General features: G+C 43.5%; 1 protein-coding gene across 1 annotated transcript; it reads left to right on the top strand.

The window, feature by feature from the left end:
* The first annotated feature begins 58,822 nt into the window (after positions 1-58,822).
* wdr44 (WD repeat domain 44) lies at positions 58,823-131,520 on the top strand. The gene is made up of 20 exons (XM_067996799.1): positions 58,823-59,102; positions 76,524-76,554; positions 85,183-85,260; positions 94,898-95,591; positions 98,617-98,747; positions 100,613-100,717; positions 102,888-103,024; positions 105,444-105,527; positions 107,116-107,222; positions 107,731-107,882; positions 111,651-111,789; positions 112,856-112,917; positions 113,721-113,837; positions 117,321-117,443; positions 118,588-118,779; positions 119,057-119,158; positions 119,250-119,365; positions 123,427-123,554; positions 129,497-129,619; positions 130,295-131,520. The coding sequence occupies exons 1-20, from the start codon at positions 59,026-59,028 to the stop codon at positions 130,378-130,380; spliced, it is 2,784 nt and encodes a 927-aa protein (XP_067852900.1). The 5' UTR covers positions 58,823-59,025; the 3' UTR covers positions 130,381-131,520.
* Positions 131,521-144,179: the final 12,659 nt, after the last annotated feature.

Genomic DNA, 144,179 nt, shown 5'->3' with positions numbered 1-144,179 from the left:
ATTACCCCCATGGACACAGATTAAAGGACTCGCTCTCTCTGGTGAGTTCCCTGCACTTACACTCATGAAAAAGTTTGCTGGTACTCATTCAGGTCTCTTGTCCTTATTAGGGATTTTTCAAACAAGTGAAAAAACAACCATTATTCATTATCATTGATGCAATAGGGGAAATTCTCCTGTCCATTCAGATCTATCCCGACCCCAACCCATTTTTCTGGGTCAGAGTTCATTCCATCTGCAGGGTGAGCTCCTGGTGGGATTCACAGTGTCTGGAGGGAGTCTGGCAGTGCGAGGGTGGGAAATCCCAGCAGGGAGCAGACCAAGAGGTGGCGAGGGACCTAAAAGGGGCATAGGCGACCCGAAAATGGCAGCAAGGCTCTCACTGAAGGCCCTTGGAATTGGCAGTAAGTGGGGTTGGTGGAAGGGAAATGTGTTAGGGGCCCAGCCCCCCATTGTCCCAGCACCATTTGCACATGGCAGGCGGGGAAGGAGTGGTCAGCGGGGGTGCTGGCAGGGAGGGAAAGAAAAAGAAATAACTTGTATATAGCACCTTTCACAACCTCAGGACGTCCAAAAGCACTTTACAGCCAATGAAATACTTTCGCAGTGTAGTCACTGTTGTAATGTTGAGAACACGGCAGCCAATTGTACACAAGGTCCCACAAACAGCAATGTGATACTGATCAGATAATCTGTTTTTAGTGATGTTGGTTGAAGGATAAATATTGGCCAGGATACTGGGGAAAACTCCCCTGCTCTTCTTCGAATAGTGCCATGGGATCGTTTAAGTCCACCTAAAAAGTTGATTGAAAAGTAAATGATAAAAAGTTGGGTATTTCTGCAGCTTAAGTTAGAACAAGTCAATGCCCCACTACACTTTCAGTGTAACTACATGTCTTGGGCTAATATTCAGGGCTGTTCTGATGCCATGTCAACTTTCCCCTATTGCATCAATGATAATGAATAATGGTTGTTTTTTCACTTGTTTGAAAGATCCCTAATAAGGACAAGAGACCTGAATGAGTACCAGCAAACTTTTTCATGAGTGTAAGTGCAGGGAACTCACCAGAGAGAGCGAGTCCTTTAATCTGTGTCCATGGGGGTAATTTTAACCCCCAGGAACAGGTGGGCTGGGGGCGGTTGAGTAGTAAAAATTGTTGATTTTATCAGTGGGTCTGCAACCCGGCTCCAACGCGTCAACTTCAGGATTTAACCCAGTCACATCTGGATGTGTGTGCGCAGCGCAAACCTGGAAGTCGTGTCCCCTATTAATGCCTTGGTTTAACGTCCCATCCGACAGTGCAGTACTTCCTCAGCCTGGATTATGTGCTCAAGTCTCTGAAGTAGGACTTAGTGCCCACAACCTTCTGACTCAGAGGCAAGAGTGCTACCACTGAGCCACTGCTGACACCAGGAAATCCTGGTCAGGGTTGTAATCCGAGGCAGACCTCACTGCCTGCATTTTCTAGAGGAGAATTCCCCCTGCTCCATATCTCATATCCAATACACAACATAATGTTTATTAAAGATGAAAGCATTGTAACTACATAAATAAATGTATTCCGTGTCATATCGCAGCACAGTGCATTGAAGAATGTTCTAACTCTAGAAGAGAGCAATTTGTCAATAAAATTCTCTCCCTGTCATCTGCCTCAGTTCTAATCACAGTTGGATGCGGTACTTGTCTGGAGCTATCGCTGCTTCCTGTCATGTGACATGGTCATAAATAAAAAACAACAGCTATACGGGGGGCAGTTAGTATTGGTGACGGAAAGGTTTGGTGGTAAAATTACAACAGGTAGTACTGCAGAAAGGTATATTGAACTGTGGTGTAAAAATAAATCATGATAAGGAGTGTTTTCAATGCAGTTTATTTGAATAAAACCCATGTGTCTGTAACAAAGACTGGGCTCTGAAATCACCAAAGCTGTAGCATTAGAAATACTTACATGGTAACCTGGAAAACTGGAAAAAACTGACCAATAACTTTGAAAAAGTTGACATGGCATCAGAACAGCCCTGAATATTGGCCCAAGGCATGTAGTTACACTGAAAGTGTAGTGGGGCATCGACTTGTTCTAACTTAAGCTGCAGAAATGCCCAACTTTTTATCATTTACTTTTCAATCAACTTTTTATCTTTTACTATCAACTAGTAAAAGTATCCAATGTTTGAAAATAGGTTGAAAGTTGTTTGCACACTCCCTAGGCCGAGTCGACCCACTAACTTGTTGTTGAAGGCCTCACTGGCCTTGCTTAACAGCAGTGTCAGGAACTTTCAAATATGTTGCCCACAAATTGCTGGGATTTGGGCCTACACACAGGGATCCCCACACAGTGACCTCCAGATTTCAATCATGCCACCTTGGGCTGTTACTGAATGGAGACCAGACACTTCGCCGTATGACCAAAAAAAAAAGACTGAGGGACAGATATTAGGTCCAGTGGTTTTAATCTGCTCTTTCTTTTGTTTTAAAGATGCTGGGACAGACCTCTGAACTCATGACGCTGCCTTAGTTTCTCTCACTAGAGGCCAAGAGGAGAGGAAACCATGATGAATCCAAGGTCTGTCAACATCTCACATCTAAGCACAATGAACTATAATGGTAACGCCTTCAGTAGTTTGAAGCCACAATACCAAAATAAGGTTACTAACGATGAATACTAAAATAAATAATTAACAGCAAAGACATTACATTTACCAAACAGTTGCCTTTGTGTTTGAAATTTCACTAAGAAAGCTTCTCCCTGGAGACTTGCCTTTCTTTCAGATGTCTGGGACTTGGCTTTTGCTTCTTCCTACAGATATTACTGTACTCCCATGGCTGAAGACTCAACCAGGCAGCACACTACAATTCCCAGAATGCACTAGGGCCACACTGTGCAAACATTCTAGGAACAAGACTCCCAGAATGCACCAGGGTCATACTGTTTGGATCTTAAGAGTCCATATGGGGTCGAGGAGAAATGGGATCTCGGTGAACAGGTACAAAAATCACAAAGTAGTGATGCAGGTCAAAGGCCATAAAAAAGGCAAATCAAGCACTAGGGTTCATTTCTAGAGGGACAGAATTGAAAAGCAGAGAAGTTATGTTAAACTTGCATAGAACCTTGGATAGACTACACTTGAGGTACCGTGCACAGTTCTAGTTTCCATATTATAAAAAGGATATAGAGGCATTGGAGAAGGTGCAAAAAAGATTCACCATGATGATACCAGAAGTGTGAGGATATCCTTCTCAGGAAAGACTAAACAGGCTGGGAGTCTTTTCTCTAGAAAAGAGAAGGCTGAGGGGTGACCTAATAGAGGTCTTTAAGATAATAATAGGGTTTGACAGGGTAGACGTAGAGAAAATGTTTCCACTTGTGGGGGAGTCCAAAACTAGAGGTCACAAATATAAGATAGTCAATAATACATCCAACAGGGAATTCAGGAGAAACTTTTTTTACCTAAAGAGTAGTAATAATCTGGAACTCACTACCACAAGGAGTAGTTATAAAATCATGGAATCATAGAAAGTTAAAGCATGGAAAGAGGCCATTCAGCCCATCGAATCCACGCCGGCTCTGTGCATGAGCAATCCTGCTAGTCCCACTGTCCTGCCCTATCCCTATAGCCCTGCACATTTTTTTGTTTCAAGTACTTATCCAGTTCCCTTTTGAAGGCCATGATTGAATCTGCCTCCACCACTCCCTCGGGCAGTGCATTCCAGATCCTAACCACTTGCTGTGTAAAAAAGTTTTTCCCCTTATCACTTTTGGTTCTTTTGCCAATCACCTTAAATCTATGCCCTCTGGTTCTTGACCCTTCTGCCAATGGGGACATTTTCTCTCTATCCACTCTGTCTAGACAATTAATGATTTTGAACACCTCTATCAAATCTCCTCTCAACTTTCTCTGTTCCAAGGAGAACAATCTCAGCTTCTCCAGTCTATCCATGTAATTTAAGTCCCTCATCCCTGGAATAATTCTAGTAAATCTCCTCTGCACTCTCTCTAAGTCCTTCACATCCTTCCTAAAGTGTGGTGCCCAGAACTGGACACAATACTCCAGTTGTGGCCGAACCAGTGTTTCATAAAGGTTCATCATGACTTCCTTGCTTTTGTACTCCATGCCTCTATTTATAAAGCCCAGGACCCCGTATGCTTTTTTAACCGCTTTCTCAACCTGCCCTGCCAGCTTCAACGATTTATGCACATATACCCCCAGATCCCTCTGTTCCTCCACCCCTTTTAGAATTGTGCCCTCTAGTTTATATTGTGTCTCCTCATTTTTCCTACCGAAATGCATCACCTTGCATTTTTCCGCATTCAATTTCATCTGCCACGTGTCCGCCCATGCCACCAGCCTGTCTATATCCTCTTGAAGTCTATCGCTATCCTCCTCACTGTTTACTACCTTCCAAGTTTTGTGTCATCCGCAAATTTTGAAATTGTGCCCTGTACTCCCAAGTCCAAGTCATTAATATATATCAAGAAAAGCAGTGGTCCCAGCACTGACCCCTGGGGAACACCACTGCACATCTCCCTCCAGTCCGAAAAATAACCGCTCACCACTACTCTCTGTTTCCTGTCATTTAGCCAATTCTGTATCCATGTTGCTACTGCCCCCTTTATTCCATGGGCCGCAATCTTAATAGCAAGCCTATCATGTGGCATTTTATAAAATGCTTTTTGAAAATCCATATACACCACATCAACTGCATTGCCCGCATCTACCCTCTCTGTTACCTCATCAAAAAACTCTATCAAGTTGGTTAAACACAATTTGCCTTTACCAAATCCATGCTGGCTTTCCCTAATCAATCCACACTCATCCAAGTGACTGTTAATTCTGTCCAGGATTATCATTTCCAAAAGTTTCCCCACCACCGAGGTTAAACTTACTGGCCTATAGTTGCTGGGTTTATCCTTACACCTTTTTTTGAACAAGGGTGTAACATTTTCAATTCTCCAGTCCTCTGGCACCACCCCCATATCTAAGGATGTCTGGAAGATTATGGCTCGTACCTTCATAATTTCCATCCTTACTTCCCTCAGCATCCTAGGATGCATCCTATCCAGACCGGGTGAATTAACTACTTTAAGTACAGCTAGCCTTTCTAATACCTCTTTTACTTTCTCAATTTTTAGCTCATCCAGTATCCTAACTATATCTTCCTTTACCGAGATTCTGGCAGCATCTTCTTCCTTGGTAAAGAACAATGCAAAGTACTCATTTAATACCTCAGCCATGCCCACTGCCTCCGTGAGCAGATCTCCTTTATGGTCCCTAATCGGCCCCACCCCTCCTCCTACTACCCATTTACTGTTAACATGTCTGTAGAAGACTTCTGGATTCCCTTTTATGTTGGTCACTAGTCTATTCTCATACTCTCTCTTTGCCCCTCTTATTTCCTTTTTCACTTCACCTCTGAACTGTATTCACTTGTATTATCAACCAGACACCTGTCATACGCCCCTTTTTTCCACTTCATCTTATTCTCTATCTCCTTTGTCATCCAGGGAGTTCTGGCTTTAGTTGCCCTACCTTTCTCCCTCATGGGAATGTATCTTGTCTGTACCCGAATCATCTCCTCTTTAAAGGCCGCCCACTGTTTAATTACAGTTTTACCTGCCAATCTATGATTCCAATTTACCCGGGCCAGATCTGTTCTCATCCCACTGAAATTGGCCCTCCTCCAATTGAGTATTTTAACTTTAGAGTGGTCCATGTCCTTTTCCATAGCTATTCTAAACCTTATGATACTGTGATCGCTGCTCCCTAAATGTCCTCCCACTGACACTTGCTCCACTTGGCCTGTCTCATTCCCAAGAACCAAGTCCAGCAGTGCCTCCTATCTCGTTGGGTCGTAAATGTACCGGTCGAGAAAGTTATCCTGAACACACTTCAAAAATTCCTCTCCTTCTTTGCCCCTTATATTATTGTTATCTCAGTCTATATTAGGATAGTTGAAATCCCCCATTGTCACTACTGAATGGCTTTTGCACCTCTCTGTAATTTCCCTTCAAATTTGCTCCTCGATATCCTTCCCACTAGTTGGTGGCCTATAGAATACACCCAGTAGAGTAATGGCACCTTTATTGTTTCTTAACTCTAACCAAATAGATTCTGTCCTTGGCTCCTCCAGGACATCCTCTCTCTCCAGCACTGCAATATTCTCCTTAATCAATACTGACACCAACCCCCCCTCCTTTTTTTTCGTTCCCTATCTTTCCTGAACACCTTGTATCCAGGAATATTTAGTACCCAATCCTGCCCTTTTGTGAGCCAGGTCTCCGTTATTGCCACGACATCATATTCCCATGTGACTATTTGTGCCTGCAGCTCACCAACCTTATTTACCACACTATGTGCGTTTACACACATGCACCGCAAACACGACTTAGACTTTCTTGTACTCTCTCTTATTCTGACCCCATCTAATACCTTACTATTTTTTATTCTAGGGCTATCCATCTCTCCTGATCCTTTGTGCTCCTTGTTTCCCCATTTCAATGCCCATCCTGTGCCCATCCCCCTGCCAGATTAGTTTAAACCCCCCCCCCCCCCTGCCACCCACAGCACTAGCAAATCTCCCTGCAAGGACATTGGTCCCAGCTCTGTTGAGGTGCAACCCTGTACAGGTCCCACCTCCCCCAGAACTGGTCCCAATGCCCCAGGAATCTGAAGCCCTCCTCCTGCACCATCTATCCAGCCATGCATTCATCTGCTCTATCCTCCTATTTCTATACTCGCTAGTGCATGGCACTGGGAGTAATCCAGAGATTACTACCTTCGAGGTCTTGCTTATTGATGTCTTTCCTAACTCCTTAAACTCTGCCTGCAGGACCTCATCCCTCTTTCAAACCTATGTCGTTGGTCCCAATATGGACCACAACCTCTGGCTGTTCACCCTCCCCCTCCAGAATGTTCTGCAGCTGCTCAGTGATATCCTTGACCCTGGGACCAGGGAGGCAACATACCATCCTGGAATCACGTCTGCGGCCACTGAAACACCTGTCTGCTCCATTAACTATAGAATCCCCTATCACTATTGCTCTCCTGATCTTTCTCCTCCCTCCCCGTACAGCTGAGCCACCCATGGTGCTCTGGTCTTGGCTCTGGCTGCACCCCGCAAAGGATCCCTCTCCCCCACCAGTACCCAGAACTGAATACTGGTGAGAGAGAGAGATGCCCCCAGCGGACTCCTGCACTACTGCCTGGTCCTCCTTGTCTGTCTGGCGGTCACCCAGGCCCTCTCTGCCTGCACTCTCTTAAGCTGCGGGTGATCACCTCCTGAAACGTGCTATCCATGTAGCTCCCAACCTCGCGGATACACTGCAGTGACACCAGCTGTTGCTCAAGCTCCAAAACCCGGAGCTCGAGCTCCTCCAGCTGACAACACTTCCTGCACCTGTGGTTTTCCAGGACACAGGAAGCGTCCTGGAGTTTCCACATGGCACAGGATGCGCATTCCACGGGTGTGAGCTGCCCTGCCATGCCTCAATTTATTAGATTAACTAAACTTAACAAAAATAAACTGAAGACTTAAAAAAAAGACACTCACCAGAAAAAGAAAACCCCACCAGCTAGCAGCAAATCAGCTCCTTCCCTTGTGCTGACGTCACTCTTGATTTTCTTACCTTGCTCCTTGAAGCCGCGAACTCTTTATTTAGTCCGAAGCTCCACCCCCTGAGCTTCGAACAGGTCCGCTCCTTACCTCAGGGGCTCCGATTGAGGCCTACACCCCGGGCCTCGCTCTTTATTTAGTCCGAAGCTCCACCCCCTGAGCTTCGAACAGGTCCGCTCCTTACCTCAGGGGCTCCGATTGAGGCCTACACCCCGGGCCTCGCTCTTTATTTAGTCCGAAGCTCCACCCCCGAGCTTCGAACAGGTCCGCTCCTTACCTCAGGGGCTCCGATTGAGGCCTACACCCCGGGCCTCGCTCTTTATTTAGTCCGAAGCTCCACCCCCTGAGCTTTGAACAGGTCCGCTCCTTACCTCAGGGGCTCCGATTGAGGCCTACACCCCGGGCCTCGCTCTTTATTTAGTCCGAAGCTCCACCCCCTGAGCTTTGAACAGGTCCGCTCCTTACCTCAGGGGCTCCGATTGAGGCCTACACCCCGGGCCTCGCTCTTTATTTAGTCCGAAGCTCCACCCCCGAGCTTCGAACAGGTCCGCTCCTTACCTCAGGGGCTCCGATTGAGGAAAATAGCAGAGATGCATTTAAGGGGAAGCTAGATAAGCGCATCAGGGAGAAAGGACTAGAAGGGTATGCTGATCGGGTTAGATGAAGAGAGGTGGGAGGAGACGCCTATGGAACATAAATGCTACGTAGTCCAATTGGGCTGAATGCTTTGTATCTGTGCTGTAGACTCGATGTAACTCAATGATGTTCAAACAATCCGTGGACAAGCCTCCCAGAATGCACTAGGATCATTCTGTGCAAACATGGGATGGACAAGCCTCTCAGAATGCACTACAGCCACATAGTATCACAGTAGGTACAGCACAGGAGGAGGCCATTCGGCTCATCCTGCCTGTGCTGGCTCTTTGAAAGAGGAATCTAATTAATCCCATTCCCCTGCTCTTTCCCCACAGCCCTGTAAATATTTTCCCTTCAAGTATGTATCCAATTCCCTTTTGCAAGTTACTATTGAATCTGCTTCCACCACACGTTCAGGCAGTGCATTCCAGATCATTACAACTCGTTGTGTTAAAAAACGACGTTTCCTCATGTTGCCTCTGGCTCTTTTGCCGATCACCTTAAATCTGTGTCCTCTGGTTACCGACCCTTCTGCCACTGGAAACAGTTTCGCCTTATTTACTCATGATTTTGAACACCTCTATTAAATCTCCCCTTAACCTTCTCAGTTCCAAAGAGAACAATCCCAGCTTCCCCAGTCTGTCCACATAACTGAAGTCCCTTATCCCTGGTACCATTCTAGTAAATTTCTTCTGCACCCTCTCTAAGGCCTTGACATCCTTCCTAAAGTGTGGTGTCCAGAATTGAACACAATACTCCAGCTGAGGCCTAACCAGAGTTTTCCAAAGGTTTAACGTAACTTCCTTGCTTTTGTACTTTATGCCTCTATTAATAAAGCCAAGGGCTTTAAACTAAATGGCGGGGGAGGGTCCCGGTGGAGAGAAATCTAGAATGCTAAAGAGAAAAGACAAAGAAGCAGTGCAGGAAAGTGATTGCGGTAAGGATAACTAGATTGTGTCAGGAAGGGACAGAGCGTATGAACAAATAGGGTCCGGGTAAGAAAAAATGGTGATAAGACAAACAGGACCATAGTACAAAAAAATGTTAAAAAGACAAATCTAAAGGCACTGTATCTGAATGCACGAAGCATTCATAAGGTAGATGAATTAACAGGGCAAATATATGTAAATGGATACAATATAATTGCAATTACAGAGAAATGGCTGCAGGGTGACCAAGGCTGGGAGCTGAATATCCAAGGGTATTCGATATTTAGGAAGGTCAGGCAAAAAGGAAACGGAGGTGGGGTGGTGTTGTTAGTAAAGGATGAAATCAGAGCAATAGTGGGAAAGGATATTGGCTCAGAAGATCAAGATGTAGAATCAGTCTGGGTGGAGTTAAGTAGCACCAAGGGCAGAAAACGCTGGTGGGAGCTGTCTATAGGCCTCCAAACAGTAGTGGTAATAGAGGGGATGGGATCAAACAGGAAATTAGAGATGCATGTAACAAGGGTACAACAGTAATCATGGGTGACTTTAATCTACATATAGACAGGCCAAACCAAATTAGCAATAATACTGTGCAGGATGAATTCCTGTAGTGTGTACGAGATGGTTTTTTAGACCAGTACATTGAGGAGCCAACCAGGGAACAGGCTATCCTAGATTGGGTATTGTGCAATGAGAAGGAGTTAATTAATAATCTTGTTGAGCAGGGTCCTCTAGGGAAGAGTGACCATAACATGATAGAATTCTTTATTAAGATGGAAAGTGAAGTAATCCAATCCGAAACTAGGGTCCTAAATATAAATAAAGGAAACTACGAAGGTATGAGGAGTGAGTTGGCTATGATAGATTGGGAAGCTTCATTAAAAGGCATGACGGTGGATAGGCAATGGCTAACATTTAAGGAACGAATGCATGAATTACAACAGTTATACATTCCTTTCTGGCGCAAAAACACAAAAGGAAAAGCGGCCCAACCATGGCTAACAAAAGAAATTAAGGATAGTATTAGATCCAAAGAGGAGTCATATAAAGTAGCCAGAAAAAGTAGCAAGCCTGAGGATTGAGAGCAGTTTAGAATTCAGCAAAAAAGGACCAAGAGATTAATTAAGAGGGGAAAAATAAAGTATGAGAGTAAACATGCAAGGAACATAAAAATACACTGTAAAAGCTTCTACAAATATGTAAAAAGAAAAAGATTAGTAAAGACAAATGTAGGTCCCTTACAGTCAGAAAAGGAAGAATTTATAATGGGGAACAAGGAAATGGCAGAGCAATTAAACAAATACTTTGGTGCTGTCTTCACGGAAGGGGACACAAATAACTTCCCAGAAATGCGAGGGAACCAAGGGACTAGTGAGAAGGAGGAATTAAAGGAAATCAGTATTAGTAAAAAAATAATGCTAGAGAAATTAATGGGACTGAAAGCGGATAAATCCCCAGGGTCTGATAATCTTCATCCCAGAATACTAAAAGAGGTAGCCATGGAAACAGTGGATGCATTAGTTGTCATCTTCCAAAATTCTAAAGATTATGGAACAGTTCCTGCAGATTGGAGGGTGGCAAATGTAATCCCGCTATTTAAAAAAGGAGAGCGAAAACTGGGAACTACAGATCGGTTAGCCTAACATCAGTAGTAGGCAAAATGCTAGCGTCTATTATAAAGGATGTGGATTTATGAAAGGGAAATCATGTTTGACAAACCTACTGGAGTTTTTTGAGGATGTAACTGGTAGAATAGATAAGGGAAAACCAGTCGTTTATTTGGTTTATGTGGTTTATTTGGAGTTTCAGAAGGCCTTTGATAAAGTCCCACATAAGAGGTTAGTGTGCAAAATTAAAGCACATGGGATTGGTTGTAATATACTGGCATGGATTGAAAATTGGTTAACAGACAGGAAACAGAGAGTAGGAATAAATGGGTCTTTTTCGGGGTGGCAGGCGGTGACTAGTGGGGTACCGCAGGGATCAGTGATTGGGCCCCAGCTGTTCACAATATATATCAATGATTTGGATGAGGGAACCAAATGTAATATTTCCAAGTTTGCTGACGACACAAAACTAGGTGGGATCGTGAGTTGTGAGGAGGATGCAAAGAGGCTTCAAGGCGATTTAGACAAGTTGAGTGAGTGGGCAAATACATGGCAGATGCAGTGTAATGTGGATAAATGTGAAGTTATCCACTTCGGAAGGAAAAACAGAAAGGCAGAGTATTATTTAAATCGTGATAGATTGGGAAATGTTGATGTACAAAGGGACCTGGGTGTCCTTGAACACCAGTCATTGAAAGCAAACATGCAGGTGCAGCAAGCAGTTAGGAAGGCAAATGGTATGTTGGCCTTCATTGCAAGAGGATTTGAGTACAGGAGCAAGGATGTCTTACTGCAGTTATACAGGGCCTTAGTGAGACCACACCTGGAGTATTGTGTGCAGTTTTGGTCTCCTTACCTAAGAAAGGATATACTTGCCATAGAGGGAGTGCAGAGAAGGTTCACCAGACTGATTCCTGGGATGGCAGGACTGTCGTATGAGGAGAGATTGAGTCAACTCGGCCTGTATTCACTAGAATTTATGAGAGGCGATTTCATTGAAACATATAAAATTCTGACAGGGCTAGACAGACTGGATGCAGGGAGGATGTTTCCCCTGGCTGGAGGGGTCCAGAACGAGGGATTACAGTCTCAGGATACGGGGTAGGACATTTAGGACTGAGATGAGGAGAAATTTCTTCACTCAGAGGGTGGTGAACCTGTGTAATTCTCCACCACAGAAGGCTGTGGAGGTCAAGTCACTGAATATATTTAAGAAGGAGCTAGATAGATTTCTAGACACAAAAGGCATCAAGGGGTATGGGGAGAGCGCGGGAATATGGTATTGAGATAGAGGATCAGCCATGATCATATTGAATGGTGGAGCAGGCTCCTATTTTCTATGTCTATATTTCTATATGCTTTTTTAACAGCCTTCTCAACTTGTCCTGCTACCCTCAAAGGTTTGTGTATGTGCACCCTCAGGTCTCTCTGTTCCTACACCCCCTTTAGAATTGCACAAACATTCTATGGACAAGACTCCCAGAATGCTGTTTTCCTTCTCAGTCTAACGAAGACGAATCACATCTCGAGGTGAGGTAATGCATGACAGGTAGGATTTTTAAAATTAATTAACTGCAAGCCCTCCTTCCTATCTGGCAATGAAAAGGGACTGACATCATGAGCACAATTTTAAAAGGGCGGCGGGATGGCAGCGGGGGGCAGGTGAATGGGTGCGCGGGTAACCCGAGTATTAAAAGCTTACCATTCCCCACACGATCACAACTTAATTGGTGGCCATTAACCTTGTTTCCGGGTTTGGGGTCCGAAAGCTGTGCAGTGGGCAGACTGCGCACCCACATGACCTGCTGTCAGCTGGAGCGCCTGGATTTAAAGGGCCATTGCTCCAATGGATTTTGCTGATGCAAGGAGCAAGGAGACCCAATGGAGCAGCACAGGGGCAAGGCAGCTCCAAGATTCAGCGACGCCTCACTTGAGGTACTGCTGGCTGGGGTGAGGAGGAGGAGGAGGGAACTATTTTACCCGGCCGACAGGAAGAAACGCCCTGCCTCTGCCACCAAGGAGGCCCGGCTTGAGGTGGCAGGAGCAACATATCCCGCATTTGTGTCCAGTACAGAAAGCGTTTCAATGTCCTAACTAGGTCAGAAAAAGTGAGTACACTTACTGATTCTCCTGCATTCCAAGTCGCACATCACCTCCCCGCCATCCCCCACCCCCCCACCCACATCATTCTGCACTGCCAAGACTACTCCATCACATCACTCCTCACACCCACTTCAGGCTCATCCTCAACTTATCTGCCCTTCCTGAGCACATCCTCACCTCTCTTTCTGTGAACCCACCACTACCACTCACCCCAATCCTGATCCAATGTGATGTCTCTGTCTGATACTCACCCTCTGATGCCTCTCTTTCATGGTCAGCCTCACCCAAAGCAATGGATTCATCGGCTGACCACTTCACCCTCACTCACTCACTCACATGTCTGTACTTTCTCCCCTTCTAGAAGAGAGTGCAAATTGCACGTGAGAGGGCGAGGACTGGAGGGGGTCCACCACAAATAGTGGTCCTCACAGACGCAGAGGAGGAGGCCCTCAAGATCAGGTGCACCCTCGAGTGCCTGTCTATCGGGGAAAGCTGAGACTGGCACCCCACAAAGGTCACACACAATATGAATTGATGTTAACAATGATTGGTATGTTGAATACTTCAGTATGCTCATGACCTATCTGTGATAATGCTTAATATTGCCTTCTGTTCTCTTACAGGACGTTCAATGACCGCAGCGATGGGCGAAGGCGATTCCTTAGAGGAGCTCCTGGCCTCTGAGGGCACACCGTCACATCTTCGCGAGCCGTCCACCAGCCCAGATACTCACACCTCAGTGGGTCCTAGTAGTCAGTTAGTTGGGTTGGCACCTGGTGAGTCACCACACACAAGTGAGCATGAGCAGACACTGGTGGCAGGTGCAGCTGTGGAGTGTCCGCGTCGGTGGACGCATCCTCTCCAGACCCTGCTCAGCTGGACGCAGATGCTGAACCCTGGGGGCCATTCTTTAAAAGGAGAACGATCGAGGGACAGCAGCACATTTGCGAGGTACTGGAACAGGTGCCAGGCACACTCCCCACAATAGCGCAGAGGATGGAGGAGTCCAACTCCTGCATTAGTGGAATGGTGGCACAGGTGAATCTCTGAGATAGTGTCGCAGGTAAGTGCGGGAATGTCTGCGATGGAGAGGTGGCTAACCTCCATTGAGCTTCAAACACAGCTCACAACTGAGACCATTCAGGCCCTGACAATGGCCATACGGACTCATGGTGAACAACGATCTGCTGCCTTAAACAGGCTGACAGAAACTTTACAATTGGGCTTCCAAGGCATCACACATCCTCCAAACTGTCATCCAGCAGGGTGGTAGGAGTGATGTGGGCCTGGCCCAGGAGAGGGATGATGGCGAACGGGAACATGGAAGTGGCGACGCCACTCAAAGTGCTCCCACGACTCACCCGTTGCCTCCCTCTTAACCAGTACCTGCAATGCTGCCTCCTCTCCAGGTGGCCGAGTCTGCCCCTGCACAGGTGCAGGTGGAGCAGTCATTGGCGGGGCCCTCACGGGCTCCAAAACCCAAAGGGCGTAGGCCGAAAGCATGTAAGCAGTCAGGGTATGAACAAGAGCAACCTGCCACTACCTCTACTCAGCCACAGGGGATGCATCATGTAGAAGTAGTCGTAAGAGAAAGGCTAAGGTTTTGTGATCACGAAGGGTATTCACAAGGGTGTTTGACAGAATGTCATGTTTTTCATTTATATTTCGTTTTTGTTAAAGTCACATTAAATGTTATCATTCTCATCACTACTGCCACGTCCTGCCCATTCTTGACTGCCTTTTGTGATAGTGCCCTTTTATGTGCTTCATCATGAATGACGACACCTCATGCCATCCAGTGGGTGACTTTAGTGGGCGTATGTTTGGTTGCAGGATTGTTTTGTGCAGGGGGGGATGATGATGTTGGTGCTGCTCTTTCTAGGTGGTCTGAGGACTGGACTATTCTCACTTTGAGAACCGTTCACAAATTAGTGACTCCCTGGCCTCATGAGCAGCCAGGTGAGCCGCTGCTCTGCGGATGGGTTCCTCCTCCTCCTGCTACTCCTCAATGTGGATGGCAGATGTGGATGAGGGGATGGCATCTCATCAACCAGGAACCCTTTCTGTTGCGCCATGTTGTGCAGGACATAACACACTACTATAATACGACCCACTCTCGCTGGTGCATATTGAAGCGCTCCCCCAGAACGATCAAGACACCAAAATCGCATCTACAGCAGTCCTATTGCATGTTCAATTACAGACCTGGTGGCGATCTGGCTGTCATTGTTTCAACGCTGTTCCTCGCTGATAGTGTTCCTCAGAGGTGTCATGAGCCACGTGTACAGGGGGGTATCCCTTGTCCCCGAGGAGCCAGCCCTTAAGGCTGTTTGGCATGTGGAAGAGGGGCGGGATGTTGTATTCTCTCCGAATGAACGAATCATGGCAGCTTCCAGGGAATCTCGCACACACGTGAAGAAATCTTTTGCAGTGGTCACAATCGAGCTGAGCATTGATGGAGTGATATCCCTTCCTGTTGATGAACAGTCCTGGCTCGTCTGGAGGTGCTCGGATTGCTATATGCATGCAATCGATTGCACCCTGTGCCCTTGGGAAATCAGCCACAGAGTGGAAACCCACTGCCCTCTTCGTCTGGCTAAGGTCGTCCCTGGGGAAGTTGATGTATTGTGACGCCCTGCGAAACAAATCGTCGGTGACCTATCTTATGCACTTGCGGGCAGAGGACAGAGAGACCCAGGCGATGTCACCGGTGGCACCCTGGAATGATCTGGAGGTGAAGAACTTGAGGGCAGTGGTCACTTTAACAGCGACGGGTAATGAGATGCCGCGAGGCCCAGCCGGGAGCAGCTGTATATGAAGGAGGCTGCAGATGTCTGCGACCACTTGGCAACTCACTCTCAGCCTCCGTAGGCACTGCTCCTCGGAGAGGTCCAGGAAGCTCAGCCTTGGTCTGTAGACCTTCTCACGAGGGTAGTGCCTCCTGCGACGTCGGTCCCTCTGTTGTTGCCCTCTCTGTTCTTGTGCAGGTGCCTGTGGAGCAGCACTGTGTTGTGGAGCTTCAAGTGGCAGAAGTGCACGCTGTGCCTGGCGAGGATGGCGATGTTCCTCCTCCTTGGATGTACTGGTGAATGCAGCCATCAGTCCCCCCATCCTGATGGTGTCGGTTTCAGGGAGTCCAAAAAGTAGGTAAATATGTCTAAACAGAACAATTCTGAGTGTGAACCAAGAATTTTCAGTCTTAACACAAAGATTTCTCAGCCAAAGGTTTGTCTGAGAGAATTGAGGACGCTGTTGCAATATCTCACCTTTTATCCCTATCTGTCAAACAGGCATTTCAATGTCCAAATGGATGCCGGCTGAAACCCAACTACTTTCCCATGACGTGTTTCACACAGCACGGGAAACACATTGAGGCAGTGTTGAAATCGCTTGCCTTCATTCTTAATTGGATTTATGGACATTTCAAGTACTTTAAGTACTTGATTTACTGCTTTAAATATCAAAAAAATCCCAATTCTCTTCGCCCCCCCCCCCCCCGCACCTGCACTTTCCTTTTAAAATTGTGTCCTGTAAAACTCATGGAAATCTTTATACTTTGAAGGCAGCTGAGATTTAATTTGCACACAATCAATACAACAGAATGAAGCATGCATTTTGAATTATATATGAGGTGAATGGCAAGAGAAATAATTGAACTATTAATATACAAGGGTTTATAATGGATAATAATAAAATAATAATGCAAGCGTGCCATGTTATACAGAACCAACCCTGCTGTTAACAGGCTCTGGCCTCTGCTCCTGATTTCATTCCCAGGAATATCTCAGCTCCAGGCCTCAGCTCTAAGAATGCCTCTATTCTCATCTTGAAATCCATCAACACCTCTACTCCCATCCTCATCCTAGGACCACTTCCACTGCTCAACCCCTAGAACGCCTCAACTCCTGGCCTCAGCCCCAGGAACACCTCTGGCCCCATTCTCAGGCCCAGGAACAACCTCAAGCCCTGATGCTTGCTGCTTCCAGTTGCCAGGTAGCAGCAAACCAAACCCACTCCATCCTTGTCTTGATTTGTGCCGTGTGTCCTGCACAAGCTCTCATTTGATTGGCTGCTTTGCTTCATTGCCCCATGTTGCAGTCCGTGCCCAACTGTTCCGCTCTTCTCCCCATTTTTATTCCCCGACCAACTGCTCCACTTCCCGGCCTATGTTCCATTTACCTGTGAGCACCACTGTAGGAGATCAATCGGTATACAAAGAACACTTAATGATTTAGTTTTTAATGTCACAAATGAGAACATATAACTCAGTAATAAAAAAAATCATAGAAAGTTAAGCTCACAATTGGAAAGAAAAATCATAATGCAGAGATATATTTATTTCTCATATAAATTATTTAATTTTTGAGTTGAATGAGAAGTAATTGTAAATCACGTGGTGGTGGTTCATTGACTATCATAAGTGTCGAAGGGTTACCTTTATCTCCCATTGCCCCAGGGCTGTATGAGTGTTGTAACAATCAGTTCAACAAGTCAGAGTTAATCCAGGTGAGTGCTGACCCTGTCAGCCAATACTGGACCACTGATAAATTCAAAATAAGCCCATAGGAGCACTGGCAGCTCAAAAAACAGCATCACCTCAAGCATCGCAAACTCTCAATTGAACAATTGCATTGATGCACCAGGGCCCCTGGGTTGCATTGTGTCATCCAGTGCATCAAAATACTGAGTCTTTTCTCTTATTCACCCATGCAGAACACCTATCAGAATCACACAATTAAATGACTACTAAACAGATAATTTAAGTATGTTCCCTTGAGTATGGAAGATTGAGCAGTGATATGATCGAGGTGTTTAAAATGATAAAAGGATTCGATAGAGTAGATACAGAGAAATTATTTCCTCTGGCGAGGGAAATACAGTACAAGGGGGCATAATCTTAAAATTAGAGCTAGGCCATTCAGGAGTGAAATCAAGAAGCACCTTTTCACACAAAGGTTACTGGAAATCTGGAACTGTCTCCCCCAAAAGGCTGTGGATGCTGGGGGACAACTGGAGCTATCAAGACTGAGATCAATAAGTTTTTGTTGGGTAAGGGATATGGAGCTAAGGTATTAACTAAATGGAGTTAAGGTACAGATCAGCCATGGTGGAACAGGCTGGAGGGACTGAACGGCCTACAACTGTTCTTAAAGTGTGCTTCTGACACTTTTCACTCCTGCACATTATGGCATCAGGTTCAAAATGGACCCCAAAAGAGAATAGAAATACAAAGGCTCTTTCCACTCCGAGATGGACAAGCAACAAATTAAATTGTAATGGCAAAAAAAGGCACTAAAGTTGTGGGTAACAGTGAACCCATCTGATTCCAGATGCCCACATGGCAGTCACTAGGCCATTGTATCCAACCAGGACTGTGAAACATACAGACAGATCTGTTACGTTAGATGTTTGTCCAATCCCAGATGTTGTTTCTGACTGACCAATTTGCTGTCAGTCATTGTTTACTTCTGCTCACCAGCGGGGGTTTCCCTGCGTGTTAGTTTTGGGAACTCAACAACCAAAATTCATGGGTATTTCTTTAACATTTTGAAGCCAACATTTATACATTTACTCAAATTTATTAACTTTTTTTGTCAATTTTTAAGATATAAACTGGGAAACTGCCAAAGAAACCAAGCAGAAGTGGCTGAAAAAGGTCAGCAAATAATGACTGAGGTTTATCATTTCCCGAAGAACAAGCCTTTTTGAAAGTATTCCCAGTTCTCCGGAGTTCTCAGCTAAAGAGTTCCCTGAGAGGCTGCAATCAATTTGGAGTCATTACTGTTTATTGCCACATCAATAATTGTAAGGAACTGCACACAGGGTGTGAGAACACTTCTCAATTTTCTTTCTTTTAATTGAAAAAATGTTGTAATCTGCTATGCCTTTTAAATAGAATGAATTTCCTCATCCGATTCAGAAGATCATGTCATTTTCTGTTCATCCAAAACCAGAGCAGTAACCTTCCAAATCCAGTCACGTTGCAGCCATAGTTAGGGGGAGCTTACTGTCGCGTCATGACTGCTGTCTGGTTTGCAAAGGGGCTTTTATGAAACAGACTATTTCCAGAGCTAATACACTAAATTTAGCAATGAGAATTCCTGAACAGAAAGCAAAGTCCAGTAAATTTAAATTTTTACCTTTTAAGTTGAAGAGGTTCCTGCTGATTCAAGGCTGCGGTTAGCGCAGTAGTATTATTATAGTCATGTCTAGGTCATTGCACTGTGTGTGCATATCATGCACACTACTCTGCATCACCACAAGTGCAGTTTAGTTGCTGCTCCGGATTCGAGCTGCCCTTCCTCTCTGTTGGCTGTGTCCTCGTCTACTCTGTTCCCATCTCCATTTCCTGCCCCTCCCTGTTCTGGTTCCGGTTCTGGTTCTGGTCTCGGTCCCGGTCACTACCCTTTTTCCTGTCACCTTCCCAGGCTTCAGGCCCTTCTGAACAGGCCCAGAGTTTCCCCCTGCCCCTGTGACACATTCTATAGGCTGTCCCAAGACAGCAAGAGCAATTGTTTCACTTCTCACCCACCTCGCTCTCCAGGAGTAAACCTCTCCAGCCTCCTCTTCTCCCTCTGTCCACTTCTCCAACCCTCTCTGTTCCCGTCCACTTTGTGAGTCTCCTAATTTCTGTCCACTCCAACATGGTTGAGATGGATTTTCTTTTCATAAAACAAAGTAAAATATATACAAGCACATTCCAAAAGACATTCTGTACATTGTAAGGTCATAATCACAGTCCAAAGGCACTTTTAGGTACATAATTCCAGGTAGTGTTGTCATTATTTCATTCATTTATATTCAAACATGGCACTTCAAAGGATGCTACATTTACACTGAGATAAACCATTAGTGTTGGCACCAACACATTAATTTGTATCCACAATATTGTACTTGAAAGAGTGCTTCATTTATGTTGATGCGCTGTTTCAATTAGCATTGCCACTAATACAACAGATGCCTTGCTTCCACTTTTGATGCACTTGACCCTAAAATTTTATCCTAGAGGGTCCATTGACCAAAACCAAGCTCACTGATGATGAGTCTTTCCCCCACTGAGACTTCCTCATCTGAGCATGAAAAAGAGAAATATTAAAGGAAATGATGAGTGAGCAGGAGAGTGGGATTAGATCACGTGGAGAAAAGCACTGGTGCAGACTTGATAGGCCTATTGGCCTGTTTCTGCGGTGGAATATTCTATGATTATATGAGTCCATGTTTCACCATGTCTTTTGTCCAAACCATCATGGCGGCAGCTTGGCTCTCAACTCTAAATTTCATCTCTGTCTGTCCCCTTACTCCAATGTTATTTCCTCTTCATTTGAGCATCTCATTTTCCACCTCCCACCCTGACTCCCCATCAAAGTCTTCATTGTCCCGAGACCTCGGAGACTTCCTCAATGAATTCTTCGCCCTATTCTTTTCAATTAACCTTTGCGCGGACTAACAACTTAACCTCAGCGACTTCTAACTTACACTTGGATTACCCCGGTTCTCTCCCCACATTCCTCTCTTAACATCACCCTATACATCTATATACACAGAATGGCCACCTCTTTGCCATTACACTAGGTCTTGCCACATCTGAAGGCTCGATCACTGACCAGGCCACCAAATCCCTTATAGTGTCCCACCCTATGGTTCTCACCCTTTGTGACTTCAAATCTGAAGGTCACAGGAGTGCACCTGGGGTGCAACCAGCCTGGTTGTCCACTATCAGATCTAGGGTGACCATCTAAATCAATACACATCACTCTCTTATAGGCCAAGTCCCCTTACTAAAGGATCATCCCTGAGGGTAGAGTCTACCCTAAACATTTCCACCATGACCTCCTTGCCCAGTCTTGCTTCTTCCAACCCCACCTTTGATGCCAGGTGTGAGGAACTAATCAATTTTGTCATTTCCATAATTGAAACTATTCCTTTACCTGCCATCAGCTCCTCCTGCCCAGCTGCCTCCCCATCTCAAGCCCCCTCCCCCCCACCACCACCACCAACCTGGAAATAGTCTCTGGTTTCTCTCCACAGCCCTCAGACTCAGCTCCTGCATCGGATTCCACAACCTACTCATTTCACCCATTCCCAGTGCACCCCCAACCACTCAGCGCTCTCTCCTCAGCCCAGTGCTCACCAACATCAACTACTCCCTTCCCTCATTGTCCCCCCCTTCAAGACTGCTGTGACCACCTTGCTCCTTAAAAATGACCACCTCATTGCAAAAACTTCACTTCCTTTCTAAGGTCCCATAAACAGAAATGTCTATCCTTTTTCATGTCTTTAGTATAGTTAGGTTCAAAATGGAGGACATCACTCTTTACTAAGTTTCCAAATGGACGACTGGAGACAGTCAGTCTGCTCATAACGGTGCAAAGCCTTGTGTTTGGAAATCAATTAAGAGAAAATTACTGATGGATGAAACAGTTTGTTTCAAATGTCACTATATGCAGCTTGACAGATTGGGTTGATTGGAAGCATCTGTTAGATTTGGGCAGCTTTGCTAAGCTATTAGAAAATACATTGTACAGTGTGATTTTGGATTAGTGCCATTGACACACAGTAAGGCACCTTTGCTGATGCCTAATTAAATCTTCATCAACAGTTGTGTGCCTAGATCAAAAAATGAACACTGTTATAATTTAAGAACCCTCTTTGGGTCTCTGCTGCTTTATTCATCTGCTACAAGTACATGCCAGGGGCCAATGGGGTCGCTGTGAAAAAAGATCGTCTTACATAATTTACCCCGCAGAGTCAAAGTTTCCCAGAATTTGCTGAGAAGAGATTATAAGAAGAGATTTTATTAAAAGGATATAGTAACCCTTAGTTATCTGATTCCAGGTTCTATTGTGTAAGTAATGTACTGTTCGGTATCTTGCTTTGTCTTTTTGCTTCGGTATATTGTGTTATCTGTAAATAAATTTAGGCAGTGGTCCAGTATCCAATGATGTCCCAACTTCTGAGGCGATGGGAGTCCGTTTCCCACATATTCTCCACTAAAAAAATAGTTTGGGGTTAATTCTTAAACCTGAGATAGAGAGAAGATGCAATGGAGGAGTCGGGAGTGATTCGCCGTATAGAGGAGGGGGGAGTGATTAGCACTATAAGGGAGGGGGAGTGATCAGCTATATAGAGGAGGGGGGAGTAATTCGCCATATAGAGGAGGGGGGGAGTGATTAGCACTATAGAGGAGGGGTGAAGTGATTAGCCCTATGGAGGAGGGGGGAGTGATTAGCCCTATAGAGGAGGGGGGAGTGATTCGTCCTATAGAGGAGGGGGGAGTGATTAGCACTATAGAGGAGGGGGGAGTGATTAGCACTATAGAGGAGGGGTGAAGTGATTAGCACCATAGAGGAGGGGGGAGTGATTAGCACTATAGAGGAGGGGGGAGTGATTAGCACTATAGAGGAGGGGTGAAGTGATTAGCACTATAGAGGAGGGGTGAAGTGATTAGCACCATAGAGGAGGGGGGAGTGATTAGCCCTATAGAGGAGGGGGGAGTGATTAGTCCTATAGAGGAGGGGGGAGTGATTAGTCCTATAGAGGAGGGGGGAGTGATTAGTCCTATAGAGGAGGGGGGAGTGATTAGCACTATAGAGGAGGGGTGAAGTGATTAGCACTATAGAGGAGGGGTGAAGTGATTAGCACTATAGAGGAGGGGTGAAGTGATTAGCACCATAGAGGAGGGGGGAGTGATAAGCCCTATAGAGGAGGGGGGAGTGATTAGTCCTATAGAGGAGGGGGGAGTGATTAGCACTATGGAGGAGGGGGGAGTGATTAGCCCTATAGAGGAGGGGGGAGTGATTCGTCCTATAGAGGAGGGGGGAGTGATTAGTCCTATAGAGGAGGGGGGAGTGATTAGCACTATGGAGGAGGGGGGAGTGATTAGCCCTATAGTGGAGGGGGGAGTGAGTCGTCCTATAGAGGAGGGGGGAGTGATTAGTCCTATAGTGGAGGGGGGAGTGATTAGTCCTATAGAGGACGGGGGAGTGATTAGCCGTATAGAGGAGGGGTGAAGTGATTAGCCCTATGGAGGAGGGGGGAGTGATTAGCCGTATAGAGGAGGGGTGAAGTGATTAGTCCTATAGAGGAGGGGGGAGTGATTAGCCGTATAGAGGGGTGGGAGTGATTAGCACTATAGAGGAGGGGTGAAGTGATTAGCCCTATGGAGGAGGGGGGAGTGATTAGCCCTATAGAGGAAGGGGGAGTGATTCACCGTATAGAGGAGGGGGGCGTGATTTGCCCCATAGAGGAGGGGGGAGTGATTAGCCATATAGAGGAGTGGGAGTGATTAGCCCCATAGAGGAGGGGGGAGTGATGAGTCGTATAGAGGAGGGGGGAGTGATTCGCCGTATAGAGGAGGGAGGAGTGATTAGCACTATAGAGGAGGGGGGAGTGATTAGCACTATAGAGGAGGGGTGAAGTGATTAGCCCCATAGAGGAGGGGGGAGTGATTAGCCGTATAGAGGAGGGGGGAGTGATTAGCACTATAGAGGAGGGGGGCGTGATTCGCCCTACAGAGGAGGGAGGAGTGATTAGCCCCATAGAGGAGGGGGGAGTGATTAGTCGTATAGAGGAGGCGGGAGTGATTAGTCGTATAGAGGAGGTGGGAGTGATTCGCCGTATAGAGGAGGGGGGAGTGATTAGCCGTATAGAGGAGGTGGGAGTGATTAGCCGTATAGAGGAGGTGGGAGTGATTAGCCGTATAGAGGAGGGGGGAGTGATTAGCCGTATAGAGGAGGTGGGAGTGATTAGCCGTATAGAGGAGGTGGGAGTGATTAGCCGTATAGAGGACGGGGGAGTGATTAGCCGTATAGAGGAGGGGGGAGTGATTAGCCGTATAGAGGAGGTGGGAGTGATTAGCCGTATAGAGGAGGTGGGAGTGATTAGCCGTATAGAGGAGGGGGGAGTGATGAGTCGTATAGAGGACGGGGGAGTGATTAGCCGTATAGAGGAGGGGGGAGTGATTAGCCGTATAGAGGAGGTGGGAGTGATTAGCCGTATAGAGGAGGCGGGAGTGATTAGCCGTATAGAGGACGGGGGAGTGATTAGCCGTATAGAGGAGGGGGGAGTGATGAGTCGTATAGAGGACGGGGGAGTGATTAGCCGTATAGAGGACGGGGGAGTGATTAGCCGTATAGAGGAGGTGGGAGTGATTAGCCGTATAGAGGACGGGGGAGTGATTAGCCGTATAGAGGAGGTGGGAGTGATTAGCCGTATAGAGGACGGGGGAGTGATTAGCCGTATAGAGGAGGGGGGAGTGATTAGCCGTATAGAGGAGGTGGGAGTGATTAGCCCCATAGAGGAGGGGGGAGTGATGAGTCGTATAGAGGAGGGGGGAGTGATGAGTCGTATAAAGGAGGGGGGAGTGATGAGTCATATAGAGGAGGGGGGAGTGATTAGCCGTATAGAGGAGGTGGGAGTGATTAGCAGCTCATTGCATCCTATCCCATTCAAATTCCTGCTCACCTTTCAGCCCTAACCTCCCTGACCACCACTGGCTCCCCATCCAGTGCACTGATTGAAGAATCCTCATCCTGGCCCTGTCCTGCACCCTACGTCCCCGGTCACAACCTCTGCTCTTTAAACTCTTGCCTACTTGCCCCCCTCTCACCATCGGTGGACGGGCCTTTAACCATCATGCCCTTTGCATGCTGGACTTTTGTCCCCAGACCCTACTATCTTGCTGCACCTCTCCCCATGTTCCAGGGTTTTCCTCAAAATCTACCTCTCCGACCAGGCTTTCAGTCACCTTCCCTCACCTGCTCACTACTCCTGTTTCCCATCCAATTCCCCCTCCCCCCTTCCGAAGCATCTTGGGATATTTCGCTACATCAAAGGTGTAAGTGTAAGTTGTTGTTATACAAAATAATGAACCTGAAATTCCAGGGCGGGGGGGTTCTCCCGGTCTCCTGCTGTAACTTCAACGTGAAGCCAACAGGACCATTCACGTCTTCTCCGAGGGATCTGCGAGCTTCCTGCCAGATTTACAAAGATTTACAGATATCAGCGAAGCATACACCGGCAGTGGGAAAAGTATCATCTTGTTATAACAGAAACCTACTCCAGATATCATTCACCACTGTAGATGTTTTGTACCCAGTTATGTGGGATACAGTCACTGACTGTTAGGAATGTGTTTTGTTTCAGTAAATAGGCAAAGGCTGAAGTTCTATGCCTGTATTAATAATGAGAAAGAAAGAACGAATGAACTTGCATCTATGTAGGGCCTTTCACGACATCCCAAGTGCTTTACAGCCAGTTAAGTACTTTTGAAGTGTAGTCACTGTTGTAATGTAGGAAACGCAGCAGCCAATTTGCACATAGCAAGGTCCCACATACAGCATTGTGATAATGACCAGATAATCTGTATTTTAGTAATGTTGGTCGAAGGATAAATATTTACCAGGAAAACTCCCCTGCTCTTCTTTGAAATAGCACCACGTTTATGTCTATCCGCGAGAGCCGATGGGGCCTTGGTTTAACATCTCATCCGAAAGACGGCACCCCTTCAGTACTGCACTGGAGTGTCAACCTAGATTTTGCGCTCAAATCTCTAGTGTAGGACTTGAACCCACAACCTTCTGACTCAGAGACGAGAGTGCTACCAACTGAGCCACGGCTAACACAGTTGATGAAGTCAAAAACGGCTGCAGATTTATTAAAGATTAGATGTTGCACATACTCATGACCAACACTGAGGTTACATAGGATGCTGCGCAGAAGAATAGGCTGTTACAGCCAGCTGAGCTCAAATTATTCCTTCCAGATGTCTCCCTTCTTCATCCCCCACCCTACGGCTACGAATTTACCCCATTTATACTGCATAGTATTCTGCATTCCATGATCCTCTACCCACTCTCGTTGCCCGTTCCTATCAAGATGTCTCTAGGTCTGCTATGTATATTATGGTCCCAAAGTTGCACATAAAGGATCGGTGTTTCGGTTAGCAAGGTATAAAAAGAGAACCGAGTCTCCAGTTGGGGTGATAAAGCGAATCTGTATGTAAACAATGGCCCAGAAGCAGACTGCACACAGTCTCTGTGCAGACACATTTTCAGCCTTTCTGCAGCCTTTCAATTTTAGTTTTTTTAGCTACAGAAATAATCTAAAATGGAATACAATATAAGAATATAAATGATTATTTCATGTAAAATAGTTTCCAATACTATTTCTCAATCTTAATCTCTAAAATGACCTAAATGTGAAGTAGTACACACGTAAAAATAAATTACATATACATAAAAATGTCTGCTCCAAAATGCAGGAAAAAAAGTATCAAAATGGTAAGGGGGTAAATTTCCTCAGAGATTCTGCCGCTTGTCTGCCATAACTTCAGCAGGAGCTCATCACGCATATATGGGGTTACTACCGAAGTTACAGGGAATCATAGAATCTGACAGCACAGCAGGACATTCAGCCCGTTGTGTCTGTGCCAGCTCTTTCAAAGAACTACCAATTAGCCCCACTTCCCTGCTCTATTCCCCTGCAAATGTTTCCTTTTCAAGTATATATTTTGAGAATCCTCAAGGAAATTCGGCCCTGAAATTTTTGGTGGGGGGGGAGGGGTGGCATGGCCCCAAATCCCACTGCAGGATAAATGTTGTGAGCAGTTTGATTGACAATAGGTTAAGTTGGCATTATCTGGTTCTTGAACTGGTGCAAAAACAGCAAACTATTTTCCAGCTTTGCACTGTTTGTATTCCACTTGGAAATGGTGGGAGCTGCAAGTTTGCGATCTGACATTGAATAGAATGCCAATGGTGATGCCTCAGGCGCTTCATTAGTACATCTTTCTCCCCTCTTTATCACGACAGCACAAATTAAACATGCCACGGCAGATATGGGTGACGTAGAGTTCACTGTGAAATGAGCAGCAAGCCCATTCACGCCATGGCACAAACTGAATGAAATTTAGCCTAATAAGAGGAAACTGTTGGAGCTCTCATATTTAAAAACTAGAGTCACGTGAGCAGTGAAATAGTGACAGTGGTGTGACTTAATACCTTGATCAACTGGGAATGATCGTAATACACTCCAAGCTCAGTAACATAGACTGGTTGGGGGGGGGGGGGGGCGTTGGGCGTGGAGAACGGGAAACTACTCAAAGATAAATCTGTCAAGATCAAATAAACTTCCTTCATAACTGCTATGCGGGCCATGCAGGGCACATACATACCTAGGTGCAATAGCGACAAGTTAAACAAAGACGTCTCAAAAACCTTAACACTGAGAAGGAACAACAGTGAATGCCAAGCAGAAACAAAATTGGAGATGGTCGAAGGCAAGGGTTTTAAGGAAGTGGGTTGAGCTAGGGAGGGATTCGGAGAACAGGACCATGATGGCTGAAAATGCAACGGTGGAGAGAAGTAACAAAGACAAGCCCAGTGTCAGAAGAATGGAAGGTCTTTACAGGTACGTATGATTGAGGTGGGGGGAAGGAGAATGAGACCATCGAGAGATTTTAAAGTGAGAAAGGGGAATCTTGAAATGAATTTGCTGGACTCAGGAACTTGGAGGGTACAGATTGATGGAAGCACAGAGTTGTAGTTTTGTCAAGAGTTGAGACAGGGAAGTCAGCTTTAGAGATTGTTGAGGAGGTTGAGCCTAGAGGTGATAAAGACATTGACTAGTGTTCATTGGGGGGAGTTAGGGGCAGTGGCAAGCAATGTTGTGAAGGTGGGAACAGCCAACATTAAGCTGGAGAAAATAAGAACACAGGAACAGGAGGAGGCCATTTAGCCCCTCGAGCCTGCTCCGCCATTCAATAAGATCATGGCTGATCTGTACCTCAACTCCATTCACCTGTCTAGGTTCTATATCCCTTAATATTCTTACCCAACAAACATCTATCAATATCAGTTTTGAAATTTTCAACTGTCCCCCTGCCTGAACAGCTTTTTGGGGAGAGAATTCCAGATTTCCACTATCCTTTGTGTGAAGAAGTGCTTCCTGACATCACCCCTCAACGGCCTAGCTCTAATTTTGTTTTGCCCCCTTATTCTGGACTCCCCACAAGAGGAAACAGTTTCTCTCTATCCACCTTATCAACTCCTTTGATGTTTGCTCATCCATGTTGGACATTCAACTGTAGCAACAGCCTTTGCATTGATGGAGTGTAGGAGAGGTAGAGCTGGTATTGTCTGCGTACGTTTGTGCAAGCTGGGCTCATGCTTCTCGATGAGGAGAGGTAACGTGTAAATTTTTTGATGAGGTAACAGAAATGGGACAAGGGTAGAGCCCTGGAATGCACTGGAGTGACCATGCCAGCAGAGGAGGAGATGTTATCAGAGGTTATGTAATGTTTCCATTGCCAGAGGTAGGAGCAGAACTAGGAGAGCGCAGTACTATGGAGGTGAACTGCAGAGGAAGATTTTGAAGGAAGATGGAGCGATTGAGAGCGCCAACAGTGGTGGAAAGGTTAAGGAGGATGAGGAGAGATAATGAGCCACAAACAAAACAGATTTTAAAAATTAGAGTCATGCTGGTTTTCCTCCAGTGAAGGAACGTGCTTAGAATCATAGAAAGGTTACAGCACGGAAGGAGGCCATTTGACCCAACAAATCTGCGCTGGCTCTATGCACGAGCAATCCAGCTAGTCCCACTCCCCCACCCTATCCCTGTAGCCCTGCAATTTTTTTCCTTTCAAGTACTTATCTAGTTCCATTTTGAAGGACACGATTGAATCTGCTTCCACCACCCCTTTGGGCAGTGCATTCCAGATCCTAACCACTCACTGTGTAACAAAGATTTTCCTCATGTCGTCTTTGGTTCTTTGGTCAATCACCTTAAATCTATGCCGTCTGGTTTTTGACCCTTCCGCCAATGGGAAAAGTTTCTCTCCATCTACTCTGTCTAGACCCTTCATGATTTTGAATACCTATATCAAATCTCCTCTCAACCTTCTCTGTTCCAAGGAGAACAACCCCAGCTTCTCCAGTCTATCCACATAACTAAAGTCCCTCATCCCTGGAATCGTTCTTGTAAATCTCTTCTGCACCTTCTCTAAGGCCTTCACATCTTTCCTGAAGTGCGGTGCCCAGAACTGGACACAATACTCCAGTTGTGGCCGAACCAGTGTTTTATAAAGGTTCATCATGACTTCCTTACTTCTGTACTCTATGCCTCTATTTATAAAGCCCAGAATCCTGCATGCTTTTTTAACCTCTTTCTCAACCTACCCTGCCACCTTCATCAATTTGTGCACATATACCCCCAGATCTCTCTGTTCCTTCACCCCTTTTAGAGTTGTGCCCTTTAGTTTATATTGCCTCTTCTCATTTTTCCGACCGAAATGCATCACCTCGCATTTTTCTACGTTAAATTTCATCTGCCACATGTCCACCATGCCACCAGCCTGTCTATATCCTCTTGAAGTCTATCACTATCCTCCTCACTGTTCACTACACTTCCAAGTTTTAAGTCATCTGCAAATTTTGAAATTGTGCCCTGTACACCCAAGTCCAAGTCATTAATATATATCAAGAAAAGCAGTGGTCCCAGCACTGACGCCTGGGGAACACCACTGTACACCTGCCTTCAGTCTGAAAAACAAATGTTCACCGCTACTCTCTGTTTCCTGTCACTTAGCCAATTCTGTATCCATGAGCCACAATCTTGATGACAAGCCTACCATGCGGCACTTTATCAAACGCCTTTTGAAAGTCCATATACACCACATCAACTGCATTGCCCTCATCTACCCGCTTTGTTACCTCATCAAAAAACTCAATCAAGTTAGTTAAACACGATTTTCCTTTAACAAATCCATACTGGCTTTCCCTAATCAATCCACACTCGTCCAAATGACTGTTACTTCTGGCCCGGATTATCGTTTCTAAAAGTTTCCCCACCACCGAGGTTAAACTGACTGGCCTGCAGTTGCTGGATTTATCCTTACAACCTTTTTTGAACAAGGGTGTAACATTTACAATTCTGCAGTCCTCTGGCACCACCCCCGTATCTAAGGATGTTTGGAAGATTATGGCCAGTACCTCCACAATTTCCAACCTTACTTCCCTCAGCAACCTAGGATGCATCCCATCCAGACTGGGTGACTTATCTAGTTTAAGATCAGCTAGCCTTTCTAGTGCCTCTTTTCTTCATCAATTTTTAGCCCATCCAATATCTCAACTATATCTTCCTTTACTGAGACTCTGGCAGCATCTTGTTCCTTGGTAAAGACAGATGCAAAGTATTCATTTAGTACCTCGGCCATCCCCTCTGCCTCCATGAGTAGATCTCCTTTATGGTCCCTGATCAGCCCCACCCCTCCTCTTACTACGGATAAGGAAAGCAAGAGGGAGTATAAGGAGAAAATCTCAAAAATATTGGAACAGTAAAATATTACAGTAAAATATTCTACAAATATATCAGTAAAAAGAGAATTGTTAAATGATAAGTAGTACCCCTGAGAAGAGAGAATAGTGAGTTCCTAGAGGATAAATGGAAATTTGTGGGGATACTTAAATATTTAGTATTTAGAAGCTCCCGGCTGCTCCAGGGCGGGTAAGTAGCTCGGTGATTTTGAATGACTATGCGACCGGTTTCTACCAGTTTCCACCAGGCTCAGTAGGATTAAAATCGCCCCCTATGTTTCATTCGCTGATATCAGACATTATCTCTGTGCCGGCACCGATTGAGTTCTGGATTCTCCAGCTGACGATAGTTGTGACAGAAGCAGAGCTTGCCTTGTTTCAAACTACAACATTATTATATATTTCTCATGGAACTTTTTAGCTGGGTATTGTGAATTTAAAACGATACTGTTAGCTGCTCCTGAAATAGAATCTTTTGACTTCACTGTGGGAGCCTGAATTTAGCAGTCCAAAATACTGCCTGTAGACTAGCTGCTAACTCGAGGGGGGGGAACTCTTTGCATCACATTTCTGTGGCCCACTATTTTAAAGAAAAGAAAAAGACTTGCCATTTATATAGCACCTTTCATGACCTCAGGACGTCCCAAAGTGCTTTATAGCCTATGAAGTACTTTTGAAGTGTAGTCACTGTTATAATATAGGAAGTGTGGGAACTATAGGATGGGGTGCCAATCAAGCAGCCCGCTTGATTGGCACCCCATCCACCACCCTAAACATTCACTCCCTTCACCACCGGCGCACTGTGGCTGCAGTGTGCACCATCCACAGGATGCACTGCAGCAACTCGCCAAGGCTTCTTCCACAGCACCTCCCAAACCTGCGACCTCTACCACCTAGAAGGACAAGAGCAGCAGGTACATGGGAACAACATCACCTGCACGTTCCCCTCCAAGTCACACACCATCCCGACTTGGAAATATATCGCCGTTCCTTCATTGTCGCGGGGTCAAAATCCTGGAACTCCCTTCCTAACAGCACTGTGGGAGAACCGTCACCACACGGACTGCAGCGGTTCAAGAAGGCGGCTCACCACCACCTTCTCGAGGGCAATTAGGGATGGGCAATAAATGCCGGCCTTGCCAGCGACGCCCACATCCCGTGAACGAATAAAAAAATTTTTTAAAAATTTGCGCACAGCAAAGTCCTGCAAGCAGCAATCAGATAACACTGTTTTTAGTGATGTTGGTTGAAGGATAAATATTGGTCAGGACACCGGGGAGAACTCCCCTGATCTTCTTTGGAATAGTACCGTGGAATCTTTTACGTTCACCCAAGAGGGCAGATGGGGTCTCAGTTTAACGTCTCATCTGAAAGACAGCACCTCCCAACTGTACAGCACTCCCTCAATATTGTATTGGAGTGCCAGCCTGGATACTGTGGCCAGGTCTCTGGAGTGGGATTTGAACCCACAACCTTCTGATTCAGAAGCAAGAGTGCTACCAACTGAGCCACAACTCCTACACCAACAGCCCACCCTGCGTGCTAAATGACCACCAGCCCAGGAAAATGGATTAGGAGTTAACAGCAGGGTCTGAGGGGCAGGTCGAGGCCCTATACCTGCCGCTATTCTCCCTCCAAGAGGAAAATCCCGCCCAATGTCTAATCTATTTGCAGCTTTTCTCAAAGTTATTTTAAGGTCGCCTGAACTTTAGCAGCATTGCTGGAGATATTTTATGATTTGCATTATTTGTATTTCAATCAGATGTAAATACAGATAAATAGCTTACGTCTTGTACTAATAAAAATGCTGTAGCCTAGATATCACTGCTGATGGCGATATTAGTGGAGGAATGCTTATCGCGTTGTGTGACACTCCTCGGTCCATTGGTTTAATACAGTCTGTTTATTTTAAATGGTTTAACTTCTCCACGTAAATCCTGGATAGTGGAATATCAAATGAACGAATTGAGTATTCATCAGGTCATGTCGCATACAGTGATTTCTCAGCTTGTATGTTTCAAGTGGAGGAAATATGATTGGTCATTTTGTAAAGGCTGCCACTAAATTGAGTGAGGCATCAAACAAAACAAGAGGTGATATTCTCTATCATTACCCTCTTCGTCTGTGGTATCAATAAGTTGGAATTTTTTCCTCTGATTTGAGAATCTCCACATTGAAAACTTCCCCAGCCTTCGTGCCCACTCTAATACTTCTCACACAAAACATGTTTTTGTGTCTCATTAAGTTACTTCATCCCAACCAGATCTCACATGCTAAATGAACAACAGAGCCAATCCAAATTGCAACATCTGCTTTATTTTGCATACACAGAGTTCACCTTCAATATAATCTGATCACCGTGTTTCCTCTGGTTGCCCATCTGTGCTTTCTTTTGACCTTTCCTGGTGCTTCTTCATGGTACAGCGTGAGATCCAGCGTACCAAGAGGTGGTTGGCCACACCCTCGAGAAGACTCTTATTTCACGATAGTGGAGCCCTTGGAAGGACCCACCGTGTGACTGCCAGAACAGCCTAGCCCTGCACACTACATGCTGTTTGAGCTGCTGCCACCTGACAGATTGCTGCATCATGTTGCTTGACTCCAACTGTGCCACAGCTACTGTGCCCAGGTTCAGCTGGAGGAGGGCAGATCTAATGACTCCCAACAGATCCTGAAAGCTCCAACAGAATGTCACCTGTAACCCAGCATCTGAAGGTTGGACTGCAGAGCTCTCTCACGTCTATCCCTAGGGCTTCTGAGGAGATTGCCCCTTGTCCTGGGACACTTCTGTGGTGGAGGGAGGTGGTAAGTTGCAGACTGCAGTGAAGCTGCCACATGGGGTTCAATGATGTTCGCAGTGAAGAAAATGCTTCCCCAACGTTGCTGCACATGAAGGCAGTGGATCCCACCATGACCCCTGCCATCCTGGGAAATAAACCTCATCCCCTGCATAAAGGTCCGATGCTCATTAAACATGCTTCTCTTCAGAGCAGGATCCGAGCGCGCTGGCTCTTCAGCCAAGGGTATCCTTCTCTGTGGTACGGCCGAGTCCCTTTCCATTCCCCACTATTCTGGGTCTCTTCTGTCCTGTAATTCTCCTTGTGCTAATCCCTCATCCCTCATCAAAACAACCAGGAAAAGAGATGAAGAGAATTTTTTTTTACACAGCACATTGTTATGAGCTGGAATGTCCTGCCGGAAGCAGATTCAATAATAACTTTCAAAAGGGGATATATATTTGAAAAGGAAAAATTTGCAGGGCTATGGGGAAAGAGCAGGGGAATGGGACTGATTAGATAGCTCTTTCAAAGAGCCGGCACAGGCACGATGAGGCAGATGGCCTCCTTTTATAAAGTACGATTCTATGATTCTATTATCTTGATCCCCGGGTGAAAATCCCGGAGTGGGTGAGTGATGCAGGGAGTGGCAGACCTTGGCCATGGGCAGAGACAGAAGGTCCAACCTTTTCATCATCATCGTTAACATCCTCAAAATCCTCCTCCTCCTCATCTGTCCCCCTTAACTGTGACTGATCTGGGGTAAAAAAGGGAAATCAGCTCAAAATGGATCTGCCTCTCCCAGCTACTGTGTGCCAGTTTTTCCCGGTAGGAGATTCACAGCATTAGGTGAAGGCAAATATCTGAAGGATAGCTCGCAGGGGCCAGCAGACAGCTGATGTAACAGGGAGGACAAGTGCGAGGAGGACTTTGTAACGTGCAAGGTTGGTGTTGTTAGGGGATGCATGCAAGAATAGCTGGTGAAGGGAGTTCCAAACTAAGGTTGCCAACCCTCCAGGATTGTCCTGGAATCTCCAGGAATTAAAGATTAATCTCCTGGACACTGCTGCAAGCAACCTGGGAGAAAAATCATAGGAGCATTAAATGAAATTGTATGTTTTTTTACATTTCCTTTGAACACTTTCATTTATTAGTTATAAAAGTACTTGAGATGGGTAAAAAGTGCTGTTTGACTGAGCGGGGTGGTTGGAGGTGGGAGGTCGTGTGATGAAACCTCCAGGAACATGTCCAACCAGAGTTGGAAACCCTAGTCCAAACACAGGTTGCAGGTGGAAGAGTCAGAGAGCCGTTTATTCCACTTAAGAGGTTAGAGTGAGCAGTCAAGGGGTTCCATGTGCCAACGTGAAAATGGCAGTTTTCCTACCTTGCATCCCTTGTCAACTCATTGGATTTTCTTGTAGCGCTGGTCTGCTGTCCTGGGGACTGAGAGAGTTGGCATTCAGTGCCAAGGCCACCTCCCTCCACGTGGCTCTGGGTTCCCCCTTCATTGGCTTTCTACCATGGGATCCCAACAACCCTTTCCCACTGTATCCTCGCTTGCTCTGTGAGGACTCTCCAGACATGCATCGGAAAAACTGGGCGCTCTGCACTCAGGCCTCCTCAGTGCCAGCGGGTGGGGCGGGGCTGCTGGTCCACGAGGATGTCATGAAGTGTCTCAGCTCTTGAAAACTCTGCTGCCTGTTCTGAAAAGAGTCTTGGCAAAGCACAAGAGTACTCTGGTAAGATCTTAGAGCAGTTCAAATCACTGAGAAAAGCTGGAGGAATAAGTCCTTACCTACTGGCCTTCCAGGGAAGCTGCTGCTAACTAAAGCTGCTGCAGGCTTTTAACTCCTGCAGCAACAAGTTGCCTTCCCCTTCCCCCGTCGCCAAAGCTTTACTCCCAATTTGCACTTTAATTGTGCCTCTAGCCCCCATGTAATGGAGCTGACCCCGTGAATTCCAGTGGCCTCAACTGCCCACCTCACCAGCATTCCTACCTCCCACGAGGCCATGAGGACACCCGGGGCCCACATATTTTTAAGCTCGAGGTTGTTACCGACTGAACCGAATAATAAACTCAATAGGAGTATTTGATCATCCGTATACGTTCTTATAACCTTTAATCCTCCTCCTAAACTAATATTTATCCAGCTATTTCTAAAATGAGGTCATCAACACACCACTAATTGATCTCGCTGTAGTCCTGACCATTGCTCACCAGAGGAAAACAACATTTTTGTCTAATCTCTAGACACCTTGTACTTGTGTCCCCACTTCTGGCAATCACAGCCCAAGTAAATGACCTTTCTACGTGCACAATACTTACCTGCAAAACAACAAGTAAAAAAAACACAGGTAAATTACTGAGTGAGAATTCATGGGTAAATAAACCTCTGTACTTCCTTCTCCTCTTCTCCCACACCATTTAGCCACTGCTAGGGAAATTCAGCACTACCAGTGGGGAAGCCGTGCTTGAAGGAAGTGCGGGTTGGAGATTTGGGGCTACAATTCTCTTGCCCTATTTCCCTGCTTGAAGCACGGGATGGCCGAATTTACCCTCATATGTATGCTTTCATGATACTAATTCGAGTGCTAACTCGCACCAAGTCCCCTTCACCCTATGCTCGCTGACCTACATTGTCTATCGGTCCACCAACACCTCAATTTTAAAATTCTCATCCTTGTTTTCAAATTCGTCGTGGCCTCGTCCCCTCCCTGTCTCTGTAACCTCCTCCAGCCCTACAATCTTCCGAGATCTCTGCATTCCTATAACTCTGACCTCTTGTGCATCCCCCACTTCCTTCGCCCCAACACTCCAGCCATGCCTTCAGCCATTTAGGCCCTAAACTCTGGAATTCCCTCCCCAAAGCACTCTGCCTCTTCACCTCCTTTAAGACGCTGCTCAAAAGAATTAGGTTTTAACCAAGCTTTTATCATCCTAATATCTCCTTTTGCTCAATGTCAATTTTCGTCTGATTTCGCTCTTGTGAAGCACCTTAGGAAGTTTTACTACATTAAAGATGCTATATAAATGCTGGGTGCAAGGAACTTAATGTGGTGTCTCACGCATCTAAATACAATACATGACCAATACCTCATCCTACTCAATAGCCGCAGTCTATAAGGCGACAAGCTCTGCATGCGGCAAGTCGTACCTGGTATAAATGTTTATTTTTCTTGTCCTGTGGGATTATGCTAAGTTTCCATTTCCCACTGCAGGAGGCAGCAGTCAGAGGCCACCCTCCTTTCCCCACAGGGAGGGAGAACGGGAGAGTGACTCACGCAGGTTTCCTCTTGGGAGACTCCCTAGAGTTCGTTCGAACAGGAAGGGCACTGCTGGCCTCATTGGGGAAGAAAGTAAGTTAAATTTTAAAAACTAAAATTTGGTTGGGATCAGTATTTCCCTGGAGTAACTGTAGTTTCTCAACAACGTACCCTGGAAAGATCCACTAATGAATGGGATCAGCACAAGCTCACATCAGTTTTTGGGGGCATTTTTGAAGCCACCAATGTAATCTCAACTCTTCTGAAATTTGAGCATGTCTGCACTGGCCATGTAGCCAGTTTCAATACAATTGAATTTGAAAGTGAAACATAAGGGGGTAAAAGTTTAACCTAACCTGCCTGCTGGATCGAGATGGGTGCAAGTCAAACACCCGTTATACATCTCGCACGATTTTGCTTTCCATTGACTTTAATGGAGCGTTAAAATGGCGGTGTGTAAAATGGGCTTCTGACCCATACCCGCCGTATAACAACCGGGCGGATTGGGTTTAAATTACTCCCCAATATGTTCCTCATGATTGCATTTTTGAGGGTAACAACCCTCCCATGAGAGCAACCTTCCTCTTTCCCATGTTCCCTCCTCTTTCTGCTGGTCTTAGGTCACAGATCCTTCTCCCTCTGAGAGAGAAGGGCAAATTAACCAAGGGCTTATAATAGGAAATCACTCACACCAGGACAACAAACAGATTTCTGTTCATTTATGTTGCTGTTCCACTTTTTTGACAATACAATTCAATGTTTCATTGTGCACTGGGGTCAAATTACATGGTGTCATTCCCAACATTACAACTTCAGACTATTTTTTTGTTTTTGGCTACAAGAATGTTACGTAAATATACTAACATTTTGGAAAACCCCATGACTTGCAAGGAGCGGCTTCCATTAGGACAACAGCACAAGACCGTTATTGTTTAACTGTGGTTCGCATGAATATATTTGATTTAGAAAAACTGATTGAGGGATGAGTCAACGGATATGACCATAGCCAACAAGCTTAACTATGAATTAACTATTGTCGGCTGTGTTTAAAATGAAAACGTGCTGTTTTATTGTTCTGTCTGACTAATACTTGCTGGTGAAGGGACACTTGAGAATGCTGTGTTGGGCAGAATTTATATACTAACAGAACTTCCATCATGTTGCTCGTGGTGTGTCAAAGCTTTTGCTCTTTTATAACAACAGGAGTATTATCAACAAAGTATGGCAGAGAAAGTGTTACAAGAAGTAACTATGACACTTACAGGAAGTGCATGCTATATGAAAGACTTTTAATATATCACTAGTCAATCTCCTGTAGCCTTGAACATGGGGGTCAAGATCAAGTGCAATCTTTAGACAAAGTGGGGTTAGAGGGCAGGGGGATAATTGGATCAGGGAGCAGAGACATAATTCAGTCCCTATTTTAAAGTATTACTTTCTGCCATTATTTTTATAATAAAATCCGATGTCCACATTTATAATGGAAACTGGCTATGTAAACCTGTCACACTGCAATTACACCCTGATGGTGCCATACTGCCTCCACTGGTCGGAAGATGTAATTACAGCATGACAAGTTTACAGAGGCAGTTTCTATGGAGTAAATTGACAGGAAGTGTTAGCAGATTATTAACATATTATAAATAGATAGGTGTATAAAAGCTGATGTTATACCTAATTTCTGTATTTTCCCCTCAATGTGACAACTTTCCTCCCTCACCCAAGTTACAGTTCAATGGACACTGACAACCTGCTAATATATTTAACTCCATAGTCATTTTCTTCAGGTGATTCTGAAAAGAAGCCTATTCAATAATAGGGTGGAACAGACCTACAATTCTGCTACCAAACCAACGGAGATGGTTCCAACAATGCGAACACTGGAAATTGGCGCAGAGACACTGGACTCCCGCAATCTGAACTGAGCATGCACCTACAGAAAGGTCCCATTTAGGGAAACAGGAACTGATGACTAACATATGTTCAGTGAAACAATCATCTTGGGTACAAATGACAAACATTTTTTTTTACAGAATCCAATTTCACATCATTGAACACATTCCAAAAATCTGCTCTAATAGGGTACGCCTATTTTTTTCTCTGTCTCACAAAATGGAATGCAAAAAGATAAAGACCACTGTTCTTGAATGGCAACAACCACAAAGACGAACTTTAATACTGAAACTGTCATTTTTTTCCCCTTTAATTTTTAAATTCATTCTCTGGATATGAGTGTCACTAGCAAGGCCGGCATTTATTGCCCATCCAATTGTCCTTGAGAAGGTGGTGGTGAGCCGCCTTCTTGAACCGCTTCACTTCTATGTGGAGAAGGTTCTCCCACAGTGCTGTTAGGTAGGGAGTTCCAGGATTTTGCCCCGGCGACGATGAAGGAACGGCCAACATATTTCCAAGTCAGAATGGTGTGCGACTTGGAAGAGAACTTGGAGGTGGTGTTGTTCCCACGCACCCGCTGCCTTTGTCCTTCTAGGTGGTGGATGTCGCAAGTTTGGGAGGTGCTGTCGAAGGAACCTTGGCGAGTTGCTGCAGTGCATCCTGTGGATGGTACACACTGCAGCCACAGTGCATGGTGGTGGAGGGGGTGGATGTTTAAGGTGGTGGTGGGCTACTCCCTATTTTGTAGTCCCCCAAAAATAGGAGGGAAATTCATACGCCAGTAATTTCCACGGGGGTCCTCCCGATCGTCTGCCATAACTTTGGTTGAATATTGGTTTAAACTGCAGGGAAAATGGTATAAATGGCCATTTATCCTGTTTCTCCGGGGTTTCCGCTGAAGTTACACTGGAAGATCAAGGAACCCCAGGCGGAAATTTGACCCAATAATCTTTTTTAAAAATCTACTGTTGCTTATTAAGGCCTCATTATTAAGCTTTGAAAAATGTAGCAGTTTTCCCGTGTGAGAAATTAAAACAATCAGGTAGAAATTAGCTCAGCTCAGCTACCGAGCTAAACTCTATGGCAGACGATCTGTTCAACATGTGATGTTGCTGTGATTGACACATTACTGGTTTACTGCTGGTGCTGGTGGGAGAGGACTGCCAGGTCTGCAGGTTTTACCAGAAAATAAGCACCAACTACCGTCAGAACTACTAAATAGCCATGTTGCCTATATTGCCTCTTTTGTTAAGACTCCTGCTATGGTTTATGAATGGAAGTCATTCTAACATTACAGGTTCGAATATCTTTAGGAGGTGTTGGATGATCCCCAGTATTTCAAGCTAACCTGGTAATGTGAGAAACAATTTCATCTGGATCCGAGTTCAATGTCCAAATCAACATCCTAAATAACTTGTGTGTTCCTGGGAGTTAATGAATCAAACAATGTCATAGCAACATCATAATATAAATGAACCCCAAAACCCCTTCATGGCCAAATGGGCAAAAATCTTGAAATGTGACAATCAGTTTGCTGTATGTGGGCTGCGGGTAGTATAAAGGGTACGAGCTTTCTGGAACTGTGCTTCTCACTTCATCTAGCAGAAGCCTCCGCTCAGTGAAGAAGATCAGTACCCTTCGCCCATAGTTAGCAGTCTATCGTTTTAGTTTTGAAATACCCTTCAGAAGGCACTTCTCTCTCTAGTTGGGCTTCGGTATGTTTTACTGCAACATGCATTTATTTTGTCTACTAATTACCAGAGTGCCATTATTCTCTCTTTGAAACATAATTCTCAGGGAAGTGATCAATCAATATGGTTCACGTGGCAAGTTACTCGTAGCAAATTCCCTTCCCAAGACCCTGTTCAGCAGCATTATTGTTATTAAATCCTGGTTTCTAACAGACTGCATAAATTTAGACCGTGTTGTTAAAGCAGTCTGTGCAAGAACCAACCATCTGACCTTGCATCTTTGAAGGTCAGTTTCAGTAGATCATTGATTTCCTCTGGCTCTCTGAGCCCATTATATATAACTGGGAGAAGCATTACGATTGAAATAAATGCTGACAGCATCATGTTGCAATTTTACAAGCTAATCAATATCTCTGAGAACCAGATAAAGAGACAATGCAATATTGTGTAGTGGATAATGTGCAAGTATCTAGCAGAGCCATTTGGAAGTCAGGTAGACTCCAAACTCCTGTTTGTTGGACAGTTGTCATTGACGCCCCAACATTCTCAACCAACATCACTAAAACAGATTATCTGGTCATTATTTCATTGCTGTTTGGGACTTCCTGTATGTAAATTGACTGTTGCATTTCCTACATTGCCATGTCTTCAGATGATGTCGCCAAGTGGGCCGAGGATAGATCCTTGGGGGACTCCAGAGGTAATGGTGCGGGAAGAGATGTCATTGCTAGAGATTCTCTGGCTATGATTGGTAAGAGTGGAACCAGGCGAGGGCAGTCCCATCCAATGAGAGGCGTTGGAGGTGGATGGTGTGGTCAACCGTGTCAAAGACTGCAGACAGGTCGAGAAGGATGAGGAGGGATAGTGCACCATGGTCACAATCACAGAGGATGTCATTTGTGACTTTGATTAAGTTTCAGTGATGTGGCAGGGGCAGAAACCTGATTGGAGAGATTCAAATATGGAGTAGCGGGAAGGATGGGCACGAATTTGGGCGGTGACAAAGTTTAAGGACTTTGGAGAGGAAAGGGAGGTTAGAGAATGGGTGGTAATTTGGAAGGGTAAGATCTTTGAGGAGCAGTGGTGATGACAGCAGCTTTGAAAGGGAGCAGGACAATACCCTCGTGCCTTCAAGAGGGAGCTGGACCAATTCTTGACTGGGGCAGAGATAGCATCATATGGAAGGTAAGTGTCTTTACAGATAACACTTGGTCCATGTGATCTCCTGGACTGGTTTTGATCGCCTGAGGGGTGGGAGTGGAATTTTCCAGAATACTTTTTCACTTATTGTTCCTGGGCTTTTTTCTCTGTTTTTATTGCCCCTCCAAGGAGATGGCGGCAGGCCGTAGGTGGGCGGTGGGGGGTAGGGAGAGTGAAAACATTTATTCATTTCCGATTTCTGCAAGTATGGCTTAATTAAATTTTTGATGTTCTTACTGATCCTTTAATGCTAAGTCAACCCAGTTACATCCAATCCCCGAAGTTTTCAGCTGTGCCTAGATTTCACAACCTTCAACTTCATCTGACAACAAAGTAGACTGAACCAAGTCACTTCTGGTTCGTTTTACGAACTGTGTTTTTGCTCTGTGTACTTCATTTCTTTCTTTATTCAATAAAAGACTGCTAATCAAAAATCACTTTTAGCTCACTGAAACAGTCTGCAGAATTACTGGATTGTGCAGTGACATGTGTTCAACAAACCATGAAAACCACAATGCCCGTGGGCCAAAAGTAATAGCCATTCATAATGGGGGGTAAGCATGATTTCAGTGTCCTGAACAGCTAATATTGACCTGGTTTCCAAACAAATTAAAATGCATTATTTCATGTTGTCATTTAAAAAATATTGTTTGTTTCCAATGTCCCAGTCCTTTAATATATGTTTACCTTTATGAAACTTGTAACTTTTTCTAATTTCCAGAATTAATTTCCAACTTGGCCAAGGCTTACAAATCACAATAACAATCTACAGGGAATGATGATAACAATGTAAGGATGAGTGGATAGGTCCAGATGTAAGTGAAAAAACAGTTGTTCCCACCCCTCCTCATTTTTTAGTGTTATTTTGGGCCATTCATTTAGGTTTCTTCACCTCTCCCTAGGTATCTTGAGTGGTAGAAGAAAGAAACCTGCTCCCAAGGCTCTGCAAGAGCTGCTCTGTAACTAGCTGCTCGTATGACTTATCCTTGGCATTTCTTTCTCCCTCCCTGCTGGGTGCCATCTCACGTCTCGTGGACAACTCCACAAGAATACCCAACCTATTTAACAATTGCGTTTTTAATTAACAAGGAGCACATTAGGAGTAAAATATATGCAAATACATTATGAGATAAAGCAAAAAAGTATGCATGCGACACTAAAAATAAGAAGCAGCTGTCTGTTTTATCTGCAAAAAATTAAAATGTTCTTCATTACTTCAACAGCTCCATTCTAGCTCATTTATCCACATAAAAAACCTACAGTCTTCCTATCATAGGATTCAATTGTGTTTAAATGATTCTAGTGTACTCATCTCCACTATCTTACCCAGAGATCCATCCCATATGCTGATCACTCTGAGTGAAGAGCAACATCCTCATATCGATCCCAAATTTGTCTTTCACCAGTTTGAACCCGTGTCCCCTTGTCCTACCCTTAGAGTTTAATTTGAAGTAGTGTTCTAGACTTACCGGGGGTAATTCTGACTTTGTGCAATAGTGTAAAATGGTTGATAGTGAATTAACAGCCCGTTTCACGTTAACTTCTAAGGAAATGAAAATCTGGAGAGATGTAAAATGGGTTGCCAATTCGCTCTCGCCCATTTTATTCTATCGCATAAAATCAAAATTCTCCCCACTTTTTCTATGCCGTTTACTGCCTTAAATATCTCTGAGATTCCCTTTCAGCTGCCTCCTTTCAAGGCTGAATAGCCCAAATTTCACCAGCCTTTCCTCATCACACAATTCTCTTTCACTAGGGATCAGCCTTGTCGCTCTCCTCTGCAAAACCACTTGGGGTTAATGTTTTATTGACAAGAACTGGATAGAATACTCAAGGTGTGGTTGGCCAGAGCACTCTTCAGTCTAAGTATTTTTTTATTCGTTCATGGGCTGTGGGCATCGCTGGCGAGGCCAGCATTTATTGCCCATCCCTAATTGCCCTTGAGAAGGTGGTGGTGAGCCACCTTCTTGAACCGCTGCAGTCCGTGTGGTGAAGGTTCTCCCACGGTGCTCTTAGGTAGGGAGTTCCAGGATTTTGACCCAGCGATGATGAAGGAACGGCGATATATTTCCAAGTCGGGTGTGTGACTTGGAAGGGAACGTGCGGGTGGTGAGTTGGTCACACCGCAGGTAAAGGGTATACAGGCAGGAAGTGAATGGGTGACCACCAGGAAGAGTAAGAGATGCAGGCAGGTAGTGCAGGGGTCCCCTGTGGCCATCCCCCTCTCAAACAGATATGCCACTTTGGATGCTGTTGGGGGGGGATGACTTATCAGGGGAAGGCAGCAGCAGCCAACTTCCTGGCACCACGGGTAGCTCTGCTGCACAGGCTGGGAGGAAAAAGAGTGGCAGAGCTATAGTGATAGGGGACTCGATTGTAAGGGGAATAGACAGGCGTTTCTGCGGCCGCAACCGAGACTCCAGGATGGTGTGTTGCCTCCCTGGTGCAAGGATCAAGGATGTCTCGGAGCGGCTACAGAACATTTTGGAGGGGGAGGGCGAACAGCCAGCTGTCGTGGTGCACATAGGCACCAACGATATAGGTAAAAAAGGGGATGAGGTCCTAAAAGCAGAATATAGGGAGTTAGGAGGTAAATTAAAAAATAGGACCTCAAAGGTAGTAATCTCAGGATTGCTGCCAGTGCCACGTGCTAGTCAGAGTAGAAATAGGAGGATATTTCAAATGAATACGTGGCTAGAGGAATGGTGCAAGGGGGAGGGATTCAAATTCCTGGGACACTGGAAACGGTTCTGGGGGAGGTGGGACCAGTACAAACCGGATGGTCTGCACCTGGGCAGGGCCGGGACCGCTGTCCTAGGAGGAGTGTTTGCTAGTGCTGTTGGGGAGGGTTTAAACTAAAGTGGCAGGGGGTTGGGAACCTGAGCAGGGAGAGAGAGGAAAGCGTAACAGGAAGGGACAGAAGGTATGGAGTAATAGGTAAAGTGTTAAAAAAGGAAAAAGCAGGAACTAAGCGTCACAAAACAGATTTGAAAGTTCTTTATCTGAATGCACGTAGCATTCGTAATAAAATGGACGAGTTAACGGCACAAATAACTACGTATGGGTATGATCTTGTGGCCATTACAGAAACATGGCTGCAGGGTGACAACGACTGGGAATTAAATATGCCAGGGTATTTAACAATCAGGAAGGACAGGCAGGAAGGAAGGGGAGGTGGGGTGGCTATGTTAATAAAGGAAGGAATCACTGTAATACAGAGAAATGATATTGGGACAAAGCATCAAGATAATGAAACAGTTTGGGTGGAGATAAGGAATAATAAGGGAAAAAAAACATTAGTGGGCGTAGTATATAGGCCTCCTAATAGTTGCAACTCTGCTGGAAGAAGTATTAATCAGGAGATAGTCGGGGCATGAAATAAGGGAACAGCCATAATTATGGGGGATTTTAATTATCATATTAACTGGACAAATCAAATTGGGCAGAGCAGCCTTGAGGACGAGTTCATTGAGTGCATCAGGGATGGATTTCTTGAGCAGTATGTAACTGATCCTACAAGGGGGCAGGCAACCTTGGACCTGGTCCTGTGTAATGAGTCAGGATTAATTAATAATGTCCTAGTTAAGGATCCCCTTGGAACGAGCGACCACAACATGGTTGAATTCCATATCCAATTAGAGGGTGAGAAGGTTGATTCTCAAACAAGCGTACTGAGCTTGAATAAAGGAGACTATGATGGTATGAGAGCGGAATTGATTAAAGTGGACTGGGAAAATAGATTAAAGGGTAAGACGGTACATGAGCAGTGGTGTTCATTTAGGGAGTTATTTTACAACTTTCAAAATAAATATATTCCACTGAGGAAAAAAGGGTGTAAAAGAAATGACAGCCATCCGTGGCTAAGTAAAGAAATCAAGGATAGTATCCGACTAAAAACAAGGACATATAAGGTAGCCAAACTTAGTGGGAGGATAGAAGATTGGGAATTCTTCAAAAGACAGCAAAAGGTAACTAAAGGATTGATTAAGAAAGGGAAGTTAGATTATGAAAAGAAATTAGCAAAAAATATAAAAACAGATAGCAAGAGTTTCTATAGTTATATAAAAAGAAAAAGGGTGGCTAAGGCAAACATAGGTCCCTTAGAGGATGAGACCGGGAAATTAATGGTGGGAAACATGGAGATGGCAAAAATGCTGAACAAATATTTTGTTTCAGTCTTTACAGTAGAGGACACTAAGAATATCCCAACACTGGACAAACAGGGGACTCTCGGGGGGGAGGAGCTAAATACGATTAAAATCACTCAGGAGATGGTACTCAGTAAAATAATGGGACTCAAGGCGGATAAATCCCCTGGACCTGATGGCTTCCATCCTAGGGTCTTGAGGGAAGTGGCAGTAGGGATTGTGGATGCTTTGGTGATAGTTTTCCAAAATTCCCTGGACTCAGGAGAGGTCCCGGCAGATTGGAAAACTGCTAATGTAACACCGTTATTTAAAAAGGGTAGTAGGCAGAAGGCTGGAAATTATAGGCCAGTTAGCTTAACATCTGTGGTGGGTAAAATTTTGGAGTCTATTATTAAGGAGACAGTAACGGAACATTTAGATAAGCATAATTTAATAGGACAAAGTCAGCATGGCTTTATGAAGGGGAAGTCATGTCTGACAAATTTGCTTGAGTTCTTCGAGGATATAACGTATAGAGTGGATAAAGGGGAACCAGTGGACATAGTGTATTTAGACTTCCAGAAGGCATTCGACAAGGTGCCACATAAAAGATTATTACTTAAGATAAAAAATCACGGGATTGGGGGTAATATTCTGGCATGGGTGGAGGATTGGTTATCGAACAGGAAGCAGAGAGTTGGGATAAATGGTTCATTTTCGGACTGGCAACCAGTAGCCAGTGGTGTTCCGCAGGGGTCGGTGCTGGGTCCCCAACTCTTTACAATCTATATTAACGATTTGGAGGAGGGGACCGAGTGCAACATATCAAAATTTGCAGATGATACAAAGATGGGAGGGAAAGTAGAGAGTGAGGAGGACATAAAAAACCTGCAAGGGGATATAGACAGGCTGGGTGAGTGGGCGGAGATTTGGCAGATGCAATATAATATTGGAAAATGTGAGGTTATGCACTTTGGCAGGAAAAATCAGAGAGCAAGTTATTTTCTTAATGGCGAGAGACTGGAAAGTACTGCAGTACAAAGGGATCTGGGGGTCCTAGTGCAAGAAAATCAAAAAGTTGGTATGCAGGTGCAGCAGGTGATCAAGAAAGCCAACGGAATGTTGGCTTTTATTGCTAGGGGGATAGAATATAAAAACAAGGAGGTATTGCTGCAGTTATATAAGGTATTGGTGAGACCGCACCTGGAATACTGCACACAGTTTTGGTCTCCATACTTAAGAAAAGACATACTTGCTCTCGAGGCAGTACAAAGAAGGTTCACTCGGTTAATCCCGGGGATGAGGGGGCGGACATATGAGGAGAGGTTGAGTAGATTGGGACTCTACTCATTGGAGTTCAGAAGAATGAGAGGCGATCTTATTGAAACATATAAGATTGTGAAGGGTCTTGATCGGGTGGATGCAGTAAGGATGTTCCCAAAGATGGGTGAAACTAGAACTAGGGGGCATAATCTTAGAATAAGGGGCTGCTCTTTCAAAACTGAGATGAGGAGAAACTTCTTCACTCAGAGGGTGGTAGGTCTGTGGAATTTGCTGCCCCAGGAAGCTGTGGAAGCTACATCATTAGATAAATTTAAAACAGAAATAGACAGTTTCCTAGAAGTAAAGGGAATTAGGGGTTATGGGGAGCGGGCAGGAAATTGGACATGAAGCTGAGTTCGGATCGGTCAATGCCCTGTGGGTGGCGGAGAGGGCCCAGGGGCTATGTGGCCGGGTCCTGCTCCGACTTCTTGTGTTCTTTAGATTTGTGGTTGGGATCAGATCAGCCATGATCTTATTGAATGGCGGAGCAGGCTTGAGGGGCCGATTGGCCTACTCCTGCTCCAATTTCTTATGTTCTTATGTTCTTATGTTCCCATGTGCCTGCTGCTCTTGTCCTTCTAGGTGGTAGAGGTTGTGGGTTTGGGAGGTGCTGTTGAAGAAGCCTTGGCGAGTTGCTGCAGTGTATCCTGTGGATTGTACACACTGCAGCCACTGTGCGCCGGTGGTGAAGGGAGTGAATGTTTAGGGTGGTAGATGGGGTGCCAATCAAGCAGGCTGCTTTGTCCTGGATGGTGTCGAGCTTCTTGAGTGTTGTTGGAGCTGCACTCATCCAGGCAAGTGGAGAGTGTTCCATCACACTCCTGACTTGTACCTTGTAGATGGTGGAAAGGCTTTGGGGAGTCAGGAGGTGAGTCACTCGCCACAGAATACCCAGCCTCTGACCTGCTCTTGTAGCCACAGTATTTATATGGCTGGTCCAGTTAAGTTTCTGGTTAATGGTGACCCCCAGGATGTTGATGGTGGGGGATTCAGCGATGGTAATGCCGTTGAATGTCAAAGGGAGGTGGTTAGACTCTCTCTTGTTGGAGATGGTCATTGCCTGGCACTTGTCTGGCTCGAATGTTACTTGCCACTTATCAGCCCAAGCCTGGATGTTGTCCAGGTCTTGCTGCATGCGGGCTCGGACTGCTTCATTATCTGAGGAGTTGCGAATGGAACTGAACACTGTGCAATCATCAGCGAACATCCCCATTTCTGACCTTATGATGGAGGGAAGGTCATTGATGAAGCAGCTGAAGATGGTTGGGCCAAGGATACTGCCCTGAGGAACTCCTGCAGCAATGTACTCTACTATTTTGGCTATAGAGATCAAGACTCTATTTAATTTTCTTTTGATTGCTGTATCCACACAGATTGAACATATCACAAGACCAGGAATTCCTGTCGACTCACAGTGGGAAACAACAGTGTCAGATAGGAGACGAGCAAGATCCTATGGGGCAGCAAGTGGTCTGAACTGCCACACCAAGGGAGAAATAAAATGTACACGTGTACAGTAAGTACATATGCCTTTGCCAAGGCCCACACGTCAGTTCAGTAGTCGAGGTAAGGGTTACATGCTTAATAGAAAAACATGTGATTTTCTTTTCATAACAAGATAGCGAATGCTGAATGCTAGATTCGTGCCAAGTGTTACTTGGCCAGCAGATTTTTGGAACCCTATCAGAGAACTGAAAGAAATGACAAATAGATAAACTGAACATCTCAAAGGCTCATACCCCGATAATTTCAGAGTTCAAGGGTTCACAGTTTTTTTCTTTATCTCTTCTTTCAGAAAAGTGCCCTTTTTGATTTGATATTGATAACATTACTCTGCCTTTTACAACAGAAATCTGAACCTTTTCATAGAAGTTTATTCACCCATCAAACTTTGGTGCAACACCACCATTAAATGTTCTTTGACAGTAGAATTTTTGTCATCTTGTCAAATATATGTATACTTATAAATGATTTTTAAAATTATGAAGGGTGTTGATAGGGAAAGACTATTTGCTTTGCTTGGGGGAGGAGTCAGTGACGAGGGGCTATCATTTTAAAACTGTCGCTAAGAGAGTGAGTTGAGGCATTGACCATTGCATCTCTTAAGCAGAAAGTGGATAAATATTTGAAGCAGAGGAAGATATAGGGCTATGGGCAGAGCATGGGGCAGTGGAATTAGTTTAAAATTTCTCTAGCAAAGATCTGGTGCAGATGTGATGGGTTGAATGGCCTCCTGTGCTGTAAACTTCTATGGTTCTATATATAAATGCATATATATATATAAAACCAATAGATGGTAGTACTCCAGTCTATTCCTCTTAATCCAATATTGGTTAATTTGAAGTATTGGATCATTTGAAATTTGTTTTTGTACATTTTCCTTATGTTTCATTTACTTTGGTTAATTTTAATTAGTGAATAACTCAATTTTTTTTCTGTAAAAAAATAACTTTGAATTATCAGGAGCAGAGCATATTACTAAGTGGTAACCGTGTGTTGCATTTCTGAGTAGGTGAAACTGGAACATATAGTACCTGGCAACGTGTTCCTCTAAGTAAAAATGACTGCCCAGACATCTAGAAATGTTACTGATCCAGACAAAATGGTAAGTGGTGTAATGCATTAGATAAATGTGCATCCTCTAAGCATTATATGGTTTTATCAGGTAATACACTACAGAATAACCTTAGTAAAAAAATGTCTTAATTCTCATCATCCTGCCAATAAATGTATGCATTTGTATTCACTGCATTGTATCTACAATTCTGGGACAGAGGGGTCGTAAAGGCCTCTTTTATTAGGACCATGTTCATAAGCTGCTACATGAAGAATTTCAAAAACATGTTTTTAGTGCTATTCAAATGCAGAGCAAGGGTATTTTGCATGTGTTCTTTAATCTGCACAGAAGTACTATTATGTACATGGAAGAATAGGTTATTTAAAGAGCTTGTATTCATGTGTTGAGCATAGACCCAATATTTAAAAACTATTATATTTTAAAAGCATTGTTATTTTCTTTTTTCTCTTCCAATTCCAAGAAAAGATTTAAATTTGCTGCAACATTGGCATAAGACAGTTTTTAACTCATTGTTGGTTGGATAAAACTCCCTTCTGAGGACATCATTTGAATATCAGCCCAAATAACGACCTAGAAATTCTTCATGGCTATGTTGCAGCTTATGAACTACAAGGCCAATACCATAGGAGTCCGTTGTAGCCTCTCCTTCCTAGAAATGGGCTGTAGATACAATGCCCTGAATACGAAGACATGAATTTATTATTAAATGATGAGAATGAAGAACTATTTCATTAAGGTTACTCTCAAGTGTAATAACTGATGAAACCATATGATGTCCACGATCCTTAGGGGATGTACATTCACCTAATGCATTACACCAATGACCATTTTGTTTGGATCAATGACACTTGTGGATGCCTGGGCCACAGCACTTGTCATTGCCACAGTGCAAAATAAAGTGAAAGAAAGAATCTATATTTTGTATAGTGACTTTCACATCCTCAGGATGTCCCAAAGTGCTTTGCAGCCAACGAAGTACTTTTGAAGTGTAGTCACTGTTGCAATGTCGGGAAATGTGGCAGCCAAACAGTAAAGAGATAACTGATCAATTAATCTGTTTTCGTGATGTTGGCTGAGGGATAAATATTGGCCAGAGAACTGACGAATGGTCAGCGGCCATTCGCAGATGCTGCCTGACTTGCTGAGTATTTCCAGCATTTTTTGTTTTTACACCACGAGAATTCCCCTGCTCTTCTTCAAATTGTGCCAGAGTATCTTTTCTGTCCACCTGAGAGGACAGAGGTCTCAGCCAAAAAACAGCACCTCTGATAGTGCAGCGCTCCCTCAGTACTGCACTGAAGTGTCAGCCTAGATTATGCGTTCAAGTCTCTGGAGTGGGGGTTGATTCCACAAACTTCTGACTCAGAGGAAAGAATGCTACCACTAAGTCACCGCTGAAATGCTTTCCTTAGGTCATCATAAGCAAAATAGTTACAGTATTTTAAATTGAATTTATTTAACAAATACCTCCATTTACTTAACATCCCAGGCAATAATATTTTTACAAGCACATTAGGCTGTAAATTACTGTCAGAGATGTTACTGTATGAATGCTTAATGTGTTTGTATCAATTTCCTCTCTCTACGATGTTGGCAGAGGTGTTAACCCGTTAATTTTAAATGGGCTGATGATTGGGTTAAGAGTGGAGAGAGGCATTTGATACAAACACGTTAAATGTTCATGTTGTAGTGTTCACAGTAATTTCCACGCTAATCTTCCTACATCATGGGTAGATTTTCTAATGAGCACCAATATTTCCTCTTTTTAAATTCAGTTTTACTCTATATTTTCAAATACAGAAATGAATAAATTGTGTAAAGAGAAAAACTAACAAAAAAAACCTAAGGGTTTATTCCCTATCCGCATTGTTTTCATGTGAACGTTTATTGCACTTACTCCTGCCTGGACTATTTTCAAGAGGCATTAACCAGTTAAAATGAACAGTGTTAACTGCAATAAACTGGATAGCCCGGTGGTGAAGGATGGAATACAGGAGCCTGGTCTTCAGCTGCTTCCAAGCCTTTATTCACAGAACTCCACATTACCCATCGTGCACCCCCTAAATAAACTCTCATATAAATGGATACGAGAGTCCCCAATTAATATGCACCACCTGAATACAATTAACACTAATTGGTATAAATCATATGGATACAATTAACATTAACAGCACAGACAACAACAACTTACATTTCTCTGGCATACCATCCTGCCGTCCGGCAGAGGCAGGGGTCCCCAGTGGAGGGCTCTCTACTCGGGGATCCTCCCGTGTGCCATTGGGGATCTGGGGCGGAGAGTGCTGCACGGAGCAGTTGCGACCAACAGACGTTTATGCCATTTCACGGACTCCCAGGCCGCCTGCAATTTCTGCGGCCTGGATGAGTCCGTGTTTCTTTTGTTCACAGGGTGTGGGAGGCTGCAGACCCTGTTCCACTATTTAAGGGGGCTGCTCCTCAAGTTCTGGCTGCACTTCAGTCCCACGCTCCTGATATTTGGCCGCCCGGTGAGGTGGGGGGGGGGGGGCTGGCAGGTCGGCGGACGTCCTCGTGGGCCTGTCCAAGGTGGCTATCCACAGGTCCAGGTTAGGCGCGGCCCATGGGGACAGTTGCTCCGACTGTCTGCCTCTCTTCCGCGGAATTCTCCGCGCCTGAGTGGCCCTGGAGAGGGAGCACGCGGTGTCTGCCGGTACGCTTGAGGCTTTCCGCGACCGGTGCGCACCGCAGGGGCTGGAGTGCATCCTGGACCGATATAATAAAATTATAATGTGACACTTATTTTGGGGTTTTTTTTGGTTTACTGCACATGAACACACCCTAACCCCCCCTTCTTATAAAAGGGGGGCCTAAAAACACAAAAAAGGAAAAAAAAACTGCAGTCACTTGACTCCAATTAAAAGATGTGGAGATGCCGGTGATGGACTGGGATTAACAATTGTAAACAATTTTACAACACCAAGTTATAGTCCAACGATTTTATTTTTAATCCCCCGAAAGCTTGTGGGATTAAAAATAAAATCGTTGGACTATAACTTGGTGTTGTAAAATTGTTTCCAATTAAAAGAGTCACTGTTGTGATACGATTGGATGTCTTTCGGACACTCCAGAAGGCAATCAAGAGTCAGCCTGACTGCACTTTAAAAGAAGGAAAAAAAGAAAAAGAAAAAAAAACAAACTTACATTTCTGTAGCACCTTTAATGTAGAAAAATGTCCCAAGGCACTTCACACTGGTGTAATTAAAACAAAAAAATGGACACTGAGCTAAGAAAGGAGATATTAAAAGGGGTCAAAGAGGTTTTAAAGATAGTCTTAAAGGAGGAGAGGGAGATGGGAGGCGGAGAGGTTTAAGGACGGAATTCCAGAGCATGGGGCCAAGGCAGCATGCTGCGTGTGGTAAGCACTCATACCAAAAGAGCACAAAATATACCCTGTGTAGTTTATATATAAATAATACTTTAGCTTACTTTGTTTTGTCTCTCACCTGTGACTGTGTCTCTCTCTATTATATCTAAGAGAAGTGAGTCTTCTCTTGCTGTGGCCTTTTTTCCCACTGCTATTTCCTTTTGCTTCACCGATTTTTCTGTTGCTACTTTTTGCTTTTACTGCTCAGTAGGCTGTTTTTCTTTCTGTCTTGCTCCTAAAGATGGAAAAAATGCACATTCCCCATCGATCTATCGATAATATTGAAATTATACATCTCATGCAAGTTTCTATCACACTTCAATTATCACACTCAACTATCTGTTTCACAACGTATATAAAAATGGAACCCTCCAGGAACACAAAATACCAGCAGTCTCTTGATTGACATCTGTAACAACTCTCCCAGCGTTTACTTAGCAGCAGCAACCTCTTAATTAACCTTAGTTATGAACCTGCACCAAGAAGTTCCTCCAGGGTTCTCCTGATCGGCTGCCATAACTTTGGTGGATAGTTGGCAGAAACCCCATTTAATAGTGCATTGTCTGACTCACTGTAAGCAGTGGCACAGGGACTTTGCTTTTGTATAGAGAAAAACTTGTCACCCCAAGTATTGTGGGTATAATGGGTGCGGTAGTGTGATCGGTATGGTACTAGATTACCAACCCAGAGGTTGTGAGTTCCGATCTCCTCAAAGTAACTTGTTGGAAGTGCACCAGCATTAAGAGGCTAGCTATCCAGCACTTAAAGAGCTGCAGGCTGTCCCTGCTGTTAACCTACCACTGAAGAAGGGGGGAGGCGGGAGTAGTTGCAACGAGTGCATACATTAGAGCTTCTGATTTGCATTATAAGCCACAATGGCAACCAGCACCCAGTGCATAACATATCCTGGTGACACAGCCATCACATTACTGACAGGCAGTTACACCTTAGCAGCAAAATGGTGCATTGTAAATTACTCCTTATAAACAGCAAATCCTCTGCAATTCCATGAGCAATGCCACGGGAGATCACTAGTACGTGCTGAAATACTTAATGCTTCCTAATCGATCACCTTCCTGGAGCATTCCATACAGGTTTGATGATTGGATAAGGGAACACCAAGTACACTGATTGTCATCCTCACCATGAGTGCCAGCCAACAATATATGTGGTTGGATTGTACCAAAGAGGTGAAGTTAATTTTTTTCTGGCACAAATTCTAAGGGCAATTGTACACTAAATATCAACACTGGCAGCTGAAAGATCAGCCCACATTGCAATAATAATTTCTTCGACAGCCATCAGAGACAGGAGACTTGTACCCTATTAATTGGGGCTGAGTTTGAACCCAGGTCCTGGAGGTGACAGGATTTGGTTCTACATCAGTCTATCATCGAGACTCATTTTTAAAGCAGCAGTGCCCAGCAAGTCACATTCAACAGTCAACCTCATGTCTAGCCTATGGAAAGGCCACAATACTCTGTGTCACATTATAATTGCTTGTTTTGCACGACATAACATATTTGGTCCGCTTATTACCAAATATGTTATCCCCTGTGAAAATCATTTCCCATATAATGAAGATTAGCCTGGATGAAGGCATTATCTGCTAGTCGCAATAAAAAATTATAGTTTGTAGTTGCAACAACAAAAACACATGTACTGCAATGTTGAACAAGTAAATATTGACTTAAATCAGTGCCGATTTAATCTTACTTTATACTGCTGGTGCATGTTGAAATTTCACTCCAGAAATTACACAGCTATTAGTAAGTGAGAGAACTAGAACCAGTGTATGGAATGACAGAATTTATTAATTCCAAATAAGTTACACAAAATCATTAACATGTTACTGTCTTCAAGCTACAATGCTAAAAACATCTGGAATGCACTACCTGAAAGGGTTGTGGAAGCAGATTCAATTGTAACTTTCAAAAGGAAATTGGATAAATACTTGAAGGGGAAGAAATTGCAGGGCTATGGGGAAAAAGCAGGGGAGTGGGACTAATTAGATAGCTCTTTCAATGAGCCGGCACAGGCACGATGGGCCGAATGGCCTCCTGTGTTGAAGACTCTATGATTCTAGGAATTCCCCGTGCGAATATACAGATTGAAACCGTAGCACAAGTTTCTGTAAAAAGCTGCAAGTGCTGGATATCCAAAACAAAAACAGAAAACACTCAGCAAGTCAGTCAGCAACTATTGAGAGAACAGAGAAGGTAACATTTCAGGTGTAACCTGCATCAGAATAGGGGAAAAAAAATACAGATAAACAGCATTTAAAAGGGATCAGAACAAAGTGAATTGATAAAATTGTCAAAATTTGATCATAGAATCATAGAATGGTTACAGCACAGAAGGAGGCCATTTGGCCCATCGAGCCCATGCCAGCTCTTTCTAAGAGCAATCCAGTTCGTCCCATTCCCCTGCTTTTTCCCCGTAGCCCTAAAAAAATGTTCCCTTCAAGTATATGTCCAAATCCTTTTTGAAAGCCACAACTGAATCTGCCTCCACCACCCTTTCAGGCAGTTCAATTCAGATCATAACTACTCGCTGCCAAAATGCATCACTTTGCACTTCTCTGCATTAAATTTCATCTGCCACGTGTCCGCCCATTCCACCAGCCTGTCTATGTCCTCTTGAAGTCTATCACTATCCTCCTTACTCTTCACTACCCTTCCAAGTTTTGTGTCATCTGCAAATTTTGAAATTATGCCCTGTACACCCGAGTCCAAGTCATTACTTTATATTAAAAAAAAGCAGTGATCCTAGTACCGACCCTGGGGAACACCACTGTATACCTTCCTCCAGTCCGAAAACCAACTGTTCACCATTACTCTCTGTTTCCTGTCACTTAGCCAATCTCATATCCATGCTGCCTCTGCCCCTTTTATTCCATGGGCTTCAATTTTGCTGACAAGCCTATTATGTGGCACTTTATCAAATGCCTTTTGAAAGTCCATATACACATCAACCGCATTGCCCTCATCAACCCTCTGTTAGCTCATTAAAAAAACTCAAGCAAGTTAGTTAAACACGATTTGCTTTTAACAAATCCGTGCTGGCTTTCCCTTATTAATCCACCTTTGTCCAAGTGACGATTAACTTTATCCCAGATTATCGTTTCTAAAAGCTTCCCCACCACCGAGGTTAAACTGACTGGCCTGTAGTTGCCGGGTTTTATCCTTACACCCTTTTTTGAACAAGAGTGTAACATTTGTAATTCTCTAGTCCTCAGAAAGGCAATATGAACTAAATGGTACAACTCCACCTCCATATCTAAGGAGGATTGGAAGATTATGGCCAGCACCTCTGCAATTTCCACCCTTACTTCCCTCAGCAACCTAGGATGCATCCCATCCGTACCTGAAGACTTATCAACTTTAACGACAGCTAGCCTTTCTAGTACCTCGTCTTTATCAATTTTTAGCCCATCCAGTATCTCAACAACCTCTTCTTTTACTGTGACTTTGGCAGCATCTCCTTCCTTGGCAAAGACAGATGCAAAGGAAGGAGATGATGCCCTATGCTTCCATGAGTATATCTCCTTTTTGGTCCCTAATCGGCCCCATTCGTCCTCTTACTACCTGTTTATTATTTATATTCCTAAAGAAGACTTTTGGGTTCCCTTTTATATTAGCTGCCAGTCTATTCTCATAATCTCTCTTTGCCTTCCCTATCTTTCCTGAACACCTTGTATCCAGGAATATTTAGTACTCAATCCTTCGCTTTTTTGAGCCAAGACTCCGTTATCACCACGACATCATATTCCCATGTGGCTATTTGCGCCTGCAGCTCATCAACCTTATTTACCACACTTTGTGCGATTACACACATCCCTCTTATTTCCTTTTTCACTTCTCCTCTGCACCTTCCATATTCCGCCTGGTTCTCACTTGTATTGTCAACCTGACATCTGTCATACACTAATTTCTTCTGCTTCACCTTACTCTCTATCTCTTTTGTCATCCAGGGAGCTATAGCTTTGGTTTCCCTACCTTTCCCCTTCGTGGGAATGTACCTAGACTGTACCTGAACCATCTCCTCTTTAAAGGCCGCCCATTGTTCGATTACAGTTTTGCCTGCCAATCTTTCATTCCAATTTACCCGGGCCAGATCTGTTCTCAACCCACAGAAATTGGCCCTCCTCCAATTAAGTAATTTTACTCTAGATTGCTCCTGGTCCTTTTCCATAATTAATCTAAACTTTATGATACTTTGATCACTGTTCCCTATATGTTCCCACACTGACACTTGCTCCACTTCAACCCCAGAACTAGATCCAGCAATACCTCACTCCTCATTGGGCCGGAAACATGCTGATCAAGAAAGTTCTCCTGAACACACTTCAGAAATTCCTCTCCTTCTTTGCCATTTACACTGTTACGATCCCAGTCTATATTAGGATAGTTGACATCACTCATTATCACTACTCTTATAGTTCTTGGAGCTCTCTGTAATTTCCCTACAAATTTACTCCTCGATATCCTTCCCACTAGTTGGTGGCCTGCAGAATACGCCCAGTAGTGTAATAGCACCTCTTCTGTTTCTTAACTCTAACCAAATAGATTCTGTCTTTGAACCCTCAAGAATATCTTCTCTCTCCAGCACTGCAATATTTTCCTTAATCTATACTGCCACCCCCTCCATTTTTTTCCTTCCTTATCTTTCCTGAACACCTTGTATCCAGGAATATTTAGTACCAAATCCTTCGCTTTTTTGAGCCAGGACTCCGTTATCACCACGACATCATATTCCCATGTGGCTATTTGCGCCTGCAGCTCATCAACCTTATTTACCACACTTCGTGCGATTACACACATACATTCTAAACCCATCTTAGACCTTCTCGTCTTCTCCCCTAGTCTGATCCCACCTAATACTGTACTATTTCTTACTCTAGTACCATCTTTCTCTTCCCATCCTTTGTGCACCTTGTTTTTCCTTTCTAATGCGACATCCTGGAGTCCATCCCCTAGCCAAATTAGTTTAAACCCTCCCCCACAGTAGTAGTGAACCTCCCTGTGAGGACATTGATAACACCAAGGTGGGAGAGGAGTGCAAACAATCAAGGGCTGAATGGTTAGAGGCAGAGTGTTCTAGACAAATTGGCAAGTTAGGCTGAGAAATAGCAAATGAAGTTTACTGTTAACAAGCACAAAGCAATGAGATTAGGAAAGAAACACCAACTAAAAACTAAAAGGATGCAGTACAGGAAAACGGTTTTGGGGTATTGGTAGACAGTCACAGAAACCAACTGCACTGTGTGTGTAAATGGTAAATAAGGCAAAATAGGATCTTGGGGTCATATAGGGGATGGAATCACTGGTTGTCATACTGAGCCTATACAAGTTCACCCCCATATCAGTAGGGCATTGTGGCACTGGGAAAGGTACAGCTAAGAGCTATCTATCTGATACCTGGTATCAGGCACCCGAGCTACACGGAGAGACTACAGAAGCTGAATTTGTTCACACTAAAGAGAAGACTGAGAATGGAAATTTTGAGATTCTCAAAGGGTACTGAAAAAATTAAACCCTGAGAAACTGTTCGCAATGGCCTGAAGAGTGACCATAAAGAAAGAACTTGCATTTATATCCAGCCTTTCATGACCTCAGGATCACAGAGCACATCACAGCCAATGAAGCGCTTTTTGCAATGTAGTCACGATTGTAATGTAGGCAATGAAAATGCTCAGAAGAAAAAAGACTTGCATTTATATAGCAAGTGGACATCTCGAAGCACTTTACAGTCAATTAAAGACTTTAAAAGTGCAGTCACTGTTGTAATGTAGGAAGAAGATGAATGGCCAGATCAGACATAACAATTTCAACAGAGGGCAGTTAATATTTGAAACGGACTTACCCAAGGAGGTGCCCGAGGCTGGTCAGTAATTTTAAAGAGGTGAACAGGCATTTGTTGACAAAAGAAAACAATTGAATGAATTGTGTATTCTGCTTTTTGAACTCTTGAGCCACCCCCAAGGACCGAAATGGCCTTCGCTCCTCCTGCCGTCCCAGGTTCCTCTACTCTTTTATTTGACGAATAAGGAGGTACCAGATTGTCCCAATATCAAAAGCGCCCCCTTTGCAATAAACACCCGAATCATACTGAAGGAAAAGGAAACGTAACAAATTAAATCAGATTATTATGCCTGTCGACTCCAGTCCTTGCGGTGCCCAGCAGTCGCAGAAGGCCTCAAGCGTTGCTCCAACCCACGCCACGCCTCGCCCCACACTCGACGCCACAGCTCGAGCATGCCCTGGCAGCAACTCTCGCGAGCTTCGGCCAGAGGGGGGGGCGGGAGGAGCAAAAGCCGGACCGTTCGCCCGTGTGACGTAACTCGTGTGACGTAACGGTGCCTCTGCGTGCAGCTGGCGTTTCTCAGTCAGCGGCTGACGGTTTGAGTCGGTGCGCGAGCGGTGGACAATCGCAGCCCGCGCGGCAGGGGGAGGTAGCGCGCGCGCGCGTGCGTGATCGGCCTCGCTCCCGCCGTCCCCTCCCGAGCCCTGCCTTCCCCTCCCCATCAGCGGGCAACGGGTGACAGTTCCGCGCACTTCCCTCCTGATGTAAATGGCTTCCGATACGAGTGACGCCGAGGAGTTCTACGATGCGGCGGAGGATGTCAACCTGGTCTCCTCGCCGACCGCGTAAGTACCAAGCGCATCAGGGCGGGCAGTGGCGGTCGAGGGTAGGCCCGGTGCTGCTCTCTGCGGGCAGTCTCCGTGCCGGCGCGCGCCGTCACCGTGCAGTCCGCTCGAGGGTGTGTGACCGTGACCCCGCGATCAGACTCCGCATCCCCCTCCCTCCCTTCCCCTCTCCCCTCCCCTCCCCTCTCCCCTCCCCTCTCCCCTCTCCCCTCCCCTCCCTTCCCCCCTGTCTGTCTTCCTTTCCTCCCCCCCCCTCTCCCCTCTGTCTGTTTTCCTTCTCCCCCCTCCCCTCTGTCTGTTTTCCTCCCCCCCCTCCCCTCTGTCTGTTTTCCTCCCCCCCCCTCCCCTCTGTCTGTTTTCCTTCCCCCCCCCCTCCCCTCTGTCTGTTTTCCTTCCCCCCCTCCCCTCTGTCTGTTTTCCTTCCCCCCCCTCCCCTCTGTCTGTTTTCCTTCCCCCCCTCCCCTCTGTCTGTTTTCCTTCCCCCCCCCCTCCCCTCTGTCTGTTTTCCTTCCCCCCCTCCCTCTGTCTGTCTTCCTTTCCTCCCCCCTTCTCTCTGTCTGTCTTCCTTTCCTCCCCCCTTCTCTCTGTCTGTCTTCCTTTCCTCCCCCCTTCTCTCTGTCTGTCTTCCTTTCCTCCCCCCTTCTCTCTGTCTGTCTTCCTTTCCTCCCCCCTTCTCTCTGTCTGTCTTCCTTTCCTCCCCCCTTCTCTCTGTCTGTCTTTCCTTCCCCCCCCCCCCCACCCAAGTTGGTGGCAGTGTGCCCATACTTTATGATGATATGCTACTCGCCATAGCTCTTGGTATCTTCAGTCTGCCTATGGAACATTGAAATCAGTTGTCCAATGACTGCCCTCCTGAGTGGTGAGGAGCCAAGCGGGTTGAGATGACTCCAGGATGGCATGTTTGACAATGGGCGATTGGAACCAAGCAGATCTGTAGCAAACTTGATTATCACAGTAGACACAGCACAGAAGGAGGCCATGCGGCCCATCCTGTTTGTGCCAGCTCTTTGAAAAAGCTATCCAATTAGTCCCATTCCCTTGTTCTTTCCCCATAGCCCTGTACATTTTTCTCCAAGTATTTATCCAAATTCCTTTTGAACATTACTATTGAATCTCCTTCCACTACCCTTTCAGGCAGTGCATTTCAGATCATTACAGCTCACTGCATTAAAAAAATGTTTCCTCTTGTCGCCTCTGGCTCTTTTGCTGATCACCTTAAATCTGTGTCCTCTGGTTACTGACCCTTCTGCTACTGGAAACAGTTTCTCCTTATTCACTCTCTCAAAACTGTTCATGATTTTGAACACCTCTATCAAATCTCCCCTTAACCTTTTCTGTTCTAAACAATCCAGCTTCCCCAGTCTCACCACATAACTAAAGTCCCTCATCCCTGGAGCATTCTAGTAAATCTCTTCTGCACCCTCTAAGGCCTTGACATTCTTCCTAAAGTGTGGTGTCCAGAATTGAACATACTGCTCTGCTGAGGCCTAACCAGTGTTTTATAAAAGTTTAGCATAACTTCCTTGCTTTTGTACACTGTGCCTCTATTAATAAAGCCCAGCCTCCAATATGCTTTTTAACGGCCTTCTCAACTTGTTCTGCCATCTTCAAAGATTTGTGTACGTGACCCCCCCCAGATCTCTCTCTTCCTGTACCCCCTTTAAAATTGTACCATTTAGTTTATATTGCCTCTCTTTATTCTTCCTAACATAATGCAGCACTTCACATTTCTGAGTTAAATTTAATCTGCCATGTGTCTGCCCATTTCACCAGTCTGTCTATGTCCTCCTGAGGTCTGTTACTATCCTCCAGATTGTTTATTACATTTCCGAGTTTTGTGTCATCTGCAAACTTTGAAATTATTCTTTCTATACCCAAGTCCAGGTCATTAATATGTATCAGAGAGCAGTGGTTTTAATACTGACCCCTGGGGAACAACACTATAATTCCCTCCAGTCTGAAAAAAAAACATTCACTATAATAGTGGGTAAGTTGTTAGAGGGTATTCTGAGGGACAGGATCAACAGGCATTTGGAGAGGCAGGGACTGATTAGGAACAGTCAGCATGGTTTTGTGAGAGGAAAATCATGTCTCACGAATTTGATTGAGTTTTTTGAAGGGGTAACCAAGAAGATAGATGAGGGCTGTGCAGTAGACGTGGTCTACATGGACTTCAGCAAAGCATTTGACAAGGTACCGCATGGTAGGTTGTTACATAAGGTTAAATCTCATGGGATCCAAGGTGAGGTAGCCAATTGGATACAAAATTGGCTTGACGACAGAAGACAGAGGGTGGTTGTAGAGGGTTGTTTTTCAAACTGGATGCCTGTGTCCAGCGGTGTGCCTCAGGGATCGGTGCTGGGTCCGCTGTTGTTTGTTATTTATATTAATGATTTGGATGAGAATTTAGGAGGCATGGTTAGTAAGTTTGCAGATGACACCAAGATTGGTGGCATTGTGGACAGTAAAGAAGGTTATCTGGGATTGCAACGGGATCTTGATCAATTGGGCCAGTGGGCCGATGAATGGCAGATGGAGTTTAATTTAGATAAATGTGAGGTGATGCATTTTGGTAGATCGAATCGGACCAGGACCTACTCCGTTAATGGTAGGGCGTTGGGGAGAGTTATAGAACAAAGAGATCTAGGAGTACAGATTCATAGCTCCTTGAAAGTGGAGTCACAGGTGGATAGGGTGGTGAAGAAGGCATTCGGCATGCTTGGTTTCATTGGTCAGAACATTGAATGCAGGAGTTGGGATGTCTTGTTGAAGTTGTACAGGGCATTGGTGAGGCCACACTTGGAGTATTGTGTACAGTTCTGGTCACCCTATTATAGAAAGGATATTATTAAACTAGAAAGAGTGCAGAAAAGATTTACTAGGATGCTACCGGGACTTGATGGTTTGACTTATAGGGAGAGGTTAGACAGACTGGGACTTTTTTCCCTGGAGAGTAGGAGGTTAAGGGGTGATCTTATAGAAGTCTATAAAATAATGAGGAGCATAGATAAGGTCGATAGTCAAAATCTTTTCCCAAAGGTAGGGGAGTCTATAACGAGGGGGCATAGATTTAAGGTGAGAGGGGAGAGATACAAAAGGGTCCAGAGGGGCAATTTTTTCACTCAAAGGGTGGTGAGTGTCTGGAACGAGCTGCCAGAGGCAGTCGTAGAGGCGGGTACAATTTTGTCTTTTAAAAAGCATTTGGACAGTTACATGGGTAAGATGGGTATAGAGGGATATGGGCCAAGTGCAGGCAATTGGGACTAGCTTAGTGGTATAAACTGGGCGACATGGGCATGTTGGGCCGAAGGGCCTGTTTCCATGTTGTAACTTCTATGATTCTATAATCTTATACCTCAGCACACCGTTGATTGACCACTGCTGATTGGGACTGTGTCCCATGGTAATGGGTTTCTGTATGTGATGGTCACCCAGTTGACAAAAAATACATGCCCTAAAATTTAAACTTTACAGCATTGTAACCAGGATTTTAGTGAAAGGTTAATGGTTGTCAAATTTTTAACTGCACTTGCAGGAACTGTGAGAAACAATGGTTATAGATTATGTCCTTCAAACTTGTTGGTGTCTGGAGAGAACATTTTGATCTGCACAACACTAGAGTGAAGTACCGATAATTATAGATCTGTGACTTTTTATTCGTTCATGGGATGTGGGCGTCGCTGGCGAGGCCAGCATTTATTGCCCATCCCTAATTGCCCTTGAGAAGGTGGTAGTGAGCCGCTTTCTTGAACCGCTGCAGTCCGTGTGGTGAAGGTTCTCCCACAGTTCTGTTAGGAAGGGAGTTCCGGGATTTTGACCCAGCGATGATGAAGGAACGGCGATATATTTCCAAGTCGGGAGGGTGTGTGACCTGGAGGGGAACATGCAGGTGGTGGTGTTTTCGTGCTGCTGCTGCCCTTGTCCTTCTAGGTGGTAGAGGTCGTGGGTTTGGGAGGTGCTGTCGAAGAAGCCGTGGCAAGTTGCTGCAGTGCATCCTGTGGATGGTACACACTGCAGCCACAGTGCGCCAGTGGTGAAGGGAGTGAATGTTTAGGGTAGTGGATGGGGTGCCAATCAAGCGGGCTGCTTTGTCCTGGATGGTGTCGAGCTTCTTGAGTGTTGTTGGAGCTGCACTCTTCCAGGCAAGTGGAGAGTATTCCATCACACTCCTGACTTGTGCCTTGTAGATGGTGGAAAGGCTTTGGGGAGTCAGGAGATGAGTCACTTGCTGCAGAATACCCAGCCTCTGACCTCTCTTGTCGCCACAGTATTTATATGGCTAGTCTAGTTAATTTTCTGATCAATGGTGACCCCGAGGATGTTGATGGTGGGGATTTGGTAATGGTAATGCTGTTGAATGTCATGGGGAGGTGGTTAAACTCTCTCTTGTTGGAGATGGTCATTGCCTCGCACTGGTAATGGCAGTGATGGAAATAATTTGAGGTGATGAATTAAAAGTAGCAAACAACATGTGTATGAGTGCAAGTGGAACTAAACTTGGTGACAACAATGCTTTACAAATGTTTTCATTTTATTGGAAGTTTGTATGTTTGTGATCGTGGGGGTGGGGGAATGGAAAGAAAGAAGCAATATTCTTGTTGCAAGTAGGAATGGAGATAGCACATTACAGAACCTGAATTTTGGATTTCTATTTACTGGCTAATGCCAAGTAGCAGAATTATATTGCTAGAATCTCTGGAAATAATGCTAGAAGTTGCATCACCAATGTTGCACACTCTATTGTTGATGTTTTGGATATGCTTAATAAATTGCACATCTTAGCACTTTTTACACATTGTAAAATATATTGAGAAAAATAATTGATATAAAAATGCAATTAAAATTGTCTAATATAGTGGAAAATACTAACTAGAGTACTGCACTAGGGAATGGTGGCACACAGAGGATTATTCATCAACTCTTCCTCACTTGTGTAAATTCAATGTAGTTCTCTGTATTCCTTAATTTGGGTGTACATATAATTTCAAAACTGCAGACAATCCTCAGGTGACTGTTCCTGTCAGTCTGTGAGCTCAGATGGTTACTCTTGAATCATATATATTTTAAGTCTGACTCTCCTTGATGACTCAGTTGGAAAAGTTGGCAAGGAACTGAGCCATGCAAACCAGGAGGTCCCAGGCACATCAGTACTGTTAGATGATCTCAGCCTGGTTAACAGTAGGGGTGCAACAATTGGCCAGACTTTCTGCTCCTAATCAGTATCGAGTGACTTTTGCTAGAAAGCGTGTACGTGTGGAATGTCAGTTGAGTGCAAGGCCAGGCTCGGCTATGGTGCCTCCTCACAAATAAGAACCTGTTGATGCTCATTGTTTATGCTAACCCCTGAATGGCTACTTCTCGGAGGGAATAGAGGCCATCTGGTGTCTCTGGCACTGTACCCCAACAGGAGAGGGGGAAATTGTCCAAAATAAAGCTGTGTGTATTGCTAACAAAGGACCTCTACGTTTGACATTTCATGAGTGCATCAGTAGTTTTCATTTGGGTCAAGCATTTGCAGGACTTTCTTAAAAAAAAAATAGTCCCAAGTAATGCCAATCAATGTTCTGTCGCTGTACCTTTTATTAACTATTTTGTAGCAGTACAGGAAATTGAGGATAATCCTACAGAAGTATGAAACTCATTCCACAAATGAGATCTATTATCAGTTTGTCTCATAAGTGATTCATTAGGTAATATTTTTAAAGCTTTAAAGGGGAGCTAGGATTACGTTATCACCACCACAGGAAAGAAGTGAGTGACTTGTAATGGCTAAGTAGACAAGGTGATGCCATGGCTATGTAAAGTACATTAAGTGTCTGTAATTTTTCAGATCAAATATAAGGGTGAAAAAGCTGCAGGTCCCAGTCATTGAGTATAATTAGATACATTCCTGGTGCCAATGGTGTATGGAAGTAGTGATGTTTTGCCTGTTATGAGTGCAGCAGGTGTGAGTGAATTATTTATCAAGTAATGGAATTGATGTGTGGTGTATGTATCATGTAATTTTGTGTTTATTTTTCACCCATTACCCCTTTCTGTTCCTGAAGGTAGTGACTTATACTGTAGTTATGGATACACAATGTGGCTGGTTTTCTCGCACCTCTCAGAAGGGGTTTCATGTGTGCATCTAAACAATGAGTGTTAGCATGATTGACTTTGGGTGCCATCGCAGCAGAATTTTAACCTGTCTCAGCTGACAAAAAGCGTGGACTTTAAAGAGGCACTTGATAATGATCTGGACTAGGAACGGTACCTATTTATTTCCTGTCAAGTATAGATGCTTAGCCCAGTTACAGCTAGAACTGCATTAAGTGTCGTATTTGCACATGGGTCCCATTTAGTTGTGTGATTTCACTTTCCTCAAGTGTTTCAGCATTAAATACGTGGACCTCCCTGATGACTAGGGGTATATGCTCTTTATGGGGTGCTGAATCATGCAGACCAGGAAGTTTGCACGTTGATTTTAGTCGGGTTGGAAGCAAGGTCCACAATTGTACTTGGCATGCTTGGGAAGAGACAAATTATTGAATGTTCCATAAATTCCTCTTTTTTTTTAATCGGTCATGGGATGTGGGCGTTGCTGGCGAGGCTGGCATTTATTGCCCATCCCTAATTGCCCTTGAGAAGGTGGTGGTGAGCCGCCGCCTTGAACCGCTGCAGTCCGTGTGGTGACAGTTCTCCCACAGTGCTGTTAGGAAGGGAGTTCCAGGATTTTGACCCAGCGACGATGAAGGAACGGCGATATATTTCCAAGTCAGGATGGTGTGTGACTTGGAGGGGAACGTGCAGGTGGTGTTGTTCCCATGTGCCTGCTGCTCTTGTCCTTCTGGATGGTAGAGGTCGCGGGTTTGGGAGGTGCTGTCGAAGAAGCCTTGGCAAGTTGCTGCAGTGCATCCTGTGGATGGTACACACTGCAGCCACTGTGTGCCGGTGGTGAAGGGAGTGAATGTTTAGGGTGGTGGATGGGGTGCCAATCAAGCGGGCTGCTTTATCTTGGATGGTGTCGAGCTTCTTGAGTATTGTTAGAGCTGCACTCATCCAAGCAAGTGGAGAGTATTCCATCACACTCCTGACTTGTGCCTTGTAGATGGTGGAAAGGTTTTGGGGAGTCAGGAGGTGAGTCACTCGCCGCAGAATACCCAGCCTCTGACCTGCTCTCGTAGCTACAGTATTAATATGGCTGGTCCAGTTAAGTTTCTGGTCAATGGTGACCCCCAGGGTGTTGATGGTGGGGGATTCGGCGATGGAAATGCCGTTGAATGTCAAGGGTAGGTGGCTAGACTCTCTCTTGTTGGAGATGGTCATTGCCTGGCACTTATCTGGCGCGAATGTTACTTGCCACTTATGAGCCCAAGCCTGGATGTTGTCCAGGTCTTGCTGCATGTGGGCTCGGACTGCTTCATTATTTGAGGGGTTGCGAATGGAACTGAACACTGTGCAATCACCAGCGAACATCCCCATTTCTGACCTTATGATGGAGGGAAGGTCATTGATGAAGCAGCTGAAGATGGTTGGCCCTAGGGCACTGCCCTGAGGAACTCCTGCAGAAATGTCCTGGGGCTGAGATGATTGGCCTCCAACAACCACTACCATCTTCCTTTGTGCTTGGTATGACTCCAGCCACTGGAGAGTTTTCCCCCTGATTCCCATTGACTTCAATTTTACTAGGGCTCCTTGGTGCCACACTCGGTCAAATGCTGCCTTGATGTCAAGGGCAGTCACTCTCACCTCACCTCTGGAATTCAGCTCTTTTGTCCATGTTTGGACCAAGGATAGTATCTCTGTAGAAGTCATGAGGACAGGATTGGGCTCACCCCTCCGTTTCCTTCGTTGAATTTCTTTGTGATGCATCTTCTGGACTTCGATTGTAGGATGGCTATTTGTTCTGGAGAGGGACTGGTGGCCATGACACCATACTCCCAACACCAGCTTGGGAAGAGGGGCTGCCAGGAGAGTGAAAAATGGAATTCCTGTTGCCTTTTTTAAAAAAAAACTAGATGTTGCAGTAACCATGATGATAATTTGGCCTTAATCAGAGAACTCTTGTTCCAAGATGGTGATATGAGGAAAACTATCCTAATTTAGGTTTGATGTCAGACAGTTCTGTTTCCATTCAAAAGCGACCTTACAATAAGGCAAATTGTGATAAGTTTCTGCTTTCTCAGGCCTGCGATCTTGGAATTGTGCTGAGGGAGCTGGAATTATGCTGCAAGTGCACATTTCTTTGATAGCATGTTGTACAGGTATAGATAGAATTCCCCAGATTTCATCCCCAAGATTTGAATCAATATCTTCAATAGTAGCCTTCTCAATTGTACATTTTTGAGTTATAGGTCCATTTTTAACTGGATTTCTAGCTTGTACTGTCAGGAAGTGGGACGCTGTTGTCATGATTGTCAGTCTTTGCTGTGCCTGACCTCCTTGTCAACTTACGGCATTCCTGTTTGGAAGCATTACATCACATTGCCTGTAATGAGTTAAATTCCACAAAGTTCCTAGAGTGGCTTTCATGCAAGAGGAATGTGTTTTGTACCTACAGAGACAGTTGATATCTTTTAGATTGGGCGATATAATCCAGCCAAAGAAAGGTACTTGAGGTTGATGGTAGCATTCATCTTCCTCACTCCAGATGGTAGATCTGAGTTCCTTTCAGATGAATCTGGAGGCAATATTGTCATCTTAAATCATGGGGATGAGTTCCATCTTGACTTCACAGTTAAAAGATGGAGCAAACACTTTGGCTTGTGTCACAGTGCTAAAACCACTTCCATTGAAGTAGTTACAAAATAGAGTACTTGGCTCAGTGGATGTAAAAGAGCAGGGGAGTTTTCCTAGAGTCCTGGCCAACATTTATCCCTCAGATTATCTGGTCATTTATCTCATTGCTGTTTGTGGAACCTTGCTGTACGCAAAATGGCAGCCCCACTTCCTTGACTTGGAACATCCTGAGGTTGTGAAAAACACTGAATAAAGGCAAGTTTGATCTTTATATGACCATTTGATGTTCAGGCTAGGTCTGGGTAATCTGTTTTCCTTTTGAACTGCAACAATAAGTGCTTGCAATAATATAGAACCTTCTAACATAAAAAAAAATCCAAAGGCGCTTGGGAGGGGGAAGAGGGGGGGGAGAAAAGTTGCCGAGCTTGAAGATGGAGCGATTAGGAGGAGTGCCCAAAAGCTTGGTGAAAAAGAGGTGATTTTTGAGGTGGAAGGACAGGAGGATTTGGGAAGGCAATTCTACAGAATGGAACTGAGGCGGCTAAAGCATGACCACCAGTGGTGGGATGAAGAAAAGAGGAATGCTTGAGACCAGAGTTTGTGGGGGGGAGGGGTATGGAGTGGACTAGGTTGCAGCGATAGATAGGGGTGTGCTCATGGAGGGAAGAGTTTGGTTCAATCTGTGACTGGCTTGGGATTGAGTTTGTGGCAGGGGCTAAAGACAATGATTTTGTTTTTTTCATCGTTTTAACTGGAGGAAGTTACAGCTCTTCCAAGACTGGATGTTGGACAAGCATAGGGGCGGTAGCTTTTTATTGGTCGGGACTTCTGTTCTGGATTATTGTGTCCAAATGGCCGTACTGTCCCAGTGGGCATGTAGTGTTTTCTAAATAAAACACTGATTTGCAAAGCTGCTGGGAAAAAAATTGCAGCAGAAAAAACTCTAAGTATTGCAATGATGACTAGTTTAGCAAACATTGTATCAAAGTTGAAGTATAAAGGTCATTTAGAATTTGCAAGTAGTGGCTACTTTTTAGATTGGTGACCTTAATCATGAAATAGGTGTACAAAGGGAGGATATGTGCATCAAGTGACTGGGATGGGCACCAACCTGTTGATATAACAACCTAGATTTCTTATCATCACTGCCTCAATATCTGCAGGAATTGATTATCCCGACATTGCTTTTACATGTAGCTCTGCTTGGAAGGTACAACTACAAGTTTAGAAAACCTTCAAGTTACTTAAGTCAGCTGGCAGTTTTTTCATATAAAATTAAACTGTTTTTCAAATTTACCAAATTTTTGAAAGGCGTCATAATATCGGAGATGACAATAGAAAATGCTGGAAATACACAGGTCCCTCAGCATCTGAAAATAAAAATACAGTTACAATATTTTGGATAGAGATCATTATTTCTCTTGTTTCCAGCATGTGCTGTTTTTATACAATCTAAAACAATTGATCATTATTGGTACTGGTCTTGCTTCTAATATCTGTTGTATGTTACTGTTCTCTTGCACTACAGCATGACATAGCCATAATGAAATGTGAATGGGATGTGCACAGAATTTCTTTTGTGAAATTTTATTTAGTTGGGGTTTGTAATGTAGTTGAGCAGTAAGATAATTGTGCTTTTATTAGGAAAGACCCTGTTTAAATGCCAAGGCAAAAGAAACCCTCCCTGTCTGGATTTGAAAATCTTTGTCATGTTGTTCTGTAATTTTGAATATAATGCTGAAAAAAATTATGTTTTTAAAAGGCCCATGTTGACAGCTGTATTTTGGTTGACAACAACTACAAGGTTTGATGAGATTTACGATATTGATTGTCCTTGGGGGTGAGTGGGAAGAAGGTGGTAAGCAGAGTGATTTTTTTTTTGGATTTGAGGTGGTCCCAAAATGGCATATATGTTGATAGAAGATTGGAACCAAGTTGATTCCCTATGTATCTGAGCTGGGAAGGTCTGCAGTGCTGCAGGGCAATGTTGATGATTCACCTGTCACTCTGGCTTATTAATGACACCTGGAAGGGTGGACCTGTTCCTTAGAGCTTTAATTTTTCACACTTGGTTCTGGATAAACTTTTTTAAGTCAATGCCCAAATATTGGACAAGCTGTAGGAAGTGTATTATTTCTCAGTGCTGGTGGGTTACGTGGTTTAAGCTGAGTAAACTCCATCACTAATCTTGCAACATCTGGAGTGAGGAAGATGAATGCTACCATCAACCTCAAGTACCTTTCTTTGGCTGGATTATATCGCCCAATCTAAAAGATATCAACTGTCTCTGTAGGTACAAAACGCATTCCCCTTGCATGAAAGCCACTCTAGGAACTTTGTGGAATTTAACTCATTACAGGCAATGTGATGTAATGCTTCCAAACAGGAATGCCGTAAGTTGACAACGAGGTCAGGCACAGCAAAGACTAACAATCATGACAACAGCGTCCCACTTCCTGACAGTACAAGCTAGAAATCCAGTTAAAAATGGACCTATAACTCAAAAATGTACAATTGAGAAGGCTACTATTGAAGATATTGATTCAAATCTTGGGGATGAAATCTGGGGAATTCTATCTATACCTGTATAACATGCTATCAAAGAAATGTGCACTTGCAGCATAATTCCAGCTCCCTCAGCACAATTCCAAGATCGCAGGCCTGAGAAAGCAGAAACTTGTCACAATTTGCCTTATTGTAAGGTCGCTTTTGAATGGAAACAGAACTGTCTGACATCAAACCTAAATTAGGATAGTTTTCCTCATATCACCATCTTGGAACAAGAGTTCTCTGATTAAGGCCAAATTATCATCATGGTTACTGCAACATCTAGTTTTTTTTTAAAAAAGGCAACAGAAATTCCATTTTTCGCTCTCCTGGCAGCCCCTCTTCCCAAGCTGGTGTTGGGAGTATGGTGTCATGGCCACCAGTCCCTCTCCAGAACAAATGGCCATCCTACAATCGAAGTCCAGAAGATGCATCACAAAGAAATTCAACGAAGGAAACGGAGGGGCGAGTCTGTAAGCCAAGGCTCTCGCCCATCTGCATCTAAGCTCTTTAGACTTGGCTATGTGAGGTCTGCTCCGACGGGGAGAGTGTGTTCAATAGGGATCAGGCAAAAGCTACCTGTATTTATTTGTAGCTTGGTTTGGACACCCTTAAGCACAGAAACCCATCCTGCTTAGCAGATGACCAGCTGACCAAAAATGACAAGTTGGCGATGACCATGCGCTCTAAGGTGGCTTACAAGTCTAACACATGATGTGCATACCTTGCTGATTTAGTCTTTGCATTCTAATTTGTTTTTTGATGGATCACACAGAAATTGCAAGTTAAGTGGCATCTGTGGTTTTTAGTGAGACCCTTTAGAATCTTGGGAATTCCAGTAGCCCCTCAGATTGCCTTTTCAGGATATTGTTGAAATGCTTTCACTGGTAACCATATGAACGCTTGTCTCATTTCAGTTGACATCTTTAGGCAACTTAGTAGTATCATAACATGTTACAGCACAGAAGGAGGCCAATGTGCCTGTGCCAGCTGTTTGATAGAGCTATCCAATTAGTCCCACTCCCCTGCTCTTTCCCCATAGCCCTGAACTTTTTCCCTTCAAGTATTTATCCATATACCATTTGAAAGTTATTATTGAATCTGCTTCCACCACCCTTTCAGGTAGTGCATTCCAGATCATAACACTCTGCGTTAAAAAAAAATGTTTCCTCATGTCACCACTGGTTCTTTTGCCAATCACCTTAAATCTGTGTCCTCTGGCTACTGACTTTTCAGCCACTGGAAACAGTTCCTCCTTAATTACTCTGTCAAAACTGTTCATGATTTTGAACACCTCTATCAAAGGTCCCCTTAACCTTCTCTGCTCTAAGGTGAACAACTCCAGCTTCTCCAATTTCTCCACATAACTGAAGTCCCACATCCCTGGTACCATTCTAGTAAATCTCTTCTGCACCCTCTCCAAGGCGTTGACATCCTTCTTAGTGTGGTGCCCAGAATTGAACACACTACTCCAGCTGGGGCCTAACCAGTGTTTTATAAATATTTAGCATAACTTCCTATGCCTCTATTAATAAAGCCCATGATCCCATATGCTTTTTTAACAGCCTTCTCAACTTGTCCTGCCACCGTCAGAGATTTGTATACATACACCCCAGGCCTCTCTGTTCCTGTACCCCCTTTAAAATTCTACCATTTAGTTTATCATAGAATCATAGAACGGTTACAGCACAGGCGGCAGCCGTTTTGGCCTGTCGAGTCCATGCCGGCTCTCCAAGAGCAATCCAGCTAGTCCCATTCCCGCGCCCTTTCCCTGTAGCCCTGTAAATTTTTTTCTTTCAAGTATTTATCCAACTCCCTTTTGAAAGCCATGATTGCACCTGCGTCCACCACCCTTTCAGGCAGTGCATTCCAGATCATAACCAATTGTTGCATAAAAAAAGTTTTTCCTCACGTCACCTTTGGTTCTTTTGCCAATCACCTTAAATCTGTGTCCTCAGGTTTTCGACCCTTCCGCCAATGGGAACATTTTCTGTCTATCTACTCTTTCTAGACCTCTCATGATTTTGAACACCTCTATCAAATCTCCTCTCAACCATCTCTGCTCTAAGGAGAACAACCCCAGCTTCTCCCATCTATCCATGTAACTGAAGTACCTCATCCCTGGAACCATTATATATTGCCTCTCCTCATTCTTCCTACCAAAATGTATCACTTCACACTTCTGTGTTAAATTTCATCTGCCATGTGTCTGCTCATTTCACCAGTCTATGTCCTCCTGTAGCCTGTTACTATCCTCCACATTGTTTATTACCTTCCCGAGTTTTGTGTCATCTGCAAACTTTGAAATTATACCCTCGACACCCAAGTCCAGGTCATTAATATATATCAAAAAGAGCAGAGGTCCTAATGCTGACCCCTGGGGAACACTGCTGTACATTTCCCTCCAGTCTGAAAAACAACCATTCACTGCTACTTTCTGCTTTCTGTCCCTTAGCCATGTTTGTATCCATGCTGTCACTGTCCCTTTAATCCCAAGGGCTTTAATTTTGCTTACAAGTCTATTATGTGGTACTTTATCAAATGCCTTTTAAATGTCCACGTACATAACATCAAGTGCACTATCCTTATCAACCCTCTCCGTTATTTCACCAGAGAACTCAATCAAGTTTGTCAACCACAATTTTCCCTCAATAAATTGGTGTTAACTTTCATTTATCAGCCTGTACTTTTCCAAGTGCCAATTAATTTTATCCTGGACTATTGTCTCTAAAAGTTCCCCCACCCCCGACGTTAGGCTGACTGGCCTGTAATTGCCCTTTTTTTGAACGAGGTGTAACATTTGCAATCCTCCAGTCCTCTTGCCAGCCCCATATCTAAGGAGGATTTAAAGATTGTGGCATGACTTTGGCCATTTGATCACATGGTTGGTCCATTGTAGTGGAGCTTCCAGATTATGGTTTCTATTCTGATGACTTTGGCCTCAGACAGGACATGAATACGATGTATAATATAGTAGGTAATTTTGAACAAGCTCTCCTTTATAAGAATAGACAGATTTGTGGTTTTTTTTTGATTTCCTTCTGTTGATTTATAACAAGTTACATTTAACATAGCAAAAAATGTACTTCACAGTTGAGGGTCAGATGTGACAGATGGAAGACATTCAGAAAGTAGGAATTGGAAAATATGATAATTTGATGTAAGATTCGTGTTGTGTGCACAGGACAGTGAAATGTGTAAAATTTGAGTTAGAATGAACTAGTTTTGCGTGGTGATATCAATGTTTGGGTGAAGCTCTCATCAGGCTGGAAAGATGGATTCCCACACTCCAGTCCAGCTTGAGTACTTCCAGAATACACATTATTTCCATCCACCTACAGTTACTTATATAACAGTCTTGGATGAAAATTCAAAAGTGCATTGGTTCCTACCACTTTTTTTTAGGGTGGGGGGAGAGAAGGAAGGAAGAAGGAGCATTTGCAATCAACCTTCAACTGATAAATATTTTTCTTTCATCTCACTAGCTGTGGGATCTTGCTATGTGCAAATTGGCTGCCACCTTTGCCTAGATAACCCCAGTGACTGTACTTCAAAAATAATTATTGAAGTGCTTTTAAAGAGTGCCTCTTATGTCCTCAGGACATGAGGACATAAGAGGCACTCTTTAAATGCAACTTTTTTTGTATTGGAATAATAAACTTATTTTTGTAAATTCAATTCTCCGCCCCCCCCCCCCCCCCCCCCAAAAGAAAGTCCGATAATTTGAAGCGTATCTCTGCAAATACTTCATTTTCTACACACACGTGCTTTTTTCCTCTCAAATAAGGGCCAAATAGTAGATAAACACTAACAACAGTCACCATTTTAGATGCTGCTCGAGGGATTGTACCTTTCTTGGATGCCCAGGATTGCAGTAGTATTGTTAACATTTTGATTTCCCCATGTAAATATCTGCATATTTGTCTAACTTTGTGTCGGATCAAGTGTTCCAGGTCTGAGCAACACCAAATAGTGCTCTGAAACCACCAGTAAATTGTGTAAAACTATATTTGAATTGTTGTAACAGTTAAACAGGTAGGTTGGAAACTATCTGCGGATCATTTGTCGAATGAAATTCAAATAAGTGAGTTGTATTCAATTCTGAAACCTAAAAACATTCTTACCTGCACAATAGCATATTAGTGCAGTAGGGAGTTTTGAACACTAAAAGGCTTTGGGCCTCTAACCATTGCAGGCTAGCTCCTTGGCTTCAGGCCATTGCAGAGTTTTTAACAAATATTAAAAGTTCTGATGTGCTCTTTGGTAATTACCATAACACATATGGTAAAAACCTATTCAGCTAACTCTTTGCAAGCAAAGCTCAATTAGCTGAATGCAAGATACACATCCCATCCTTTCTACCAATTGACTACCTGTAACTTAGCCACCAAAAAAAAATCTGCAAATGCTGGAAATCTAAAATAAAAGCACAATTCCAGCATATGCAGAACCATCAGCATCTGAAAAATTAAAGCTTCAGGTGGAGATCGTCTCTATCTAAATCTCATGGGTATCTACCTAAAATGTCTTTTCTCAGATGCTGATGTACCTATGATATATTTTCAGCATTTTCTGTTTTTCAGTCGGCAAATGCTGTTAGACCTGAAATTGAGATTGCCTTCCTCAAAAGTCCTAAATAAAGCATCTATGTAAGCTTAAGTCAGTGAGTATCCTAGGTAAAACTTGGAAGATAAATAAGAAATTGGCTGATAGAGCAGAAACAAGGAAATTATGTCTGGTTGGGAAGGGTGCCCAGTGATTGGTCTTCACTGTCCTTGCTGTTTATAATCTCCATAAATGACCTGGATTCAGAAATGCAATGCAAATTGATCAGGTTCACCAATTATGCTAAGCTTCTCCGCGCACACCCCCCCCGCAACCCACACAAGTTAAGTCTCATAAACCAGCCAGGCAGCTACAGAGATCAAATTTGAAAGTGGACACATCTAGGGCAGTTGAAATTCAGAACAAGTAATGCAAGTTGTTGCACATTAGAAGGAAAATGTGGGTACATACTTAGAGATGTGGAACTAATTAGGTGAAGGTCTAAAACACCTGTGAATGGTAGATTCAACACTGGTCAGGTCCAGCTATCGCAGTGCATGCGATCAATAAAGCCAACCCTGCTGAGCTGTATTGTCGAAACAACAGAATACGGGTCTGAGACCACTGCAGAGCTGCATAATGTTCTGTCTGGCCTGGCTGCACTTTGAGTAATGCATTCAGTTCTGACCAAAGCACAAGGGAAATGTCCAATTCCTAGAATTGGCATAGAGGAGAGCCATAAGGCTAATTTCTAGATCAGAATACTGAGTTAAAACTCCAGCTACTCAGCTTTGGGGTGGGGGACAAATGATGGGGACCTTGAGACATAAAGATACTAAGTGGAACAGAAGAAGTTAACCAAAGCACTATCTCAAGTTAAACTGCAATTACAGTCAAACTGGTAAAAGACAAGTTCAGGCCCACAGTCGGGAGGTGTTGCACACAGTGATTCAGTACCAAGAACGATCTTCTGGGAAGAGTAGTGGTGGCAAAAATTGTAAGAATTTAAAAAGCAGTTGCATGCTGTGATGGGACTGTAGGTTTTTATGGAAGCATGAGCTAAATGGACTGAATAGCTTCTCTCATACTTAATGTTACCTTTCTGAACTATATAATTTTCTTTGTGAACTAGGCTGATAAAGGATCAGTTGGCCCACTGTAAGTCATTAAAGGTCCCATCAATTTCACTGACGTGTGACTTATGTACCTTTTTGCTAATTGCAACTGAACCGATGCACAATCTGAATCAATACATTGATTTACATCCATACTTCGCTAATCCTGAAATCATTTTGTAAGTTCTCATTTGACAGCTTTCAATATTTCAGTTACTAAGCAATTTATGAAATTAATGTGCTATATGAGAGCCATTCTTGTCAATTTCATTAAGGGCAGCTCCAATTTCATTAGGCATGATCTGCTGGCGAGCAGCTCTTCCCATGCATCTGACTGAAAACACCCAAGACTATTTCTTTACCAAAAGTATTCTGTCTGTTTTGTGGCTCAAAGGGATATGATGGTACTAGTTGCAGTTACCATTAGCTGTTGTATTAAATTGCTTCATGATCATTACACTATCAAAATAACGTCTCTTTTTTTTTCCCCCTTTAGGTCACCAGCAAAGATCATTATTTCCTCTAAGGTATGTACTGTAGAACTGTGAAGTTATCAAAATACAACAATCTTTCTGGTGGGGTTGAAAGATTACAGTTCTAATACCCTCCCTTATTCAACTAATCTGGGGGGAAAATAGTAATCATGTGATAGTTAATATGTGGTTTTACATTGCTATCTAATTGAGCTTATGTTCTAAATACAGTGCCTGTTACTGTACTAGGGGAAAACTGTGATGACATATCTACAGCAAATTGTAGTTTAGACACAGACATGTAATGGAGATAGAGCTACACATGGAACCTGACGTGGGATTAATGGTTCTGTTCCAATGAAGTAGTGTCAGATTGGCTTATTTAGTAGGATTCTTACCTTGGGACAGGAAATTGAGTGTTCGTGCTCCAGATCAGGAGCTGAGCGCATAACCTAGGGTAACAGTCCATTGCAGTACTGAGGGAGTGCTGCGTTGTTGGAAGTGCTGTCCTTAGGGTAGTATACTGTTCTGCTTCCTGTTCATGATTTTAAAGATCCCATTATGCTATTCAATACAAATAGTACATTAGCTGCTTTGTCAGGATGAGCAAGTTTGGCAATGCTGCGTGTTGAGATTTTCTGTTGAGATCTAAATCCTGTCACTGTGATACAAAGGTCAGTGTCGAAGACAACTGGCTCCTAATGTGCTAAACCTCCGTTAGATTGCACGATGAAAGAAAAAGTATGTGGAAATGGGTTATTTTAACTAGGAAGCGTTTTCATGAAAATATTTATCATGAATTGTTCCTTTTTTAAAAAAAAAATGTAGGTCAAAAGCCACATGAGATTAAAGCTGACAGACCTCTGTGTACAGTGGGAGAAAACTTGATACTTGTTTATTAATCTACCCTGTATGGGGTTACGATCCAGCTGAAAGTGTTAGCAGATCTAGGGCCCGATGTTAGCAGGGCTGCGGGTTTCCGGCGGGTGGGCTATCGGGCGCGTGGGTAACGCGCTCTGTGAAATTGGTGGGTTTCCCGCGCGATCGTAGCAGGCAAACCACTAATTAGAGCCACTTACCTGCTCCTCCGGGTTCCCCGCTGCTGATCTGCGCATGCGCAGTAAGATCTGTCAGTTGGAGGCGCTCTATTTAAAGGGGCAGTCCTCCACTGACAGATGCTGCAACCAATAGCAAAGATGACTGCATGGAGCAGCCCAGGGGGAAGGATGCTCCCAGTTTAATGATGCCTCACCCCAGGTATCAATACATGGGGTGAGGAGGAGGGGGAGGACAGAGATCTTCCACCCGGCGGGTGGGAGGAGGCGGCCCGCCTCTGCCACCAGGAAGGCCTGGCTCGAGGTGGCAGAGGGGGTCACCTGCGCCACCAACATATCGCCTACCTGCACACAATGCAGGAGGCGCTCCAATGACCTCAGTAGGTCAGCCACAGTGAGTACATGTAGTCTTTCCCCTACACTCCGTCTGCCACAGCACTGCCCCCACCCCACATCTCCTTCGGCACTGCCAACACTACTCTGTCACATCACCCCTCATACCCACTCAAACCACATCCTCATCTTACCTGCACCTACTCACCCCGCCACTACCATGCAACCCAATCCTCATACAATCTCATGGCTCTATCCCATACTCACCCTCTCGTGCATCTCTCTCACGGCCAGCCTCACTCAACCTGCCACAACCTGTGCTGCAGCCACAGGGCATGCATCACATATGTGCAGTAGGCAGCGTAAGGCAAACGTGTCGTGAGCATGAAGGGGGATGCACAAGGGTGTTTGAGGGTTTGTCATGGGTGTTACTTATATTTAATTTCAGAACAACTCACATCACACATTATATTGGCACCACTACTGCCATGTCTCCACGAATCCTGTCTGGTTTGTGCAATTATGCCCGCTCCTGGGTATCACTGAGGACCCACCACTGATGCCACCCATTGTGTCACTGCAGAGTGGGTGTAGGTGTATTTGCAGGGCTCTTCTGCGCAGACGACTGAGAGACATCGGCGATGTCCCCGGTTGCACCCTGGCAGGCTGCGGAGGAGAAGTTGTGGAGGGCAGTGGTGACTTTGACAGCGACAGGTAAGATGATGGTGCTCGGGCCAGCCAGGAGCAGCTCGGCATGAAAGAGGCTGCAGATGTCCACGGCTATATGTCGAGTGACTCTAGCCTCCGTGCGCACTGCTGCTCAGAGGTCCAGGAGGCTGAGCCTCGGTCTGTGGATCCTGTGGTGAGGGTAGTGCCCTCTGCGACGCATCTCTCTCTGCGGTAGCCCTCCCTTCTACAGGTGGATGTGTCACAGCACTCTGTTGTGGAGCTCCACGTGTCAGAGGTGGATGGCGAGGCTGGTGATGCTGTTCGCCCTCCGCGGAGGTCATGACTGCAGCTACGGCGGCCCCCATCCGGACGATGTACATCTGAGGGGGTCCGCAAGGTAGGTACATGTCTCCGGACCCCGGGGTACGTGTGCAGGTTGGTGACTTTGACTGTCAGGAGGAGGGTGGTGGGCCAAATGGGAGACCCTCACCCATTGCATGGCCTCCTGCAATGGGTGAGGGTCTCCCCCCACCCCCCCCCAAACCTGTCAAATGGACCTTTGCAGCTGCCACAGGCTGACGGCTGCAACACGTCCATTCGAGCTGGGAGTGTTTCCCCCAGTACGGGAAACAGTCCCATTTTGTTCTAAAATCCCACATAGTCCCTTAATCAGGTCAGTTAATGACCTGAAATACCTAACTAAATATTGTCAAGTGGCATCCCGCTGGCTTTAATTGCCTGCGGGATTCCCACCAGCGGGGGCTGCGTGCGCACGCCGGCGCGTCAGCGGGGAACCCGGAAGTGCGCGGGTTCGGGGCGGGCTCCGCTACCGCGCCGGGATTCTCCGATTTTCGGAGCCCCCCCCCACCGCGGGAAACGCACCCGATAGCGGATGGTCAAATTGAGCCCCTAGTGTTTAAACTTTTCAGAATGCATGAATATCTGCAGCCGCAAGGGCTATAAATTTTCACAGTATGTTTGACTTTTGAACTGAATGGATTGTGAAAACTGGTATTTTTAGAAATTTTAAATTTAGTCTTTGTCCCAAAAGGAAAGCATTTATCTTTTACTGCCTAGCTAATCTGTTTCTGTTAATGCCACCCACAAGTGTTATTCCATGTCACTACCCAGTATGCACCATGATGAGTACTAATCCAAATTGTAGAGTTTGTGTATGGGTCAAAAGAGCCTCGTTGCTGAAAAGACATGCTTGTGCATAGGATAGCAACTCCCCATCAAAATCTATATAAACAAATGGTTTAAAAAAATGATAATTCACTTCAATATCCTTTTTAATTTAAGTCCAGAACCTTTTTGAAGTTTAGTACTGATAACTTCATCAAGGAAACTAGCTTGAAAGTAATATTGACCCTCTTATCACAAGCAAGATGACTGAAGATACTGTGATCACTAAACCCTCCAGGTTGATGACCCTTGGTGTTTAATTCTTAAATTCTCTTGCACTGTTGGGGCAAGATGAGTTAAACTCTCCAGAATGTCATGCACCATTTATGAAGATAGTACACTGGACTTGTCTTTTTTATTTCATTTATGCCTTGCCACCAATGCAATTGCGCTTTACCCAATTACCAGGGAGTTCCTGAAACTAGGAGTATTATAATAAGTGTGCCATTGCAGTAGAAATACTGGTCTTTATATGTGGTTATGCACAGTTAGTGTTGTATTTGATACAAAGTCCAAGAGATATAAGACTACTGACTAGAGTTGGTCTTAAATTGCTGTGACACCAATTAATTTCCCTTTGCACCAGTGATGTAAGTCTGGAGTTAGGACCTGACCTGACTTGGAAGCAAAGTGAAGTGTGAATATGAGAATTTACACTGCAGAACTTTAGCATTGATGTGAAGTGAAGCTGTTTCACACCTACAGTACTGTTGTGTTGTAAGTATACCATAATGTGTTGTATTCTGCCATGGTCCTGAAGCATAGCAACCTTGAAAACCTTGTTTTCTCTGTCACTTTAGGCGGTAGTAACGTTGAGTTTTCTTTCGCAATGTATTAAATGTTGAACAATTAGGATTTGCTTGAATCTGTATTTAAACCAACAATGTATCAGTGTTTCCATGTACCTCATTTCAAAATAGCTTGTCTTTGGGCCATGAAAAATCTCCATATGACTGAATAATATTGTCTGAGCACTTTCATTCGCATGTAATTAAGTAGTTGTCAGAATTTGAATATATGGTGTAACAAAAACATTTTGCTGAATAAATGCATTTATTGACTACAAATTGCAATTTCATCCTTTCCCCTAAATGCAATTCCACTGGCATCACATGGATTTTCTTGTAATTGTAATCTTACACCTGGCCAGTGCAGTTCATGTTCTGAATGCAGGAATGTTTAATTGTAAAGGAATTCTTGCTCCCTTCTCATCCTTCGCCCAGAGCACGTAATATTCATAAGAATCCTCGGTTAGCTACGCTGCTGGCATGGAGGATGGAATTCATCATCAGAGGTGCCATTGCTGCATGTTTTGAATAGACTGTCTTCTTCTTTGCTCCCTTCATCCCTCTCAAGTGAGCATTTTGTGTCTCATCTCATCCATTCTATCCATGCTCATCAGATGATAATACAGTTCAACCTAGTGATGACCGAGGAAAGGAGCTTTAAAAAAATAGACATTTTAGTGAGGCAGACTGCAGGTGCTGTAACCAAGGTAATTACAAGATACTAGGAAGAAACCAGGTTGTTGTCGGATGCAATTGTAGAAATATTAGGAGCTAGGCTAGACTAAGAATCAAATTTTGAGTCTCAACCTGTTGGGTTATCTCTGTTAGGTATGATTTTGCTGGCACTAGTTTAATTTTATTGATCATAAGAATGAGACTAATTTTAAATGCCTGTAACTCCCTGTAGTCCAAGAATATTTCCTCTCTGCATGGTGCCATGATATCAGTCCCATAAACCTGGAACAGTGGTACGATCACACGATTGCTCTCGTATGCAATTTAAAACCTTGTTGCAAATAAAAGGTGAACTTCATAAATGTATATTTTCAGATCTCAAGATGTTTCCAATAAGAGCAGACTTAATGTACTCTGCCCCCATGTGCTTAAGCCTGATGGTTGGATAAATCTTATACCCGGTGGATCCTTGGTGTGTGTGTTAAAATCGTTGTTATTCAACATCTTAAGTCTGAATGCACTTTATGTAATCGTAATGAATCCTTGTTTATCCACTGCTACATCATTTTGAAACATGCTATATGTTAATGGAATGAAGACAAATTTTCAAAATATCCGAAGTGCAGCGATGTCTTATTTAACTTGTGATAAACTGCTGTTGAAATAGTGGGGAAGTTGCTCACTATTGTTGCTTGGTGCAAAAAATTATGACCACAGATGTCACTTGGCGGTCAGCAGTGCAAACTGCTTTGGGGGGTTGGGAGCCCACTTAGTCACTTTTGTGATCAGTCTGTAGTACATTTCTTGTCAACATGCACTGGTTGCTGTGAAGGCGAGCCCTACTGACTAAGGAAGCCTCAGGACCAATATCTGTTCTGTTCTGTGCTTGTTCATTATCCTCATGCATTAGTTGGCCTGGGCACCCTTGATTTAGGGATCCTTGTTGGAAGGAATGTATTTACAGATGTCTGGAGGATAGGATCAAGTGTGAATGTGATGATGCTCCCCACCGCCTCCCAATTTGAATAATCACCATCTAGGCTCCTTCATGGAGAATGGCCAGTTGGGCAGAAGCCTGCCTTTTGAGAGGAGGGGACAAAATTGGGGAAGAAAAGCTGAAGATTTAGTAGATCCTGAGCTATGATTAGTAGTAAATGAATATTGTAATGTGCAAAAGTTTTGCTGATGCTGGATTTCTAAACTATTAATTATATAATGACCTAGACTTGGGTATAGGGGGCATAATTTCAAAGGATGCAGATGGCACAAAACTTGGAAATGCAGTAAACAGTGAGGAGGATAGTGGCAGACAAAATTTAATGCAGAGAAGTGTGAAGTGATGCAATTTGGAAGGAAGAATGAGGAGAGGCAATATAAACTAAATGGTACAATTTTGAAGGAGGTGCAGGAACAGAGAGGTCTGGGGATTCACATACATAAATCTTTGAAGGTGGCAGGACAAGTTGATATGGGTTTTTAAAAAAAAAACATACGGGATCCTGGGCTTTCTAAATAGAGGCTACAGTACAAAAGCAAGAAAATTATGCTAAACTTTTATAAATCACTGGTTAAGCTTCAGCTGGAGTTTTGTCTAATTCTGGGCACTACACTTTAGGAAGGATGTCAAGTCCTTGAAGAGGGTACAGAGGAGATTTACTAGAATGGTACCAGGGATGAGGGACTTCAATTATGTGGAGAGACTGGAGGAGCTGGGTTTGTTCTACTTTAGAGCAGAGAAGGTTAAGGGGAGATTTAATAGAGGTGTTTAAAATTATGAAGGGTTTTGATAGAATAGAGCAAAACTTTTCCACTGGCAGGAAGGTCAATAACCAGAGGACATAGATTTAAGATAATTGGCAAAAGAACCAGGAGGAAAAGGAGGAGATTTTTTTAATGCAGTAAGTTAGGACCTGGAATGCACGGCCTAAAAGGGAATTGGATATATAGTTGAAAAGAAAAAAATTGCAGGGCAATGGGGGAAGACCAGTGGGAGTAGAAATAACTGGATACCTCTTTCAAAGAGTCTGCAAAGGCATGTTGGACCGAATTGCCGCCTCCTGTTGCTGTATGATTCTTAGATCTCCACTTCAGGTAATGGCTGTGGTTTTCCTTTATTGCTCAAATGTTCTAACTTTTTAAAAATGTTATTTTTCTGTGTATACTTTTTATTTTGCTCATACTAGATATTTTTCACTATTGCTTTGTTTTTGCCAGATTTAAGTTCAGCAGCAAGCCAATTAAATGGAATAATATAGTGGCGATAATTCTTTGCTAGGTTGAACAAATTAAAATTGTCACGTAAAATCAGTTTTGGCATTTAACTAATGCCAAAGTAACTAAATGAAGGGCTTCAAAATTTTATGCGCCGTTATTTATGCGTAATGGTACAGCAACTTCAGGTGAGGGGCAGATGCATGGTTAAATGCGAATATCTAAAAGATGTTCTGAGAGTTGTGTCGCACCGCCCTTAGATTCGCGAAAACGGCACCTCGCTGTCTGCCTCACCATTGAAATGCATTGAATGGCGTGAAGTTTCTGTATTTGTGCGGTAGAGGCGAACTGAACTCGCCACAGAAAGTGAAGTCTTGTCATTTCAAGTCTAAGTATCCTTTTAACAATGGGATAAATGTTCATTACTGCCAATCAACCTCTGGCACTAAAAATTAACTATTACAATTGTGGAGTCTTTCCTTTAAGTATTAATTGTTGGAGATTTTAAAAATTAGAATTTTTTTTTTACTTTTCCTTTCTCTTTCTGTTTCTCAATCCAAACCATTCTTTTCCTCTTTATTCCTCTTTCTGTACCTGATTTGACATTGAACACATACGCCTCAGTACTTCCACTGTTTATATCTCAGTCCTTCATTTGAATGGTTAAGGAGATACACAGTTGGTTGCCCTGTTCATTCTGGTCCCAGATGCCCTGTTTCCCTCACTGCGCCGTTAGCAGCTCGCACTTTCAGCAACTTGCCAAGTTAAAAATTTAAAAACCTCAATGTTCAAGGGCATGTCTAACTAATGGCAGATGCTGTTAGATGCCCTGCTACAGAAAAATCTGGGCCATTATTTCTGTTCAGTCCTGCTTTGAAAATTTATCTTGCCCTTTATTTTCTGAAAACCATTTAATTGGAAATGCTTTTTTGAGTAATTGAACGACAGTGCTTAGTACTCGGTAAGGATATCAAGGGATATGGATTAAAGGTGGGTAAATGGAGTTGAAGTACAGATGCTCTAAATGAATGGTGGAACAGGGGCTGAATGGCCTACTCCTGTTCCTATGTACTAAGCATTCTATTCCACAACAGTGATGCCACTCGCTTTGCAGAGTACAAAGTTCACCTAAAAGCTATGTATATATGTTTTAAACCTCCCAGTGGTTGCAGTACAGTAATTTCAACTCTTGATTATCATCTCGATTCTGGTGAATATTTCTAAATTCCTCAGGTTTTGTTCTCGTGGTTTTATGCCAATTAACCCTCCTTGATGAAAGTACTAGTTTTCCATTATATTCTCTAAATATCTCAGTACTGAGGACTCTTCAAAATGATTTTGCCCCTTCCCCCCCTTCTCTCCTGCCCCCCTCAATTTGTAATATAAAAACTGCATTACTAAGAGCATTGTATCCTGCATTTTAATTTTGTAATGTACACTTTTCAAGATGATATTTTGGTGACAACTTACATGTTGTGAAGTTTCTGAGATGTCCAGATATAATTTAGTGCAATAACAGACTTGCCCATTAAGGAGTGATTTTTTTAATTTCAAGTTGAATTAATAGAAACTCTCTGAATGAAACATTGAACTACTCATAATTCAATTCTGCAACTGAGAACTTGAAATTTCAAAACACAATGCGTCATTATAGTGAAGAGTGAACAGGAGTATTGGTATCTAATGTAGTTCATTTTAGAGATAAATCTCTATGGAAATACAGCATGGTAGATTCATAATTGTTTTTGTTCTTTATTCCTTAACAGGATAAAATAGACAATGGAGCACAGAAACGTGATCAAGATTTTACATTTGAGGAACATAGTCATGAAGATAAAGATGAGGTTTGTTGTTTTGCCTGTAACTCACTAACATTTTTCCTGATTTTTTTCAAAAACAACCCATATGGTCTTTAAGCTTTAATGAAGAGATGTCACTAAATATTTTACCACATTGTTGGGCACAATGTGTTAAGCATTTGAGGTGCAGGTCTAAATATTTTTTTGATTTAGTAAGTTTTCCAATTTCAAAATCATAATCTTAATGCACCATTATCTATCTTGCTGAATGAGTCCAGAATAAGGAGACCACTTACAAAAGGAGGATTTAATGGGGTCCTTGGGTGGATTAGAAAATGTTTTACGGATGAAGATGGCCTATATATGTTGCTTGCGCCATATTTCATTCACTTGAGGCATGTTTGTCTTCAGAAAAATTTAAAAGCAAAAATAGCTAAGCCATCTAATTATCACTGTAAACTGTCATAAAATGCATTCACTTATCCGTAACAAGGAGGCATAGGCTCAGAATTACCAGCAGAAGGGGGAATTAAGTATTTTTAGGTTTTTTTTGTAGAATATTGAATGCTTTACTAAAAATGCTTTTTGAGGAAAAGAGGATAAATAATTGAAAATAGAATTGAATAAGTATTTCAAAAGCAAGAATATAGAGAAAGAGCAGGGAAATGAGATTGGAGTAGGTAGCTCAAGTTGAAGAGCTAACATAGGCAATGTACAATGGGCTGAATTGTTGTGGTATTGATTTCCAAGTTTCATTACTGGTCTGCACACAGTTAGCTTTTTGGCCAGAGTAGCACTGAAGGTGCTACAATTGGCCTTGGTGGTCCCTGGACTACAGAAGGAAAAGATTAGCCAGAGTCCCTGCTATTGATTGTTGTCCAGTAATCCCTGCTGGAAAGTACAGACACATGGGGGTCGATTTTAGCACCCGCAATTGGGTGCGTTCCTGGCGGGGGGGGGGCTCCGAAAATCGGCGATTCCCGGGGCGGGTCAGCAGCCCGGCTCCAACCCGACCACTTCCGGGTTTCCCACAGACGCGCCGACATGCGTGCGCAGCCCCCGCATGTGGGACTCCCGCCGGCAATTAAAGCCGGCGGAGTGCCACTTAAAGTATTTATTTAGGTATTTCGGGTCGTTTACAGACCTGATTAAAGAGATATTTCAGGAGGGTTGGGAGTTTGCAAACAACTGGGACTGTTTCCCATACTGGGGGAAACACTCCCAGTTCAAATGGACGTGTTGCAGCCATCAGCCTGTGGCAGCTGTAAAGGTCCATTTGACAGGTGGGGGGGGGGGGGTAGATCCTCACTCATTGCAGGAGGCCACTCTGTCACTTTGGACAAAGTTTGGCCTTCACCACCCTCCTCCTAACAACAAAATTCACCAACTTGCACACTTACCCCGGTGTCCAGACACATGTACCTACCTTGCGGACCCCCTCAGATGCACATCATCTGGATGGGGGCCGCCGTAGCTGCAGTCATGACCTCCTCAGAGGGCGAACAGCATCTCCGGCCAAGCCGTCCACCTCTGACACGTGGGCCTCCATTTTAGCACCCGCTATCGGGTGCGTTCCTTGCGGGGGGGGGGGGGCTCTGAAAATCGGAGAATCCCGGAGCGGGTCCGGAGCCGAGCTCCAACCCACCCACTTCCGGGTTCCCCACAGACGCGCCGACGTGCGCGCGCAGCCCCCGCATGTGGGACTCCCGCAGGCAATTAAAGCCAGCGGGGTGCCACTTAAGACTATTTACATTGCTATTTCAGGTCATTAACAGACCTGATTAAGGGAATATGTGAGGAGGGGTGGGATTTTAGAGACAACTAGGACTGTTTCCCATACTGGGGAAAACACTCCCAGTTGAAATGAACGTGTTGCAGCTGTCAGCCTGTGGCAGCTGCAAAGGTCCATTTGACAGGTGGTGGGGGGAGACCCTCACTCATTGCAGGAGGCCACTCTGTCACTTGGGATAAAGTTTGGCCTCCACCACCCTCCTCCTGACAAGAAAATTCACCAACTTGCACACTTACCCCGGGGTCCAGAGACATGTACCTACCTTGCGGACCCCCTCAGATGTACATCTTCCGTGGGGGCCGCCGTAGCTGCAGTCATGACCTCCTCGGAGGGCAAACAGCATCACCAGCCTCGCCGTCCACCTCTGACACGTGGAGCTCCACAACAGAGTGCTGTGACACATCCACCTGTACAGCAGGAGGGAGGGCAACCGCAGAGAGAGATGCATCGCAGAGGGCACTACCCTTGCCACAGGGTCCACAGACCGAGACTCAGCTTCCTGGATCTCTCTGAGCAGCAGTGCACACGGACGCTCAGAATCACTCGACATAGTCGTGGACATCTGCAGCCTCCTTCATGCCGAGCTGCTCCCGGCTGGCCCGAGCACTGTCGTCTTACATGTCGCTGTCCAAGTCACCACTGCCCTCAACAACTTCTCCTCTGCATCCTTCCAGGGTGCCACCGGGGACATCGCCGATGTCTCTCAGTCGTCTGCACAAAAGAGCCCTGCAAATACACCTACACCCACTCTGCAGTGATACAATGGTGGCATCAGTTGTGGGTCTTCATTGTGATCCTCAGGAAAGGGCATTATTGCCCAAACCAGACAAGATTCGCAAAGACGTGGCAGTAGTGGTGACAATATAATATGTAATGTGAGTTGCTCAGAAATTAAATAAGTAAAAACCATGATGAACCCTCAAACACCCTTGTGCATCCCCTTCATGCTCACGACACGTTTGCCTTACGCTGCCTACTGCACATATGTGATGCATGCCCTGTGGCTACAGCACAGGTAGTGGCAGGTTGAGTGAGGCTGACTGAAAGAGATGCATGAGAGGGTGAGAATGAGATAGAGCCATGAGGATTGGGTTGAGTGGTAGTGGCGGGATGAGTACTGACGAGGTGAGTAAGTGCAGGTAAGATGAGGATGAGGTTTGAGTGGGTGTGAGGAGTGATGTGACAGAGTAGTGTTGGCAGTGCCGAAGGAGATGTGGGGTGGGGGCGGTGATGTGGCAGACGGAGTGTAGGAGAATGAGTCAGTGTACTCACTTCGGCTGACCTACTTAGGTCATTGTAGCGCCTCCAGCACTGTATGCAGGTGGGCGATATGTTGATGGTGCAGGTGACCTCCTCTGCCACCTCGAGCCAGGCCTTCTTGGTGGCAGAGACAGGCCGCTTCCTCCCGCCCGCCGGGGGGGAAGATCTCTGTCCTCCCCCTCCTCCTCACCCCGTCCAATAAGAGCTGGAGTGAGGCATCATTAAACCTGGGAGCAGCCTCCCCCCTGGGCTGCTCCATGCTGTAATTTTTCCTATTTCTTGCAGCATCAGTCAGTGGAGGACTGCCCCTTTTAAATAGAGCTCCTCCAGCTGATGGACCTTACTGCGCATGCGCAGTCCGCCCGCTGCGCAGCTCAGCAGCGGGGAACCCAGAACAAGAGGTAAGTGGATCCAATCAGCCTGCGATTGCGTTCGGGGCAGACTGATTTCACAGGGCGCGTTACCCACGTGCCCAATCGCACCCCCCACCGCTAACCCGCCGCCCTGGTAATACCGGACCCACGATCACTGGGTGAAGACAGAATTAGGCTCAAGTATGGTGCCCCGAATGATAAAACAGCTTGCAGGCACTTGAGCATAGATTTTCCAATTGGAATTTTCTTATTTGCATGTGTCATTATTAATTTGATGGCAGAGTTGTCCTGTGTGCCATTTCCCCATGCACAGAATACCAATTCTAAATCAGGACCATATGAAATGGGTGTCTTGGGTAGCTATCTAAAGATAAGTAAACAGAAGGTCATGGAACGGACACCATGATGTTTAAGTATATTTCTTAACTTTTTTCTTGCTAGAACTTGCATTCTGATAAACCTTTCTACTGATTCTAAAAAATTTTTTGCCCCAGCACCGTTAGTGGCACTAACAGATTTCCAAGTATGAATTCCCCCTATTTGAAGTATTTGGAAAAGGAGGAGGAAAAATAAGAGGGTGCTAGACAAGTCAGGCACGAAAGGTCCTCTGTGCACACCTGCACCTCTACACGGAGAGGAACATATCTCACATTGGCCAATGATTAGTGCGTGCCGAGGTTTCTATTCCCAAAGGAAGCTGGGACCGCAGATCCGATTTGACAACCAATATAAGTGAATGCTTGATTTGAAAGTAATTTTGGAGGCATCCTCAGAAGTATCCCAATCACAGTATGTCATGCTTTCTGTGGCACTGCACGAAAAGGCTTCTCAGGATGTTCGAAAGCCAGCACATCATGATTGGCCACGCCAGCTAAGATGCCACTGACCAGACTCATGCCTGTACTTTGGTGGGAGTGGTGAAGGAAAACTCAATCAACCTGGGCAAAGACTGATAATGAGTTGAGATAGCTTTTGGAAAATCTCAAAAGGAATCAGGAAAACTTGTAATCATTTGGGTCTAAACCATACTCTTAACAGAAAATCTAGGCTTTGCTGTCTTGGCTTAAACTTGGAGGTATATGGGCCAGATAGTGGTCGGCTACCAGTAGCCATCAACCTACCCCAGCATGAATCACTACCTACAGGTTAGAAGAGGGAAATATGGAAAGAAAACACTTGGATTTATATAGTATTTTTTATGACTTCAGGACTTTCCAAAGTACTTTTGAACAGAAGTCACTATTGTAGGGAAACATGTCAGCCAATTTGCACTTCACAGCAAGTTCCCAAAAACAGCAATGAGATAAAGGACCAGATCGTCTTTTTTAGTGATGGTTGAGGGATAACTGTTGGCCAGGACACCAGGGAGAACTCCCCACTTTTCGAATAGTGATGTGGGAACTTTTACATCCACCTGAGAGGAGAGACGGTTCCTCGGTTTAACGTTTCATCCGAAAGACGGTACCTCTGACAAGCAGTATTCCCTCAGTACTGCACTGGAAGTATCTGTCTAGAGTGGGGCATGAACCGATGACCTTCTGACTCAGGTGCTAAGACTGAGCCAAGACTGTCACCTTGAAGTGCACGAGTTATAAATGGAACAGAAAATGTATCTCATATCATGTTTAATGTTAGTACTGTTATCAGTTTAATTTCTATTTCATTAAATTAGTGTTTGGGCATTGACATTTTTGTATGTAGCTTAGATGTCTTTCATCCCAAAGTACTATTTTTTTAACCCAGTGTTTGCACCCTTCAACCCTGAGATACATTGCTATTACTCCTATGACAAAAATGACTAACACATGCGATCTAAATGCAGTTCTTACTGCCTTGTAATTCTTTGCAAAATTATATAAGATCGATTGGCTTTCTTATAATTGTGTCTTTGCTGTAATTCTTACATTCTGAAGTGTCTTTAGGCCTCTACCACTAGAGTATTTGTGTTGCGATGTTGAAATGTCGACACTTGTAAGTTGTTCCCCATTTTTTAATTTTCATATGTCTTGTGAATTCTTTGCCCCCAATACTAGCCCACCAATGTACACTCCAGCTCTCATCCATTGATTCCCCTTCCCCCCGCCCCTCCCCTCCAACATAAATCACATGGTGTCAAGGTCTCGGGTGCCATTGCTTTCAATGAGGCCTGTTTTCTTTTTATTCGTTCATGGGATGTGGGCATCGCTGGCGAGGCCGGCATTTATTGCCCATCCCTAATTGCCCTTGAGAAGGTGGTGGTGAGCCGCCTTCTTGAACCGCTGCAGTCCGTGTGCTGAAGGTCCTCCCACAGTGCTGTTAGGAAGGGAGTTCCAGGATTTTGATCCAGCAACGATGAAGGAACGGCGATATATTTCCAAGTCAGGGTGGTGTGTGACTTGGAGGCGAACGTGCAGGTGGTGTTGTTTCCATGTGCCTGCTGCTCTTGTCCTTCTAGGTGGTAGAGGTCGCGGGTTTGGGAGGTGCTGTCGAAGAAGCCTTGGCGAGTTGTTGCAGTGCATCCTGTGGATGGTACACACTGCAGCCACTGTGCGCCAGTGGTGAAGGGAGTGAATGTTTAGGGTGGTGGATGGGGTGCCAATCAAGCGGGCTGCTTTGTCCTGGATGGTGTCGAGCTTCTTGAGTGTTGTTGGAGCTGCACTCATCCAGGCAAGTGGAGAGTATTCCATCACACTCCTGACTTGTGCCTTGTAGATGGTGGAAAGGCTTTGGGGAGTCAGGAGGTGAGTCACTCGCCGCAGAATACCCAGCCTCTGACCTGATCTTGTCGCCACAGTATTTATATGGCTGGTCCAGTTAAGTTTCTGGTCAATGGTGACCCCCAGGATGTTGATGGTGGAGGATTCGGCGATGGTAATGCCGTTGAATGTCAAGGGGAGGTGGTTAGACTCTCTCTTGTTGGAGATGGTCATTGCCTGGCACTTGTCTGGCGCGAATGTTACTTGCCACTTATGAGCCCAAGCCTAGATGTTGTCCACATCTTGCTGCATGCGGGCTCGGACTGCTTCATTATCTGAGGGGTTGCGAATGGAACTGAACACTGTAATCACCAGCGAACATCCCCATTTCTGACCTTATGATGGAGGGAAGGTCATTGATGAAGCAGCTGAAGATGGTTGGACCTAGGCCACTGCCCTGAGGAACTCCTGCAGCAATGCCCTGGGGCTGAGATGATTGGCCTCCAACAACCACTACCATCTTCCCTTGTGCTAGGTGTGACTCCAGCCACTGGAGAGTATTCCCCCTGATTCCCATTGACTTCAATTTTACGAGGGCTCCTTGGTGCCACACTCGGTCAAATGCTGCCTTGATGTCAAGGGTAGTCACTCTCACCTCACCTCTGGAATTCAGCTCTTTTGTCCATGTTTGGACAAGGCTGTAATGAAGTCTGGAGCCAAATGGTCCTGGCGGAACCCAAACTGAGCATCAGTGAGCAGGTTATTGGTGAGTAAGTGCCGTTTGATAGCACTGTCATCGACACCTTCCAGCACTTTGCTGATGATCGAGAGTAGACTGATGGGGCGGTAATTGGCCGGATTGGATTTGTCCTGCTTTTTGTGGACAGGACATACCTGGGCAATTTTCCACATTGTCTGGTAGATGCCAGTGTTGCAGCTGTACTCGAACAGCTTGGCTAGAGGCGCAGCTAGTTCTGGAGCATAAGTCTTCAGCACTACAGCCGGGATGTTGTCGGGGCCCAAAGCCTGTGCTGTATCCAGTGCACTCAGCCGTTTCTTGATATCACATGGAGTGAATCGAATTGGCTGAAGACTGGCTTCCATGATGGTGGGGATATCGGGAGGAGGCCGAGATGGATCATCCACTCGGCACTTCTGGCTGAAGATGGTTGCAAACGCTTCAGCCTTGTCTTTTACACTCACGTGCTGGACTCCGCCATCATTGAGGACGGGGATGTTTGCAGAGCCTCCTCCTCCCGTTAGTTGTTTAATTGTCCACCACCATTCACGACTGGATGTGGCAGGACTGCAGAGCTTTGATCTGATCCATTGGTTGTGGAATCGCTAAGCTCTGTCTATAGCATGTTGCTTCTGCTGTTTAGCATGCATGTAGACCTGAGTTGTAGCTTCACCAGGTTGGCACCTCATTTTTAGGTATGCCTGGTGCTGCTCCTGGCATGCCCTTCTACACTCCTCATTGCACCAGGGTTGATCCCCTGGCTTGTTGGTAATGGTAGACTGAGGAATATGCTGGGCCATGAGGTTACAGATTGTGCTGGAATACAATTCTGCTGCTGCTGATGGCCCACAGCGCATCATGGTTGCCCAGTTTTGAGCTGCTAGATCTGTTCTGAATCTATCCCATTTAGCATGGTGTTAGTGCCCCACAACACGTTGGATGGTGTCCTCAGTGCGAAGACGGGACTTCATCTCCACGAGGACTGTGCGGTGGTCACTCCTACCAATACTGTCATGGACAGATGCATTTGCGACAGGTAGATTGGCGAGGACGAGGTCAAGTAAGTTTTTCCCTTGTGTTGGTTCGCTCACCACCTGCCGCAGGCCCAGTCTGGCAGCTATGTCCTTTAGGACTCGGTCAGCTTGGTCAGTAGTGGTGCTACCGAGCCACTCTTGGTGATGGACATTGAATCCCCCACCCAGAGTACATTGTGTGCCCTTGCTACCCTCAGTGCTTCCTCCAAGTGGTGTTCAACATGGAGGAGGACTGATTCATCAGCTGAGGAAGGGCGGTAGGTGGTAATCAGCAGGAGGTTTCCTTGCCCATGTTTGACCTGATGCCATGAGATTTCATGGATTCCAGAGTCAATGTTGAGGACTCCCAGGGCCACTCCCTCCTGACTGTATATCACTGTACCACCATCTCTGGTTGGTCTGTCCTGCCGGTGGGACAGGACATACCCAGGGATGGAATCCCTTGAAGGAATGAGTTTTGGGAATCTGCTTCTGTGTTCCCTCTCTTCCAGGTGACCTTCTCCACCCACATTCCTCCTGTCCTTAAAAGTAACAATTATAGGACCCTCCAATTGGTTACATTGTAAAGCTGGTGAAAGAGAATGAAGAAAACTGAAACCTTGTACTGAACTTGTTTAAATAGTACAGGCTCGATCTGCTTTTGTAAAATTGGGCATGGTACTTCAACAAAGTTATGAAAAGATTCGAGATGTGAACTCAGAACTGAGTCTTTTTTGTTAAATGGTACAATTTTTGGTACTGTACCTATATTATTAAAATCAGGGCACAATTTCAAAATTTGCAGATGACACAAAACGTGGAAGTGTAGCAAACAGTGAAGAGGATAGTAATCGACTTCAAGAGAACATAGACAAGCTGGTGGAATGGGTGGAGATGTGGCAGATGAAATTTAACGCAGAGAAGTGCAGTGATACATTTTGGCAGGAAGAACGAGGAGAGGCAATATAAACTAAATGGTACAATTCTAAAGGGGGTGCAGGAACAGAGAGACCTGGGGGTATATGTGCACAAATCTTTGAAGGTGGCAGAACAGTTTGAGAAAGCAGTTGAACAAGCATATGGGATCCTGGGCTTTATAAATCGAGGCATGGAATACAAAAGCAAGGAAGTTATGTTGAAGCTTTATAAAACAGTGGTTTGGCCACAACTGGAGTATTGTGTCCAATTCTGGGCACTGCACTTTAGGAAGGATGTGAAGGCCTTCGAGAGGGTGCAGAAAAGATTTCCTAGAATGGCTCCAGGGATGAGGGACTTCAGTTACGTGGATAGACTGGAGAAGCTGGGATTGATCTCCTTAGAGCAGAGAAGTTTGAGAGGAGATTTGATAGAAGTGTACAAAATTATGAAGGGTTTAGATAAAGTAAATAAAGAGAAACTGTCCCCATTGGTGGAAGGGTCGAGAACCAGAGGAGACAGATATATGGTGATTGGCAAAAGAACCAAAGCTGACATGAGGAAAAACTTTTTTAACTAGCAAGTAGTTATGATCTGGAATGCGCTGCCTGAAAGGGTGGTGGAAGCAGATTCAATCGTGACTTTCAAAAGGGAATTGGATAAATAGTTGAAGGGAAAAATTGCAGGGCAATGGGGAAAGAATGGGGGAATGGGACCAACTGGATTGCCCTTACAAAGAGCTAGCATGGGCTTACTGGGCCAAATGGCCTCCTTCTGTGCTATAACCATTCTATGATTCTATGAAAACAAATTGGTCAACCTTTTAAAAAAACTGGTGTGCAAGAAACCAATTTGTGTTGTTAATGTTCTTCTGATCTTACAATAGATTATATCTTAGTTTTTACTCTTCTCAGGTTCTTGACAAACCAGAGGAAGAGTGCCAACAGAATAGCCAGCTGAAAGCTGAATCCTCAGAGACTGTTGAAGAGGAGAATAGTGTGAAAACAGATCAGGTTGCAGTTACTGCATTAGCTGAAGCTGATCTACTCAGCAACATCTCTGGGCTTTTACCCATTAATCAGCCACTATGTGCAAAGCCAAAGGACTTCACAGAGCTAAGCAGCTCAGATATAAAGACTGAGCAGGCAGACCTCCTGTCAGATACTCGGACAACTCTGCCATCTTTAGAAACTTTCTCAGTAGTGCCACAGAATGATGGAAAGGGAACATCAACAGAAGTTGTTAGTGAATTGTGTCTGGGTAAATCCAGTGAACACTCTTTTACACCTTCACAACAGCCATCAGATAAAGCTGAGGAGGTCAAAGAGGTCAAGAAAGCAGACATTTTGGAACATGTTTCTGGAGATTATTTCCCTCTCCAAGAAGAGTTCTCAGCTGAAGAGTCGCAGCCTCCAAAACCGCCAAGACAGATTAACATGGAACCCGACATTGTAGCTAGCACCAAGAAACCTACACCAGTACGACCTCCACCACCAGGACAAAGTGCCCCTCCTCCACGGCCACCACCACCTGCACGGCCTGCTCCCCCTCCCCGAAAGAAGAAAAGTGAAACTGCCTTAGATGTGCACAGTCCTTTAGGTCTAGAAGGTAAGTGGAGCTGCTGTGCCATTTTTTAAAATCGCAAAATAAACCTATAAATATCAAAAATTATAGATCTCTTCAGAAAGAGATGGAATATGTTATCAAAAGGTGCTAAAATAATTAAGCAGAAAATAAATTAACATGCATTGAATAAGTCCAAATCTGTGAAATGCTTATAATTAACCTTTGTAATCTTGGCTGTTTTTATACCAGAACTTTTTTTGTTCGATAGCTTTTATATTGAAGGCTTAGTTGTTTTGCAACTAGTCTTGACGTTTGATGCTGCTTTGTTCTCTGTCTGGAAAGGGTTTTGAAATGATTTGCAGAGAATGTCCAAATAACTACAGCTTTCGTGTATATTGAAGGAAAGAACTTGCATTTATAGTTCCCATACCTTTTCTGTAACAGCAGTGTCTGATCATGCGGATAATGCTGATGTTGCCACAGTTCTATATGTGGTGAGAATTGACCTTATGCGCCATCAGAGCAGTCTTCCATTTTCTACTGTCTTTGCATATAATACCTCTCTACATTAGTGTTACAGTAAATGTCTGTTTTGAAGTGTGCAGCTTTTAATCTGTTAATATTGCACAGAATTACATGGAATTATGCAGCACTGAAACAGTATACTATATCTAGTAGGGTTTCACTAAATTAATACACACACTAAACAGACCAATTTCTGCAAAGATTTAACTATAACATGTTTCATATGTAAACAATTTTACAACACCAAGTTATAGTCCAGCAATTTTATTTTAAATTCACAAGCTTTCGGAGATTTTCTCCTTCCTCAGGCAAATGTTTGCCTGAGGAAGGAGAAAATCTCCGAAAGCTTGTGAATTTAAAATAAAATTGCTGGACTATAACTTGGTGTTGTAAAATTGTTTACAATTGTCAACCCCAGTCCATCACCGGCATCTCCACATCATGTTTCATATGAACTTTCTCAATTTATCCAGTTCCAAAAATTATCCATTTATCAGTGATGCACCGTCGTCAGCATTACAAGTGCTCTGGTAATGCCGCTTCCACTCATTTTGACTTTCTAATTTCCTTCTCCCCATGTGCCTGGTTTGGGACATATTGATCTTGTGTATAAAATGAATGCGTAATATCCTAAATAATTGTTCCTTTCAGAGTAGCTCAATCAATATAATTTTGCTGAAACCAATCTCAATTTCAATCACAGTTCTAAGCATTCTATGCAAGAATGAAATATTACTTGTTCTGTTTTAAAGATGTATATTAGTACTTTAAAAGCTTTGCTGAATATTGTGCTTGTCACTCTTTCTCAAACTAATTTCATAAAAGCTTTGAATACTTTCCAAAGTGAAGGCCTCTGACAAGCTTTAGAATTTTAAACAATGGAAGTAGCTTATGGTAATAAAACCTGATGCCTAATAGGCAACACTTTGCTCCTGTATTCAAAGCAATCTGTTTAGAACAATAAGTAGTATAATTAACTGCTCCAAAATCTGCTGGAAAAGATGTTTCTTCTGTGTAGAAACTGAAATAATGTCAAATCTGAGTACTACATTCTTGGTTGTTGGAATTACAGTTAATGGGGCAGGTGTTTGCAACTTCACTAATGGATGTGAGAATTACAGGGTATCTATTGAGCAGCAATACAGAAGATGTGCTTTTTGAGACTGACCAAACCCAAACTCCTCACTTAAGACCCAAAACAGCAAACAAGAGAAGAGTGGTCGGTGACCTAATGAGTGTAAAGGATACAAATCACCAAAGCAGATGTCTCTCAAATTTTGTCCGTGCTGGGACCAAAAATAACTTCTACTTGGGTATCATTGGCAAGTAGAATTTCTTCTTACTTAATGGGTACTCTACCAAGTGATGTTTAACTCTGCTTTGAACTGCTTTAAAAGCAATAGGCAGTGATGTGGTCAGGGGGACTAGAGTTTCATAGGCAGGAGAAGCAAATATGCAGTCAAATTTGGTATTTCTTTTCATTATACCAATTTAAGACTAATTAAATACAGTTCAAGTGACGGTCAGGGTGCATCGATTATTTTTGGACAATAATACTAAATCAAAGTAGACATTGGCTCTCCAACTACAAGTTGATCTGCCCCTTAGCAACAGAAGCCGAACACTGGATTGCCATGATCTTTTTACTTCCTGGCCAATTCTCACATTAATTGAAGTTACCAATTTGGTGCATAAGTGAATAGAGTGGGATGATCCAACAGTCTGTTATTTGACAAAAGGGTGAAAGTAGAATCAACAGGTGGTGGAGAATATGGCAGCCAACAAAGCATTCTTTAAGTACTTCTGTCTCAAGGACTTTGTAGGTACATATTTGTAAGTGTTACCAATGGAATTGCCAATCCATGCTTGGAATAAATGGTAATTCCTCTATCTAAAGATTGGAACCGATAAAAGATTGGAGCCAGGAATGGTTGAGCCTTGTTTATTTCCTTTTTAAGATTGATTCAGTTAGCGAGTATGTCAGTGTTATTGGAAGTTGCAACATCAGTAAAAGATGACCATTGATCTTGAATACCATAAATGATGTGTTCAAAATATAATAATTCTGTTCTGAACGCTTGGAATGTATAGCATATTTACAAACCACATGGTTAGGCAGTTATTAATTTGTCAACTGTAATTGCTGCCCTCGGCCAGATTCCTTGTCAGATATTGCACAAAGTTTTGGACCCCTTTCGAAATAATTCATTAAAATCTGAAATGCCGCTTTCTTTCAATGCAGCAGCTTTTGCGGTCTATCCTTTTGTCTTCCATTTTGAACCTGCAACCCTCCATAGATTTGCATTCATGTTCGAGGTGCAGTGACTTCACACATGGTACCACAGAATCTCTGATTTTTTTTTGTTTATAACCAGTTACTATTAGCTGTAATATTTTTATATTAATTCTATTAAAGCAGAGGCATTGACTTTGTTTACTTGGTGCACAATTACTAAATTCTGTGTTCTAAAAGTCATTTGGTATAATGAGATTGAATGAAAAATTTTAGTTTATAGGTGGTGTAAATTTGTTTTTAATGCAGTTCCCACAGATCCTGTTGCATCCAGTGGACTTGTGAGTCCCAACACTGCAGTAGAGAATCTAACCAAAGAACTGCAGCATTCGTTAGATCTTGCAAGTGCAACCAGTGGAGACAAAGTTGTTACTGCACAGGTATGTAGAAAGCAATGATATTAGCTTGTTGAAGCAATTTGGTAAATGAGAGGTGTTTAAAGTACCCATATTTAGTTTAAACTTACTACTTTTAATACACAGGTACAGACTTGTCAATACAGTACACATTACTAAAGCTAGTGTACCCAATGCTTCAATTTAGAAGTACAGTCCTTATTTTTTAAAAATCATCTGTTCTATTGATTTGTATTTTTAGTTTCAATTTCCTTAGTAACTTGGAGGGGCACTGTAAATAGAGGTTCTCGATACTGTGTATGTTCTTCAGAATCTTCCTTGATCAATACGGCACCTGTCCCCATCCTTGGTCTCAACACAAACTCCTATCGATTTATATTAGTAGGTAGTTTTTATCAGCACGGGGAGGTGAGAATTCTGATATTTGTGACTGCTTAACTATCTTAACCAGCAGTTTGAGTTTACTTGCAATGCTAAAACTATCTTGCAAGTCCTGCAGAAATGGAATTGTAGTTTTCTATTTCCAGATCCGTAAATATGTAATGTTCTGTAGTATGAGCCTGGCTATTGTGCCATGCGATTACATGTCAGAAATAATCTAGCTCCAGGTCTAATTTTTCAGTTGTTGGCTAGTGCTTCGAGATTTTGTTTAGCAGATGCAAGTTTTGGTGACTTGCTCACGTGGTTGGTAGCCAACCATCAGAGCCAGGTTCATCAGTAGGCCTGGAAATTAATTTTTTTAAATGCATTACTTTTTCACTTTATTAACTTCAATTCGACAGTGGCTTAATTAATTTGGGTGGAAAAGAAAGCAAATTTTAAGCTTTTGCAGGGAGGCTTGGCTTATCAGCTCTGTGCCATTTCAAAGTGTTGAAACAGTGAAATGAATTTGCTTATTAATAACAATATAATGGGGGTGACTAGTGAATTTTTAATTGACACATCAATCAGTCAAATATATGGAAAGCTTTAGAATCTAACACAGAAAACTCAGAATGAAGATAGCTTGTTGCATTGGATGCCTTCTCTACTTAAGGCAAATATCAATCCGGATTAAGATTGGAAATTGAGATTAACCTAGCACATTTTGAATGGGTGAAGAGAGAGTTTGATTTACCAATGCTGCAACACTCCAGATTCCGGTTGGCATATTTCGATCTGTGGGACTGGATAGTGCTGTATGGGCGAAATAGAGCAGTTTGTTAAAATATTTGTTACAGTAGGATAACAATTTGTAATCTGTTCTGTATTTAAAAACTAGGTGGATTCAACTGAAAATGTCACAGATAAGAAATAAAATTGGGCATTATAATTGAGGGAGATTGTACCATGACTATACATGTTCCAGGTTTGGGCATTTAAAGGTGTTTCATAGCTTCCTTTTCTGATGTCCACTGAACATGTCACCTTACCTGAAAACATGGTGCAAAAGAAATCAAAATAAGACTATATTCGAGTTCTATACTGCTTAGTTATTGTAGAGAAAATATATCTAATCCTGAACATGTTCATCGCCATCAATATCCTAGTTTTAAAAAGTTCAGTTTCTATTCATTTTAGCAGAGATGGAACAGCTAATATAATCACCTTGATTTGTGCTTTGTAGTGTCTGAAATCTATTCAGGGAAATGGGCAGAAACCTCCTTCCAAACATAAATTATTTGGCACAGTTCCATTTCGCTTTCAAATAAATGAGAAATTGGATCCTGTGTATTGCAGAGCATTAGCACGATGACCTTTCAAGAACTTTTGAATTATTTAGTGGCCATTAGTTGAAAACTGAACATAATGGTCCAGACAAAAAAAGAGCTTAAGTTTATGTTAAGACACAATTTACCTGGTTGCTAACTTTTCATTTGATGTGAGAGCTTTTTAAATCTAATTTACAGGAAAATGGAAAGGGAGCTGGAGAATTGGCATCTGGTATTCCTGAATCTGACGTGATAGGACCGCAAAGACCAAGGTCAAACTCTGGACGAGAACTTACAGATGAGGTGAAGAGTTCTAGCAGTTTTGTCTAACAAAAATAAGTTACGTATATTCCATGCTTAAGATGTGACTTGTAGCTATCCAGATTTATATTGTGAATAAAAAGATTAACCCTATAATTACTCTAATCTTCAATATTTGTTGATTTCAAAACTTTTGCAATCCCCATTTCCCGATCAGATGTTGTATAACCTAATCCTTTGACGTCCCATTTGTTTTTAAGAACTGACTTCAAAACATGCACATGCAGTGACCTCCAAAAATGTATGCAGAATGTATTGAAAAAATGTTCTGTGTTTAGTTGCCTTCTTTGCAAACTGAAAACTGTAATAGCCATAATTTTCAATTTACAAATTGTAGTGTTAGGTTCTCATTAATTACACTGATGATCACCCAAGAGGGAAACAGTACGTTGGAGGACAGTGTCTAAACAAATTCCTATGACCGGATATTATCTGTGCTCATTATATTGATTTTATTTTTAAGAAAATACCCAATAGAGGCAAATGGCACGTTTTTTTCCGTTTTCTCTCCATTTCTCCTGATGCACTGATTTTTCTGTCATTTCAGTTAGCCAATGTCCAGTTCCTGAGCCATATGGCCATTCATCTTGCTTGAGACTAAATGATGAATGCCATCATGTTGTTTGACCTTGCACAGCATCATAGCAAAGCCTGGTGTTGTCTTAATTTTACATCTGCACATGCATTCTCCAGCAGGACTTGCTGGACAGCAGTCAGGAGCCTGGCTCCCTAGTCCAGTGGTACTGAAGCCATTTGTAGCACCCTTGGTATGGAGAAATTGCATTTTCATGTTGCACTTTCTTCCCCATCTCCCACAAAGAGAAATTTTTTGCTCTATAATGCGCTGAGCTAGCTAATTTTGAACAGCTATATAGGTAGTAAAAGTATCCTATATAGTCCTGATATTTTTTCCCTCAGTACTCATTCACTTGATAATACTGTGAAATGTTGTTTACAAGTTCAGTGAATTTAATTATGTTAACAATTTTTTGGTATACTTGTGCACAATGATCACTAATGTTGCACAACTGATAGGTGAAGATGTAATTTCACTACAGTTGGAAAAATTGAGTCTTGAAATATATTGATTCCCTGTTTGTTTTATGAAGTATCTGACACTCAGACCAATCTAAGGCAATCAATCAAGTGGAAGTATATGGTTTCCACCCTTGTAAGAGCACAACGCCACCAGTTCACATCACATCTCCTACCTATATGATGCTCCACAGATCGTCGTCTCTTATTTTTCTTCTGTTGCCAGCAACTGTAATTATATGATGGCCCTATGTTTGGGAGGAAAAAAAATCTAGCAGTAGTACTTTAGCTTGTTGGCACAGGTTTTATGAAGAGGCTTTATCTTTAGTTGCAACACTAATCAGTTGGTGGTATGATTACACTAATTGGAGAAGGGCCTTGCCATTCAGAGACAGCCCATAGCTGATCAGCACTTGATGGATTGAATCTGGTGCAAACTTCCAGAAGGTCCAAGAAGTACAACTAGAGAAGTTTATAGAATAGAAGGAGGCCAGTCAGCCCATAGGGTCTGTGCCAGTATTTTTTTACTAGAACAAATAACTGTCAATCTGATATTGCAATATAGGATTGAAGCAACAACATGCAACAAATCCTTTTATCTTTCTTACTTCGTACACTTTTATGTGTAAGGATAGATCTCACTACCAAGAATATGTCTTATCTGAGTTAATGTTTTGAACTTCACGTGTCCTGTCTGGACAGGTCAAGCACATAGAAAAATCCTTGGTTTAAATTCTGCCTTGGTGGCTGAGGTTTATTGGCTTTCTCTCCAGGTCTTGGTGCTCAAGGAGGTAACTCCTTCCTTTTCAACTTAATGCATATTTGGATGATGTTGATGCGTTATGCAGCATTGTTGTCTTTTATTCAGAAAGACTGATTTAATGAAGTTAGTAATGGTTTGAGGAATGATGCAATTGCTGTAGTGCAGAATGAAGTAATCATGCTCATACTTTGTCCTTTTTTCCCCATAATATCATCAGCCACCTTTATTTCATGGGCATTAACTTCAATAAAATTGTTCTTGTGCATCACAAAAACTTACTTTCAATTAACCTCTTAGTCTTTTAAAGCAAGCCATAAAAATGTGTTAAACAAGAAGTTTCTTTCTTTATAAAAGGAAATTCTAGCAAGCGTGATGGTGAAGAATCTAGACACTGGGGAAGAGATCCCTCTGAATATGGCTGAGGAAAAACTTCCTAAAGGCCTTAACCCATTGACTTTACACATCATGCGCCGAACAAAGGAGTATGTGAGGTATGTGGCCAGTGCTAATCCCCGCCCCCGCCCCCTCCATTTCTAATGTTTGTACCTTTTGTCCATGACATTTCTTTTATACCAAGTCCAGGCTGACTGGTGTTTTAATAGGGTTTATTTCCAGTTAAAATTGACTCTATATTAAATTTGTGAGCCAACTCATGCTAACTTTAGGCACTGCTCATCATGTTAGCCACCATTTTTTTGGCTGCAGTATCCAATCGTAAAAGTTTTTATACAACAAAATAACTAGCAGAAATATGAACCATCACGTATAACATGATACTGCCGGTGAGGAATCATTCTTGTTACAAATCATAAGTTAACCTCATCCGAATTAAAATGACAGTATACATTCTTTAGCAAATTTACAGACCAGGACATAGGAACAGGAGTAGGCCATTCAGCCCCTCGTGCCTGCTCCGCCATTTGATAAGATCATGGCTGATCTGTGATCTAACTCCATATACCTGCCTTTGGCCCATATCCCTTAATACCTTTGGTTGCCAAAAAGCTATCTATCTCAGATTTAAATTTAGCAATTGAGCTAGTATCAATTGCCGTTTGCAGAAGAGAGTTCCAAACTTCTACAACCCTTTGTGTGTAGAAATGTTTTCTAATCTCGCTCCTGAAAGGTCTAGCTCTAATTTTTAGACTGTGCCCCCTACTCCTAGAATCCCCGACCAGCGGAAATAGTTTCTCTCTATCCACCCTATCTGTTCCCCTTAATATCTTATAAACTTCGATCAGATCACCCCTTAACCTTCAAAACTCTAGAGAATACAACCCCGATTTGTGTAATCTCTCCTCTTAACTTAACCCTTGAAGTCCTGGTATCATTCTAGTAAACCTACGCTGCACTCCCTCCAAGGCCAATATGTCCTTCCGTAGGTGCGGTGCCCAGAACTGCTCACAGTACTCCAGGTGCAGTCTAACCAGGGTTTTGTATAGCTGCAGCATAACTTCTGCCCCCTTGTACTCTAGTCCTCCAGATATAAAGGCCAACATTCCATTAGCCTTCTTGATTATTTTCTGCACCTGTTCTAAACGGTACATTTTTCTCTATTCACTAATAATGAAAAGTCACCATGAACATAAAGTGGGTTTCACTGCATTATACTTTTTTTTTATTCGTTCATGGGATGTGGACGTCGCTGACAAGGCCAGCATTTATTGCCCATCCCTAATTGCCCTTGAGAAGGTGGTGGTGAGCCGCCTTCTTGAACCGCTGCAGTCCGTGTGGTGAAGGTTCTCCCACAGTGCTGTTAGGAATGGAGTTCCAGGATTTTGACCCAATGACGATGAAGGAACGGCGATATATTTCCAAGTCGGGATGGTGTGTGACTTGGAGGGGAACGTGCAGGTGGTGTTGTTCCCTTGTGCCTGCTGCCCTTGTCCTTCTAGGTGGTAGAGGTCGCGGGTTTGGGAGGTGCTGTCGAAGAAGCCTTGGCGAGTTGCTACAGTGCATCCTGTGGATGGTACACACTGCAGCCACACTGCGCCGGTGGTGAAGGGAGTGAATGTTTAAGGTGGTGGATGGGGTGCCAATCAAGCGGCTGCTTTGTTCTGGATGGTGTTGAGCTTCTTGAGTATTGTTGGAGCTGCACTCATCCAGGCAAGTGGAGAGTATTCCATCACACTCCTGACTTGTGCCTTGTAGATGGTGGAAAGGCTTTGGGGAGTCAGGAGGTGAGTCACTCACTGCAGAATACCCAGCTTCTGACCTGATCTTGTAGTCACAGTATTTATGTGGTTGGTCCAGTTCAGTTTCTGGTCAATGGTGACCCCCAGGATGTTGATGGTGGGGGATTCAGCGATGGTAATGCCGTTGAATGTCATGGGGAAGTGGTTAGACTCACTCTCGTTGGAGATGGTCATTGCCTGGCACTTGTCTGGCGCAAATGTTACTTGCCACTTATCAGCCCAAGCCTGGATGTTGTCCAGGTCTTGCTGCATGCGGGCACGGACTGCTTCATTATCTGAGGGGTTGCGAATAGAACTGAACACTGTGCAATCATCAGCAAACATCCCCATTTCTGACCTTATGATGGAGGGAAGGTCATCGATGAAGCAGCTGAAGATGGTTGGGCGTAGGACATACTTGAACAGTCTGTTTAGCTAACATTAACAAAACGAGCAAATGTCTCAGGAGCAGTTTAATATCTAACCAGATGAAATTGACTCTGTAACTGGTTCGTACACTTGAGCAGAGTAACTGGCTCATTTCTTCATTTGATGCTTAATATCAGTTGTCAGTAGAAGTGCTTATGAGCCTAGTATAAGAATTAACTTATGATCTGATTTTAAACTGTGGGTTAGTGTATTATTTCAGTAGGAATTTATACTAAAGGCTGCATGTAAAATATCCATCTGTTAACAAGTAGATGGTATGCTTTAATCAGTGGTTTTGTCATTGTAGTAATGATGCTGCACAGTCGGATGATGAAGAGAAGATTCATCCAACTCAGACTGAGGCAGATGGTCACAAAATCAAACAGAAAACGTAAGTTAAATTATTTTTACTTGTCCTATAATTACCAAAATTTTTTGTAGTGTTTCAAATAGTCTTTATGAAATATTTGGTAAGAGTTTTAAAAGAAGTGTTATTGCTTATTCCTTAATTTGTATTCTGTTATATAAATTGGAGAAAAGGCATGGGCATGTTTTTAAGTTGTAATGGACATTTTTCCTGCGTGTTTAATTCTAAGAACCATAGCTTCATGAAAAAAAATCATATCTTGGCAAGCGGATAGTGTTGAAATAGTGAAATGTAATGTGCCAAATGTATATTCCCCCTGCAACATGGAGTAAAATTAATCTAAATATATATCATCTCTGGTCAAATTAGGTAGGACAATGCAAGAGCCTGTCCTCCACCACAATTGAATACTAACTGCCTGTTCTCCACTGTGGATAACCTAAAAAGCATTGGGAACCCTCGAATTGCAGTGTATTTATATGGCGGTAACATAATCAAGACTAATTAGGCATTCAAGTGAAAACAATGTACATTTTATTCAAAATGCTCCCCTACTTTTATAGAAGAAATTAAGTCCATGGAGACCATTGAATATGGTTTCCCCCCCTTCCCTTCTGTTCCGCTCCTGTTGATGTTCATGACAGGGAGTGTTATGGAATGGCTCCATTGCAAAGAGCTCGGGGCATGACTTCCAACTGGCCCGAGGGCGACTCCAGAGCACCCCAACCTGTGGAAACCAGGCTTTTGATACTTGTATTTCCATCCCTTAGTCTGGGGACTAAGTCAAATGAATTCAGTTGTTCACAGCTCCTACATTCCCTTAATCTTCCATTAGAGAGCAGTGGCATGTGTGCAGTGGTAGTCTATTTTTACTAAAAGTGCTTTGTTTTGGTTAGAGATATCGCAGTTTTTGAAGTAAAATTAGATGTAAATCAGTTGAGGATTCTGGAAAAAGTTTACTCAGCTGTTTGTGTAAGCAACAGTGTGAACTTATCTGGAGAGAAAGTGAAATAAAAACATAAAATGCTGGAAAAGCTCAGCAAGTGAGGCAGCATCTGTGGAGAAAGAAACAGTTAATGTTTCAGGTTGAAACGTTAACTCTGTTTCTTTCTTCACAGATGCTGCCGCCTTACTTGCTGAGCTTTTCCAGCATTTTTTGTTTTTATTTCAGACTTCCAGCACCTGCAGTATTTTGCTTTTGATGGAGAGAAAATGATTTTAAATTGCCAAGCCAGCAGATGCAAGCCAACTGCATTTCTTTTCTCTTCTCTCCCGTTTTTCTTTATTTGGGGGGGAACCAAGAGGAAAAAAAACATTAGAAACGGAGAGTTTTATCCTATGACATTCTTTGCAAACTGATTGTCTCCTAAATTATAAGTGCTTAACCAGATTTTAAAGGAATTGAAGGAAGTTTCAGTGCACCTATTGAGCCTGCCTCAAAGCACTGTATCTATAGACAGTCTTAACCTTTATTCAAACTTTCTGTTCAATATCAATATTAAAACCTCACTTGTTGCTTTAAGTACTAGTTACATTCTGGACTGTTATTCCCTGAACATTGGGGGAGATCTGGAAGACATATTTTCATCTGATAAATGTCGTTATTTTCCAGTAATCAACTAAAGAAATTTTTGGGTAAATCGGTGAAGAGAGCCAAGCACCTTGCTGAAGAGTATGGTGAAAAAGCTGTAAATAAAGTTAAGAGTGTTCGAGATGAAGGTAACTTTAAAGTATTAATTGTAAACAATTTTACAACACCAAGTTATAGTCCAGCAATTTTATTTTAAATTCACAAGCTTTCGGAGGCTTCCTCCTTCGTCAGGTGAACGATGTCAACCCCAGTCCATCACCGGCATCTCCACATCATAAAGTATTAATGATATTTTTTTTTAAATTTAAGAGCTACTGATCAGGATTGTGGTCTTATCACCTTGCTGTAATTGTGCCCATTGAGCAGGGTAGGTTGCTTTAGCAATTTTATTAATTGTTCGGACTATCCCACCCTCTTGGTTGTAGGATGATGTATAAAACTGGGCTGTAAGAGGACTTGGGAAAGACAAGCGAATCTAAAGAATGTTACACAATTAGCCTCCCAAGTTTAAAGTGGAGTGTTTTACCACCACAGTTCTTAACCCCACAACTGGAGCATAGAACCTTAAATTGTTCTCCATATCACCTGTGTTGAATTTGTGTTATTGCTGTAAAATTCAGTTGTTGCTGTCTTTAGTGTTCCATATGGATCAGGATGATGCTTCCTCCAGTGATGATGAGGGGATGCCTTACACAAGACCGGCTAAGTTTAAAGCAGCGCATGGTTTCAAAGGGCCTTATGACTTTGACCAGATTAAAGTGGTTCAGGATCTAAGCGGAGAACACATGGTAAGTTCTTTAACAGCTTTTGTGCATGTCATGATGCACAGAACAACCTATGCATCATTAGGAATATGCATTACTTTGCGAGTTGCTATTTACTAATGACTGTGTAGCTCTTGCATGCTAATTTTTTTGTTGTTGCTATGTCCATCATTCCACAACCAAATAGGCAGATGGTCAAGAAGCTCCCAGCCTTGTGTGAATGCTATTCTGTATCAAAGACCAGGAATTGCATGAGAGCAACCAGACTTAATTTTTGTTTATCTCTACTTGCTGCTGGCAGTCTAGTTCAAATTTGGAGTTTGTGAGCATGAAAAAATTCTGCCACTCATTAGTGCTGCATCGTATTCCAATAAAGCAGGGCCATAGTCAGGTTACCTGTATGCTTTAACTGTATAAAATTGGATAACTTGCACTGAATAGCAATGTAAATTTCTCAATGACTGCCAATTATTATGTAACTTGTGTTGAAGCATCCTTATTAATATTCAACTGTGATGTTTGATCCCAAGTGTTAGAAATAGGCTGCAAAATTTGATTATGTGGGACACTGATCAAAACCAAGCTATGGCAAAGTTTCACTTAGTGGGTCATTTTTGCATTATAAATTGGGACATTGGAGTCCCCTCACTGTAAATGTGGTTCGTAGATTTACAAAAACGTTTCAAATTTAGACAAGTTGTGCATTCCTATATACAATATAATTACTAGAACTTAATTTCCAGTTTTGTAAGCATCAACGGTACTTTCGCTTTACTGTTTTACCTGCTTCTGGAGAGTGATCTCCATGCCTTGCTCTCCATTATATTTGTTGACAGATCCTGGTCTCTGTAGAATTGCTGATTCTAAGAAATAGAGATCCAGTTACTGTATGTGGTCCGTGGTTTTTTTTTTATTCGTTCACGGGATGTGGGCGTCGCTGGCAAGGCCGGCATTTATTGCCCATCCCTAATTGCCCTCGAGAAGGTGGTGGTGAGCCGCCTTCTTGAACCGCTGCAGTCCGTGTGGTGACGGTTCTCCCACAATGCTGTTAGGAAGGGAGTTCCAGGATTTTGACCCAGCGACAATGAAGGAACGGCGATATATTTCCAAGTCGGGATGGTGTGTGACTTGGAGGGGAACGTGCAGGTGGTGTTGTTCCCATGCGCCTGCTGCCCTTGTCCTTCTAGGTGGTAGAGGTCGCGGGTTTGGGAGGTGCTGTCGAAGAAGCCTTGGCGAGTTGCTGCAGTGCATCCTGTGAATGGTGCACACTGCAGCCACAGTGCGCCGGTGGTGAAGGGAGTGAATGTTTAGGGTGGTGGATGGGGTGCCAATCAAGCGGTGTCTGTCACCATGACGTGCTGCTGCAGGGATGACTCTATGTTGACTCAGCAGAGTGAACCTGGAAACTATAGGGAGAGTAAGGAAAGCCTTGGGAATGAGGCAGAGCCATTACCTGAGTATGCAGGTACAGGGAACTGCACTGTCTCGGTACATTTACTGGATCACGATCGCAGGCCTTCAAATCCCACGGCTGATCTCTGGAAAATTTTAGTCTGTGATGACCTCAGAATAATGTAAAACTTTTACATTAAAGTGCCCAACGGTGACAAATACATCATGTTTTTGCTTCAAAGTCATTGTAGAAAGGTAAAAGTGCCTCAAGGTGCTGTATCTGTTTGATGTGCCATTTGTTCTATAATAAGTAACGTTGTCACTTGTCTAATTGAGCAAAGATAATGGTGTTGAAGTGTAAAGAGCCATATCCTTAATTTTTGAAGACGTAAAGTGGTATTGACTCTTCCTGTGCCCTTGTCCTCAGGGAATAAATGCCGTAGTTATTCCAATATTGCTTGCTCAAAAATGAATGACTTTAAGATTTTTAAAAAAGATTGAGTGCCTAATTCAAAACCTTCAGTTGACTCAATTACTAGTTTGATGTAGTTATTGTGGCTTTTTAAAATGCTTTTTTCACTCCCCTTTGCAGTTTTTTTTTCTCCTTTCCCTTCTCATTGCTTTCTGAACCTGAGGTTTAGTTTCCCTCATGAGTACTGCTTACAAGACCTTTAAGATAATTGGCAAACGAACCAGAGGGGAGATGGTTTCTTTTACGCAGCGAGTTATGATCTGGAATGTACTATCTGAAAGGGTGGTGGAAGCAGATTCAGTAGCAATTTTCAAAAGGTAATTGACTATATACTTGAAAGGGAAAAAATGCAGGGCTATGGGGAAAGAGCAGGGGAGTGGGACTAATTGATAGCTCTTTTAAAGAGCCAGCACAGGCACAATGGGCTGAATGGCTTCCTTCTGTGCTATAAGATTCTATGATTCTATTGCTGAATTGACTGGCCTGGGAGTGGAACTTTGTGTACTTTCCAATAGTACAGTAATATTATACAATGCAAGGCTGAACTAGTCATAAGATTAACAGTTTGGTATAATGGGGATTGGACTTTCAACATGAGATTTCTCAGGTGCTTCTAGAGGGGAAAGTGTGTTTACTAGACACTAACAAGTATGGGGTAGGTAAGGAAATGTAGTTCAACTGCAGTTGATATATCATGAAGCCAGCTCCCCGTGGTCCATGCATTTTGAAGTGTTCCGAGAACCTAAACTACCTGGTTGAGAAAGTTATGTTGTTCGTGATCTTGAAGTTGGATTGAGTTAAACTATGTAATGTGCCAAATTAACCTGCAGGGTTTTTTTTTGGCAGTCTGTGTTATTAATTTGTGGAGAAGCACTAAAGTGTAAAAAGTATACTTTATATGTAGGTCAGATAGTACCAAGTCTTTGTGCATTTTGTTGCTAGGATTGATATCCAGGAGCAAGAGGATGCAAATCCCATCTGTCTTCCACAGCAAGCAACCAGAGAGGAACCTGATGAATTAATCTGAATAGATCTCTTCTGTTTAGGAAAACTGACATGACCATGCTCCATGAGCTGCTTTCTGATCTGCTCAATTGCAAACATTCCTTTTCATTGGAGATATGTTTAATGATCTTTTATTAATTGGCTTTATAGGGGGTATTGCACATGCTAGGTACTTTGTTTCTCCACATCCTGACAACAGTCCCATGGCTTTTTTTTGAAAACCTCAGTTATGTAGTCAATATGCAGCCATATATGCTGGTGGTCTAATTGATTCCCACATTATGAAGTATAAACATGTCAAACCTGCAGATTCCAAAACATATTAAAGATTCCAGGGGAGGAGAGCAGAAGGGGGAAAAGAAGTCAATAATATAAATGAGAACCTCAATGTAATTCTAATTCTGTTCCTTTTTTGGTTTTCAAGATGCAAAATATTGCTATAAATTGCATACGTAAGTCACAATTTCATTGAGACTTTTAGGAGTACACCTAGGGCTGTGACTTTTATACTAATTTGAATGATATTTTGCTGGACAACTTTTCTAAGGGTCCAACTAATTAAATTTGTGGTGTAATTTTTGTAACTAAAAAAGAAATTAGTACAACTTGGCTGTTCAGAGCTGTCAGAAATATGCTATGAGAAATGTAATTTGCTAAGATCTCTGATAGCATTATTTGTAGGTGCGGCTAACTTACCAAAACACAGTTAGTAAAATGTCACTATAAAAACATTGCCTCCATTTGTAGCAGTAGTTTTCTGCTAGTTATTGAATTGCTAGCGAAATTGTACTAAAGATGGAGTATCACATTCGTAAGCAGAAATCAGACTATTCACTACGTTATCATGCCCTAAAAGGCAAGAAAAAGATTTTCATTATTATACATTAAAGGAGATATGGTGAAATGATCGATTTCTGTTTTAGGGAGCTGTGTGGACAATGAAATTTTCACACTGTGGTCGTTTACTTGCAACAGCTGGTCAAGATAATGTTGTGCGAATATGGGTTTTAAAAAATGCTTGGGACTACTTCAACATTATGCGAATGAAATACAACACTGAAGGTAATCTTTTTCCCGAAATAGCGTTTTCTGCTATTCAATCACGTTAGTGGGCTGGCGGCAAAACCGGTTAGTGCACTAGGGGGTTCATTTCTGAAATGATAGCCTTCGCATACATTTGTACCCTGTTCCCTAGATGGTGGTAAGTTGGTAGCCAACTGGGAGAATAAATTGTCAGGGTTCCGTCTCCGTTGAAACTCCATAATTTGTCAAATGTCTTGATGTTGGCAGTAATGAAGTAAGGGTTAAATGGATAATCAGGACTGGGACTGAATGGTGAAACTTGCCAGTCACTTCGAATTTTAGAAAGAACAAACTTGCATTTATATAGAGCCTTTCATGACCTCTGGACGGCCCAAGGTGCTTCACAGCCAATGAAGTATCTTTTGATGTGTAATCACTTTTGTAATGTAGAGAAATGTCAGCCAATTTGTACAGCAAGATCCTACAAACTCAGCAGAGATAAATGACCAGATAATTTGTAATTGGAAAAATCTGTTTGTGTCCTCATCTTGTAAGCTATGAAAGACTGTCCTGGGAGAGAAGCTGTTGCTTTGTTAATGCTTCTAAATACGCATTTAGTTTTGGAAAAGGACATTGAAATTGCTGTCCAATCAAATGTCTTTGTGGCTGCTGAATTCGAGGAAGACACCTTTTAGTCTGTGCTGGGGTTTTTTAAGCCAACAGATTCAGAACACAACCTGAATAGTCTGCATTTTACAGTAAACTCAGTTCAATAACTCCTATCCCCATGCAAAGGAAGCAGTGGGAGAAGTCTTTGCACTGGAGTGCAAGCTTTCTGGGAGGGTAGGCGAGGAAAAACTTTTTTAGTGGCCGGTAACCACACGCGCAAAGTTGATTTTCATTTGGCTTAGGTGGATCGTGGTCATTGTGGAGTTCATGTGGAATCACTGAGTTACAGCCGGACTATACCGAAAGAATTGTGGATTTAGGGGGAAAAGATCATGTCTTCATATGCTTTACTAGTCTCTCTTGAAGGTGTTGAAGTGATAAACTGACATTTTGTTCTTCTACTACTGCCTGGTAACAATATTTTAATTTCATTAAGGTCGAGTGTCACCATCCCCTTCACAAGAAAGTTTGAGTTCTTCAAAATCTGACACTGATGTGGTACGTATATATATATATATATATATATATATATAGAAATAGTACATGTGGCTGGCAAAATGAATTTAGGGGGTGAAATTGGTCTTTGGTTGTAGCGCATAACTGGAAATAATGAATTGGCAGCCCGTTTTACATTCTGCCTGATTTTCTTTTCCATTGGCTTCAATTGCTAAAATTGAGCAGGGTGTAAAACCAGCTGTCGATTCACTGTCACCTGATCTGCACTACTGCCAAAGACCAATTTCCCCCCATTTTGTGTTGATGCAAAGGGCGCATAACCAGCAATAATTCTGTAATACCAGTCAATGCATGGAAGTAAACTAACTTAGAGCTGTATGTATTACCAAGCTCTAGTAGAAAATTGCTGATTAAATATAAACTGAGTGCAGTGATGCTCCTACCTATTGTACCATGGCTAATTTAAAGAGTAGGGAGGCTGCAGCTGTATGATCCTGCCAAGCTGCAGTCTAATGCTTTTTTCAATGAGCATTGGACTCGGCTCAATGTTGCATCTGTTACTCCATCTGACTTGATATTAGACAATTGATTTGTTAATGAATGTAAGTATTTCAACAAAACAAAACTGCACAAAATTATCCACTATGCTGTGATGTTTTACTTTTCGAATGGTGATTCATTATTATGTAGGTAATGCAACTGTGAAAGGAATGTAAATTTGTATGTGAAATTACAATTTTATACACATGAACATTACTTATTGTCCTTCTAAATCAGATTTTGTTGCCTTAATGTTTTAAAAGTGCTTGCTCTAAGCTTTTATTTTCTTTGCTCTGGTTTCTCAGGCATGCAGTGGAACTGAAGAGTCTGATCCCGAAGACAAAAATGCACCATTTAGGCAGCACCCATTTTGTAAATACAAGGGACATACTGCTGATCTTCTGGACCTCTCATGGTCAAAGGTAGAAGAATAGTCCACATATACATTATTCATGTATAATAATAAAGTTTTGCATATGGCAGACGTCTGTACGACAGTGTGTAGGATATCATCAAGGGCACCACATCCAAAAAGTTTATATTGCTACAACAACTTGTATTTATATAGTGCCTTTAACATAGGAAAAACATCCCACGACACTTCAGAGAGGCAGAAAGAAAAAAGTAGACACCCAAGCCATAGAAAGATATTAGGAGGGGTGACCAAAAGCTTGGTTGAAGAGATGGGTTTTAAGGAGGGCCTTAAAAGAGAAGAGAGGTGGTAGGGTTTAGGGAAGGAATTCCAAAGAATGGGGCTTAAGTGGCTGACGGTATAGCTGCTAATGGTGGGGCGAAGGGAGGGTTGGGGATGCACAAAAGGCTGGAGTCAGAGGAGTGGAGAGGCTTGTAGGGCTGGGAGAGGTTCCAAAGATGGGGAGTAGTGAGGCTGAGAAGGGATTAAATATGAGGATGAGAATTTTAAATAGGCAGTGGGGGACAGGGGATCAATGTAGGTCAGCGAGGACAAGATGCAGGATACGGGCAGCAGAGTTTAGGATGAGCTGAAGTTTACAGAGGATGTAGAATGGGGGGCCGACCAGGATAAGTACAGCAGGGTGTCGTCCGCTTACACGTGGAAGCTGACCCCATGTCTGTGGATTAAATCTAAATGGTCGCATGTAGATGAGGAAAATGAGGCCAAGGATAGATCCTTGAGGGACTCCACAGGAACTTTGCGGGGCATAGCTGGAGGTGCTCTGGCTATGATTGTTTAGGTAAGATTGCAAACAAGCAAGAGCAGTCCCACTGAGCTGGACAATGGTGGAAAGCAGTTGGAGAAGGATGATCTGGTCAAGCATGTCAAGGGATGCAGAAAAGAGATAATCGATCACAGTCATAGAAGATGTAATTCCTAACTATGTTTAGGACAGTTTTTGTGCTGTGGCGGGGTGGAAACTTAATTGGAGAGATTCAAATGAGAAGTTGCAGGAAAGATGAGCATGGATTTGGGAGGCGACAACATGTTCAAAGGAGAGGGGTGGTAGTTTGCAAGGACAGAGGGGTCGGGGGTGAGATTTTTGGGAAAGGGGGTGATGACTCCAGTTTTGAAAGGAGAGGGACAGTACGTGAGGAGAGGAAACTATTTACAATGTCAGCTAACATGGGGGGGGGGAAGAAGGGAGATTCGGTGATCAGTAGAATGGGAATGGGGTCAAGGATTGGAAGACTGCAAACGTAGTATCGTTGTTTAAAAAGGGGATGAAGGAAAGGCCGAACAATTATAGGCCGGTCAGTCTTACCTTGGTGGTGGGCAAACTATTAAAATCAATACTGAGAGATAGGATAAACTGTCACTTGGAAAGGCATGGTTTAATCAGGGATAGTCAGCATGGATTTGTTCAGGGAAGGTCATGCCTTACAAATCTGATTGAATTCTTCTCTTGACAAGGAGGATTGATGAGGGTAGTGCAGTGGATGTTGTCTACATGGATTTTAGTAAGACATTTGACAAGGTCCCACATGGCAGACTGGTCAGAAAGGTAAAAGCCCACAGGATATAGGGAAATGTGGTGAATTGGATCCAAAATTGGCTCTAACAGGAAACAAAGGGTAAAAGTCGATGGATGTCTTTGCGAATGGAAATCTGTTTCCAGTGGTGTGCCACAGGGCTCAGTGTTGGGTCCCTTTCTGTTTGTGGTATTTATTCATGATTTGGACTTGAATGTAGGGGGCATAATTGGCAAATTAGCAGACGACACAAAAATTGGCCATGTAGTTTATAGTGAAGAGGACAGCTGTAGACTCCAAGAAGATATCAATGGGTTGGTGGGATGGGTGGAAAAGTGACAAATGGAGTTCAGCCGGAGAAGTGTGAGGTAATGCACTTAGGGAGGGCAAACAGTAAACGGGAATACGCAGTAAATGGGAATATATTGAGAGGGGTAGAGGAAGTGAGAGACCTTGGAGTGCATGTGCACAGGTCCCTGAAGGTGGCAAGAGAGGTAGATAAGGTTATGAAGAAGGCATATGGAATGCTCTCCATTGTTAGCTGAGGTACAGAATACAAAAGCAGGGATGTAATGGCGGAACTGTATAAAACGCTGGTAAGGCCAGAGCTGGAGTATTGTGCACAGTTCTGGTCACCACATTACAGGAAGGACATAATTGCTCTGGAGAGAGTGCAGAGAAGATTTACAAGAATGTTGCCAGGGCTTGAAAATTGCAGCTACAAGGAGAGATTGGATAGGCTGGGATTGTTTTCCTTGGAGCAGAGGAGGCTGAGGGGTGACTTGATTGAGGTGTACAAAATTATGCGGAGCCTAGATAGAGTAGACGGGAAGTACCTGTTTCCCCTAGTGGAGAGTTCAAGAACTAGAGGACATAGATTTAAGCTGATTGGCAGAAGGATTAGAGGGGACATGAGGAAAAATTTTTTTACCCAGAGGTTGGTGGGTGTATGGAATTCGCTGGCTGAATTGGTGGTAGAGGCAGGGACTCTCAACTCTTTTTAAAAAGTACCTGGACCTGGACCTGCACCTAAAATGCTGTAAGCTGCAGGGCTACGGACTGGGTGCTGGAAGGTGGGCTTAGAATGGGCACCTGGTTGTTCTTCGAGCCAGCGCGGACACGATGGGCCAAATGGACCTCTTTGCTGTTTCTTTTCTATGGTTCTATGGAGCAGGAGGTGGGTCTTGTGGATTAGATAAACTCAGAGAGCATGAGGGGATACAAGAAAACCTAGAGAGAGATGTGGGTTTAGGGCAAGGACAGGGGGGAGGTTTGGCTTGGTGAAGCAGCAGAGGCAGCTGAACAGATGGTCTCAACCTTGGTGATAAAATCCATGAGCCTCTCGCAGTTGTTGAAAGTGTAGATGGAGTGAGCTGGGGAGAGGGATTTAAGGAGATGGTTGGTAGCCTTTCTCATGGACTCAAAAAAAAAAAAACAAAAAAACCTCGCCTGTGAAATTAGCCATGCTGATTTGTTAAATGAACCAAGCTAGAAGGAGAGGTTGGTAATTATTCCTATCAGGAACCAGCAACTTGCTTCTAATGAGGATTTCCTTGCAGCCCTTTGTCATTCTACCCCTAATTAAATGATAGACAATCATAATTTCTGTGGAGGATGGGGATATTTTGAAGGATGAGAAGACCATAACAAAAGGGAAACCTAACTTTTGTAAAATATTTTTTATTTGGCTAAGAAAAGGCCAGCTGACTCCTTTTAAGCACTCCAATTGCTTTCCTCTCCATCTACCTTGGTACTGAACTATGTTTTCTGCTCCCTTTTGAAATACAGAATCCTGTATCGATAAAGTAAGTCAGCATTTATTGCTGTAGATGATCTTTTCCAGAATCTCTCATATACCTGAGGTCCCTCCTCACAATACGTAACCAACTATTCAATCCCTCTCATTTTACTTTAAACCTGGGAACGATCTTAATACCTTCATGGTTTAAACCCCACAGAACTACTTTCTGTTGTCGTCTTCGATGGACAAAACAGTCCGATTGTGGCATATATCAAGGAGGGAATGCCTGTGCTGCTTTCAGCATATAGATTTTGTCACTGCTATAGCTTTTCACCCAAGGGTAAGTAATAAATGTAAACTATTTGGTTTTATTATGAAAAGGCTTTTTAAAACATTTGGAACAGAATGCCTAGTAACAGCTAGTTGAAGATGTTGGTAATTAACCTCACTTGTACCTGTTGACAAGGGTTCACATGTACTACTGCTAACGGCTGTGCCAAAGAATGTTATTTGACAGGGTGAGTGGCTGCTTGTACTGAGACTGAAGTGGAGTCTCCATCACTGCTGTTTTATTTTTAAACTATTTTTTACGAGGTATTTTGGTTATGTTTCACTAAAGCTCGTCTGCACTGTAAGTTTCCCCTTTTTGCTTCAAAACCTGAGGCCAACCAGGCCAGATGTTCCTCTGCTCTAACTGCTAATTCAGCGCACAAAGCAAGCATAGAACCTTTCCTGTATGTACCACACCATTTAGAAGACATGCTCACTGCCTCGTCAGGGCATCCACAATTTTTACACGCATTTAGACACTTCACTTTTAAAGAAAGAACTTGCATCTTATGTCATCTCATGCATCTAGAAGTACTTCACTTGATCATTTTCTTCAAAATACAGTCTCTGTTGCTATGTATGTCAATCTGACAGTCAGTTTGCACACAAAATCCCACTAACAGCACTTGGATGGATGACCAGTTAGTTTATTTTTGGTAGTACTGGTTGAGGCAGGAATGTTGGGAGGTTCACTGAGTACTCCCTGCACCTCTTCAAATAGTAGCATAGGAACAGACAGGTTCTCAGTTTAACATCCACCTGAAGGTCAGCACTCCCTCAGTACTGCACTAGAGTGTCAGCCTAGATTATGTACTTAAGTCCTGAAGTGCAGCTTCATCACACAAATGTACTCAAGTACAAATATGCTTAATCCAGAAAAACAATTCTTCTTCAAGCCAAAGGGTTTCCTACAGATTCACTGTTATGCAAATCCAAACTATAATTACTCTGGAGTTTGCTCTTTTGATTTGTTGTATTTATGCTATGGGCGGGGCCAGTGTGGTAAAGTGATTTGCTTGCTCAACTCCCTTCACATTTAAGCTTCTGTTGCTGTGTGGGCACAGACCCCAGAGTAAAATCAAGCCTTGCAGGTAGTGATGAGACTGTTATATCCCACTCCTTTTTAGTGGAGTTCATGATTTTTTGTTCTTCAGGATGATAGGTACTTCTTAAGTGGATCGCTTGATGGGAAACTCCGCTTGTGGAACATTCCTGACAAGAAGGTAGCATTGTGGAATGAAATTGATGGACAAACAAAACTAATAACAGCAGCAAACTTCTGCCAAAATGGCAAATATGCAGTGATTGGCACCTATGATGGCAGATGCATCTTCTATGACACGGAGGTAATTCTAGTTCAGTGGTCAAGAAGATTTAGATTTCAGTACTTGTCTAAAATCTTGATGCATTAATGCTAAAGAAGTGTGTGATTTCTATCTACGTTTTTGCTTTATTGCTGGAATGTGATTCTTGAGGGAACCTTAACTTTGCTATATTTGTAGGTAGTATGGTTTTGAAAAGGCTGCTCTTGCCATATGAATTCACAACCAATTTCTGTTTCAATAAAATTAGTTTAGATTAAACAATGTAATCCTGGCTTTTTTTGACCCATTTCCTCTCCAGCATCTGAAGTACCACACACAGATACATGTCCGCTCCACCAGGGGGAGGAACAGAGTTGGGAGAAAAATTACAGGCATTGAGCCATTACCTGGCGAAAATAAGGTGGGTACTTTTTGTTAGGGAGCAGAGTGCAATGATAACTTCGTATTTCAATAACACGGTACATTTTAACATTTTGAACTCTTGAATTTAGATCCTTGTGACCTCCAATGATTCAAGAATCCGCTTGTATGACCTTAGAGATTTGTCCATTTCTATGAAATATAAAGGCTATGTTAACAGCAGTAGCCAAATCAAAGCAAGTTTCAGGTAAGGATGTGGATTTCTTCATGGTTTAAGCCCCACAGAACTATTTCTGCTATCGTCTTTGATTGTGGCATGTATAACCATCACAGCTTTTGCAAAGTTAGTGTAAATCTAATGTTATTTCTTAGTAAAACAAATTCACTTTTTTTTACAAAGTCTGCTGATGTTGCACTTCAGAATCCAAATGAAAGCTGGATTCTGTAGGACTTGAGCAGATTTAATTATGAAGAATTAATTGGCACTTGGAAAAGTATGGACTAATAAATGAAAGTCAGCATGGTTTTGTTAAAGGAAAATCATGTTTGACTAACTTGATTGAGTTCTTTGATGAAGTAACGCAAAGAGTTGATGAGGGTAGTGCGGTTGATGTATATATGGACTTTCAAAAGGCATTTGATAAAGTACCACATAATAGACTTGTTAGTGAAATTAAAGCCCACGGGATTAAAGGGACAATGACAGCATGGAGACAAAATTCGCTAGGGGACGGAAAGCAGAGAGTAGTGGTGAACGGTTGTTTTTCAGACTGGAGGGAAGTATACAGTGGTGTCCCCCAGGGGTCAGCATTAGGACCTCTGCTCTTTTTGGTATATATTAATGACCTAGACCTGGGTGTAGAGGGTATAATTTCAAAGTTTGCAGATGACACGAAGCTCGGAAATGTAGTAAACAACGTGGAGGATAGTAACAGATTTTAGGAGGACATAGACAGACTGGTGAAATGAGCAGACACATGGCAGATGAAATTTAACGCAGAGAAGTGTGAAGTGATGCATTTTGGTAGGAAGAATGAGGAGAGGCAATATAAACTAAATGGTACAATTTTAAAGGGGGTGCAGGAACAGAGACCTTGGGGTTCACATACACAAATCTTTGAAGGTGGCAGGACAAGTTGAGAAGGCTGTTTTTTAAAATAAAGCATATGGGATCCTGGGCTTTGTTAACAGAGGCATAGAGAACATAAACAGGGAAGGTATGCTAAACCTTCATAAAATACTGGTTACGCTTCAGCTGGAATATTATTTTTTATTCTGGGCACCACACTTTAGGAAGGATGTCAAGGCCTTAGAGAGGGTGCAGAAGAGATTTACTAGAATGGTGCCAGGGATGTGGGACTTCAGTTATGTGGAGAGACTGGGGAAGCTGGGGTCCTTCTCCTTCGAACAGAGAGGTTATGAGGAGATTTGATAGAGGTGTTCAAAATCGTGAATGGTTTTGAGAGAGTAAATAAGGAGAAACTTTTTCCAGTGGCAAAAGGGTCAGTAACCAGAGGACACAGATTTAAGGTGATCAGCAAAAGAGCCAGAGGCGACATGAGGAAACATTTTTTTACGTGGCGAGTTGTAATGACCTGGAATGCACTGCCTGAAAGTGTGGTGAAAGCAGATACAATAGTAATTTTCAAAAGGGAATTGGATAAATACTTGAAGGGAAATAGTGTTCAGGGCCATGGGAAAGAGCAGGCGAATGGGACTAAATGGATAGCTCTTTCTAAGAGTGGGCACGAAGTGCCGAATGGCCGCCTGTGGTGTACCTACTATGATATGATACTATGGTTTGGGGTCCATGTTTTTGCTGGGTTTGGAAAACTTCATTTAAATCAATCTTCAGAGCTAGCACATGGGAATGTGAATGCTGCCTCCATTGATCAAGTATACTCCACTCTCGAACCGCATATTCTCTCCCCTTCCATCTCACCCCCACATGGATTGAAAGTGAGCAAATCAAAATACTATACCATAAGGAGTCGCGGCAGCCAAGTTTTTAAACGTGGTATTCAGGAGTGGAGCCTGCACATGTAATTAGTGCCCAGGACACTCAACTGGGTTGGGCCTAGACTAAGGTCAGAGGAGGATCTTGGCCAATTCAGAGAGCTAGTGGAGTTCAGGTATTTTGTACAAATGAATATTGGATTCAGAAAAATTGAAGTCCAATTGTAAAATTAAATATAGTGTTAATTATGAAATAATGGGGGGTGAGCCAATCACTATCACTCATGTTCAGCTCAGCACTCACTGATCTAGTCCAACTGTCAGAAAAACAAAGGCTTGCATTTACATCGTGACTTCAGAAAAGTTTCAAATGACTTCACATGTGGAATGCATTCACTGTTATGTAGGCAAACATGGCAGCCATTTTGCACAAAGCAAAATGCCACAAACAGCAACAAGATCAATTAAACAGTTTATCGAGGTGTTAACTAGGAGCATTGGAGAGGACACCGGGAGAACTCTTTGCTCCCATTAGATCTTAAATGTTCACCTGAACAACTGGAACAGGCATTGTTTAACATCTCTGCTAAAGGACAGCAACTTCAGCAATGCAGCACTCCCTCAGTACTGCACTAGACTACCTAGTTCCACCTACTACTTCCACCTCTACCTCTGCCCATCTGTTGCTGAAACCTTCGTGCATGCTTTTGTTGCCCCTGGTCTCAATTGCTGTAGCGCTCTCCTTACCACCCTCCCATCTTCACCCTCCAAAAACTCCAGCTTGTTCAAAACCCATATACTAACCTGCACCAAGTCCTCGCCCATCACACCTGTCTTTACTGATCTGCATTGGCTCCTAGTCTCTTAGCATCTCTGATTTTAAATTCTTGTCCTTGTTTTTAAATTCCTCCATGGCCTTTGCCCACCCCACATCTACGTAATTACCTGCAGCCCTACCCCCCCCCCCCAACAACTTGAACACTTCATTCTTCTGACTTCCTTGTGTGTTCCTCCCTCCTTTCACCCCATCACTGAAGGCTGTGCTTTCAGTTGCCTATGTCCCACTTTCCATAATTTTCTTCCTAAACCTCCTCACCGCCCTCCCCTCCTTGAAGACCCTCCTTTATAAGCCAACTCTTTGACCAAGCTTTTGATCACCCCTCCTAACCTTCTCTTCAGCTTGGCATCCATTTTCCTTGTGCTTCTGTGAAGTGCTTTGGGATGTTTTTCTGCATTAAAGGCGCTATATAAGTGCAGGTTGTTGATTATTTCATATGTTCAAGTCCTAAATTGGACTTCTGACTCCAAAGAAAGTAATGTCAGCTCAGTCAAGCTTTCACTCTATTATTTGGGGAATGGTGGGGAAGTGGGAGAAGGGGCTAGGGAAGGACAAAATAATCTTGTGGAAACTAAAGATAAGTTTTCTTCATGTTAAATCTGCTTCAGATATTTGGTAATTTACTGATACTGCCTATGATAGCTGCACCCATACATACCTCAACAATTATCTTCTTGAGTCACATACTTTGGACTTGATCTACTAATTGATGCTTTGGTCAGTGCAGGCTTTCATGCTCCCATTATGCCTGGTGAATAGGGCAATGTCACAATACAAGCTTTCCTGGAAGATTGCATTCATTGATGCGGTTTTCAAACGTTGCCACAGAACTTGTCAGGGATCTGTCCTGGGATCTCTCCCCACTTTGCAATCTTCATACTCGACTCCAGTCTGGCAAATTAACCTCCGTTGTAGACCTGAAAAGAGAAGCCATTGATGTCCTTTTTATATAAGCATCTTTATGGCACCTCTTCAGCTGACAGTGGTCTCATACACTCAATGGTTGCACCAAGTGGTGCTGACTTTCCTTTGACAGAGACTTTGCAGCACTGATGATTGTATCGATGTTACGGGGGGAGGGAAGGATTCTCTTGTGGGTATGCGCCTCCCTCTGGGGCTTTCACTTGCTGGTGCTTCTGTTTCCAGTTCAGTTGCTCACCTGTGTGACAGCTGGGCCTATGGACCCAGGAAATCAGGATCAACCCACCTAGCAGATGGGCATGGTAGAGTTGTGAGCAGTACAGGTGCAGGTGAAGCTCTGCGTCAGATCTAGTGGTCTTCCTTGAACTGCCAGCATTAGTTTGCTCTTGTGTGTACTGTGTTGGCTAAACTGAGGTTAAGCTGAAAGTTAGGTGGACTTCACCTTTGGTGCCTGAAATCATCTAACCATATCCTCATGATGCACGCTTGCATTTAATGCTACCTTGTTGACATGATTTTGAATTGTTCCCCCAGCCTCTCCTCTAACCTTGTAAATTTGAGTCTCTTTACATGCTGTGATTTTTATTTTTTAGTCATGATTACACTTACATAATAAGTGGATCTGAAGATAGATACTTTTATATTTGGAGCACTTACCATGATGTCAGCAAGTTTACTTCAGTGCGAAGAGATCGAAATGACTTCTGGGAAGGGATTAAAGGTAACTTGCAACCTCTTAAAACTGTAATCTCTTAAAGATGCATCACAATAAACTGGTTTTAATTTCTCCATAAGCTTTTTAAGTGCTAGTCTCTTATTTTCTAAAGAAGTCAATTTTTTAAAATCACTTCTCGATAAATCAAGCAATTTAAGGAAAACCATTTTAAAAACTCCTCTTCGGGTTGATAATTAAAACCTGCTTCAATGAATCAGTTTAAACTTTCAAAGCCAAGTGATTACAAAGGATTATGGTTACCATTTTTTGTATCTGTTCCTTGTGGTTTTAAGTATCTTTCATTTTAAATGACAATTGGCAATGATGAGGATCCTGGTTTGAAGGAGCTCCTAAGGCTGACAGTGAATAGAGCTGGATTAACATTAGTGAAGAAAGTCATTAATTCAAGGCTGCTTCTTCAGCTGGATATGTTAATCAGCTCCCTCATACCAGCAGAGGCTCAGCAACCCTCTCAAATCAGTGTTTTGATATTAGCACTTCAAACAAAAAATACAGTCACGAAAGAAACCAATAAGAGCAGATATTAATCATTCACTGGGTCGAGGTGGGGGGTGCGAAAGGGATGAAAATGAGTTAGAATCAGACAACTTTGTTTTGCTCGGTTGAAGTACTGGGTGGGTTCTGTCAGGAACTTCAGCAATGAGCATTTCTGAAAAGGTTTTGTAGGTTTGAGACCTCTGGATTTATACCCCATTTAGACCACAACATTGCATCCTTTGGAACTAATTTTGTAATATAACCAGGCTCCCTTGCTGCTGAATTTACCCGATTTACCTTGCTAGGCAGACGTGGAAACCACACACTCAGCCTGTACCAGACAACCACAGACAATGGACCCGAGCTCGGTGGCGGTGGAGCCGTCCCGTGGATGTTTCCTTCACTCCTTTGTGGGTTTCATTAGTTGTTCCTGCCTAACTATGGGGAATCCAATGAAAGGAGTCGAATGACTGGCTTGTTAACCAGGTGTCATGATCGTACACTTTCATGTGCAAGGATCGATCTCGCTACCAACACTCTGTCTTATCTGAGTTAATGTTTTGACCTTCAAATGCGTCTGCATAGGTCAAGCACATGGAAAAACCATTGGTCTAAATTCTTCCTTGCTGGGTGAGGTTTATTGACTTTCTTTCCAGGTATTTGAGCTCAAGGATTTCACTGCTTTCTTTTCAACTTAATGCCTATTTTGGATGATGTTGATGTATGATAGTACCAGAGTAGGTACTGCACAAGAAGGGGCATTCGGCTTATCGTGCCTGTGCCGACTCTTCGAAAGAGCTATCCAATTAGTCCCATTCCCCTGCTCTTTCCCCACAGCCCTGTCATTTTTTTCCCTTCAAGTATTTATCTAATTCCCTTTTGAAAATTACAATTGAATCTGCTTCCACCACCCTTTCCAGATCATTACAACTCACTGCGTTTAAAAATGTTTCCTCAAGTCGCCTCTGGCCTTTTTGCCGATCACCTTAAATCTGTGTCCTCTGGTCATCGACCCTTCTGCTACTGGACAGTTGCTCCTTATTTACTCTGTCAAAACCGTTCATAGGGTTTTGAACATCTATCAAATCTCTCTTTAACCTTCTCTGTCCTAAGGAGAACAACCCCAACTTCTCCATTCTCTCCACATAACTGAAGTCCCTCATCCCTGGTACCATTCTAGTAAATCTCTTCTGCACCTTCTCTAAGGCCTTGACATCCTTCCTAAAGTGTGGTGTCCAGAATTGAACACAATACTCCAGCTGAGACCTAACGAGTGTTTTATAAAGGTTTAGCAGAACTTTCTAGCTTTTGTACTCTATGCCTCTGTTTATAAAGCCAAGGATCCCGTATGCTTTTTTAACAGCCTTTTTAACTTGTCCTGCCACCTTCAAAGATTTGTATACATACACCCCCCAGGTCTCTCTGTTCTGCACCCTCTTTAAAATTGTACCATTTGGTTTATATTGCCTCTCCTCATTCTTCCTACCATAATGCATCACTTCACACTTCTCTGTGTTAAATTTCATCTGCCATGTGTCTGCCCATTTCACCAGTCTGTAAATGTCCTCTTGAAGTCTATTACAATCCTCCACATTGTTTACTACATTTCCAAGTTTTGTGCCATCTGCAAACTTTGAAATTATACCCTCTATATCCAAGTCCAGATCATTAACATATATCAAAAAGAGCAGTGGTCCTAATACTGACCCCTGGGGGACACCACTGTATTCTTCCCTCCAGTCTGTAAAATAACTGTTCACCACTACTCTCTGCTTTCTGTCCCCTAGCCAATTTTGTATCCATGCTGCCATTGTTGCTTTAATCCCGTGGGCTTTAATTTTGCTAAAAAAAACAAGCCTATTATGTGGTACTTTCTCAAATGCCCTTTGAAAGTCCATACACACAACATCAACCCTCTCCGTTACTTCATCAAAGAACTCAGTCAAGTTAGTCAAACATGATTTTCCTTTAATAAATGCATGTTGACTTTAATATTAGCCCATACTTTTCCAAGTTCCGATTAATTTTGTCCCAGATTATTGTCTCAAAGTTTCCCCATTATTGACATTAGGCTGACTGGCCTGTAATTGCTGGGTTTATCCCTATCCCCTTTTTTGAACAGGGGTGTAACATTTGCAATTCTCTAATCCTCCGGCACCATCCCCATATTTAAGGAGGATTGGAAGATTGTGGCCAGAGCCTGCACAATTTCTACCCTTCCCTCAGTAACCTCTGATTCATCCAATCTGGACTGGGTGACTTTTCTACTTTGAGTACTGCCATTCTTTTAAGTACCCTCTCTATCTTTTTTTATCCTATCCATTATGGCTACTACCTCCTTTATTGCTACAATGGCAGCACCCTCTTAAGTGAAGATGGATGTGAAGTATTCATTTAGTGCCTCAGCCATGCCCTTTGCCGCCACAAGAAGATCTCCTTTTTTGTCCCTAATCGGTCCCACCCTTCCTTTGACCACGCTTTTTCTATTTATATGTTTATAAAAGACTGATTTTCCTTTTATGTTAGCTGCTAATCTATTCACATATTCTCTCTTTGCCTCTCTTATTCTCTTTGATCTCCTCTGTACTTTCTGTATTTAGTCTGGTTCTCTACTGTATTATGAACCTTACATTGGTCATAAGCATCCTTTTTCAATTTCATTTTAATCTCTAAATCTTTAGTTATCCAGGGAGCTCTAGTTTTAGATGCCCTTCCTTTCCCCTTGGTAGGAATGTGTCTACTCTGTACCCGAACCAACTCCTTCTTGAAGGCCTCCCATTGTTCAATTACTGTTTTGCCTACCGATTTTTGATTTCAATCCACCTGGGCATGACCCCTTTTTAACTCACTGAAATTTGCCCTCCTCCAGTTTCACATTTGATTGTTCTTTGTCCTTTTCCATAACTATTCTAAACCTAATATTATGATCACTGTTCCCCAAATGTTATGCAGCATAGTTGCCTTTGATTCAGAAAGACTGATTCTCATTTCAGGAAGTTTGAATGGTCCAACATCCAGTACTGGATGAGCAAAAATTTCCTCCACCTAAATATTGGGAAGACCAAAGCCATTGTCTTCGGTAAAAAGGAAGAAGGAACCAGTTCAGGGAACTATAGACCAATTAGCTTAACGTCGGTGGTAGGAAAGATAATGGAATCCTTACTCATAGATGTAATAGAAAACGAGATTAAAATAAGACTAGTCATCACAGATTTCAAAAGGGAAGATGAACCTTGGTTAGACCACATTTCGAGTACTGTGAACAGTTCTAGTCTACATATTATAAAAGATATAAATGAACTGGAGAAGGTTTACTAGGATGATACCAAGCTGAAGTTATACCCATCAGGAAAGGTTGAATTCTTTGAAGAAGTAACAGAAAGGGTAGATAAGGGTGATGCAGTGGATGTAATATATTTGAATTTTCAAAAGGCCTGCCATAAGGTACTGCATAGTAGACTCATGACTAAGGTTAGAGCATGTGGAGTCAGGGGACAAGTAGCGGAATGGATAGCAAGCTGGCTACAAAACAGAAAACAGACAGGGGTTAAAGGTAGTTGCTCAGATTGGCAAAAGATGGGAAGTGATGTTCTACAAGGATCGAAGCTGGCACCAATGTTCACCTTTTACGTAAACTATTTGGACTCGAGAATCGGAAATACAATTTCAAAATTTGCAGATGACACCAAATTGGGGGTATAGTTAATACTGAGGAGAACTGCTACAAAATTCAGGAAGACATTAATGAACTTGCAGCATGGGCATATAATTGGCAAATGAATTTCAATATAGATAAATGAGAGGTATTACATTTTGGTAGGAAGAATAAGGGGGCTGCATACTGCTTGGAAAATAAGAGTCTAAATGGGGTAGAGGAGCAGAGGGATCTAGGGGTGCAGATACACAAATCACAAAGTAGCAATGCCGGTTAATAAGGCCATTTTAAAAAAAAAGCAAACCAAGCACTAGGGTTCATTTCTCGAGGAATAGAATTGAAAAGCAGAGAAGTTATGTTAAACTTGTATAGAACCTTGGTTAGACCACATTTGGAGTACTGCGAACAGTTCTAGTCTACATATTATAAAAGATATAAATGAACTGGAGAAGGTTTACTAGGATGATACCAGGCTGAAGTTATACCCATCAGGAAAGGTTGAATGGGCTGGGGCTCTTTTCTTTTCTCTAGAAAAAGGACTGAGGGGGTGACCTGATCGAGGTCTTTAAGATTACGAAGGGGTTTGATAGGGTAAATGTAGAGAAGATGTTTCCACTTGCGGGGGAGACCAGAACTAGGGGCCATAAATATAAGATAGTCACTAATTAATACTATACGGAATTCATGAGAAACTTCTTTACCCAGAGAGTGGTTAGAATTTGGAACTCGCTACCACAAGGAGTAGTTGAGGCGAATACCATAGATACATTTAAGGGGAAGCTAGATAAACATGTGAGGGAGAAAGGAATAGAAAGATATGCTGATAGGATGAGAGGGAGGGAGGAGGTTCGTGTGGAGAATAAACACCGGCATGGACCTATTAGGCCAAATGGCCTGTTTCTGTGCTGTACGTTTTATGTAAAACTCCGCTCCGTAGCCACCGATTCCATTCCTCTCCGTGACCACTGTCTGAGGCTGAACCAGAGCATTCGCAACCTTGGCATTCAATTTGACCCTGAGGTGAGTTTCCAACCACATATCCACTCCATCACCAAGACCACCTATATCCAACTCCGTAACATCGCCCTTCTCTGCCCCTGCCTCACCGTACCTGCTGCTAAAACCCTTGTCCATGTCTTTGTTACCTCTCGACTTGACTCTTCCAGTGCTCTCCTGGCCGGCCTCCCATCTTCCACCCTCAAACTTGAGCTCATCCCAAAACTCTGCTGTGTTTATCCTAACTCGCATCAAGTCCTGTTCACCCATTACCCCTCTACTCGCTGACCTACATTGGCTCCCGGTCCGGGAATGCTCGATTTTAAAAGTCATCCTTGTTTTCAAATCCCTCCTTGGCCTGGCCCCTTCCTATCTCTGTAACCTCCTCCAGCCGTACAACCCTCCGAAATCTCTGCGCTCCTCCATTTCTTGTCTCTTGCACATCCCTGATTTTAATCTCTCCACCATTGGCGGCCATGCCTTCAGCTGCCCAGGCCCTAAGCTGCTCTCCTCTCCACCTCTCTCTCCTCCTTTAAGACGCTTTGTAAAACCTACCTCTTTGACCAAGCTTCTGGTCACCTGTCCTAATATCTCCTTAAGTGGTTCAGTGTTAAATTTTGTTTGATAATGCTCCTGTGAAGCACCTTGGGATGTTTTACTATGTTAAAAGCACTATATAAATGCAAGTTGTTGTTGTACAGACAATGTGTCCTGACAAATCTATGCTTTGAATACATGCAAATATTGACATTAATTCTATAGTTAATCATAATCTCTACTGTGTTTTTCTCTTGTGTAGCACATAATGCAGTTGTCACTTCAGCAGTTTTTGCACCAAATCCAAGTCTGATGCTGTCTGATGTCCCACAGGCAGAGAAAGAGGGTGATGGCGTGGGTATTGATACAGATCTTATACCTTCTGGTATGTAATCTTTCTTGGCTTCAGATATTGTATAATGTAAATTGTTATAGACTAGTAAACTTTGATAGTTCACCTTCTTTGCACTCATTACCCATTTGTAGATGTTTAGTGGTGATGTCGTTGTCACATGACACACTTGAAAATAGAAATATTTGGGTAATGATTAAACCTGCAAGATAAATTCAGTTGTTTATCGGGCTTTGACTTCTATCCAGAGGTCCCAGTCTTGTTTTTTATTCAATTCAGGCTGTCCTGAATAGATGAGTTTTGTTCGTATTTGGGCAGAGTGAGTGTGTTTTGTCCCGTTTCTTGGCAAAGAAGGATTTGTGTATGTTTGCGGTTTGTATGTGCATCTGTGCAGGGCAGGAGGCAGTGAATCTGTAGCTTCACAGTAGGTAGTCTTAAGTCACAGATTTAATGGCAACTCTGAAGGAGCCAACAATCCGAAGAACTCATTTTAAGTTGAAAAGGGGGAAGTCGGTAGTAGCAGGGAGCCCTGAAGAGCAAATTGTGGGAAGAAAGCTGTGAGGAGATCTAATTTATATTTTTAAAAACTGAACTTTTTCAGTTCTGCAGTGGTTTTAAAGTGGATGAGTAGCATCTATTGTATTCTGTTGAGATGTGCATATACTAATTACTGTGTGACATCTATCACTAATCTCTCTTCCATATCAGGTGCATTGAAAGCAGATAATACCGAAGTACTCTTGTCTGCAGATTTCACTGGAGCAATCAAAGTTTTCATCAGGAAGAAGAACTAATTGCGTTCTGGTACTGTATTGAGACCGAATTCTGACGTGGCACATTATACTCCATTGCAAACACTTGCATTTTAATTACCACTGGATGCCAGCAGAAATTGAAGCATTGCAATAGCTAACAGTGTTACACACTTTCTTTTAAACTTCAGTAGTTAACATGGAGTTGATTTGGATGTGGAGATCAGCTGTGTTGGCATGCTGTGTGGTTATTCGGTAGGAACCTGCAGAAATGATTATAAATATCCTTATGTATGGGACTTAAAGGTCTAAAAACTATAGTCAATTAAGTTCCTCTTTGTCCAAGTTCAGTATAGTTGTGTTTGTCCATTGAAGTTGTATGTCTGTGCAAGTTCTGGTCTGGGAAACAGGCATTAGGTTTTCTGCTTGAAAGAATACAAATTTATTCCATAGATCATAGTGTGCCTTTCAAGGGGGCTGATCAAAATAGATCTGGCGGAATTGTGCAAGTGTATCGATGATAAACTATATATACTAATAGTAAATGCTGTATAATGAAATTCTGTTCATTTTGTGGCTGAACTGGTTTAACAGCGTGCATTCTGTTCACTAGAATTAGGTTTTCCACTTTAAAAGCTGATGCCAAGTCAAATTAATCACTGGGAAGTACAACTTCAATTCCATTTGCTGCAGCTTTGGGAGCAGGTTTGGAAACAAGTTGTTGTGAAACTCAAAGTGCATTCTTTTAAGAGTGCAAGGATATTGATAATCCAGCCACATGCTTTCCTTTATTTTGTATGTTCAATTCTTGTGCTTTCCTTTTTTTTTATTCGATGTACCACTTTACAGATGTCAAATTTCCTTTTGTTTTCGCCAAATTTTATTTTACTAGAATTGGGCGGAATGAATCTTTGAGCGATCTTTTACTATGTTGCATTATATTAAGACAATTTGATGTTCAAACAGTGTGTAAAAAAAAATTGTCTTGAAATTGAATTTTTGTGGTAAATAGAGAAAATGTTTACTATTGCAACACAAGGATCTCAAATAAGAAAGCTTGTATAAATAAGACTTCTTTACCAATGAAATAACATTTCTGGATCTATGGTGCTAGAAAATGTTGTTGACGGTTGTTAAGGTCTGAAATAAGCAAAATGTATAAATAAAGGTTGCTCCAACAAATATTCTGGTTTCTTTAACGCTTTTTATGGTCATACCTCACCAGACGTGTCTCTGATGAGGAATTGAGAGTCAGGATGCAATTGGTTTCCTGCTGAAACTCCAGCGTCAGGAGTAGATACATACATATAAAACTTATTTGTGCACGTGCAGAACTATGGCAGAAACCGGAGGAGAAAGACTAGCTGCCTGGTGTAATTTTCAGGTTCTTGAGATCCTCTTGCTGGGAAAGTATTGTCACAAGCCCCATGACCGAATGGTTATGGGGAGCTGCTGTCTGACAAAACAAATTCAGCATCTCTACTGATATGTCTGCCGAAAAGTGATTGTTCTATGTTTGTATTTCTGAAGACATTTTCTTGCTGCCTTAAACTGCTTGCTAGGACCTTGCTGCTGCACCCAGATGGCTGCTGTTCATGTGTGAGTATTGAAAGTGATGTCAGGCGTCTATTTGACCAAAGGGAATATTGGAGCTGAGCCAGTTCCTGACCCCTCTCCGTGCCCTCACACACAGTTCCTCAGGCTTGCTTTCTCTCCCTCTATCCCATCCCTTGCTCGCTCTAAGCTTCCCATGTGCGCTCTCCTTGCTTGCATGCTCTCCCCTTCACGCCAGCTTTTTTTTTGCCCCCCCCCTCCCCCAACTGAATATGATGTGAAGCTTATTTGTAACTTAACTTTTGACCTCAGCAGCTACCCAGTTTCCTAAACTGATGGGAGGGAAGCTGAGTAGATGGAAGAGAATGGGAATTGTAACAAGAATTTTAAAAATTGGATCCCCTGAATAAGAATTGAAGTGCTTTACATAAGAGAAGACAAGGAATCCCTCAAGGTGGCAGAAAGAATAGGAGAGAATCTCGTGCCATTTCCCACATGTTGGGGGCAGCAGGGATTATGTGCACAAGTCTCTGGCGTAGGGCTTGAATCCACGATCTTCTGACTCGGGCGAGAATGCCAGCACTCTGCCAAGGCTGGCATTGTACTGGCCGTGGAAAGGCTGTAAGAGAGGTGGAGGAGGGAATAGTTCACCTCAGAGGATGTCATTTGTGAATTTGATTAGGGCTGTTTCAAGGGTGGGAACGTGTTGAATTTGAGAGGCTGGCTTTGTGGAGTGCTTTAGTATTTGGTGGGTTTGTTGATCGTGAAATTTTGCACCTATGCGCTGACAGTTGGTTAGACCATAAGAGATAGGAGCAGGAGTAAGCCATTTGGCCCCTCGAGCTTGCTCCGCCATTCAATGAGATCATAGCTGATCTGATTTTTACCTCAACTACACTTTCCCGCCCTTTCCCCTTATCCTTTGACTCCCTTGCTGATCAAAAATTTGTCTAACTCGGCCTTGAATGTATTCAATGACTCAGCCTCCACAGCTTTTTGGTGTAAAGAATTCCAAAGAGTCACGACCCTCTGGGAGAAGAAATTCCTCCTCATTTCCATCTTAAACGGGCGACCCCTTATTCTGAGACTATGCCCCCTAGTTTTAGATTCCCCCATGAGGGGTAACATCCTCTCAGCATCTACCCTATCGCGTCCCCTCAGAATCTTGTATGTTTCAATAAGATCTCCTCTCATTCTTCTAAACTCCAATGAGTATAGACCCAACCTGTTCAATCTTTCCTCATAAGACAACCCTTCCATACGCGGAATCAACCTAGTGAACCTTCTCTGAACTGCCTCCAATGCAAGTATATTCTTCCTTAAAAAAAGGGGACCAGAACTGTATGCAGTAGTCCAGGTCTCACGAGCATGACTTCCCTGCTTTTATACTCCATCCCCCCAGAAATAAAGGCCAATATTCCGTTTGCCTTCCAGATTACCTGCTGCACCTGTATGTTAACTTTGTGTTTCATGTACGAGGACACCCAGATCCCTTTGTACCGCAGCATTTTGTAGTATTTCTCCATTCAAATAATATTTTGCTTTTTTATTTTTCCTCCCAAAGTGGATGACTTCACATTTTCCCACATTATATTCCACCTGCCAAATTTATGCCCATTCGCTTAACCTGTCAATATCCCTTTGCAGAAACTTTGTGTCCTCGCAACTTGCTTTTCCACCTATCTTTGTATCAGCAAATTTGGCCACAAGACACTGTTCCTTCATCCAAGTCATTGATATATATTGTAAATAGTTGAGGCCCCAGCACTGAGCCCTGCGGCACCCCATCAGTTACAGATTGCCATTTTGAAAATGACCCTTTTATCCCTGTTTTCTGTCAGTTAGCCAATCCTCTATCCATGCCAGTATATTACCCCCAACACCATGAGCTCTTGTGCAGTAATCTTTTATGTGGCACTTTATCGAATGCCTTTTGGAAATCCAAATATACTGCATCCATTGGTTCCCCTTTATCAACCCTGCCTGTTACTTCCTCAAAGAACTCTCATAAATTTGTCAGACACTATTTCCCCTTCATAAAACCATGTTGACTCTCCTTGATTGTATTATGAGTCTCCAAATGTCCTGCTACTACTTCCTTAATAATGGATTCTAGCATTTTCCCAATGACAGATGTTAGGCTAACTGGTCTATAGTTACCTGCTTTCTGTCTCGCTCCCTTCTTGAATAGGGGTGTTACGTTTGTGTTTGCGGTTTTCCAATTAATTCCAGCTAATTAGATATTGCATTGTATTTTGTAACGCAGTACCGAGTGTAGCAATTTCTGATCCATCTGACACAAGGCACGTGGAGGAAGGGGGAAGGTCCTCCGTTTACGACCAGGACATGTTTCTTCTAATCTCTGCCATGCCGATGTAACCTGAATTCCCTCTGTCTATTCGTGTGCGCATTTGGCTGCTGCTCTAGACCCGAGCCCATAACTTCTATCTTTTTTATTTCCCTTGAGCCGTTTGTCTCTTCTCCTGTCTCCTCCCCTTCCTGTCACCCAGTTGTGCCACCTTTCATTTCTCCCCTCTTGGGTACTTTGCATTCCCCCTGCCCCCTCCCCCCCCAAAACCCATCACTGATTCTCTTCTTTCCTCCTCTCCTGCCAGCCCCGGCTTGAATTTCCCTTGGATAAGCCCACAGCTACCCGCTGTGCCTCCATTGGCATTCTCTGAACGGCCCATCAAGTTACACATCACTGCCTCCTTACAAGCAGCAACTGTTCCAGTCTTCTCTCTAGCTGTCCTTCCCACCCAGTGTACCTGCTGGGGGCTAATCTCATCAACCTCCTTCCCAACCAACATTACTCCCTTGGATTCTGCCAACAGATCAAACATCTCGACACTTCTCTCCAGAATATCCGTTCACTTGTGATCAAGGCCCTTGCCGCCCATGACCTTATTGCTGACTATATTAACAACCTGGCTTTGACTGACTCACTACAATATCGCTGCTGAGACACCAGTTGGGGCTGAACCACCTGAAGTGCTATCGGGTTTCCATTACCACAGCTTTCCTGAATCTTTCCCAGCATTTAGTGTCCTAGGCCACGATTCCATACTAGACAAGTCGCATGGCCGTGATTTCGTATCTGGAGAAATTACACAGACAGTGACTTTTTTTTAAAAAGTAGCTCGCTGTACTCAGTCACACCTTTATCTCCCTCTGCTGGTGTCTCTCTATCATTGATAGGAACAGGAGTAGGCAATTCAGTCCCTCAAGCCTGTTCTGCCATTCAATGAGATCATGGCTGATCTGTATCCTAACTCCAGTTACCCACCTTTGCTCTATATGGCTTAATACCCTTGGTTAGCAAAAATCTATCCAGCTCAGATTTAAAATCATTAATTGAGCTAGCATCTACTGCTTTTATGTGGGAGAGAGTTCTTGTGTGAAGAATTGTTTCCTAACTTCTCTCCTACATGACCTGGCTCTGATTTTAAGGTTATGTCCCCTTTTCCTAGACTCCCCCACCAGTGGAAAAAGTTTCTCTCTAACCTATCAATTCCTTTCAAAATCCTAAAAACCTTAATCAAATCACCCATTAACCTTCTATATTCTGGGGAATACAAACCTAGTTTATGTAATCTCTCATAATCTAACCCTTGGAGCCCTGGTATATTCTGGTGAATCTGTGCTGCACTCCTTCCAAGACCAATATATTCTTTCTAAGGTGCGGTGCCCAGAATTCTACACAGTACACCAGATGTGATCTAACCAGGGCTTTGTATAGCTCTAGCAAAACTTCCCTTTTATATTCTAGCCCTCTAGATATAAAGGCTAACATACCAATAGCCTTTTTGATTTTTTTTTTATACCTGACCACTACTTGTTAGTGATCTGTGTGCATGAATCCCGAAATCTCTTTGGATCACCACTGTTCCTAGCTTTTAACCATTTAAAAAAATACTCTGATCTATCCTTTTTTGGTCCAAAATGGATGACCTCACACTTACCTGCATTGAAATCCATCTGCCACAGTTTTTGCCCACTCACCTAATCTATCAATGTCTTTGTAATTTTATGCTCCCATCTACACTACTTAATATGCCACCAATATTTGTTATCGGCAAACTGGGAAAAATGGCTTTGTTGTGTTATCTAAGTCATCAGTAAATATAGTGAATAGTTGTGGCCCTAGCACATATCATGGTGGGATACCACTCGTCACTTCCTTCCAATTTGAGTACAAACCCATTTTTAAAAATTCATTCATGGAATATGGGCATCACTGGCAAGGCCAGCATTTATTGTCCATCCCTAATTGTCTTTGAGAAGGTGGTGGTGAGCTTCCTTCTTGAACCGCTGCAGTCCGTGTAGTGAAGGTACTCCCACAGTGTTACTAGGTAGGGACTTCCAGGATTTTGACCCAGCGATGATGAAGGAACAGCGATATATTTCCAAGTCGGGATGGTGTGTGACCTGGATGAGAACGTGCATGTCGTGGTGTTCCTGTGCGCCTGCTGCCTTTTGTCCTTCTAGGTGTTAGAGATCATGGGAGATGCTGCAGTGCATCTTGATGGTACACACTGCAGCGTCAGTGCGCCACTGGTGGAGGGAGTGAATATTTAGGGTGGTGAATGGGGTGTCAATCAAGTGGGCTGCTTTGTCCTGGATGGTGTCGAGCTTCTTGAGTGTTGTTGGAGCTGCACTCATCCAGGCAAGTGGAGAGTATTCCATCACACTCCTGATTCGTGCCTTGTAGGTGGTGGAAAGGCTTTGGGGAGTCAGCAGGTGAGTCACTTGCTGCAGAATACCCAGCCTCTGACCTGCTCTATTAGCTACAGTATTTATGTGGCTAGTCCAGTTAAGTTTCTGGTCAAGGGTGGTCAATATTGATGGTGGGGGATTTGGCGATGATAATGCCATTGAATGTCAAGGGAAGTGGTTAGGCTCTCTCTTATTGGAGATGGTCATTGCCTGGCACTTGTGTGGCATGAATGTTACTTGCCACTTATCAGCCCAAGCCTGAACATTGCCCAGGTCTTGCTGCATGCGGGCAAGGACTGCTTCATTATCTGAGGGATTGCGAATGGAACTGAACACTGTGCAATCATCAGCCAACATCCCCATTTCTGACCTTATGATGGAGGGAAGGTCATTGATGAAGCAGCTGAAGATGGTTGGGTCAAGGACACTGCCCTGAGGAACTCCTGCTGCGATGTCCTGGGGCTGAGATGATTGGCCTCCAGCAACCACTACCCCTTCCTTTGTGCTAGGAATGACTCCAGCCACTGGAGAGTTTTCCCCCGATTCCCATTTACTTCAATTTCACTAGGGCTCCTTGGTGCCACACTCAATCAAATGCTGCCTTGATGTCAAGGGCAGTCACTCTCATCTCACCTCTGGAATTCAGCTCTTTTGTCCATGTTTGGACCAAGGCTGTAACGAGGTCTGGAGCCGAGTGGTCCTGGCGGAATTCAAACTGAGCCTCGGTGAGCAGGTTATTAGTGAGTAAGTGCCGCTTGACAGCACTGTCAATGACACCTTCCATCACTTTGCTGATGATTGAGAGTAGACTGACTGGGCAGTAATTAGCTGGATTGGATTTTTCCTGCCTTTTGTGGACAGGCCGTACCTGGCCGTTGTCCCTACTCTGTCTTCTGCCGCCTAGCCAGGTCAATAATTTGCCTTCAATTCCATGAGCTTTAATTTTAGCTAACACATTCTCCTGTCTACTACTTTAGTTACTGCCTCAAAAAATTCAATTAGGTACATTAGATATGACCTATTTGTTAGAAATCCATTGTGGCTCTCTAATCACACCTTTATCTATCTCCCTCTGCTGGTGTCTCTCAGTGGCACTCACGATAGTTAGTAACACATATGCACACGTGCGGTTCAGATGCTAATGCCAGCGCAGCTGAAATCAGCTAACTCACCACATAGCTCAGTTCCGCACTGGAAATGGGCTAATGATTCTGTTGAAATACCGGGTTGATGAAATTGGTACGACCGTTCGTACAATACCATACATATCCTGAAAGAGAAAAAGTTCCACTTGTACAGTCAGGCAACCATGGTCAACATATGAGGTAAAAAGCTAAATATAACATAAATGCTAAAAAAACAAGTGGTAATTGAACAAACTGGGAAAAACATAGAAAGCAACAAAGGGACACAACAACTTGCAAATATATAGCACTTTTAGTGTCGTAAAACATCCCAAGGTGCTTCACAGGAGCAATTTTCAAACAAAATTTAACATCGAGCCACAATAGGAGATATTAGGACAGGTGATTAAATAAAATTCCGGAATATAAAAAAAACGAGTATCCGTATGGGAGCCATGAAACTACCGGATTGTCGTAAAAACCCATCTGGTTCACTGATGTCCTTTAGGGAAGGAAACCTGCCGTCCTTACCAGGTCTGGCCTATATGTGACTCCAGACCCACAGCAATGTGGTTGATTCTTAATTACCCTCTGAAATGGCCGAGCAAGCCACTCAGTTGTAAAATCTCGCTCCGAAAAGTCATAAGAATAAAACCGGACGGACCACTAGGCACCGGACACGACAACGGCATACCAAGCCCAGTCGACCCTACAAAGTCCTCCTCACTAACATCTGGGGACTTGTGCCAAAATTGGGAGCGCTGTTTCACAGACTAGTCAAGCAACAGCCTGACATAGCCATACTCACAGAATTGTACCTTTGATCCAACGTCCCAGACTCTTCCATCACCATCCCTGGGTATGTCCTGTCCTACGGGCAGGACAGACCCACCAGAGCTTGCGATACAGTGATATACAGTCAGGAGGGAGTGGCCCTGGGAGTCCTCAACATTGACTCCGGACCCCATGAAATCTCATGGCATCAGGTCAAACATGGGCAAGGAAACCTCCTGCCGATTACTGCCCTCCCTCAGTTGATGAATTAGTCCTCCTCCATGTTGAGCACCACTTGGAGGAAGCATTGAGGGTAGCAAGGGCACAGAATGTACTCTGGGTGGGGGACTTCAATGTCCATCACCAAGAGTGGCTTGGTAGCACCATGACTGACCGAGCTGGCCGAGTCCTGAAGGACATAGCTGCCAGACAGCGCCTGTGGCAGGTGATGAGCGAACAAACACAAGGGAAAAACCTACTTGACCTCGTCCTCACCAATCTACCTGTCGCAGATGCATCTGAACATGATAGTATTGGTAGGAGTGACCACGCACAGTCCTCATGGAGACGAAGTCCCGTCTTCGCACTGAGGACACCATCCAACGTGTTGTGTGGCACTACCACCATGCTAAATGGGATAGATTCAGAACAGATCTAACAGCTCAAAACTGGGCATCCATGAGGCTTTGTGGGCCACCAGCAGCAGCAGATTTGTATTCCACCACAATCTGTAACTTCATGGCCTGGCATATTCCTCACACTACCATTACCAACAAGCCATGGGATCAACCCTGGTTCAATGAGGGGTGCAGAAGAGCATGCCAGAAGCATCACCAAGTGTATCTAAAAATGAGGTGCCAACCTGGTGAAGCTACAACACAGGACTACATGCATGCTAAACAGCGGAAGCAACATGCTTTAGACAGAACTAAGCGATTCCACAACCAACGGATCAGATCAAAGCTCTGCAGTCCTGCCACATCCAGTCGTGAATGGTGGTAGACAATTAAACAACTAACGGGAGGAGGAGGCTCTGTAAACATCCCCATCCTCAATGATGGCAAAGTCCAGCACGTGAGTGCAAAAGACAAGGCTGAAGGCGTTTGAAGCCATCTTCAGCCAGAAGTGCCGAGTGGATGATCCATCTCAGCCTCCTCCCGATATCCCCACCATCACAGAAGCCAGTCTTCAGCCAATTCGATTCACTCCACGTGATATCAAGAAACAGCTGAGTGCACTGGATACAGCAAAGGCTATGGGCCCCGACAACATCCCGGCTGTAGTGCTGAAAACCTGTGCTCCAGAACTAGCCGTGCCTCGAGCCAAACTGTTCCAGTACAGCTTCAACACTGGCATCTACCCGACAATGTGGAAAATTGCCCAGGTATGTCCTGTCCACAAAAAGCAGGACAAATCCAATCCAGCCAATTACCGCCCCCATCAGTCTACTCTCAATCATCAGCAAAGTGATGGAAGGTGTCGTTGACAGTGTTATCAAGTGGCATTTACTCACCAATAACCTGCTCACCAATGCTCAGTTTGGATTCCGCCAGGACCACTCGGCTCCAGACCTCATTACAGCCTTGGTCCAAACATGGACAAAAGAGCTGAATTCCAGAGGTGAGGTGAGAGTGACTGCCCTTGACATCAAGGCAGCATTTGACCGAGTATGGCACCAAGGAGCCCTAGTAAAACTGAACTCAATGGGAATCGGGGGAAAACTCTCCAGTGGCTGGTGTCATACCTAGCACAAAGGAAGATGGTAGTGGTTGTTGGAGGCCAATCATCACAGCCCCAGGACATTGCTGCAGGAGTTCCTCAGGGCAGTGTCCTAGACCCAACCATCTTCAGCTGCTTCATCAATGATCTTCCCTCCATCATAAGGTCAGAAATGGGGATGTTGGCTGATGATTGCACAGTGTTCAGTTCCATTTGCATCACCTCAGATAATGAAGGAGTCCGTGCCAGCATGCAGCAAGACCTGGACAACGTTCAGGCTTGGGCTGATAAGTGGTAAGTAACATTCGCGCCAGACAAGTGCGAGGCAATGACCATCTCCAACAAGGGAGAATCTAACCACCTCCACTTGACATTCGCTGGCATTGCCACCGCCGAATCCCCCACCATCAACATCCTGGGGGTCACCATTGACCAGAAACTTAACTGGACCAGCCACATAAATATTGTGGCTACAAGAGCAGGTCAGAGGCTGGGTATTCTGCGGCGAGTGACTCACCTCCTGACTCCCCAAAGCCTTTCCACCATCTACAAGGCACAAGTCAGGAGTGTGATGGAATACTCTCCACTTGCCTGGATGAGTGCAGCTCCAGCAACACTCAAGAAGCTCGACACCATCCAGGACAAAGTAGTCTGCTTGATTGGCACCCCATCCACTACCCTAAACGTTCACTTCCTCCACCACCGGCGCACAGTGGCTGCAGTGTGTACCATCCACAGGATGCACTGCAGCAACTTGTGAAGGCTTCTTTGACAGCATCTTCCAAACCCACGACCTCTACCACCTGGAAGGACAAGAGCAGCAGGCACATGGGAACAACACCACCTGCACGTTCCCCTCCAAGTCACACACCATCCCAACTTGGAAATATATCGCCGTTCCTTCATTGTCGCTGGGTCAAAATCCTGGAATTCCCTACCTAACAGCACTGTGGGAAAATATTATCATAGAATCATAGAATGGTTGCAGCACAGAAGGAAGCCGTTCGGACCGATGAGCCTGTGCCGGCTCTCTGCAAGAGCCATCCAGCTATTCCCACTTCCCCACCCTTTCCCTTTTGCCCTGCAATTCTTTTTTCCTTCAAGTACTTATCCAATTCCCTTCTAAAAGCTACGATTAAATCTGCCTCCACCACCCTTTCAGCCAGTGCATTCCAGAACATAACCACGCGCTGCATAAAAAAGTTTTTCCTCATGTTGCCTTTGTTTCTTTTGCCAATTATCTTTAATTTGTGTCCCCTGGTTCTCGACCCTTCCGCCAATGGAAACAGTTTCTCTCTATCTACTCGGTCTAGACCCCTCATGATTTTGAACACCTCTATCAAATCTCCTCTCAACCTTCTCTGCTCTAAGGAGAACAACCCCAGCTTCTCCAGTCTATCCACATAACTGAAGCCCCTCATCCCTGGAACCATTCTAGTAAATATTTTCTGTACCCTCTCTAAGGCTTTCACATCCTTCCCAAAGTGCGGTGCCCAGAACTGGACACAATACTCCAGTTGTGGCCGAACAGTATTTTATAAAAGTTCATCATAACTTCCTTGCTTTTGTACTCTATGCCTCTATTTATAAAGCCCAGGATCCCGTATGCTTTTTTAACCATTTTCTCAACCTGCCCTGCCACCTTCAGCGATTTGTGCACAAAAACCCCCAGGTCTCTCTGTTTTTGCACCCCCTTTAGAATTGTACTCTTTAGTTTATATTGTCTCTCCTCGTTCTTCCTACCAAAATGTATAACTTTGCACTTCTCTACGTTAAATTTCATCTGCCACGTGTCCGCTCATTCCACTAGCCTGTCTATATCCTCTTGAAGTCTATCCCTATCCTCCTCACTGTTTACTACACTTCCAAGTTTTGTGTCATCTGCAAATTTTGAAATTGTGCCCTGGGTCCAATTGTGTCCTTGTGACCTGGACATCCGAGTCCAAGTCATTAATATATATCAAGAAAAGCAGCGGTCCCAGTACCGACCCCTGGGGAACACCACTGTCGGCCTTCCTCCATCCCGAAAAACAACCATTTACCACAACTCTATTTCCTGTCACTTAGACAATTTCATATCCATGCTGCCACTGCCCCTTTTATTCCATGGGCTTCAACTTTGCTGACAAGCCTCTTATGTGCACTTTATCAAATGCCTTTTAAGAGCTGCAAAAAGGGAATACTAAGAAAAATTTGCAAGTGATATAAAGGCTAATAGTAAAAGTTTTTATAAATATGTTAAGCGTAAGAGTGGCTAAAAGAGATGTGAGCCCATTAAAGACACATGCAGGTGATACTGTAAAAGATGACAAGGTAATGGCAGATTTAGTAAACGAGTAGTTTGTATCTATTTTCATGGTAGAGAAAGATGATAAAATGCCAGTAATTGAAGGGAAACTAAATATAAATCAAGGGGAGGAACTGATTGGATTCAATACGTTAAAAAATGGTAATGGAGAAAATAATGGGTCTTAGGATGGATAAATCTCCAGGACCTGATGGTTTCCATCCCAAGATATTAAAAGAAGTAGGTGAGGAAATTGCAGAAGCGTTATTCATAATCTTTCAAAGCACTCTTGATTAGGGAACTGTACCATTAGATTGGAAATTTTCTAATGTCACTCCATTATTTAAGGAAGGTAGGAGAGAGAAACCAGGAAACTACAGATCTGTCAGTTTAACATCAGTTGTGGGGAAGCTACTAGAATCTGTCATTAAGGATGAAATATGTGAGCACTTAAATAAATATGAGTGATCAGAGAGAGCCAGTATGGCTTTGTCAAGGGTAAGTTATGTCTAACTAATCTGGTTGAATTTTTTGAAGAGTTCACAAATAAGGTAGATAATGGAGTGTCTATGGATGTTATCTTCATGGATTTCCAGAAGGAATTTGATAAGGTTCCACACAAGAGATTATTAGAAAAAATGAGAGGGTACGTAATTGGAGGTAACCTTCTGATGGGTTGGATGGTGGTTGGGAGGTAGGAGGTCCTAACTTTGGACCCAAGAAAGATAAATCGGGGTATTTTCTAAATGGTGAGATACTAGGAACTGTACAGGAGCAAAGAGATTTGGGAGTCCAAGTACTCATCATTAACAGCTAGTAGGTACAAAAGGCAATGAAAAAGGCTAATGGAATGGAATTATCACAAGGGGGCTCGAATACAAAGGGAAGGAAGTTATACTTCAGGTATATAGAGAGTTGATTAAACCCCATCTGGAATACTGCATTCAGTTTTGCACACCATACCTCAGGAAGGATATACTGGCCTTGGAGGCAGTGCAGTGCAGATTCACCAGAATGATGCTGGGGCTTAGAGGGTTAAATTTAGGAGGACAGGTCGCATAATCTTGCATAAGATTGAGGGGTGATCTGATCCAGGTGTTTAAAATGTTAAAAGGATATGATAGGGTAGATGCAGAGAAACTATTTCCTCTGGTGGAATCAAGAACAAGGGGGCACAATCTTAAAATGAGAGCTAGGCCATTCAGGAGCGAAATCTGGAAGCATTTTTTCACACAAAGGGCTGTAGAAATCTGGAACCCTTCCCCCCACCACCTCTCCAAAAAGCTGTGGATGCTGGGACAATTGGAGCTTTCAAGATGGAAATTAATGGATTTTTGTTAAGTATGGGTATCAAGGGATATGGAGCAATGGCAGGTAAATGGAGTTGAGGAGCAGATCAGCCATGATCTAAATGAATGGTGGTGCAGGTTCGAGGGGCTGAATGGCCTCCTCCTGTTCCTATGTTCCCAACAATAAATTTCAATACTAAGGTGGGCAGAACAGAAACACAGGACAAAAGTTAGGATATTACTGATCAAACAGCCAACCACTAGACAAACCTCCAGTTTGCGTAAGGTCTATATCATGACAGGAGCTGGGAAATTCATAAGCACGTCAGTGATAGTAACATCAGTTTCACTGATTGCTCAAACAAGAAGCTTGACACC

This window comes from Heptranchias perlo, chromosome 15 (genome assembly GCF_035084215.1).
Source record: "Heptranchias perlo isolate sHepPer1 chromosome 15, sHepPer1.hap1, whole genome shotgun sequence".
Taxonomy (NCBI): domain Eukaryota; kingdom Metazoa; phylum Chordata; class Chondrichthyes; order Hexanchiformes; family Hexanchidae; genus Heptranchias; species Heptranchias perlo.
Note: the sequence above shows the minus strand (reverse complement) of the source record. Positions and strands in the feature narration are given on the sequence as shown.

What these genes read in the sequence shown, in the direction of transcription:
- wdr44 (XM_067996799.1), top strand. Translation starts at nt 59,026, where the DNA reads ATGGCTTCCGATACGAGTGACGCCGAGGAGTTCTACGATGCGGCGGAG. An exon ending in GACGAGAACTTACAGATGAG is followed by an intron (nt 100,718 to 102,887) that starts GTGAAGAGTTCT and finishes TCTTTATAAAAG; the next exon opens with GAAATTCTAGCAAGCGTGAT. An exon ending in TAAGAGTGTTCGAGATGAAG is followed by an intron (nt 107,223 to 107,730) that starts GTAACTTTAAAG and finishes TGCTGTCTTTAG; the next exon opens with TGTTCCATATGGATCAGGAT.